Source organism: Jaculus jaculus, chromosome 10, assembly GCF_020740685.1.
Source record: "Jaculus jaculus isolate mJacJac1 chromosome 10, mJacJac1.mat.Y.cur, whole genome shotgun sequence".
Lineage (NCBI taxonomy): Eukaryota > Metazoa > Chordata > Mammalia > Rodentia > Dipodidae > Jaculus > Jaculus jaculus.
The window spans coordinates 81,441,873-81,586,051 of NC_059111.1; the positions used below are offsets into that span (position 1 = coordinate 81,441,873).

Below are 144,179 nucleotides of genomic sequence, written 5' to 3' on the forward strand. Positions count from 1 at the left end.
ATGTATATCCTAAACCAGAAAGTGTGTTAGGTAGGTACTAGAGAAATAGAGATTAAGAAACTAGGTGAGCTGGGCACATCTTAAATCCCAGCACTCAGGAGGCCAAAGTAGGAAGATTGCTGTGAGTTTGGTGCCAACCTGACACTATATAGTGAATTCCAGGACAGCCTGGGCTAGAGGAAGACCCTACTTGAAATTAAAAGAAAAAGAACAAAAGAAAATAGATGAAGTCTCCTAATGTATGTGGAACAAAGCTCAAAACACTCTGTCTCACACTCTCGCACAGCAAACATCTCCTTCCTGACACACTGGCAGCCATCTCCAGAAGACTTCTACTCAACAGGCACTACATAAAGATAGTGATCTCCGAAGCTCTCAAATCTTTCATTTTATTGTATTTATTTATTTATTGTGGGGTTTTGAGGTAGGGTCTTGTTCTAGCCCAGGCTGACCTGGAATTCACTATGTAGTCTCGGGGTGGCCTTGAACTCACAGAGATCCTCCTGCCTCTGCCTCCCGAGTGTAGTCATTAAAGGCATGCACAACCACACCAAGGCTCAAAGCTCTAAAATCTTTCTATCATGCTATTGATTCTGTCTCTGCAGGCATTGTTTCTTCTGCTGGGGAGAGGACACCAGCACATGAATTCCTGCCTGCTTGAAGAAAACCCAGCAAACACTATAGAGGCAAAGATTCATGGCTATGGTTTGATTGCTGGAAAAACAATAAGAATCACTATTTTTAGCTCGTTTCTCTACAGTTCCTACCATAGTCTCAGAGATTGTGAAGATAGCTGTTCAAACTAGTTTTATACCAAGAGTAGCAAGGCCACTGTGAATCCTTACATTGCACCTCAAATCAGTTCAACTAATTATTCCTATTGAAATATTTGAAGATCAGTATAGATGAAAAGATAGTGCTCATCAGGGAACACAACAAAAAGGTGAACCTATGGCAACTACACAGCATGAGCACTGCTGAAGGAGGGTGTGGAACTGGTGGGACCAGAAATCTGGAGACTTGGAGGAACCGTGGGAGGCATGAAGATGAGGAAGGCGAGGCTGAGAGGAAGTCACCCTGTGTTTGACATACTTGATGCTCAGCAAGCTCAAGCTTGATTTCAATATATTTAGCTCAGTTTTAAAGCTATGAATTGTAACAGCAAAAGGCATCTTAACCTGTTATTGGGTTTTAATATCTGTGCACAGAAAGATTGCTCAGTTATCTCCAGACTGTCTGTACACAAGACAAAAATCAAGATAGCTGAATAAGGAACTGGCATTAAGAAATGAAAAGGGAGACAGATGAGTTGAGATTGAAGACTGAACTGAGTTGATAAAGTGTGTCATATATCCAGGAATAAGAACCTCAGAGAGGTGGAAGATTTAATAACAGAATTTTTAAAAATGTATTTAAAGTAAAAGTATCATGTCTATCACAATTTCATGAGACTAAGCCTGAATGTATAATGTTTTCATCCCTAGCCAACAAATCTGGTTTAAAAAAAAAAGGGTTGAAGAGATGGCTTAGCAGTTAAGACACTTGCCTGCAGAGCCAAAGGACCTAGGTTCAATTCCTCTGTACCCACGTAAGCCAAATACACAAGGAGGTGCATACATCTGGAGTTTGTTTGCAGCAGCCTCAGGCCCTGGCAAGCCTATTCTGTATCCCTCTCTCTTTCTCACTCTCTCTGTCTCTCAAATAAATTTAAAAAAATTAATCTTTAAAAATAACAGTGTACAGGGCTGGAGAGATGGCTTAGCGGTTAAGCGCTTGCCTGTGAAGCCTAAGAACTCCGGTTCGAGGCTCGGTTCCCCAGGTCCCACGTTAGCCAGATGCACAAGGGGGCACACGTGTCTGGAGTTCATTTGCAGAGGCTGGAAGCCCTGGCATGCCCATTCTCTCTCTCTTCCTCTATCTGTCTTTCTCTCTGTGTCTGTCGCTCTCAATAAATAAATAAATAATTAAAAAAATAAATTAAAAAAAGAACATGTCTTCTATAAAAAATTTTTAAAAAAAATAAGTGTACAAACAACATAACTAAAATCTTCACATACTGTTTTCAATATAAAGTTAGTTTTTTCAGTAGATTCACAGTTAGTACTAAAGAATGATAATTATAATAACCATGGAAAGGTAGAAGCAATTCAAAGGTCTGTTAATTAAATTGGATCTTAAATAGATTCTACATCCTAGAAAATATATTGTTGTCCTAGTTGACAAAGATTTTTCCAACAACTCCTTGTCAGTCCACCATATACAGGGAGTTCATTTACCAGAAACAGAGAGTATTATACACCAGAGCATCCACCATCTCTCTTCTGCCTTTTGTTTTTACAAACTCCTATCAGAATGTTCAAAGTTGTTGACTGGGTATGCACTTATATAGCCTGTAGCATCTGAATGACCCAAAGTCCAAGTACTGGAGGCTAATGATAACAAAATAGAAATATTTTAAAATTATGTCAATAGCCTCAATTTCTGTCCATCGTTATCTTTTATAGCTATCTAAATTCTTCCAGGCAAAATGCCTCTTTGCATTTAAGACTGCATGCAAGCAAAGGTGCTGAGAGACTCTGATAGGCAAAAATAACTGCACAATTCAACATCTCAAATAAATGTGGTACAGGTAAAATATTTCTAAAGTTTTCCATCTTCACAAACAATCCCAAATTTGTCTGTAGGTCATTGATATTTTTATTTGTTCCTAATGAAATAAAAATCCTTCCATAAAAGTATAAACACGGGTGTCTGATTTATGCAGAACTGTAGAAAATTTAATGTAGCTTTTAAAATGGTACTTGGGTTATAACTACTTGCCATAAAACTTCCTCTTTGAGTTTCATCGTTTTCTTGTTTTATGCCTCAAAATAACATTGCCTATTAATAATAACTCCTTACAATCTACTTCCGTCTTTCCTTCCCACTACTGAAAGGGTAAGTACATTATTTTTTGTATTGATGTTGTATCCCAAAGTTCTTTGACATGAAACGCTGAAGGATAATCACTACTGAAAAGGCATGCATAGGGAATCAATGTCATCTCTAGCTTATCCTTCTCAAATCCTGATGATAAGTATTCAAATCTAAAATGGCAAGCTGTAACCTTATAAAATTATTTAATCTATAACTAATAAGATGTCTCTAACTTATCACCAGAATGATAAAAATCTCTCATTGCCATATATATATATATATATATATACATATATATATATATATATATTGCCAAACTAGGAGTCCATATCAAGTAAACAGTAAAAGATAATTCATCCTATACCTCAAAAGGGGCACATGTGTGTGTATAACAAAGAACAGCACTGTCCATAATGGCATGCATTTATTCATCAAATTGTGCAACAGCCATATAATGGAGACATGGCAGGCTGGAAGAACCAAAAGTTATATATCAATTATACTATCCAAAATTTGGAAGCCTAGAAAGATTCAACATCACATCAGTTTCTCAAACTAATCTAGAATCCAACTTGCTAGCAATGATTGTTAGAATTCAATTAGATGTTGTTACAATTGTTTATTATTATAGACACGAATTTTGTAATGCTATGTAAAATTAATTCAAGTTATTTACCTCACTACCCATGCCCCACATCATAATAAGTATCTCAACCTAAATCTATACTGAATACTGAAATGATTGCAATGCTCAATTTAGAAGATTGAGATGAAATCTAAATTAAAGAGTGACACTCTCCTTAGTTCCTATGGTTGAGTCTCTGATTCTGATTAGATATTTTTAAAAGTATTCTCAACTAGAGTCAAAATTTAAATCCACATGAACTTTTAAATGACTACTATTGACTTCTAATTAGATATATTTGTCCATCTTTTCTTGCAACTAAGAAAAACTATATTCAGTGCCCAAAGTGCATCATCAAAGCTAAGATTTAAAAAAATGGTCTTCACAATGTAAAAGAAAGCCAAACAGATGAGCTAGTTTAAGCAGGTGGCACATTCCTCATCACAGATATTCATAAAGAAACAAAATAAAAATATGCTTGCCCAAGGAACTTATTACATGTATATTTTAATAATTTTGTTATTAGATTTCTGTCATGTCTCTAAGAAGACCCAGAAAAATTTAATGAAAGGAGTGCATACCTGTGTGCAGAGAAGGGCAAATACATACATAGCATGCACAAATAAAGACAGACAGAATGAGGTGTTCCATTTATTTTACAGCCTGATGAAAATAAAATTTTAATGGAACTGGGGTGAAAACAATTTCTTCTCAACAACCATTTCATCTTCTAGTATTTTTTGTCAGTTATAAGAAATTATAATGCTGCAATATCTAAACTTTTATCAAACAGCATTATCATTTTTCTTAAGCATAAAAGCTATAGAAGACTAGAGCCCTCACTACAAAGAAGAATTACGATGGCTGTTAGTTTGATAGCATACATGAAGAAGATTCTATTTGTTTATTGAGTTGCAAATTTATTGAAAATCTGCACCCTTTTAGTTTACCTTTCAAATAAATCAGTAGACATGTCTTTTTAAATTTTAATGAGTTTCTTAAGTAAGTTTGTTCTGAACTTGAAGGCAAATACAGCTGGTAATGGAGCTGTAAAAAGTAGGCTATCTTATCTTTTATAGCTATGAAATTAAAGGGTACACCAAAATTCAAATTTGTATTCACTAAACATAACTATAAGCTTCTCATCTATCCCTCAGTCTCTCCAATGATCAAGTAACTTTATTCAGACTGTGTAATTGGATTTTTAAATTAATTAATTTATTTCTTTATTAAGATAGAGTGAGTTTGGGTGTGCCAGGGTCTCCTGCCACTGCAAACAAACTCCAGACACATGGACCACTTTGTGTATTTGGCTTTTTGTGGAGACTGTGGACTCAAATCCAAGCCATTAGACATTGCAAAAAAGAACCTTCAATTTCTGAGCCTTCTCTCCAGCCCAGACTGTGTGATTTGCAAGAGGATCACAGATGAATAAAGCCCACATTTTCTGACTTATAATATCATTGTGTATGATATTACATGGGGACCTGAGGACACATCCAAAAAAAAAGGCAAAAATTCCCTCACACAATGGAAATGTTAAGTTATACTGAATATTAAACAATGTGAGGCACAACTCAGGAAAGTGGTGTAAGTGCCCTGAATGGACAATGCAATACATGCATGTTAAAAATTGCACACATTTCAAGAGATTTTTTTTTTTATGAAGAGCAGTTTTGTCAAGGAATGATTCTTGCATGATACTGAAACTGAGGCTAAATTGTATGCCAGAGGGCCATATTGAACCTCATTCTATGTTGCAATCCTACTGAATAATTATGTATGTGAGACAGTTTGTGTGTTTCAAGTACTGTGCTAGATGCTGAGATGGAATCACAATACCTTCCATTTAGTATTTGCAGTGGACTTATTGACTTGGACTGTAAGTAGGCTGAATTATAATGAATCAACCTAAACTTAGAGTGGGATATGACCTGGGGGAGATGAAAACATACAAAGTGATTAGAAGAGCAGTAAAATGGAGGGGCAGTAGGGAAGAGTTGCTTCACATAGTGATGGAGGAAGAGCCTCTAGGGAAAGCATGTGAGAACTGAAAGCAAATGCCAACCAAGCAACAACATCCCAGATCTGAGGGGCACTATGCCTTTTCCCTTGGAGTATAGACAACCAAGCCTTTGATTTTATAAACATTCATGGATGATTTTAAACTTGATTTATGCTGTATATTATGTCAAACATTTTTGTGATTTTAAGACAATAATTCTTGACATATTGAATAAATCACTAGTTTATCACCCTTGTTTCCTACTTATTTCCCTTTTGTAGGTATATGCTGAAATCAAAGTTCTTCAGTGAAAATACCAACTGGCATTGGTTCATTCATCAACTAACACTTGCTCTTCTCTTCTATGTAATTCAAGCTGTTGTTAGCAAAACCATTTTCCAAGCAGGGTAAGTGAAACCTGCAGAAGTTAAATAAAGTAGTTCAAGACCAAGCCACTGAAACATGACAGAGGACAGTCAAACTCAGCTTTGACTACAATGTCTATCCCTAGCCCTAGTAAATGTTGTCATATTGAAACAACACAAACAAATGATATTGAAGAGGTTCATATCACACAATTGCTGATTTGATGACTTAAAGGCAAAAGTTCAGGAGCCCCTTGTGACTACTTGCAACATAATTACATGATTATTTTTCAACAATGATATGACTAGAATTTATATGAAACATATTTTAGGTATTTGTTTGATTAATCATACAAATATTTTTACTAGACAGTTGAAGTAAAGCAATTCACATGGCATATATGATCCCTGCACACAGCATTTGTGTCTACTTAGGAAAACTACCATTAAGCAAATAAACACAAGGATGTGGTCCATAATTTAAAACCATGGAGTAACACTAAAGAAATGAAAGAAGGGTCCACAGGTAAGATCCAAAGTTTATAAAAGCTTTCCTTAAGAAATAAATAATATTGGGTGCCAAAAGAGAAATGTAAATTATCCAAATAGGGTAGAAAACTTTCCAGGCTTGCTTGAAAGACAAAACTATAATCCAATAAAACAGAAAAGCATTTATAATGTTTGGAAGCTCATTAGAAAGCCTGAGGGTTAGAAGTCCTACAGAGTATGGATGGATGAAGTTACAGACTTTTCAACTTAACAAAGTTGAAGCTTGTCCTTGGTCCAAAGGGAAACTAAAAAAATTTGAGGGAAGGAATGGATGATAGGGTCCAATTTATGCATTTAAGAATGCACTGTAGTTGCTGTGCACTGGAGAGCAAGTTGGAGAAAAAGGGGCAGCAGAGGATGCTTGGAGACCAATTTGGGAACCATTAAGGTGAGTAACCTAACGGACAAAAGAGCTGCAGCTGATTCAAGGTTGGGCCTGGGAGAACTGTGTGACTAAAAGGATAGTTTGGAGTTAAAGTGTGAAGGAGACCCTTGGGTGAGATATGTAAAGAAGCCATCAATTTCTGGTTTAAGTAGCTAACTGGAACAAAATATCATTTTCTGAGCTGACAGTGAATTCTGTTTTGAATATGTCCATAAGCATCCAAAGGAGAATAAGTTATCACAATAACCATAATAATGTGTATTTATTAAATGCTGCCATTATACCTTGAGTGATTGTGAAATGAGTACATTAAAAGAACTTGATTCTAGGGCTGGAGAGATTGCTTGGTCTTTAAAGGTGCTTGCTTGCAAAGCCTGACAGCCCGGGCTCAATTATCCAGTACACATGTAAAGCCAGATGCACAAAGTTGCACATGCATCTGGAGTTCATTTGCAGTTGCAGGAGGCCCTGTCAAACCCCTTCTCTTTTTCTCTCTCTTTCTCTTTCTATTTCTCTTTCTATCCTCCTTTACTCTTTCTCAAATAAAGAAACAGCGTCTGGGCAAGGTGCACACATGTAATCCCAGCAGCACTCAGGAGGCAGAGATAGGAGGATAGCTATGAGTTCAAGGCCACCCTGAGACTACAGAATGAAATCCAGGTCAGCCTGAGATAGAGAGACCCTACCTCAAAAAACAAAAAATCAAATAAAGAAATATTGCTCTTATTAAAAAAAAAGAACTTGGGTGTAGTTTTTAATTTTTGTTTGTTTGTTGGTGAGAGAGAGAGAGAGAGAAAGCGAAAGGGTATGCCATGGCCTCTTGCCCTTGCTAACAAACTCCACATGTATGTGCTATTTTGTACATCTGGCATTATAGATTCTGGGGAATTGAACCCAAGGTCAACAGACATTGTGCAAAAGCAACTTTAACGAGTGTACCATCTCCCCAGCCATTGATTCTTGATTCTAGTTTTTGCAAGACTAGAATTAAACTTCAGATTCCTGACTCTCATTCCAAAGCATGAAAATAGAACCACTCCAGGGACTTCTTTTCTTGTCTTTAAGAAGCACAGAAGAACATAACCCAGAGGGCCTGAGAGTTATTCATCTGAGAATCAGCAGAATAGAGGAGGAAATAAGTCCAAGGTCACTGAGTAAAGTGTAAACCAGAAGTATTATCCCTGAAATGCACCAGAAAGTTAGAGCAACATGAGGATGTCCAGAGAGGCAGAAGGGAGCCAGGAGGCAGTGGAGAATTTGTAGGGGAGTATACATCACCAAATGCTACTAGAGTGCCCAGTATGGTGCTAAATGCAAGTATTTGAGAGGTTTGAATGGTAACGTGGGTTGGAGTAGAGTTCTAAGAACAGAAAATACTACTAAACCATGGTACAGAGCAGCATTGGGTGGGGGGGGGAGGGTTCCAAATGGCTCAAGGAGAACCTGGGAGTGTTAGAAGTTTAAAAATGGGTCCTCTATTTCCTCATCTTAATAGGACATAAAATGGTATGTTCAGATTTTGGTATCATCGGTGTAGGACTTAGAAAAGGAAAGGGCGACAGTAGAGAAATGAAAAAGTGGAGTCTGTGATGTGGATTCGGCACAAAAAGATGCTCCAGGCAATAGGGGAGTAGTTTCTCTCAGACACTGCCAAATGCCTCACTGGTTTTCCCTGGGGCACTATGAGATAGAGCATGAGGTAATCACTGAGTGTACTCTCTTGCTGCTTTCTGCTTGCGTCCTCCAGGAGGTGACAGCGTCTTTGGAAACAAATTTCTTCATTCACTTTTCAGAATATAAAGCTAAATGATCCTAAATCTAAAAAACACTAGAAAATCCACAGAGCACCGAACTGTGCAAAGCCAAAATTCAGATCTGACTCCTATGTTTCTCACTGTTGCCCCTTCCTATAGATGAGAAGCAATCCTTGTGATTTAGGGGCATGTCACCTCAGCCACAGACCACCCATCAACAATCTAAGGTCCTGGTATTTCCTTTCCTGAGACCTTTCCTCTCTCATTATCTCCAGTTGTCATCAGCAAGGCTGGCAGGAAAGCAGTGTAATTATAAGAACACACAGGAGATAAAGATGACTATGCAACTACCAGGACATTTTCAATTGAAAAGAGACCACTTAAACTTAATGAATCTCTAGAGAAATATATATATATATTGAGAGACAAGGTATCTGTGATCCCAGGGTATTCTCAAGGGTGCTGCCTCCTCTGTCTGTTCTGTCTAAGCAGCAATCCATCAAGATGACCTTGAATATAAAACACACACACACACACACACACACACACACACACACACACACACACATCAGTGCACATGCAATCACATCAACCACACAGCATTCACACTATATACAGAATCATCCACAGACACAGGGAAAGCACATACAACCTATGCTTAAGGGGAAGGCTGGTTAGTCTTTAGGGACAAGAGACATGTACAAGTTTTGAGTCAAAGCAAGTAGTTTGGATTTCTCATTCAAAGTGAAATTAAAAAAAAATAAGAACAAGGAATTTGTAAAAACCTCAAATGATTTCCTATCAAAACACCATGATGTCTGCATAAAACACAGCCAAATGCAAAGAGGAAGGAAAGGGGAGGAGGGAAAGAGAGAGGGAAGGACAAATCTTAAATGGCTCCAGGTGAAAAATAGAGGTATGTTGGACCAGGGTGGTAGCAGGGGAGATGGAGAAAGTTTGGCAGACTGAAGTGAAATATTAACAGAAGTGGTGACCAGACTTGCCCAGCTACCAGAACACAGAAGAATTGAAGTAAACAGGCGGTTTCACTGAAGGTGAAAAGACTGGGAGAGTAGCAGGGCACTCAGCAGCTCTGTTTTAGCCATGCTACATTTTAAATTGATGTGATCTATGTGCAGATGTCAAGGAGAAGCTGGATATATAAAACTGAAATTGAAAGGAGAGGTCAGGGCTAAAGACATGAATGTAAGAATTATGAGAACAGAGGTGGTATATAAAGCATGGTCTTGGATGAAGTTGTAGGGCAAGTGTGGAGATGAAGAAGAGGCCCTGGGCAGATGGGAGCCTCCAGCCTTCAAAGGCACGCAGAGGAGGAAGGGCAGCAAGGAAAATAAAAGGAAATATCGGTGAAGGACGAGAAAGAGCCAGAGAGCCTTTCATCTGTTTTTATCAGTTTTACTAGTGTGTGAACCAGCTGAAAAGGAATAAATCTGTTTTATGTTCTTTCTCTTCTTGCAACAGCTGAAGATTTGAGGAAGCTAAGGTTTAAAAGCTACATTCACAAATTCTTTGATATGCCTCCATCTAAGGCATGGAGTTGAGTTTCCCTTCCTCTGTGTGTGGGCTATTTAATGACTCACTTCTAATTAACTGAAATTGTCAATCTTATGGGACATCACTTGAAGACTATGTTATATAAAGACCACAACTCACATCCTGGGTGCTTTTTGCAGATCTGGCTTTATCTGGAGTCATTTGCTCAGAAGTGAGTTATTCAATGTATGGAGAGGTGACCTTGTCAGTGAGCAAATCTGGCAGTATTACTTTGAAGTCTGCTCAAGCCTCTGGATGACCACTGTCGCATTGAACATTTTTCTTGAATGTTCCTTTAAGACTGCACCAGAAGGTCCAGTAAAATGGCTTTCTGGAGTGTTGAGATAGTAAAAGTTTGTCATTTGATGCTGTTAAGCTTTGAGGTAATACATCAGGAGGTCACAGATGAGGAGTATATCAGCATAATAGAGCAGAAAATACCATGAAGCTGCATGTAATGTGTTTTCTTCCAACATTCTTATTGCTTTGCTCCTAAGAGAAAAGAAATCATAACTGGTAAGTTCATCTGTAGAAGCTAAAATCAATATCATGTTTCCTCCACACAGAAGTGAGAGCTCATGGTATGGATTCATGGGTAGTTAACACCTTCAGCTATTCTGGTCAAAGCTCTGCTTACCTTCAGTGGCATGTCTACTTATTGAAACATGGTCTCTTAAAGACCATTTTCAGAACATCATGAATTGCATAAAAAATTCCTAAAAGGGAACACTTTAAATCTCCTCCAAACTCTGAACTTGTAAGATAAAAACAGAGAACACCCGAGAGTAAAGAAGGAAGGGGTGGAGGTGTAAAGAATGGGTACCACAAATCTAGGCACTGCTTCCTGCCGTGGTACCATGGAAAGTTGTTCCTGTTTTGAGCCTCAGTGCCTATTTCCTTGTGATGAAAATCTGTCATCCTTAAGCTGGGTGACAAAATTAGGTGAAACGAGGCAGGTGAAATACCTTTTGACTTGGAAGGTTTTGAGACAATCACACCATCCATCCCTGTCTACTAATTTCGTCACTGGGATATTGATGTGGAAACTGGCAGAGCCCAGTGATTCACTTTGAGAATAAGATGCATTTTCTCAGATAACCTTGACTGTTCATTTTAATCTTGCTAACATACCATGTAACACTTTGTACTCCACAGCACGCATTTCTATGTAGGCTTCTCCATGCAACCCCTTAGCTATTCCTGTATATTACTTTTCTAATAGCTTATTCTTTCTTCTCTTTCATAATTCTTCATAGAGGCTCTTTTAGCTGAATTAAACACACAGAAAACCCCAGGGCATAACAGAACCTCAATCATGACAGCTGGCATTTTGAGCCTTGGTATCTACTCTCATTTCCCTCTATTGAAATCATTGAAAAGGAAGATGCTAATCATAGCAGCCATTTGTAAGCAGGTGATCCCACTCAAGGTGACTCTCACATAAAACCCACACTCTGAGAGAACCTTTACAAATGGAAAATGTTAAACAGGTAAGCGTCCATGGCTGGTTACTGAGATGACCGGTGCATCAGATTCTACATGACTCGTGCTTCCTTGTCTCCAGACTTTTAACATAAAGGAAGGGGACGGCATGGTCAGGAAAGTTACAGGTCCCACAATGGGACAAATAAAACCATTAGGTCTATGTAACTAGTCAAAGACACGTATAACTAGTGTCTCATTATTTTAAAAAAAAATCAAAATTAAAAACAGATTTCACTTACTCATTTTTTTTTGTATTCATAGAAGTGAGTGCATGTGTGTGAGGGTGTGTGTGTGTGTATGTGGTGCTACTGATCATCAAACCCAGATTCTTACTGCTCTAGGCAAATGCTGTAGCACTGAGCTACATTCCAAGTCCAGAATTAATTCTTTGTAATATAAGGTAAGGCTCTTTTCTATGTTTAAAATCACTTTTTCAAGCCAGCAAACTGTTTCCAGTGTGATCTGCATTGCCAACATTTTAATTACAACTGTTAATTTTATTTCAATTGTTTAAGATGTTAAAATACCTTTTTGTTTTATTTTTAATTTTTTATTTATTTATTTGTTTATTTATTTATTTATTTAATTGAGAGAGCGAGAGAGGAAAAGAGGCACACAGAGAGAGAGAGAGACACACACAGAGAGAGAGAATAGTCATGCCAGGGCTTCCAGCCACTGCAAATGAACTCCAGATGTTTGTGCCACCTTGTGAATCTGGCTGACATGGGTCCTGGGGTATCGAACCAAGGTGCTTTGGCTTTGCAGAAAAATGCCAAAACTGCTAAGCCATCTCTCTAGCCCCTAGAGTATCTTGATATGAAATATTTTTAAAATACTGCATGTAGAAAGAATAAACAAATACTTGTCTTCACACCACTAAGCTCCAACAAATGTCAATATTTTGCCTTGATTCATATCTGTCTATTATTACTTAAGAAATGAAACATTAAAATTGCCAGTGAAATTTTCTGAATTCCAGTTCTCTTCTTCCCTTGGACATACGAACATTGATGTTTGTATGCCACACTGAACTCTATATGTTTGTTTGCAAATTGAATGTGTTTGCACATAAATTGAATGAAGCTGAGATGCCCATGCACCTTTGTTCTGTTGCAGTTGAAGGGATGTAAAGGCTCAGGAAAACTGAAAGTTGGAGCAAATTTATCATGTGCTTGGAGTAAATTGCTCCTATGGACTAAAGGGAAAAATATAAATTGTTTCTTGGTAGTTTTTCTTTGTTTAATCTCACACATCACAGAAAAATTTTCCTTTAGTCACAAAACTCAAGTTTGGAAGATTTCTACATGCACCCAACCAAACAAATCTCAGTGAACACTGACTCAGTATCCTTTTAGCTAAGTCAATGCTTATACCACCTACCTGGAATTAGCACCTGTCCTCACATGACATGGACTGAGTCCCAGAAGGCTAGTGCCACTTCAGACGTCACTTGCAAGTTCCACGTTATGAGCTATGCATCTGACCAAGGCTTCCCATAAAAATCTCCTTAAATTTACCAATTTATTCTAAAGGTCATGCTAAAGGATACAGATGAAGATCTAGGTGGAAGATGGATAAGGCTTCAAGGGGAAGAGCACAGACCTTCCCATCCCTCTGTGGGTGAATACCTCAATGTTTAGCAATACCAGAGCTCTCCAAACTCAGTAAGATGGAAATTTTAATTTAATGGAAGCATGATTGCTTAAAGAATTGCCCATTGATGATCAACTCGATTTCCATCCTATGTAGTCTCCTGGATGTTTGGGGAGCTGGAACAGAAAGTGCCAACCACTCTGCCCACATGGTTAAGTTACACCCTACCCTGATGCTCTCCAGGAGCTCTTGAAGGTCAGTAATCTCATTACTGTAAGAAAGGAATCACTCTGGAGACTGTGGGGAACCAAGACCAGTCAAAAATCAAATACTGGAATGGAAGATTCTCTGAGAATCTCTATCTGCAAAAGTGTTAGAAGCCACCCTCCCTCCTCAGGTTGTGTGTGTGTGTGTGTGTGTGTGTGTGTGTGTGTGTGTGTGTGTTTGTGATATTAATTATTCATCCACTATATCTACTCCAAAGAACACTGTTCCAGATAATAGTACTTTTATCAGTACATTGAGTTGAGAGATACACTGACAAAAACAAGCAAGATATTATAAAATCTCAGTATGTTGTGGAGTAGTTATGATTATGAGAAATAATCTCTTTATTTTAACTGTTAGGAAGAAAACTCAGTAGCAAAAGCCAGTAAGCTAGCAAAGAGATATAAAGGGAAGAGATAGGAAGGGAGGGGGTATATAATAGGATGGTATTGTATATAGGTAAGTAGAAGAATAGATTAATGGGGATGAAAAGGCCCAAGTAAAGTCAGGGGAAGAGACTGAGTAAAGGAAAGGTAGAGGGAGGGATAATCAAAATCTAAGATGATATAAATAAATCATATAGAAACCTACTTTTTTGGACAATGTAACAGTCAGGGGCAGTAAATTATTGCTAGAAATTGTCCAGTGCCAGGGATGGGATACCTTCCAGTGAGTTGTTGGCCAGGGAGGTCCCTGATGCCACCAAAACATTATAGGCCATTGCCAAGGCCCTTGATTTCCTACCAGGAATAGAAGGTAAGACCCTATTGCTAAAGATTCCACACACTTGGGCTGCAAGGCCACTGAGAAATCCTCCATGTAGACCAGCTGACAGAAAGCTGAAAGAAGCCATTCTACATGTAGTTCAATGTGAGAAAGAGAAATCACCAGTGAAGATACTGAGCAGTGGACACTGTAAGTCTTAAATTTGGCCAGCCAGGCCAAATGAGCCAGTGGCTGCAGTAGTGGCACATCTGTTATGGTGGAAATCAACTGCCCTCTAATTGGATTGCAGGCCCACTCCATGGGATGTAATGCATCCATGGTACTGAAAACTTAAAACAGGTAGTCATGAGCCCTAGGGGTATAATGTCTGCTGCTCTAAGGCTAAATGTATATACTATGCTTATTAAACTGTCCATTAAGCACTTTTCTTAATGTTTATACCCTTATATTAATGCTACTCTCACTTTTGGTAGAGAATCTTCTCTTTTCAGATGACAGTGACCTTGGGATGGCTCAGAAGACATCATGGTGCTGGAAAGAAGTGACAGGAATGTTCAGTGACATGACAGAGGAGTGCTCCGCACTATAATATCTCTATCACACCTTCCAAGGCTCAGGGTCTATTGTAGAAGAGGTGGTGGAAAGAATGTAAGAGCCAAAGGAAGGGTAGGACTCCTTACAACAAGCTCCCCTCAGACACAAAATGGCCTAGCTATCTATGACCTAACAGTGCCTGACACTATCTACACAAGACCATCATAATAGGAGGAAAAGATCATGACATCAAAATAAAAAAGAGACTGATTGAGAGGAGGAGGAGACCATTCCACCACCCACCTTTACCTCCACCCCTCTCCACTGAACATCCTCTTCTTTACAACTAGTCCCTCTTTTCTGTTGATGTCATCATTTTTCCATCCTCCTTCATGCATGGCAGCATGTTGATAGGCCTAAAATTATGCAGGTCTCCTGCAGGTAACAATAACCATTGTGAGGCATACATGTGAGTACCACTTTATGTCTAAAAGGCATTGTTGCAAAGCACTTTTTCTGATCCTTTGGCTCTTATAGTCTTTCTGCCACCTTTTCCGCAATGACCGCAAGGGTGTATGAGATGATCCCTTTTAAATAAGTTTGCTTACTCACCATATTTTTGTTCTGTTTCATTCTTATGAGGCAAGGTTGGTCACACTCTAGACCAGGCTGACCTGGATTACACTCTGTAGCCCAAATTGACCTGGAACTCAGAGACCCTCCTAACTCAGTCTTGAGAGCACTGGGATTAAAGACATAGACCATCACACCTCTTTGATTACCATGCTGAAAGGACAGCTAGAAGTAATTCTGAAACAGGCAGCAGGATTAGATCAACCCACAAAAATCACTGGGCAGCTAATGGATTACAGTGTTCCTACCACTTGGACTGTCCATCATATCAGAAAAAATGAAGAAACCTTTTTCTTGAGAACTGAGTTAATATATCAATGTGATGGAGAATTTCAACTTCTCACTCAGTCTCCAGACTTTAGTTAGTTCAATCACAAAAAAAAAAAAAAAAATCCTTTTAAGGAAAAGACTGGATACCCTCAATGATACCTTTTGCACACTATACCTTCAGGGTTACAAGACCCTTCCTCACATTAGCTGCAGGCATTTACTCCTTCAGTTGTTCAATGGATAAATTGATTCTTCTGGTGATTGGACTGGCTTGATACTTGCACAAATTCCCATAGCTTCTGAGTGTCAAGGTGTCAATACAGCATCAGTGGTGTTCAGGCAGAGCAGAAGCTCTTTGCTGTTGAGAAGGCAAAACCCATGTTATAATGCAGATGAAGTAACCTAACAAGAATTCACCTCACAGTAAAATGAACAAGTCTGCAAACACACCTATGAGTACGCAGTTTCTGGATACACACAGTCCATTCAACAACAGAATGCATGTGTAACTGAACTTTTGGATCAATGGAGTAAGGGTTATTAAGCACGAATGATCAAATGCAAGTTGGTGAATTGGCCCCTGTCTTTGAAAAACAGAAAGTTACGAATAATATTCCAAAGATTATGGCCACTATCAAATTTAAGAGACTAAGTAGTATGGATTTCCATCCACTCTCCATTCAGTTCACCTATATTGCCTATGCCAACAAAAACATAAACCTTACAGAATGACACATATTAATAGAAAGGTATTCAGGGAATTTTGCCTTGTAGTTGCTCAAGATGTGGTCTCCTTTAAAAAAAAAAAAGTATAGAACAATTACAGGGTTGGGTGTGGGGGTACATGCCTTTAATTCCAGCCTTTGGAAGGCAGAGGAAGGAGGATTGCCATAAATTCGAGGCTATCCTGGGATTACATAGTGACTTCCAGGTCATCCTGGGCTACAGTGAGACCCGACCAAGAACCCCATCCCCCCAAAGAAAACAATTATGGCAGGGACAGTACTATTGTGGTGGTTTGATTCAGGTGCTCCCCATAAACTTAGGTGTTCTGAATGCTAGGTTCCCAGGTGATGGAGATTTGGCTAGTAACACCTCCAGGAAGAAGTGTATTGTTGGGAGAAGACTTATTGGGTGTTAGAGCCAGTTTCTCCTTTCCAGTGCTTAGCATACTCTCCTGTTGCTGTTGTCTACCTTATGTTGCTCAGGGAGTGATGCTCACTCTCTGCTCATGTTATCATTTCCCCCTGCCATCATGGAGCTTCCCATCCAGCCTGTAAGCTGAAATAAACCTTTTTTTTTTTTTTTTTTTCCCCAGAAGCTTCTCTTGGTTGGATGATTTCTATCAGCAATGTGAGCCTGACTGCAACAACTATGAAGTCTCTACTTTAACTTTTGGATTTTGTCAATTCTTATCCTGTCACAGTCAAATTCTAGGAATTTGGATCTTCTTACTGTCCCATATAACATTATTCTGGGCAATTTTGGGTGGTATCATTGTAACTACATCTAGAATTGTATCTGCAGGAATAGCACTGCAATTAAACTGAGTCCTGATAAGTTGTAATTCAACTTGACAAGTACTATGATTTTTCTCAATATACACCATCTTATTTTCTCTGTCTTCTTTCACCTGAAAAAAAAATTCTTGCCTCATAATTTTCCCTTGATTTAAATTCTATTACAAGATGTGCTTGCTTTATTTAAATTTTCTGGCCATCTCTTTTCTGTGTGTTTTACTGGTTCTATTTCTTCTCCAATTTGTACCAAAAACTTGTGTTTGATCTCAGTAATTGCCCATAATTTCTTTACGTGGAAAATTTCTGTGTGCCATGACACATATAGAGTAGACTCCCTGTAGAAATTCTTAGTAGAAAAGGATTTAATCAGAGGAATTAGGAACATATGGAAATGTTATACTGGACTTAGTCCAGAGCTAGTCAAGTATCTAAAAGTGATAACTCAAAGTTGTTAAGCTACCAATGAGAAGTCACAATACATCTCCCACAAGAAGACACAAGAAATGATCCCTCTGAATTTCACAAAAGTACCTCTCAGAAGAATCCCCCCCCCCAAATCACAAAGAACATGCATTCTGAGAAGTTTCAGGCTTATGAAAATGAGATAACACAAGATGCTGGTAAATTGACTAAGGACAGGCCAGTTATCTTCAAGGGTGTAAATCTGCCCCCAGAGAAACAGCCAACCTTAGGCTGACCCTATCTTGAAAAATCATGCCAACCTGACTCCCTAAAAAATCTAAAATGTAAATTCAAAATAAAACCTTCTGTACTAGAGTCTGTTATGCCCTTCAAGATCATTCATTGATCTACCAAAACTTCTGGCTCATTTAGTGCCTTATTTCTCCTGTGTTTGTACCACATGTTTTCATTTAGCCTTGAACAACTTTTCAATGCTGTTTATTCAATTCATCAGGAGCTGTACCTTCATGGTGCAAAAGTCTGCAGTCAGACACTGTCCACTACTCCATGTCCATTTGCCTGCTCTCTGCTTGAGGCAGGGTTATATGCATCCTTCCTGATCATCAGTGTCCAGCCAACCTAATTTTCCAGAAGTTCAGTACATCTTTCTGAATTGAAGTAAATTGTTCTCAGACTTGGCAAGAGAAAATTTTTTAAAAATTCCAAGTAAAATGAGGAGACAATAGCAGAGGATTAAGAATTATCATTAGATATCTCACTATCAGATTGATTCCTATTGAACTTCAAGCAGAATAATAACAGTCTTCCATACCACAAATTTCTCCTTCGAATTTTGCCACAGCATAATTTTTCAATAGAAGATAGAGTTTTAACCTATGTGTGTACGGAGAATTCAACCAAACAAATGCAGTTAAATTCTCACATGCTTATTTCATAATATACAAAAGGTCAAACACTTAATGTCAAAGTCTTGAAAATTTGTCTGCTTTTTTTCCTTTCACTGTTCCACTTGTAGATTTAGGACATTTTCAGAAAAATGGATAGAAATGGAGACTATCATGCCAAATGAAGCAAGCCAGGCTCAAAAAAAAAAAAAAACATACATTGCATGTTTTTTGCATATATAGAATCTAGACATATGTATGTATGTAAATAAATCACATGAAAGTAGAAGGTATAAAGGAAAAGAAATGGAACAAGAAAGAATATGAATGTTGTGGACCAAATCATAATATATCTTATTTTCTCTCATATGAAAATATGAAACTTTTCTCTCATTTGATGTGAAAGCAGAAAGAGGACTATTTTAGAGGAGGAAGAGGCCAGCAAGAGTGGAAGGGGGAACATGAACCAATTACAAATGATACATACACATGAAAATGTCATGTTGAAGCCCATTACTTCATATGCCAACTGAAAGATTAGTATTAAAGAAATAAAGTGAAAAAATACTATGTCAGACTTTTAATGAAGATTATGACAAAAAGGCAGGTAATCATTTCCTGTCTCAAATTTTCCATCACAGTGACAAAAACCTAAGGAGTTATGGACATGGGTGATGTCACTGAGGGGAAGTGCACGTACCATGTCTATCCAACTTTAATCTCCAGCAGGGGGGGGAAAAAAAGAACAAATTTAAGAAGAGACAACAGGTAATATTTTCCAAACATAGCAACATCTATTTCTTATGCTCTTCTGGAATGTGCTGGACCCTGTCAATGTCAGCATTTAATTCCTCTTTTCTTGACTCCAGACAGGCTGAGACATGTGTGGAGCCAAGACATTTCAGTGGATGAGATGCTACCTGACCCTCAAGGCTACAGGTTGTAAATGGAAATAAAGCTTTTACACAGTGAGCTGAAACATTAGTTCTAGAAGTTAAAATGACCACAAGGCTTCAGATGTTTATAGCTCAAGAATGTTCTCATGATGAGACAATAAAAGGTACTCTGAAATCAATAACATGGCAAAGGCTGAACCATTCATATGCCTTTTCTTAAAATTTTGTTCAAAACTTTCATGAGAAGGAAAGTTCTCATCAGTTATAAAAGGAGCTGGGAATTCAAACCAATAAATTTGCAAACTAGGTTGAGATAAGCATTGCTAATATGCTTAAAAATAAAAATATAAATATTGTTAATCATTATCAGAGGCTCAACTGCCCATGTGGCATGAGAAGTATTTAATAATTTAAACTTATTTAATATATTGTGTGAGAGACCTAAACTTAAGGATTTAGGTGAAAAAAATAAGGAAAGTGTGATAACTATATTAAGATAATTGTTCAGTATTTATGCTTCTATTACTTCAAATATTTTTATGAATTAAAAAATTGATTATCATGTAACAATTACACTTTGCATGTTATTTCTGGGATCCAGTAAGGTATTTCAATATATACATAGCACATGCACTGATTAAATCCAACTTCTTTTTACCCATTCATCCTGCTCACACAAGCATTGTAACAATTATTCTATATTTTCTTTTTAAAAAATGTTATTGATATCCAAAATGACAGCATTTGATGTGCATAATTTCATACATTTTGGCATACACATGCATGTATGTATCCATGAAACCATCATCACAATCAAGATAATGAACAACCAAAGTGACAAATGTCTTCTTGTGTCCCATTTTATTTTATTTTATTTTTTTAATTTATTTATTTATGAGAGAGAGGTAAATAGAGAGAGAGAGAAAAAACGGGCATTCCAGGACCTCTTGCCACTGCAAATGAACTCCAAACACATGCACTACCTTGTGCATCTGGCATGCGTGGGAACTGAGGAATCGAACCTTGTCCCTTAGACTTTGTAGGCAAGCCCCCTTAACCACTAAGCCATCTCTCTAGCTCTTGTGTCCCATTTTAAACCTTCCTTCTTTTTCCTCCTTCTGGAAGCCACTGAGCTGCCTTCATCACTATCAATTAATTTAAATTTCTCAGCCTTATACAGATAGAATCATGCAGAATTACTAAGTACTGTTTGGCCTCTCTCCCTTAGCAACATCTTTTTGATCTGAATCTATGTTGTTGTAAATGTAAACAATCTATTCTTTTTGTCTCTAAGCTTAGTCATGAAGCTTATAACTATTTTGAGGTATATCTGTCTTGCTGAATGTATCAATAGTCCGTTTATTTTTAGTATTGAGTTCATCTAGGCATGACAAAAAAAATATATCTACCTTTTTCATTAGGTAGACACATAGGACAAAATAAATAAAACATTAAAAATCTATTGGTACCATTCCTTCACCTTTGTTCTTATTTCCAGCTTATCCATTTTTTCTTTTATTACTTCAGATCTTTTGGGGTTTCATACAAACTTTAGAATTAGCTTGGCAATTCCAACAAAAAAATATTGTATTTTGAAAATATACTGGACTTGATGAATTTGGGACAAATTATCATCTTAATGTGACATCATGCTTAATGACACTGGTCCATGAATATGCCATACATTTTTATTTACAAGCATTCTTTTGTACCCTCAGCAATGTTTTATGGCTTTTTTTTTCTAACTCTTCAATGACAACATGTGTGTGTGTGTGTGTGTGTGTGTGTGTGTGTGTTTTATCATGTAACATATATGTGTGTGTTATATCATGATCATAGTCCCCTCCCACCATCTTCCCTCCACTCCCTCCTTCTGAATACTCCCTCCAATTAATCCTTTCTTCTTTCCAACTTTCTTCTTTCTTTTTTTTATTGTGATGTCATTATTTTTTCCTATTATGTTGTATAGTATACAATGAATTAAGTCTTGTACATCATGCCCCCCCCTCAAAAAAGCTCAGTTTTTAACTAATTTGATTTTACTATTTTATTTGGTTTTAATGCCTGATTGTTAGTATATAAAAACAATTTACTTCTGTTTGTTAGCTTGTATATTTCAACCTTGCTAAAATTACTTAACTTTAGTAGATACTGACAGACTCTATTGAGGTTTCTCTTACATAAAAATATTGTAAGAGAAAATTGACAATTTGTATATCTTCTATATTTTTATTATCATGAACAATGAAAAAAATTAAGACTTGTAAACATTTCTTATGGTAATATTTGCTATAGATTTGTTGTTGTTGTTTGGAATAGAGTATTGCTCTAGCTCAGAGTGACCTAGAATTTACTCTGTAGTCTCAGGGTGGCCTCAAACTCTCAGTAATCCTCCTACCTCAGCCTCCAAAGTGCTGGGATTAAAGACATGTGGCATCATGCCCAGCTGCTATAGATTTTTTTATTTTCTGTTTTAGTATCTGAAAAATCTTTATTTTCTTGCGAGGACATATATGTATTTGATAGAAAATTCTGAGTGGTCAGTTTTCCTTTTAGTAGAAGCTGTTATGTTGGATTAACTTTGCTAAGAAATTGACTGTCAACCTCATGCTTATCCCTCAGTATATAATAATATCACTTCTTTTCTCTGGCACTCTTGAAGGTATTCAGTGTAGAATTGGTTTCAAGAAAACTGATTATATTTTGCCTTGGTGAAGTTATTTTCCCATTTCTTGAAATAGGGATTCTTTAATATTAATCTTGCATCTTTAAAATCAAATTTGGAGGATTTTCTAACATTTATTCAAATATTTTTTTTTTCCTGCTTTCTTCCTTGAAGATCCCAATTACATGTACATTAGATCATTTAAAGTTGTGTTGGCTCTTTGAAGATCTTTTCATTGTTTTACTTTTTCTCATTATTTACATATGATTTATTTCCAAATCTTGCAGTTTAGCAATTTTTCTTCTACAATGACAAGTATGTTCTTAATTCTATCTAGGATATTTTTTGAAGCAAGCCCAACAGGTTGGCCCTTTTTGTTATTTGAGAAGAGAAAGAGAGTGAAGAGAATTGGCATGCCAGGGTCTCCAGCCACTGTAATCAAACTTCAGACAAGTGTGTCACCTAGTGTGCATGTGCAACCTTGCACACTTGCATCACCTTATGTGTCTGGCTTACATGGGACCTGGAGAGTCAAACATGAGTCCTTAAGCTTGGCAGGCCGGTGCCTTAACTACTAGGCTATCTCTTCAGCCCTATCCAGTGTACATTTTCTTGTCACACATTGATGTTTTAATCTCTATAAGTTTTATTGTGGAGTTTTAAAATGTACCTTCTTTTATCTCTTTCTCGATAACACAAAATACTTGTATAACTAATACTCTTCTGGCTTTGTCTGCTACCAGTGACATTGCAGTCTGTTTTAGGTCTATTTCTGTTGATACTGTCTTCTCATTAGGGGTCACATTATCCTAATATCCAGGCATACTTGGCAGTCTTGGATTGGATATGTAGCATTGTGAACTTTGTCTTATTAGATATTTGTGGTGTTTGTATTTCTCTAAATAAATTTTCTTTCGCTTCTTTCTGGACTCATTTAAGTCCCATGGAGGTAATATGATGATCCTGGCTCTTGTTCTAATGACTCAGTAAGTGCTGGTGTTTATTCTAATGTTTGTTTTTGTTCATGATTGAGAAAAGGGTTTCCTGAGAACTCCACCCAATGCCCCGTGGCAGCTGAGACTTTTTTTCTGGCTGGTGAAAGAGGCAGTATTATCACCCTTCTATGGGCACCCAGACATTTCTTCTCAACTTTTTTGGATATGCTAATCATTGCTCGGCTGAGTAATCCAATTATCACCCTCATGGCTCTGTATCTACCTCTCTCCTCTCCATTTCTCAGTTGTCCAAGTACCATTGCCTTCCCCACAGCCTGAGCGCTACCTCTTACTCATCAATGATCTAGACTGTACCTAGCTTGTCTCTACCTGCACTCACCCCTGAAGGCAAGGCAAGACACTGTAGAAACCAGGGACTCACCTCATCTTTTTCAACTTCTTTCACACTCCCCTCATTAATACCTGGTGAGTAATGTGATTGTGTAAAATATATTGGTGTGGAGTTCTTGCTTGTTTCCTTCAGGCAGGAGGATCAATCTAAACTTTATCACTTTACCTTGGGTGGAAGATAAAGTCTTTTCATATTCCTATTATTTGATATAGATTAAAAATGGGATATACAATTCTAAAATTCTTGGAATAAATGCGTACATTTACATGTCTCTAGTTTATCTTTGATATGATATGTATAAAAGAAGAGTATAATCATACACATAATACAAGTGGGCAGGAATTTTATAGTCACACAAATTCCTAAGTAAATACCAGGTAGCAACATAAATCAATATATATATATATTTTTTTAGGCAAGCCCAACTGACTGGCCTTTTTAAAAATTTTTTTTTTGTTGTTTATTTATTTGAGAGCGACAGACACAGAGAGAAAGACAGGGAGAGAGAGAGAGAAAGAATGGACATGCCAGGGCTTCCAGTCACTGCAAAGGAAATCCAGACGCATGCACCCCCTTATGCATCTGGCTAACGTGGGTCCTGGAGAGTCGAGCCTCGAACCAGGGTCCTTAGGCTTCACAGGCAAGTTCTTAACTGCTAAGCCATCTCTCCAGCCCCTGACTGGCCTTTTAAAATTTTTTTATTGTATTTTTCTATTTTGAAAGAGACAGACACAGAGAGAGAATTGGTGTGCCAGGGCCTCAGCCACTGCCATAAAAATCCAGAAGCTTGTGCCATCTAGTGTGCATGTGCAACCTTGTATTGCCTCACCTTTTCTGCATCTGGCTTATGTGGGATCTGAAGAGTCGAATATGAGTCCTTAGGGGTCACAGGCAAGTGTCTTAACCCTAAGCCATTTCTCCAACCCTAACCTTTTTAAAAAATATGTGAGAGATAGAACGCCAAGGCCTCCAGCCACGACAATGGAACTCCACACACATGTGCCCCCTTTTGTGCACATGTGACATTGTGTGCTTGCACTATGGTGCATCCGGCTAACGTGGGACCTGGAGATTCGAACATGAGTCCTTAGGCTTCACAGGCAAGTGCCATAACCACTAAGCAATCTTTCCAGCTCATAAATCAATATATTAACATAACATATAATAGCCATAAAATTGAGAACTGATTTTGTGAGTCTATTAAAATAATTTTCTTATGAAGTTATTAAGAACAGGATATTTGAATTTAAGCAAATCTGAGTAAATTGCAGCAATATCATTGACTTGTATAATTTTAAGCTGTTCTTTAACATCTCTTTATCTCTGTATATCTTTTGTACAAAACTGACCTCAACTTTTATTATAAAAGGAGCAAATAAAGCATTATTAGATGCACCTTCACAGAGATTTGAGATACCACATCATTTTTCCAAGTTGCTCTTTAGACATATAAAAGATTCCAGGCATGGTGGTGTGCACCTTTATCCCAGCACTTGGGAGGCTGAGGTATCAAGATCACGGTGAGGTTGAGGCTAGCTTGAGAGTACAAAGTAGATTCTAGGTCAGCCTGGGCTAGTGCAAGACCCTTCCTCAAAAAAAAAAAAAAAAGAATCACATGAAGTTGCAATATCTGTAGTAACCTGCTCTAGTCTCTCACTCCCCAGGGGTTTTCTTAGCAATGTACACTTAGCCAAGATGTGTAGTATCATCCATATGTGTATGATATATATATATATTCAGAAAGAGTTAAGGATTCTGGGGTTTTCCATAAAAGCATTTTATAAATCCAACACACTATTATATTAGACCACAAGTGCAATTTGAGAGTTCACTCAGACATTATAAGACTTGACTAGGCTTTAAATGTATTCTGTAGATCCAATCTGTATCTATTTGTAGCTAAATAAGGACTTACCCCTTGATAACTCAGTGTCTGCTGTCCAAATTAAAAAGTAAAAATATGACATCCTTTATTGTGGTCTATCCTTATTGGACTCCTATTGGATAATGGTTTTAGAACCATTTAACTCTCCTGCTATTCATATGTATATTACTTTATATGCAATAGTGAATAGATGCACAACTTATATATAAGAATATTGCCTAGGCCTATATAAAATACTCAATAGAAAAACAGTGGTAAAAAGTATCCACTGTTAATGGAAATCAAACAGGCAAATGCAGCAAACAATATAAATGAAAATAATATCATAAAATGGAAAACACAAATAATGAATAAATGGGAAGCTAGAGGAAAGATTGCTGTGGGTTGCAGTGGCAGGGAAAGAAGTTTTGTGTCAGAAGTGGTTACTGAGCTGTGACTTACATGTTGAATATTAGAGAGAAGAGTCTCAGTGAAGTTCATGATGTGAGCAAAATCAAGTGGACAAAGTCTTCATGCTGTATTACCAAGGAAAGGATCACAGTGTCCCAGCTCAGGAAAGAGGTAGGAGAGTTCTGGTTTGCAAAGACAGGTTTAAGTAAATTGTAGTCTGTAGGCGCTAAAGAGTGAGACAGAGATTCTCTAGTAAGTAGCAATGCCCCTTAACTGGCTAAATTATGCACTGGAACCCAAGACGAAAACTGTGATACTCCTTTATGTGTGTTATGGGAGTATACTTAAGATGGGTTATAACATATGCATATATCATACCTCAGTGGGGTTAATTGTAGAAACTAATTTGTGTCTGTGTGTATGTACATGATTAGTTAATAGTAAGAGGCCAGAGTTTATAAGCAGAAAGGGCAATATCTGGCACCAATCAAAGCTTTATATCTTGGACTTGTTCCTGAAAAACAGTAGGAGGAATGAAATTTGTTGGATGCAAGTGTTACCTTGAAGGAAGTAGTAGAAAGTGGAGGACAATTCATTTGGCTTGGAAATGTTGGGTCACCTGGAAGAGGATCCAGCCTTTTTATGACAGGAAAGAGCTGAATCTCACAAACTGTAGAAAGCTGGCATGTACCAATAGTCTCTCTGGGTTGCTGCTCTTTATTCGTAACATGGGATAGATGATGTCTACAAATTGAAAAGGAAACCATGGAGAGCAGAAAATATGTATTCAATACTTTGCATGGTGAGCCTGTCACTTAGTTTGGCTCCCATGGATGCATGAAATAGCTGCAATTACCATATAAAAACAAGATACAAGTGAGCTTTTAAGATAATATCAAACACTCCCCTTCACACAGTTCTGGGATGCGCTAGAATGAGAACTCAGCACATAGTGAAGGAGACTAGCAGAAATCTAGCTTCTTTTAGGCAATTTCAGTTAAAATTGAGGCCCAGGGGGAACCAGGAGGTGCCACCTCACATGACACATCACCCTGGCACAGGAATGAAACTCTTGGCAGAAATGGAACTTGTGTCTGATCGAGACACCTGGGCAGTGCCCTTGCTGTCCGCAGTTCAGCACGCCTCCTAGATATTCGGCTCAGGTGGACTGTACCTAGAGTGCACCCTCCAAAGCTGCAAACCAATCGGGTCTTCCCTTTGCATATAAAGGCTCTCATCTTCTTCCTGTTTTGCTTTTTTAAACAGTCTCTCTGGATTCTCTCTCATCTCTGCCTGCACACTCATGTGTGGTTTCCTCTCTTACCCAGCCTGGCTTGAACAGGGGCAGGTGGGAGGGAAGCAAATGCTGAATCTTGGTCCAGATGTTTTTTTTTTTTGCTTGCCTCTGCTTTATAGTTTGGGGTAACTTCTTACTTTAATTATATGTATGATTTTCCTCTGTTCTCTGAATCAACCATGTGTGCATTTTCCTTATACTCTAGATCTACCACGTGGGTAATTTCTTTAACGCCAGGTCTGCTCCCTGTATAATTACGCTAGATTCACCTTTAAATCGCCGGATGATAAGGTGGGTTACTGAAGCAACATGGCAACCTGCAGCCTTTTTTAAGAAGAATGGGGCAGCTCCTTTTTCCTGGGAAGATTCAGTAGCACATTCACTTCTCTTACTCTCCCTCATTGGACTGCTCTATAGGAGTTCAGGTAACAAGAAGTCCTAGAAGCATCCCTCTTCAAATTCTCTTCAAGAGATTTGGTTCTCAGTCAATTTTCTGTCAGGCTTCCTGAGATGGGAAGGCAATGTATAAAAAAAAAAAAAAATTCTCAAGCTCCACAGTGAGTTCTCCTGAGTGCCAGACTGGAATTTACAGCTGCCTGTAGACATCTCCATCTGCAAATCCTGCAGGCATTTCCAACTCAGTACATCCTAAACTGAATTAATTGCCCACTTCAACACTCACTCTCCTCTAGTCATCTATCTGGGTTAATACCATTGACAGCCTACCAAGTGCAAAAACCTAAAAAGTTTGGTTCTTTGTGTTCTGTACACCCCAAGGTCCATCTGCTGCCAACTTTTGTGGGTTTTATTTCCAGACTTCCTTTATCCAGGTGAGGCCATTCATGTCACTTCAGGAGGAAAGGAGGGACAGGAGAAATAGAAAGAAAAAGGGAGGATAGAGGGATGGAGGAAGAGAGACAGAGAAACAATCCAACCTTTTCCAGGGTCTGCAGAGTCATACAGCTCCAGAGGGCTCCCTTTCACCAGACTAAAGTAAATGATGTCCTGACCCCAAGGATTGGTTGGGTCAGTGACAGTCCCTATTCCCCTCAGCCCAAGTCTCTGTGCTTGGATAAAACAGTGACTTTTCTGAAACGTGCATTATTTCTTCTGAAAAATGCTTTGGGGACTTCCCACTGAAGCTACAGAGTGAGGCCCCCCCAAGCCCGGATTGCACGCACCCTTTCCCAGGTTGTTCACTCCAGAATCCTGTTCTATCCAACCACCCTGAGCCACAAGTCATATCCTCAAAATAATGTACATCTTGAAACCTCAGACTTGTGGCTCATGGGAAGTTTTCAGATCTAACTAAGCCTCTCTCTTCCACCCTGACTTTATTTGTGGGTCAATTCCTTGAGGTGGCTGCCTTGTTCCACTTTTCAAAGCCTATTCTCCCTAAGTATGACCCCACTCGCTGCATATTCCTTTATTTACTTTGCTTTGTGTTATCACAAGTATCTTTAACCTAGACAACAGAGCTTAACAAGATACATCAACTCTAATTTACATCTCTGAGTCTCTAGGGCATTTTGAATTGCCCTATTAACCAGTCTAAAAGTAATCTTTTTAAATTTTTATTGTAAAACTTGTGATTTGACCAAAGAATGCTTTTAAAAGTTCCTTGCACTGTTCTCAAAGTGCAAACTCCCTGAGCTCCGCAGCAGCAGTAAGTGCGCGTGGTCACGTTGCTCGCCCTTTTATTATTCCAGGTGCACTGCTACCACAAGAGGCTGTTTGTGCACCAGGGCTATAAATGTCATTTGTTCCCATTAAGCAAATGTATTATATAGAGGATGATTGTCTAAATTTACAGTGACCATTCTAGAGAGTAGTGAATCAGGTGATGTATCAAAATGTGTAATCTAAAAATGTAGAAGTCAATTTCTGTAATTTTTGAGGACTTGTTTTTTCTTCCCCTTAATTTAAACATAATCTATGCTGCTTCTATGTCTCTGACATACTTCAAAAGAGATGTGACCAAACTGGATCATTACGTAAACAATTCAAGTAAAACAGTGATTTCAGTTGCTTGAGTATTACAGGTGAAACTATGGGACGTGAGAATACAAGTAACTTGGTTTTCATCTCATGCATACTCATATCCATTATATCATCTACTGTGATGGTTAAGGTGTTGTCAACTTGATCGTGTTTAGTAATCCACAGAAAGCCCTTTGGGTGTGTCTCCAAGGCTCCTTCCAGGAAGGATTAACTGAAGGAGGAAGTCCTTCCCTCAGTGTGAGACCTTCCCCCAGAGCAAATGGCCCTTCTCAGGTGCGAACTTTATACACGAATCTCTGGTTGAAAAGAACCCCTTCCTTCCACTTGGCTGCTGGAGCTGCTTGATGCCTTCCAGCGCAGACTGCAGACTAGTGTCAACTGAAGAGCCGCGTGGATCGAAACCCAGCGGCTCCTCAAGAAGCCTCCAGGCCTTTCGTGCCGGATCTGGACTGCTGAGGCATCTACCCACATGGACTGAGCAACTACCAGGTTCTGGTTCCTTGATTCTCAGAGCTGCAACTGCTACTGGACTACTGTAAACTAATCCAATAAATTCTCTTTTTAACATAATTCATTCTAACAGTTCTGTTCCTCTAGAGAACCCTTACTATTACATCTATCTATCAATTTATCATCTCTATGTATTTTTACTCTCTCCTTTCTCTTCTGTCTCACACTCTCTCTTCCTCTCAAAAGAAGAATTCCTCTGTATTTCTCAAGCTGGCCTTGAACTCCCAGGCTCAACTGATCCTCCTGCCTCAATCTTTGCAGGAGCTGAGGTGACAGGTGTGAACCAATGCCTCTGGCTAGTCCCTTATTCTTTTTTCAAATTAACAACACATATAAAAATCTGCTATTTCCTTCAAGCTGAAACATTCCCTTTCCAGAGAGAGGCTCCTTAAGGATCAGGAAGTAAACAAAACTGACAAGCTCCTGGTTCTTACATGGCTCTACTTCAAGGTTAGACAAGCAGAAACAACTGCTGAGGAAAAGAAACTCTGACCAACCAGCAGAGCTCCCTACAAGCTGTGCAGGTAACTCCAGGGATGCAGTCTTCATGTCACTCACGTTGGGGTGGGCATCTATCTTTAAGCAATCCCTCACCCATACTCCTGTAAGTAACCCTTCACCCATACTCCTACAAGAAACCTTAATAAACTCTTTGGTTCACTAAGCTAGACTTCAGCTATGCTGGTTTGAATATATGGTCCCATAGACTTAGGTGTTTTGATCAAGACTGAGTTTTCAACTTAAGCTGAGGAAGAGATATGTCCCTGGGGGCAGACAGTCCAGCGCTAAGGTTGTGTTCAGAGCCAGCTAGTGCTCTGGCTTTTAAGTTTGCTAGCTGTTTGATTGTGTTCTCTGCTTGGATCAGTAGAAGTTAACCAGCTTCTGCTGTCATTGATGATGTTGTATTTTCCCTGTATTCTGTAAGCCATAAAAAAAAAAAAAAAAAAAAAAAAAAAAAACCTTTCCTTCCATAAGCTATTTCTGGTCGAGTGTGTGTCCAGCAACATGAATGTGACTGCAGCACCCTAATTAGGGTAAATAGCTGTTTTATTTTTAATTTTTCAATTTTAGAGACAGAGAGAAAGAGGGAGGGAGAGAATTGGCATGCCAGGGCCTCAGCCACTGCTATCAAACTTCAGACTCTGTGCCAACGAGTGGGCATTTTTGACCTTGTGCTCACCTCTGCTTTGTGTGGCTGGCTTATATCGGATTTGGAGAGTTGAACTTGGGTCCTTAAGCTTCACAGGCAATTGCCTTAACCTAAGACTAAGCCATCTCTCCAGCATGTTAATAGCTATTTATTCACATCTCCCCAGGAAGAAAAAAAAATCACATATTCAGCTATGAAAGCATTAATAAGAGAAATTAACATAAATAAGCATATTTTATATGATATCAAATGACACTATCATTTACTAAAAAGTGAGCTTGAAAAGAGACAGGCACCATGTCTCTTTCAGTCAAGATGAGCAAGTACATAGATTAGTTCAGTTCTGAATTTATTCTTTATTCAATCATTCCTTTTTATATCCCTCTTTGCTAATCTTTCCAATGGTAAAATAGTTTACAATGTATAAAATCAACACAGATTGTTACACTCTAGAAAATATTTATTCACACTTGGTTTTTTTTCTTTCCATATTCTGAGCAATAAACACAATACACAAAATACAGTAAAATGCACTTTCCCCATTTCAAATAAATATGTTTAACTTTTGTAAAAAATTTAATAATCTGTGTCATTTCCATAGTATATTAATCAGTGAAATAAAGCAAAGATAATCTCTACTAAATTGTCACTTATTTAACTGATTCTCACAAGCACCTTCCTGGAGGCAAAACACTATTGTCTGTGGAATTATAATTATGTTAACTATAGGACTGTTGCTTCTTGTTTGCAAAAAGCAAATATGAGCTCTGTTCAAGTGCTGATTGTCAAAAAAAAAAAAAAAGCCCTCCCTGGGGAGAAAAACAGCATCTTTTTTTTTGCTGAATCAACTATTTGTAAATTTTGTAGTTAAAATTTCTAGAGCCCAGACCACATTCAGAATTATAATGATTCCAATGTACCACATTGGTAATTTTCAAAATTAGTGGTTAAGCATTTAAATTAACACTTATGAATGTAATACAGAACCAAGACATAATTTTAAAGCTCTATTATCAGGAAAGACTAAAATAATGGCGCTATACAGGACAAATTAATCCTTTTCATAATTGTTATTCATAAAATAAGAAGTGAAATCTACTGAATTATACAGACATAGCACAGACTTATATACATATATATCCCTGATCAGTTTAAGACAATGTGTCAAGATCATTTTAATAACCAGAAAAACATCACATTTAGGTAGTCACCAATCTCAAAATAGTGTTATGTATAATCTAGTCACCCTCCAAACAATATATCACCAAGTAATAAAGGCCATTAGTACTGTCTAAACCCCTATGTTAGCAATCAATTGATAGTGTTGATACTAGTCAGGGGAACTTAATCAATGTTCACTACATCCCAAACTACCAAATGCTGTTGATTTCCATGGGTGAATGAGGAAATGCCTATCACACTATACCACCTCAAAATAAAACTGCATAGAACAAAATTGTACACAGGCTATAAAGTGGGCATTAGTTCTGTCTGCCACATATAAAAGTCATCAATTTTTATTGGGTAGTGACATGTGAAACTTTACCCTCTTCATTTTAAAGAGTAGAAAATTAGGCCTATGCATTATTTTACACAATATTTTTATCTCTACACATTTCTGAAACAGATAACTATGTACTTAAAAGTTCAACAGTACAATAAAAATCGTTTGTGGTTTCCTTCTTGGACATTCTTTTTTATTTTATTTTATTTTATTTTATTTTATTTTATTTTATTTTATTTTATTTTATTTTATTTTTGGTTTTCCAATGTAGGGTCTTACTCTAGCCCAGGCTAACCTGGAATTCCCTATGTAGTCTCAGGATGGCCTCCAACTCACCATGATCCTCCTACTTCTGCCTCCTGAATGCTGGGATTAAAGGCATGCAGCCCCATGCCTGGCTTTCAATGATAATCTTTACAATTCTTCCATCTCAAAGTGTGTATTGAAGCTATTGGCCATAGATGTATGTTCAAAGATCCTTGAGAAGCTGGGTTTCAACAGTCCTACTGAATGACAAGACAGGTGCTGAGAAGTATCATTCTTCAGAGATATCATCTGGTCTGTCCCAGGCTCCCGTCTATCATAATAGAGAGCCCAGAGCAAAGTAATGGTGAGAATCATGGCCAAGATTTGTGTTACTCCAATGGAGATCCCCAGAAACCTTAGGACTTGCAACTGTTTGGTTCCTCTCAAAAAAGAATACATTTTCTTGCCACAACCCTGTAAAGAAAATAACATGATCAATTTCATTTTGGATGTGTAAGATTGTCAAAAACAGTTATCAAACAAACAACATAACAAAGAGTTTAATTCTTAAAGTGTAAGTTTAACCATAAACATCTGTGAAGAAGTTGGAGGGCAGAAGGTGGTCTGAACTTTTTGAAAAGCCCACTTAGTTTATCCTGACAAGTCTATCTCTTATATTTTCCCCATAGACAGAAATTGAGACTTATAATCCACAACAACCAGGACAGGGCTTCTTAAATATTTTCTGTTTTAACCCCTTTTTGCCTAAGAAGTTTTTTTTTTTTTTTAAACCAAGGGTATATAAGTACATAACATAGGTATACAAAGCAAGCATTTGTTACTGATAATATACCAGATACATTTATGTTAATTCTTTTATGTATATTACTATTTATTTCAGGATAAAGGAAACTTGTAGTTTGTATACCAATGAGATGGATATGCTCATTTATTGCTACACAGAGGATTAAATACTGGGATTGAGGAGATGGTTCAGTCTGTAAAGTATGTTCTGCATGCATGAGGACCTTGGTTTGGATCCCCAGCCCACATGAAGGTCACAAATGGTGATGCATGCCTGTAATCACAGTGCTGGGGAGCATAGACAGAAGGATTCCTGGGACCTGCTGGCTAGCTTGTTTCACTAAATCAATGAGTTAGGGATTCAGTGAGAAATCCTGACACACACACACACACACACACGCACGCACAAAGAAACAAAAGACATAAAAGTGAAAGGTGAAATATTTGGAAAAACGGGGTTCCATGGGAGAAAAGGGGGGCAAGAAAAAGTAATGATTAGAAAATGTGAGCAAAATATATTAAATACATGTAAGAAAATTGTCAATTAAAAGAAATTTGAAGAACTAAGACAAAGTGATTGGGAAAGACCTCCTTCGTTGACCTTTGGCCTCCACACACAGGCTTTTACATGCATGTTTATATATGCCTACATATATATATATGCATGTATACCACACATACAAATAAAAGAAAAAAATAAACAGAATTAAATCTTGACTGAATATCTGATAGTGCAACACAAAGAATATCTTCCATGTTTCTCTGAACTGATTAATATTTTGACTTTATAATCTCCAATACTGTGAATGCCACTTCACATAAGTACACATTATAAAATGCAGAAGGCTGCTTAGGGACATTTCAGAAACTACTGTAAATTGTTTCCTAATCCCAAACCAAAATTCATTTAACAATTTTTAATTAAAACTCAAGTAAGCAACTCAAGCACCAATTTTTAAAACCAAGCATTCTAACACAATACACTCCAAAGATACACTAATTTGATACTTAGCCTTCTCATCACCTTTGTCTACTGTCTGCAGAAAAAAAAAAAAATGTGGAGAGCTTACTGTTATGACTTAGCATTTAGCTCTTCCAAGCAAAGATCTAAATACATATTTATTTCCCATAAAGGTGAGAAAAACTTAGAAAGCTCATTGTTTGTGTTTAAGTAAAAAGACTAACATGAATCTATGGCACATAACAGAATTCTGAAGGAAGAGGAGGGAAAAAAAGTAAAAGGCAAAATCATTATAATGGGAACTAGGGGAAAGGAACAATGAAAAGGAAGAACTGTGATCAACAACTGTACCAACTTATTGCTGACTGTTTCTAGTGACACCTGTCAATAGTAGCTAAGGCATATGGTTTGTCTCTAATCACCCCATAGCACAGAAGTAGTTCACTCTTCTAAAGAAAATCTAATTTTAAATTAAGTTGAAAATCTGGAGATGGATCAGGAAGTAAGAGTTCTTGTTATGCAAGCATGAGAACCCCAAGTTTAATTCAGGTACCTATGTTAAAAAAAATGGGCATGGTTGTGCATGCCTGCAACTCCATCCCTGAGTGAGACCATGCAGGAAGATTACTGGTGCTCAGTGATCAGCAAGCCTAGGAGGAAATCAGTGAGCTCCACGATCAGTAAGAAACTGTCTCCACACCACATGCTACAAACACAAAGAGATTTGGCCAAATACGGAAGGAAACCATCTCCGAGATGGTTAGCCTGTATGGTGCTAGAAAGAGCTATAAGAGCTGCTGAGGGAAAATGGCCAACAAGACTATGAGTAAGCAAGGGATACTGCTATATGAATACAACCAGCCTGAAAAGATGTACACACATGTGCAAGAGGGGCAAACAGCCTAGGTGGTAACCAATGGCTCTCTGATTGGCTAAGAGATCCACTCAGTAGAAAGGAAAACATGGCTAGAACTGAGAATCAAGTGAGGATCCTATGGAGTCCAAGATTATGGACTCCAATGAGAAGCTCCCACTAGACTTTGTCTAAAAGTGAGGCTACAGCCATCAACATCTCTCTAAATTAACAATACTCATCCCCTTTAACTTATCCTAACCTCATTCTCTATTGGAGAAACTGTTTTTCTTTTCCAGAAAGCAGTGAGAACTGAGGACAACCAAAATCTATCAAGACAAGAATAGACAGTTGACTCCCTGTTAGCAGATGAAATGCCCCCAGCACAGCAGTTAGGGCCCAAGTGAAGCCACAGAAGAACTGGGCAAATGAGCAAGAGCGCTGCTTCCATGGTGAGCTTGACAACCTGTGCAGGGTGTTGGAGACAGACACTGAGGAGACTCAAAATGCACCAAAGCAGAAATCCAGAAGCTGCTGACAGCTCAACACTACAGTAGACTTAAAGCACACTGACCAAGGTTCAGGGAATTTTGTGGACGAGAGGGCAGAAAGAATGTAAGAGCCACAGAGTGGGAGGGAATATCCTGGGACATTGCCACTCCACCCCCTGCACAATGACTGGCTGCTGCTCTCACATCTCATAACCCACAACCCCACGGTGAATACCAGCAGCGCCACGAAGGAGGACCCTCAGTGGAGTGGGGGCAGGGAGAAGGAAAATGATGATACCAACACATGATGTATCCACACAAATTATATACTTAATGAAAGAAAGGAAGGAAGGAAAAGAAACTGTCTCCAGGAAATAAAGTAGAAGAGCTTTAGAGGAGACCACCTGATATCCTCCTCTGGCTTCTGCATGTGTGCCTGCTCATATACAAGTACAGACACGTGCACACATGCGCACACACCCCATACACACACACACACACACACACCCTACACATACCAAGATAAAAGAAAATCTGTAATATCATTTCGCAATAAATTTCAAGAACCTGAAAAGCTTCATTTTGAGTTTCTAGTAAAAGTGACTCAGCACTTACTCAGGAGAATATTTAAATAACTGCCACCTTGTTTCCTTTTCCAGAGTCTGCAAAGACCTCACTAAACCAAGGAAAACAAGACTAAGGAATCAGCTGTTAATCTGAATATTATATCAGCATGGAGGACTCAATAATATATAGCTCTTCCATTTGCAAAAAAAAAAAAATTGATTAGCAACTTTACCCCAATAATGCATCTCTCTAGAGAAATATAAGAAATCATGTAAAAGACAAAAGTTTTCAATAACTGTCATTGCCTGGTTCATCATGTAATAAAAATTCACAGCAAAATCTCAGGAAAGGATTGTCATTTTTACCAAAAATATATTAAAGCATTGAATATTTTATAATAGTTATCAGTTTAATACAATCATGTCTCTGACTGTCTCACCTGATTGACACATGAATAAGAAAGAGAAGTGGGGCTGGAGAGATGGCTTAGTGGTTAAGGCATTTGCCTGCAAAGCCAAAGGACCCCAGTTCAATTCCCCAGGACCCACATAAGCCAGATGCACAAGGGGGCGCATGCATCTGGAGTTTGTAGTGGCTGGAAGCCCTGGTGTGTCCTTTCTCTCTCTCCTTCTCTCTGCCTCTCTCTCTCTCTCTCTCTCTCAAACAAATAACTAAAAAGTTAAAAAAAAGTTGGGACTTTAAAAAAAAGAGAAGTGCACACACAAATATTCTGTAGAAAACCAAAATACATGTTCACAAAGACATTTCATCATGTTCCAATATTTATTTATGTGAGTGAGTGTGGTTGAGTGTGCACGGCCTGCATGTTGAGATCAGAGGACAATCTCAGCTGTTGACCCTGGCCTTCCACCTTGTCTGAAACAGTCTCTATGATATTCTCTGATGCTTATTACATCAGGGTAGCTGACCTACGATCTTCCGGGACAGCCTCCTATCTCTACCTCACACCTCAATCACACTGGAGGCATGCGCACTGGGATTACAGATATTTGCTCTACAGTATGTTTGTGGCAGCCTACAGATCAGTGACCATCGTGTTTTTCAAGACAAAGGAGTCACTGTTCAAAACGACCATCTGCCACAGAGAACAGACAGACATTAACCTCCTGATTAAGCAGAGAAATAGTTAGTATCATTAAAAAAAGAGTCACTTCAAGCTGGGCATGGTGATGAACACCTTTAATCCCAGCACTTGGGAAAGAGAGGTAGGTGGATTGCCGTGAGTTCGAGGCCACCCTGAGACTACATAGTGAGTTCCAGGTCAGCCTGGGCTAGAGTGAGAACCTACCTCGAAAAATCAAAAAACAACAACAACAACAACAACAACAAAAAGAGTCACTTTGAAAATAATTTAATTCAGAAGTTTGACTTCAAACATGTGAAAGTTAATTTATATGGATGTTGCCTTTAACACTGTCACTGAGCACTGTGGCACCAAATCTTCCTTTTTTTTTTTTTTTTTTTTTTGTCTACAATAGCCTTGGGTTGGGTGTATTTGGTTGATTCCTTTCCCATGTTGGAAATATTTAGTATAAATATAAATCTCTCATGAACATGAAAGAATCAGTATGGACAGATAAATATATTTCTAGTAATACATTTCAGAAATAAAGGTGAACTATTTAAGGATATGAAATTTCACAGAAATAGGAAAATGAGTTAAAAAAAGATCTTTTAAACAGTCCAGTGGCTATAGCATTTAAAAGAGTAAGCCATTCAAGAAATATCAATACTGGGGCTGGAGAGATGGCTTAGTGGTTAAGGCATTTGCCTGAAAAGCCAAAGGACCTTGGTTCGATTCCCTAGGACCCATGTAAATCAGATGCACAAGGGGGCACATGTATCTGGAGTTTGTTTGCAGTGGCTGAAGGCCCTGGAGTGCCCTTTCTCCCTCTCTCTTCCTCTTTCCCTCTCTCTCTTTCAAATAAATAAATAAAAATAAAGTTTTTAAAATAAATATCAGTATTGAAGTTTCAACCCTTTGAAATGCTATGAACCCATTATAATGTCACTTTTACCTTTTCAATCATCTCTGGGACTTAAATTTAGTTCAATATAGTTCCTTTTATTTTGTATAAGATCTCTCACTTCTTTAGACTAACTTATTCTAAGCTGAAGGTTATGTGGGAGAGGTAATATTTCTTTTTCAAACTAATGCAAAGTAGAAATTGGCCAGGTACAATCTGTTATGTTTCATATTTTTGCATTATGTAAAGTCAGTTTAAATAATTTTAAGCAACCAAATTTAGTTTTGGAAAGGTGCAGTAAATTGTATATTGAGGACAGGTGCAGAACAATATGCATTAGCTAATAGCAAGTGTTCTAGAGCAACTGGACTTTGGAGATTGGTAGGTTCAGCTTTCCATTTTTTAAAACATGCTTACAAAGCATGTTCTGGAGTGACATCAGTAGCACAGCCATAGCCAGGACTTCTGAGCAGTCTCTTCCCCACAAGCAATGACATCATGAGCAGCCTGGTCACAATCAACTGTTCCAGAAGTATGGAAATTAGGGAAAGACTTATAGCAATACTGTGTACAGTATATATTCAAGAAAGCACTTGGCTCTCAGAAGAAAGAAAGCTTTGTGACCTGCCCCCTGACATGGAAACCAGCAGGCTATCATTATAGTGAAAGCTGGTCACAGAGGAACACAATGAGGTTGAAGCTGCTTGAAGTTCCCATTTCCAATGAGAATTGGCATTAATTGTCAATCTGGTATTTCCCTGGAAGACCTCACTTATAAGGTTGTCACTTTTAATAATACAATTTACTTGACCTTTCCAAAACTAAATTTGATAGTTTAAAAATACTGAAAAAGACTTTACATAATTCCAAAATATGAAACACAATAGATTAGACCTAGTCACTTTCTACATTTCATTACTCCCAGACCTGACTTGGTGCTCACCCATTGGGGTCAGCCTTTTCTTCCCCTGGAAGTGTCAATCAGAGACACTCACAGGAACTAGATGTGTTAGATGACACATGCACACTATTAAGCCAACCAAAAAGCTTAAGAGAAAAAAAAAAAACACTGAGGAATAATTAGTCCACAGTGTGTGTGCATATGTGTAGGGATCTAGAAAGTGACACACAAAAAGTTCAAAGTTGTTTGTGTGCTTATTAATGTCCTGAAAAGCCTCCATGATCCCACCTGTAGAGGACCTAGAAAATCTGTATGTCTTTGGCAAACAGGAGAATTACTGGTTTCAAGAGACTCTCTAAGGGAATCTCTGTTTATCTATGCATTGAACAGTACCCTACTAAGCAACTAAGCAGGAACTTCAATGGCCACATATGAAAAGAACATAGACTTTACAGAATTACAGAAAAAGTCATCATTGGCTAACAAATAAGCAAGCACAACAAACTTTGATGGTGGTGTTTCCTGCTATCAAGATTTGTCACAATAAATTATTGAAGGTACAGCAGAAAGAAGGAAAAAAGGGAGGGAGGGAGTAGAGAGAAAAGGAGGGGAGACAAAAGGAGAAGAGAGGGGAGGGGGATAAAAAGGGAAGTAGAAGATAAAGGAAAAGACAGAGAAGAGTGAAAGGATAAGAGCAGGTAGAAAAAGGGAGGGAAGAGAAAGGAAGGAGGTAGGGAAGGAAGGAGGGAGGGAAAACACAAAGCATGCAAAGAAAGAACAAAGTATGGCTTCTACACACACACACACACACACACACACACACACACACACACACACAGTAACCTGTGGGTTGCATGTCTAGGAAGAGGACCTCCCTTCTCAGTAGAGAGCCTTTGTCTACCCTCAACTCTAGTTTGCAGTCATTTCCTCATTGGCAGCTGAATTCCCAGCAGCCTCTCCCTTTTCCAAACAGCAGAGTCCTATCTGAAAAGTCCCACTTTCTTTTTTCCCACAGTTTCTTCTCTCGGCTAAAAGTTCTAGCTCCTCATGATTTCCATCCACATGGACATTTCTTTTGTGGATTATGCTGATTTGGTCAATGTAAGTATAATAAAATGTTTAGAGAATCGACATTATTGTGAATGAATTTGGAGTCAGTAAAAAAAAATAAGCTTCTTGGTTTTCCCAGGTAAGTAGACATGGGATTGTGTTATTAGGTCACATAAGTAGGATGTGGCTTTCTTCCCTATCATGGGGCTCTAAGTATGGCCTTCAGGTTGAGATGGAACCTGTTATCTACTCAAAAGCAAAGGTCCACTCAGAGCCTTTACTTCAATAGCAGCATGAGAATCTGGTCCCTTCCTAATCTAGTTTACAAAGCACAGAGATAGCTTTCAAATACAACAGAGTTAAGGTCCTTAAATTTGCATCCAGAATTACATATATGGAGTTTGTTACAGTTACTGTGATACTGAGACATATCACCCAACCCAAAGTAGCTGATGAGGGTTTATTCTGGTTCACAGTCCCAAAGGGAAGCTTCATGAAGGCAGGGGGAAAGATGGTAGAGCGAGGCTGGACATCACTAGTTGTGACAGCAGGCAAGAGAGTGAGCTGACGCTGACAAGAGGAAGCTGGCTTTAACACCCAAAGCTTGCCCTGAAAACCATCTCCTCCAGCAAGGCTCCATCTCCCAAACTGCCACCAGCTGGGGACCAAACATTCAAAACACATTGAGTTTATGGGAGACATCTGATTCAAACCAACACAGGATGATATTTTGTGTTTCTCCACCAAGAACATATCAGAAATATTTTCTACCAATTATTTAAAGAATTAATCCCATTTTGTCTCTCTAGGTACTTCCATTTACACCCAGCAGTCAGCCAGATCTCCCAAAGCTGCCCACCTGCAGTACACTAAGCTAGGCTCATGAGTCTTTTTCTCCACTGATGTGTGTTTTATGGCTTGTATGGAAAAACACTACAAGAAAACTACTCTCTAAAACTGATGAAAAATAATATTGAAGACATTTTTCCTAGATAAACCATAGCCACTAATATAAAATCCCACTGGAAGAACACACTTTAGAATTTTGATCCCTTTGAGAAATTAGAATATTGCTTTTTTGCAACTAGAATTGTAGAGATCAGCCTGACCCTTTGCAGCTATGCTCTCAGAAAGCAGAGAGGCTAACAAAAAGCTCACCTCCAGCAACCCCACTGACCTTCATATTAAGCATATCTGCTTATTTTTCTTTCCCTTAACCTTATCTGTTTAATTTGTTACCTTTAATACACTGAATTTTTATGTTTCATTAAAGATTTTATTAACTAAAAAGATACAAGGTGCAAAATATAAATAATCACACAGATTTCTCTGTAGGACAATTGATTGAGCATTTCTTTGATGACCCAGAAGACACAGCACAAGCATTGTGCTAAGTATCTGTGGATGATTTTCAAAGGTACTTCAAGTTACAGATTAGTGCTCCTAAGTGATGTTCCTCTATATCAGATCATTTTCCTCTCTTGTGTCACTCTCTAAACTCCTCAAAGAAATAGCTATAGGGTTTAGTTTACTCTCTGCTTCATTCTTATTTGAGATGAGTAAAACTGAACATTTCCTTGAGCTTAGATTGAGCCAGTCAAATAATTATGCATGTGTTTTACATTTTTCCAACTCACAGTTGAACACTTTGGTTAAAAAGGAAGATACTGGGCTGGAGAGATGGCTTAGTGAAAAAGCTCTGGAATTTGTTTGCAGTGGCTAGAGGCCCTGGCACACCCATATCCCCTCAATCAATCAATCTCTCTCTCTCTCTCTCTCTCTCTCTATCACTTTCAAATAAATAAATAAAAATAATACAAAAAGTTTTTAAAAAGGAAGATACTAAGTCTAGACTAATATATGTGTTTATGTGAGTGAGTGTGTGTATAATGATTCCACATAATCTATTACACAACCCATAAGCATTTAGTTGTAATACACAAGCCTCTGTTAGTGAACAAAAGAGGAAACAGAAGTGTTAGAGAGTAAAGTGCATTCCATTTCACAGAGTGTGTTTTATTCAGCACAGGAAAGAACTGAATTGCAGTTATTTACTTTGCTCATGATAAAATATTTGGAGTTTATCTTACTTGAATATGTTTTCTTTCTAAATAAGGCTATGTTAGACTTACATTAATAACGTCAAATAATTCAAAGGTATGAAACTGACTCACAAAACCTACTTTCCAGGCTGCAATATTAAAATTCTGGTCAACCATTAACTGTAAATAGCAGCACTGCCTTTATCAGAGAAAAAAACATGAATTCTACGTTTCCTGGCATGTATTTGAAGGCATGTTGGGATGCCTCATTTCACTTGAGGAAATTATACACTTGAAATTATTCTCTGATCTATCTCCAAAATGAGTTTCTAAAATTGGAAGAACACCCGTGGCTTTTCAGTACTCAATATTCACAGGCCACATCAAAAAGCCAGGCAGCTCTTTAAGGTTTATGAGGATAAAATATAAATAAATTCTAGGTGCCAGTATATGCATGCCAGTATTGATATTTTTATAATTGATTTCTGATGATAAGAAGAACCTCTCAAGTTTGAAATGACTGTGTTAATTAACATGTGCAAATATGTAATCTTCAGCCCTATTTCTTTTTCTAGAACCCAGGTACTGAATGATATGAGTTCATGAGTTCATGGGCTCATGGCTATTAAACAGGTTAGGTCAAAAATTCTCTACGAAGGATCAAGCTCAGCAGGGACATAAGTGCTTCCTTTAAGGAGAAAAAATTTAAACAGCATGCAATAAAACTCATGACAGCACTTTCTGTCCTCTGCAAAGTAAAATTAGCCCAGGCACAGGGAACACAGCAGCTGAAGTCCTCGTACTATCTTTTGACATGTGACAGGTCCTCACATCTTGTTTAATCCTCACAATATCCGCATTAGGCAGGCAGAAATATCAAATGTAAAAGACTGCACTTGCTGAGCATCTTTCAATTTGACCAAAGAATGTGGTTACAAAGAGACCGAGTGAGAAAACCCAGCAGGCACACTGTCTCCACGGGGCTGGTGCCAACAGCAGGAGGTGTCCTGGCTAAGAATAATTTCTTGACAGACTCCTCAAGCAAATGACCACCCTAGCTGCTCATCTATAAGAGTTAAGAGGGAAAAGGAGAACCCACAGAAACCCCAAAATCTTGACTGGAAAATCTACCTCAGCCACATAGCACACGTAAGCTGAAAATGCACTTTACTATTACAGTGAGTAAAATGCAAGCCAGTGTGCTCAGTTACTCATCTACTTGCAGATCACTCATTTTTGCTTTTTAACTCAATAAAAACGTTGATAAATTGATGTTATGAGTGTCATTAGTCACCACTGTGGACTCAGAATTGGTGAGTATATGCTGAGTAATGTGCTGGGGATTTCCCAGCTTATCTATGTAATATTATAATGAGGCAGGAACCGTAAATATCTAATAGACGAGGGGATTGAAGATTTGAAGTGAAAAGTTCTACAATCTCAGCTTGCTCAGCACCATATATTTAACCACTCAAAAGTTTAATATCTAGGGCTGGACAGATGGCTTAGTGGTTGAGCACTTGCCTGCAAAGCCAAAGGACCCAGGTATAATTCCCCCCGTACCCACATTAGCCAGATGCACATGTGTCTGGAGTGCGTTTGCAGTGGCTGGAGGCCCTGACGCTGCCATTCTCTCTCTCTCCCTACCTCTTTCTCTCTCTGTCTGTCTCTCTCAAACAAGTAAATAAAAATAAACCAAAAAAAGAAGTCTAAAAAAAAAAAGTTTAGTATCTAGGCAGATGGCTTTGGAAATCAAGTAAAAACTCTGTGACAGAGGCTCAGTCAGGTGGCCTCTTTATGGGTCACTTTCTCTTTGATACATTGGTGATAATACTAAAGTCTTACTTTAAAGGGTTTTAATGAGGCAACACAGTGTGCCTGATGGGACACGAACACACTGCCCCAAGGCGTGGGGCTTCGGCAGCTGTATGTTTGTGAGCTTCAGAAGACTGAGGCCTGCAGAAAAGCAAGGTCTCTCTGACCTTCTCCTGCTTGCCTCCCTCCACTTCCTTTTGTTTCCAGAGCAAGTTATAGAAATTAGAATTCCTCTCCTCTGAAGAAAGTTAGTAAAGTCAATTTCTTACCTCTTCACTTCCTCTTTGGAAATCCTGTAACACATACCCCCCTTAAAATTTGGGGAGCTGGAGAACATCACACAGAAACCAAAGAAAGAATTTGACAACAGAGTTGCTGAAATCCCTCCTCCCAAACTGATAGCCATTATCATGTTTCTCCACAACTATACATTTCTCTTGTGAGGCTTAAAGACATTTAGCTTTCTTTGGGTGTGTGAATCTTCACTTCCAATGATTTCAGAGTTGTGCTGAGTTTTCACACAGTAGGTGTGCTAAGCTGTTAATACTGCAGTCAGCCATGAACCAAGGTGTTGTAGTTACTTTTCTGTTGCTGGAACAAACACCTGAACAGAAGCAGCTTACGAGAGGAAAGCGTTTGTTTCAGGCTTACAGATCCAGGGGAAGCTCCATCATGGTGGAAGTAGCTGGCTCACTTCTGTACATACATCCACAGCAGAAAGAAAACAGCCCGTCTTCACAAACATGAACAAAAGAGGTCCAAGTAGCTCTCTACACTGCTAGAGTTGAACTCAAGATCCACCCCCAATGACACACCTCCTCCAGCAAGAAGTTTAATCTTAATCAAAAATACCTGAGTCAATGGATGACATACATTCAAACCACCACACTTAGGATGGGTAAAAAGACAGGATTATCTGTACTTTTGATTGTTCTTTTCAATCTTTGACATTCTTTATCCAGCTCATAGCTATAAAAGGTAGTAAATAATGCAACCACTGTTATAAAGGCTTTAAATATGATAATTTGTTTAAACACCAAAAAGAAATTCACAAGATGAATACCCCATTATCCTTACTTTTCATGAAAGAAAACCGAAGAAACTATTGATTAAAAATTTGCCCAAGGCCCCATGGCTAATAAGGAGGAGTGAAAGTTCTAAACCCTTTGAGTCTGGCTCCAGAGTCAGATTCTGAATGCTGCTTCCTCATGAAGAGACAGTCATTCCTAAGAACCTCTCCCTATTGCACATCCTCCCTGCTTTCCATTTTATTTCTATCTAGAATTAATTATCTCCTCTTCCGTCTTTAAGTGTTTGCATCTTCAGACTTCTGCCCTTAGATGGGTACATTATGCCACCTCTTTTTATCTCCTTCCATGCCCTCAGTATATCATATGCATAGAAGATACCTATAGAGTATTAAGGCAACCAATTCATCCTGCCCCACTCCACTTCTTCTCCAGTAATTAATGTCATAGGCAGGAACACAGCCTTTGCCTCCAGCTTTATTGCCTAGTCTACAGACCACATTTCCAGCTTCTCTTTCAACTAAATGAAGCCACACACTTCCCTACTGATGGAATGTGAACAGAGACAATGCATGTAGGAATTCATTTAATTGGATGGGCTCCTTCCCACTTGCTCTCCTCTTCCGACTATAACTGGAGAAAAACAGGGCCAATCACATAACACAGATATTTTTCAATGATCAAGTTATCTCTCACCATCTTAGCCCCAGAACAAACTTGTATGGGTTACTTTTCTCATTGCTACAAAATTCCTGACAGATACACTTAAGAAAGGAGTTTATTTTGATTCACAGCTTCAGAAGGTAAGTGTACAGACCATCATGGCAGGGAAGTCACGGCAAGCGAAGCAGCTCTATCATGACAAAACACATGTGTGGTTGCTGCTTCAACACTGTGGTCACAGGAAGGAGAAAACAGAACTAGAAGAACAGCCAAGCTATAATGCTCCAAGAATCATCCGCAGTGCCAGGAAGACCTCCCACAACCTCCATAAACAGCATCATATGCTAAGGACAGGTCTTCAAACACATGAGCTTCCTGGAGCCATTTCAAATTCAACCATAATATTCTTCCCCTCGTGCATAGCTAACTGATAATGAAACTTGTATTCAGTCTAACACCTACTCTCCATAGCTTTAATAGTCCAAATAGTGTTCAAAAGTCCAAACTCACTACTTAGACACAAGGTAACTTCTTAATTGTGAGCATATATACGTTAAATTAAATTAAAAGCACATCCAATATACAATGGCACAGAGTGCACATTTGCACTCCAAAAGGAAGGGATGGGGACACAGCAGAAAAGAAGAAACCAAAGAAAGACCAAAACCCAACCAAAACAGACATTCAAGTCACTTGGTGGTATTAATTAAGGATCAATGGATTGAGGAAACTTCACCCCTTATGACCCTATCATTTACAACACATACAGGTGATTTCTTGGACCAATTCCACTCAGTGCCTATAGCTTTCCATAGCAAAGATCACATGTTTCTGGATTCTCCAACATCCTACATTGTGCCTGCCCTCACCAGCTTGTTTTCTGTAACTATAGTGCAAGTCTCTATGACTCCATCAAAACCAACATCATGTGGATGACATCTAATTCTGTTGTCAGCTCAAGGTACAACCTGGTCCCCTTGCAAGATGGCTCGACAGCATCTAAGTGGCTGAAACTGGGAAAGCTTTTCCCTAGGTGATAAATCTCAGCATACTTGCAGGACTACCTGCATGATACTCCTTTTTAAAATAAAAATCTGGGCTGGAGAGATGGCTTAGCGGTTAAGCACTTGCCTGTGAAGCCTACGGACCCTGGTTCGAGGCTCGGTTCCCCAGGACCTACATTAGCCAGATGCACAAGGGGGCGCACGCATCTGGAGTTCGTTTGCAGTGGCTGGAGGCCCTGGCGCGCCCGTTCTCAATCTCTCTCTCTCTCTCTATCTATCTATCTCTTTCTCTTTCTCTGTCACTCTCAAATAAATTAATAAAAATGAACAAAAGAACTTAAAAAAAAATCTTTCTGCTGGGTCTTCAGTTTTATAATCTGGAAGCTACAATGAGTGGAGTCTTGACCTCAAGGTACCTTTCTGATTGTCCCAGTGCAGAGCTCATGATCTCTAAAATACTGGTAAAACACAGTTGTTTGTTTTTCAGAAGATAACCCAAGTGGCCTCTAGTCCAATTCCCAAAAGTGTCTTTGAAAGCTCATAAGCTGGCCTTCACTGCCTGATTTCTCTCAGCATGTTAGCCTTCAAAACTCCCTCCAAATTAGCCCATTAATTTTTGTTCATTGCCTGCTAGTTCTTTTCAACCCCAGAATTTAAAACTCTTGCATAATCCTCTCACAAACCAACTGAAACTCCCAATAACCATATGGTCCTAGTTATCACAGCAAAAAACACACGTCTCAGTACCAACTTTCAGTATCAATTCTATCTCTATATGTCTATATTTCTATACCTCATCTCTGACAAAATGCCTGACAGAAGCAATTTAAGGGAGGGGAGATTGATGCTGGCTCACAGTTTCAGCAGGTCCATTACTATGAGGAAGGCCCCACCAGCTGGAGCTGCTTGACATTTAGTAGCAGGAGTGTGTGGCTTCTTGGACATCATGGTCTACCAGGAAATAGAGAACAGGTACAGAAGAAAGACTAAACTATAATCCCTCAGTAAACCTCTTCCTCCAGTCAGGCCTCACAACCTCTCAAAATGGTGCCACCAGCTGGGGATTAGGTTCAAATACATGAGCCTGAGGGAGACATTTAGATTCAAGTTACAACGTGTATGGAGGCCCTGCTGCAATTAGACATGCTCCTTCCCAGTCCTTCTTCTTCTTCCCAGAGCTGGCACTGAAAGAAAACAGGACCAATTCAGAAAGATGGGTACTTTAAAAGGCCAAGTTATGCCACCACCTCTGTCCCTGAATTAACTCAGGCCTCAGAGATGACAGGAAAATTAAATAAGCTCAGAGGTCCAGGAAAGGGAAACACCACCCAGCTTAGTCCAAGCTACTGCATTAGCCTTTGCCTTAAGTGTCACTCCCAAGTCCCTATCTCAGGCTGAGGTGTCTTTTGAGCTCCACGTTGCCTACTAGGTTTGTACACATTGGATATCAAAAACCACCTTAAACCCAGCATTTCGAACACAGAACTAATAGAATCCAACCATCCTCCTCAATCAGAAGCTTCTTTATCAGAAATCCAAAACCATTGGTTACTTACAAATCTCCTTCCTAATTCCCTGCCTCAAGATCCTCACCTCACCTCCCACCCATCTCAATCTTAACAATAACAGCACCATGGTATTTAAGGACAAATCTAAAATTATCACTGTGTGACATACTTTTTCAGGTTTTAAGACCAGTGCATTTTTTGAGAACAAAAGTTCCAAGTTTCTTCTACTGAAGTACAACAGGAAGGGTTGTCTTTTGGAACAGTAAATAGAGAAGAGGACTCTCACAGTGGAACTATGTCAAGAGTGTGAAAGAAAAGAACAATGCATTTGTATGGCTGAAGCAAAACTGGCAGAACAGTTCTAGACATGATTAGATCAAGGCAAGGCTAAAGATAAAGCCCTCCAATGCACACAAGCAAGTTCAAACTTGTCCTGCAGGGCTTTCAGGGATAAAACAGATCACAGCATCAAGATGGTCAACCTGATCACGCTGATATCATTTAGGAGATAATGAAGTTAGCAGAAAGGCAAGAGGAGGCATCTGTGACTTGATAAAAAGAAGCCTAAGAACAGAACTCATGGGGATATTTCTTCTGACTAATCACCGAGCCTGAAAAGCTACCCACTGATTATTCTGGGCAGGCGGCTCCGACTCGTGTTTACCTGGCAGCAGCTTCATTATTCCTAACAAAGAACCCCAGGACTACTCAGTCCTAAACCTTCCTTTCAGAAAATGCCTCAAATTCTGGAAGATGGTTGCCTTTTCATATGGCGATTACTCACAGAGTTCAGCATATAATCCTTGGAGGACATACAGGGCTTTTCACAACCCAGCCCCTGCCCTGTATATCACTAGGACATGGCCATCCTCACAGCCTGTGCCCCCATGGTACTCACTTGCTTTCAGCTCTAACCTTGCATCAGTACTTGGTGTGGAATGACCTTTTCAGCCACCCGCCAGAAAAATGCTTTCTGCAATTGCTTAACACCTTCTTATCCTTTAAGATTAAAGGGGCATATGACACTACCACCCGGGTGTGCTCTCACTGTACATCTCAACCATAAAGGCAATGGCAAATAAAGATCGCCTACGCCATACCAGCTCTGGTATGTACCTCCACTTCACCAGTATCGAATTCCTTATTTCCTAGCCACTGAAGTGGCAATTCTATGAAGACTTAAGCCAACGTCATGTTGATTAACTAGCCAGTATCTGACAAAAGGTCTGAGATATTACCTCTTCCTGCCTTTGGTTTCTTTTAATTTTTGTCCCTGATTCCAGTTATTTCAGACGTGCCATAACAACCTAAGAGAAAGGTGACCTGGGTGAAAATAATTGAGCCTATAACTAGGTGCAGCTTCATAGGTCAAACCTTACTCCCAATGACAGTGTTCGGTACCTAAAACAATTTGCTGTATCTCTACTTCTGGTTCAGAAATTCTGAGGCAAAATTTATAATAGGATATTGTGAGTTGAAAAAGTCATAAAATAAAAGTTACTTCCTTCAGCCAAAGCACTGGCTAATGCTAGGAATAAGTTAGATGCTAACAGAATATTAACAAGGAAGTACAGAGCGCTGAGATATTGCTCACAAAAAAAAGAAGAGAAAAAATGTTAAGCATAATAAAGAATGTATGTTGGTGGGATGGTCTAAATGAAAAATATCTCCCATAATTTCAAGTGTTTGTGAAAAAGCCTCCTATTTGGACCACAGCTGATGGAGCCTTGCTGGAGAAGGTGTGTCACAGGGGCAGACCTCGATTACTGGTCCAGACCCCTGATCTCACTTTGCCATTGTGACAAGATGTGAAGTTCTGCCTGCTTGTTACACCACACTTCCCCCACTATGTTGAAAGTATCCCTCAAAACCATAAGCCAGAATAAATCCTTTCCTTCCATTACTGCTTCTGGTGGGTGTTTTGTCCCGCAATGAGGAGGTAAGTACTACAGATGCTCACAAACAGTTGTCAGGCACAGCAGGATAGCAAAGAGAAGACAGGGCTGTACACCATCAGAATGATGATAGAGGGGCTGAATTCAGGACACTAGGCTTATTCTGCTCACAAGACTATAATAAGAGAATGAACAACTCAAGCAGGACTCAGCCCTGATAAAGTTTGTCATTGTAGCCAAACTCTACTCTGTTGCCCCAATTATTTTCAACTACATCCTAACTTTTGGACTTCTATGTCCATATGCGCTCTCCAATTTTAACAAGAATTTCTCTATTATCTCCCAGTCCCCATTCTTCATGTCAGTCACCTTTGATACGTAATCAGCTTCCTCATCTCCCTCTACCCCTGTGACAGTGTGATTATACTGGCCTGCCAGCGGCAAGCATTATGGGAGGTCCTTGGTTATAAGTCCCCACTAGTCTATGCTCTGTTTCACATGCACTCATATTCAGCTGAGTCTCCAAGGCCCCACAAGTCCATACTCTATTTTCCATATTCTAATGTTCACCCTAAGTAAAGTCCCCACTAGTCTATGATGCTTTACTTGCAGAGTGCCACGCACATGTCACCATCCAGTTTCTTTGTTTTGAAATCCAGGACACAGAAAGCATCATATCTCTCATTTCCATACTCCCTTCCCCTTCCTGCCTCCTTTATTTATAGACAGAGTAAAAGAAGAAATAAATTACCACCCAAAGAATCATGTGTGGCTTATGACAGCATGATTTGTTGCAAAGAAAATTGCCAAGAGTATTTGAAATCCTGACCCAACACATGGAATACAGGAAGCCTAGCAGTCTGAAGGGAAAGTGTCCCAAGTGTTCACAGCTGTGTGCAAGGTGTCTCCCTGTCCGGAAGCTCTGAAAGTATTACTTTTCTGAAGAAGCAGTCAATAAATTTTAGCAGGAGCCTTTCTAATAACCACACACAAAAAAATGTGTCCCTGGGGGTACATTTTGCTTGGTTTTCTGTCCCTTGGCTTAACAATTTGAGTAAGTCCATTTGAAGTAAGGTGGTTGTGAACCTGTTTATTTCCATCTATTTTCCTTGAGGTGGTCCACAGAGGTACCTTTCAATCCTTTGAAGGGCCTGTTTATGCTGTTTCCCATCTGAGATAAAAACTGTAACAATCCTCCAAAACCAAGTCCCCAGAAGAACCAAAGAAAGTAATGGCTGCTACTCACTGATCAAATGCACACAAAATACTGAAAATAACTCTGGTAGTATATTTCTCTTTGAAGTCAGTAGTAGATACCCTCAGGTCACTGAGATGAACTTGCAAATCAGGCACAGTTATGGAGGAAGGGATATTTATTGAAGCTTATAGATCCTGGGGAAGTTCCATAATGGCAAAAGAAGCTGACCCTCTTTCCCAGGTCCAAGCAGAGAGAGAAAAACCCACAAACCATCAAACCCAGTACATGAAAGCACACTTTAGGAACTCCAGACAAAGCTCAGGCACTTCACATATCTTTAGACTGTAATTCTAAATCCACCCCTACACCTTAGGGCTGGACTGTAGTATCTACCCATAGTGGCCCTCTTCCAGCCAGGTGGCTGCAGATCTAAATTACAAGCTTTAAGAAAACCCTAAATATATTCGGGAGCATCCATTCAAACTACCACATTCCACCCCATCCCTCAGTATGAGCACCTCATGTTGTATATTATCAAATTCAAAGGTCTCCATAGTCTTTATCGATTTTAGATTGTTCCAAAGTCCTAAATCTTATCTGAGATTTAAAATTGTTTCTTAGCTGTGAGTGCTGTAAAGCCAAAGAAATTATATACTTTCAACATATAAAGACACAGAGTAAATGTTTTCAACTGTTATACAGCATAGCAAGGAGAAACTGGAACAATGAAAAATCAATAACTATGAAGCAAACCTCAAACACCTGCAGTTCAAATCCAATATCATAACCAGTGACTGGAAGTCTCCAGATTTTCTAGCTCCACCCCTCCAGCTGGGCTGAGTACCCACGAGAAACATGCATCCCTAGCCAACAGCCTTCATGGTAGCCCTTGCACAGTCCTAGTATATCCAAACATCCTTGGATCTCCACTGCAAACTATGGTCCATCTTTCAATGGCTTTGCCAGCCTCTTTCTTAGGGTCATTAGGCTGTCTATATGCTGCACCTCAGCAGTAGATCCTGGCACTATTGTATGCAGTTTATGACTACTCCATACATTTTTCATTTTTCTGAAATTAATACCAGGTGTACAGGACACAGCCATATTCTTAATTCATAGATAAAATAAATCCTAACCTTGAAAATCAGGTTTCTTCTCCAGTCAATGTTTTTCCAAAAGAGTTTGCATGTCTATCATAATCTTTCCTCAGGCATCCTTTCCATTGTTTCAATTTAAAGTGGTTGGACCATCTTCCTTCCAAATGCTAATATATTTGACAATAGCAGCTTCATTAACCTAAAACCAGACTCTATGCCAGTAACTTTTAAACTTGCCTAAATTTTCCAACTTAAAAATCTTAAATTTCTTAGTCCCATATCTTTAGCCAAGAATATCAGTCCATTATAAATTTAATCTTGATTAGTCACTGGGCCTGAGCAGCAGAATGAAGCCAGCCGTTATATTAGTAGCCCAGTTCCAACAATGTTCTCTGCAGTCTTTCTTTGCCCTTAGAAAGTTCACATGCCAAGCCTTCAAGTTCATCTTCCAAGCCTCCACGCACAATTCTCTCTGCACTTAGCATTTTCAAATTCTCATCAGAATAGTCCATAATACTTGCCTTACCACTCCAGAAGGCATATTCAGTTGCAAGTACCAAGTCCATGTCCATTCCTTCAAAACAAAAGTTCCAAAAGAGCAAAATCCTCATGGTCAGGTTCATCTCAGCCTACTCCTAGGTACCAATTCTGTAGTAGACAATCTCAGGTTGCTGAGATGAACTTACAAGCCAGGCACAGTTATGGAGGAAGGGATATTTATTGAAGCTTACACATCCAGGGGAAGTTCTGTAATGGTAGAAGAAGCTGACCTGCTTTCACAGGTCCAAGCAGAGAGAAAAAGCCACAAGCCACCAATATATGCAAACACACTTTAGGAATTCCAGACGAAGCTCAGGCACTATGCGCATCATTAGACTGGAATTCCAGATCCACCCCCGACACCTTAGGGCTGGACCCCAAGACCCGTCCATAGTGACATCTCCTCCAGCCAGGTGGCTACAGATCTAAATTACCAACTTTGAGAAAATTCTGGATATATTTGCAGTCTTCAAATGCGTACTACCACCTGTGTTTTCTATAACTGTCTTGTTGTTGTTAAATGTCTGTATCACTAACCCAAATAAATGTTATAGGAAAGAGTTTCATCACCAACATTCTTCACTCTGTCCCCAGTATGTAAAATGCAAGACACAAATGCAAAAACGTTTTGAGTGAATGAATGTACAGGGCCAAACGAGAGTCAGAGATAGTCTCATTTGGTATTACTAAGCCTATACGTTGATCCAGTTGTGCATTTAGCTGGTTAAGGGTGTTGGAGGAACTGCGTGCCAATCGCGACAACACGTCTGACGGGGTATTTCTACAATGTGCAGTTGTCTGCTGTATTTCTGCTCTATCATTTTTTATAGGTTTCAAAATGTGTCATAAAATATTACTGGGTCAGGGACCAGTGAGGCCACCAGATGGTTGAGAATGATTGATTTCCTTGATTTCAGAATCCTGTAGAAAGATTGCAGGAAGAAAACCAGTTCTTATTTCTAAGCTTACAGAATATAAAAGATAAAGGGACCTTGAACTTCATCTAGTACTGATTCACTTTTAATTTAAAAACCTATTCTACACCACCAGTGACAAGGCTATCTGACCTTGACTTTAATATTTTTAGTGATGAGGCACTCACTATTCTATAAGATAACCTGTCTCCCAATTGGACAGATTTTGATGAGCAAGGTATTCCTTCTATTGATTCAAAATTTCCTTCCTGTAACTTCTGGCCTTTGAGCAACAGTAAGGACCTCTGGTTTCTCTTCTGAATTATGAACTTGGAAGTATTTGAAGGTACCTAAAATATTTCCCCTTAGTATTCTCAACTTCAAAAAAAATAAAAGTCCTAAATCCTTCCAGCCCTTACTCACTCAATTCTCCTTTTAAACCCTCATCTTTTAATGTGTCATCTCAGTACATGCTATAATTAGGAAATATATATTATCTACAGTAAAGTAGAATTAAGTCTGTCTAAATTTCCTCCTTTATCAATTTTTTGAGATAGGGTCTCATATATTCTAAGATGAGGATGACACTGATCTCCTGATCCACCTGCCTGTACCTCCTGAGTGCTTGGACAGCAGCTGTGTGCCACCACACCTGGTGGTCAGTCCCAGTGCATTATGCAGACTAGGCAAGCACTGTACTGGCTGAGCTACATCTCCTGCACAAGTCTTACATTTTTAAAATTTTTATTTGTTAGAGACACAGAGAGGGAGGGGAAGAGTAAGAATGAGAGAGAGAGAGAGAGAGAGAGAGAGAGAGAGAGAGAGAGAGAGAGGGAATGGACATATGGGAATTCTAGGGCCTCTAGCCACTGCAACAAACTCCAGATGCCAACATGTGCACCCGGCTTACATGGGACCTGGAGAATCGAACTTGGGTCCTTAGGCTTCACAGACATGTACCTTAACTGCTCAGCCATTTCTCTGGCCCCCAAGTCTTACTTTTAATTGTGGATTTCATTGCATTCATGTCATAAAGCTACTAAATTATCTACTCTTGTAAGCCAACTATGCATATAATCATGTTCTGTATCCTTATTAAAACCAGCATCAGTTATTGATTATAAAATGTAAAAGCAGATTGCTCTAACATAATGAGCCATCTACTGGATCAGAGATCTGGGTCTAAAACTAAATTATAACTGACAATACTAGCTGACTATTGGAAGTATTCTAATAAGACACATTATTTATCCATACAAAATAAGTTGTTAATAATAATAATGAAAACATTAAAATATATATTGAAAATATTCATAGTCATGCATGGTGGCATATACCTTTAATCCCAGCACTCAGGGATGCAGAGGTAAAAGGACTGCTGTGAGTTCAAGGCCAACCTGAGACTACAGAGTGAGTTCCAGGTCAGCCTGAGCTATAGTGAAAGCCTACCTCAATAATAATAGTTCAAAAGAATCTGGATTACCCATTTGTACATGTGGCTTCTTTCAAGCTTTCATTTATAGGTGTCCTAAAGGGAAAATAGCCCATTATAATGTAATATTAGTGAACATCACCTAAGCCATACTAATAAAAGTGAATTTTATTTTCACTAAAGGAAAATTATGTTAAATATTAAATTCAGTGCATTTCAGCTAGGTAAAACAAAAGGGAAATGTGATTGTCCATAATCAGGCATGGAAGGAAAAGTGAACACAGACTTATGCTTTGCTATTCTCATGATTTCAGTAATAGTCACCATCCTATCAGCAGCACTAAGACAAAAAGTGTATCACAGTGCTATAGCCCAATGGTTTTCATATTAACATGTGAGTTCTCAAATCAACCAATGGGTAAACCTTACATGAGAAAAGAAGATGCTTCAATTTACATACTTAACTGCAATCCGCTTATTCTTTGAATGGCTCACAGGAAATTATAAATGTCTGCAGTTGACTGAATTTCACACTTTCTCAGAAATGGCACATACTGTGGTCTAAAGCAAGGCACACACATGCCTCTGATTTTTGTGAAGACTGTCTAGCCCAAATCTTCCATGTGTGTAGACACAGAGAAGAGAGCACATGAGGATGGAGACACAGGTCAGGTCAAGTCTCTAGTGAGTTCATAGCAAACCACGAGAAGCAGGGGTGTCACGGATTCAACCTCAGAATGAATCAACTTTGCTGTCACACTGAACTTGAATTTTCACCTCCAGAACTATGAAACAATTCATTTCTGCTGCTGTTTAATTAGCTTACAATATAGTGGTATATCTTTGTAAATGACTTTGGAAGCCAGCCTACAAAATTTTTTGAATCACCAAATTTGTAGGAAATAAATGTATATTCTCTTAACGGTAATCCAATTGATGAACAAAAACATGCATATCTTGAATCCTGAGATGTCTCATTAATACACCCATATTGTATGTGCACGTTATGTTCATACTGTATTATGCACAAGGCAAGTAGATGCTCTATATTAAGCCAGAGGTTTGCACAGTGCTCTGTAAGAGTATTAGAATGAAGATGAATTTGTGAGTGGTCCTACCCCTTCAGCCTAAGACACTTCCTTACAGCCACTGACACTGAGTTTCCACCTTGTACCAAGACCACCCAATAAAACTTTGTGAGTGATGCCCAGTACAAGAGCAGCTACACTCACAGTGTTGAACACTGGAAATGGAGCCGGTACAGCTGACAAAATAAAATTTCATCTTAATTATGTAACTTGGTTTTAATAGAAATAAGCACATGTAGCTATTGGCTACTGTACTGGACAGTGCAATTATAAATTTTTAATTTGAAAATAGTTATTTTACTGCTAACAGCCTAGAAAGAGCAACAAAATGGAAATATAGGAAAAATTCTGAGAAGACGTGACTAATGATTCAGCTAGACCCTTCCAAAGTATACAATATTCATAAGTAATTCATACAATAATGATAATTTTGGTCACAGGATTTTTTTTTTTTTTTTTTTGCAGTAGGGTCTCGTTCTAGCCCAGACTGATCTGGAATTAACTATGTACTTTCAAGCTGGTCTAGAACTCATAGCAATCCTCCTGCCTCTGCCTTCCCACTGCTGGGATTAAGGGCGTGCCACCATGCCCGGCAGGGTGACTGTTTCCGATCCCAGAGAATTAAAAACTTCATTCAGCAAACTAAAGAGGACATTACCAGTTTTAGTCAGCAGGGGGAACTGAAGAGCAGGACATAATATTTTTTTCAGGCGTTTTCCTTCCCCCACATCTGTGGAGGCCCTTAAACATATATATTCTACCCAGGAACTCCAAACCCTGCGCTTCCCAATATCCAGTTAGCTACATAATCTGCATGCTGTTGTTTTCAAAGGACCCCCAAGAGGGTGTAACAGAATTTAGCTCTAGGCAATACTTTAAATTCAATTAATGATAAAACTTGTTTTTTTTTTTTCCTACTTACCTTTGTTAAAATGTGATTAGTGTTGATTTTTTCCCACTGTATTTTCCTGTTTCTCCACATGTCAAAGAAAATGTTAAGGCCTTTTGACTTTACACAGAAAAGTACAGTTTAGTCAGCATAATGCTAATTTTTGAAGGTTATTTTAAGAAGTTTGGCCTTACCTCTTGATAAAGGTCACTGAGATCTTGCTGGTGGGCCTGCTTGGAACATCCTGGAAATTCCCTAACACAGCAGGAATCTGGAGGCCAGTCCATCTCTGTCATTTCCAGCCAGTCAGTAAAATACACCACTCCACAGCACTTGAACTGAAAAAAATTACTGGTTATAGTCAGAAGCTACTTTAAAAAAAAATTCATTGGAGGTTAAACATTAGATTTCTTAAATTTTTGTACTAAGAACTAAATTCACTTATCATCTAATGATGTAAGTTCATTCTGTGTTGATGACAGAAATGCCACAAAAGGGCACAAAGGCTAACCATTCCACCCTGGGACAATTCCACACAAAAATGTCACCAAAGCATATAAAACAAATCAGTATGACTCTCTAATTCAAAGATCCTATCCTCTCAATATGACCAAAATAGTGAGCAATTCAACATATCCACTAACCAATCTAACAACTGAATATTGAATAATCAATTTGTTCATCACCTAGTTGCTAGTTTAACTGATGAACATATTCAACTCTTGTATAAAGGTTGCTATAATCTCTAGAGAAATACTTGTTGACCAAAGCTCCCATCATAAAAGTGACTAGTCTTAGATTCCTTAAGCAGTAAAATTTTCCAAAAAAACCTGTAAAATAAACATAGGTTTAGCCAACTAATTTTCACTAAACAAAATGAGGTTCTTGACATAAACACACATCTTCTCATAATAATCTCAAAAAAAAAAAAAATCCTGTGCCTCTGAGTTAAATAAAGTTGTATTTAAGTGATATTTTCTTCTTAAACTACACTTTGTCACATTTCACCACATATTAGCAAAAACAAAAAAATCTTTGATAAAGGTTTAGAAACACTGAGTCTAAACATGTACAGATTGGTTTCAGAAAAATTAACTCTGATGAATAGTTTTTCGCTCTTCAATAAAGGTGAAGCATCTATCCATATAGCTCGGAGTATGGGCAGTCACGGAAGAGTCTGCCAAAAGTGGCTGGCTATGCAAATTATATAGCCCAGGAGACCAGTCTGAGTTCAAGATTAACACTGAATCATAAAATAGCACAATCCAACACCAATTCACAGTCTAACCAAAATGAACTTGGAAGAATTCTAAATTACTCATGGAAAACCAACAATGAAAACACAAAAACATACTTTGTGCCTTCTCACAACCTAATATTTTGTTTTAAAGAAAAAGAAACACCTTAGAAGTACATTGATTATAATCACAGAAAGTTACAAACATAGGCTGGAGAGATGGCTTGGCGGTTAAGCACTTGTCTGTGAAGCCCAAGGACCCCAGTTCGAGACTCGGTTCCCCAGGACCCACGTTAGTCATATGTACAAGGGGGAGCACGCGTCTGGAGTTTGTTTGCAGTGACTGGAAGCCCTGGCGTGCCCATTCTTTCTCTTTCTCTCTCTCTTTCTCTCTTCCTCTTTCTCTCAGTGTCACTCTCAAATAAATAAATAAATAATTTTGTAAAAAAATTAAAAAAAGAAAGTTACAAACATTACCCTCCAACATTATGAGAAAATTTTAAAATCTTTTCTGTATTCTCCTAAAAACCATGGATGCACCATAAGCATCATAAACTCCAACAAGTTCTAAGAGTCATGAGTGTAACACAAACATCACAGTGTCAAACATAACCTGACATCACATATTTTAACTAATTCATTGAGTAGCCTTAAAAAAAAAAAAACACATATAATGAAAAAACTTCACTTTCCAAAAACAAAAACTACAGCATTTATAAGTCTTTTTAAATCCTTAGGTCAAATAAAGCCTGATTCCCTCGTCTCCTCATGACGTGTGTGCTTCCTGTGTAGACGGTGCAAGGACAGTTTCTGAAGTGCTGAACTCCATCCAGTGGAACAGCCCATTTATTTGGCTTTGTCAGAAAATGAGATATTTCGCAAAAAATAAAGGTTTTTTCATATGCTCAGTGCCAAAAACTTTTAATAGGACACTGAAACATTACTCTCTTTTATAGTGGTGTCATGTTTCTTCAATAGAAGGTAGTACATTTGGAAGGAAATATTCCTTGAACATCCTTTAAGGTGACCTGAACATTATACCATCACATGACTATGGCCCCATCTCTTTGCCAATCTCCTTGAACAGTGCGCTGTAAGAGAGCTTACTCCTGCTCACACTATGTTAGGCTCTAGAAAAACACAGTACAGTCACCACCGGATGGGTGAAGTCACTTCCCAAGGTCAGAGGTCAGTATGCAGCAGTCAGTAGACTTCAAAGCTGATGTACCAACCAATACATTTCAAAAACCAGGTGTAAAAAAAAGACATTAGGGCTGGAGAGATGGCTTAGAGGTTAAGGCACTTGCCTACAAAGCCTAAGGACACAGGTTCAATTCTCCAGGACCAACATTAGCCAGATAAACAAGACAGTGCATGTGTCTAGAATTTGTTCACAGTGGCAAGAGGCCCAGAAGCCTATTCTCTCTCTCTCTCTCTCTCTCTCTCTCTCTCTCATTCTCTTTCTTTTACCCATAAATAAACAAATTATTTTTAAAAAACAACCAATTTTTTAAGACATTAACTAAATGTCACTAAGGATTTCAGTGATATGAATATCACCAATGTCAGTTAAGGTCCACACACAGTGAATGAGAGGGCAGGAAAGTGAAAATCCTGACAAGATGACTTTTTCATGTGATTGATTTTGGAAGTTAGGTGTCTTCTACTGACTTGCCTTCCTCACCTAAATTTGTACACTGAAATTGCATCACCAAGCAGTTCAGAATATAGCTATATTTGGAGATAGGCTTTATTATAGTAGAAATCAACTGAAAATAAGCCATTAGAGTAGGCCTACAGAAGATGGGGGAAAGCAAAAGAAGAAGATGGCCATCTCCAAGCCAATGAGAGGACCCCAAAGGAAACCAACATTTCCAACACCCTATTTTGAACTTCTAGCATCCAAAACATTGAACAAGCGTTGGTACAAAGCCTCCCAAACTGAGATGTTCTGCTATGGAAGTCCTAGCAGACTGATATATAAAGGTTTGAAAAGCTAAGGATATCCCTTTCATGTGAAAGCCTTATGATAGTATGAAGAAAGGAACTTACCATGCACCGTGTGTAAGAGTAGCTGCACTCATGTGCAGTGCTTGTAAACTGTCCATCAACCAGGGCCCACATCAGGGGGAGGGAGAAACAATTCACTGCTTTATAATTTGATTTATCACAGTCTACATCTCAGAAATTCCAGAAAGTAAAGAAGTCTGGTTGCTTCTGCCCAGGACAGTAGCTGAGCACAGCTTACTTGAAGACCCCAGTGCTTTCCTTGTGTTTCCTGTATTGTTTTTAATACAGTTATACAGTAAACAAACAGAGGCAGGAAGCATTGAAGTAAACAGGAACTCTGTGTTACAATGATAATTTCATCACCTCAACAATTATAACACAAAGGGACAGATTTGGAGATTGAACTGGACTTGAACTTTTGCCATGCCCATACGCAGGGTAGCAAGGAGCTGGGTTGGATAAGATACTCATGCTCATGGCCCGGAGCCAAGATAAATGAAAGGGGACTGACATTCGTGGTCATGTGGGAATGCCACTTCAATCACAAGGAAGTTGCTGGGAAGAAGCTGGCTTGTAGCAGGAGCAATGGTTTATTTCAAGTCACCAACTATTAAGCATCTAAAAACCAGTCCCCATTCAGATAACTGCATGTGGTGCTATAAAACAGTTAGGGAAGAAAACTTAACCAGATGTGGGCTCTGTAACATTACCATTGATAGGCACAAGCTAAAGAGATCACTTCAAGGATGTGAAGACTTTTATGATGGCTATGTTACAGGTGAGTAAACTGAGGCTTATGAGGTTAGTGACAGAAACTTGCATAAGAGTGAGCAGCAGAGCCAGGTGGGGTGGCACACACCTTTAGTCCCAGCACTCAGGAAGCCACCCTGAGACTACATAATGAATTCCAGGTCATCCTGAGCTACAGTGAGACCCTACCTCAAGAAACCAAAAAAACAAACAAACAAATAAAAAGAATGAACAGTAGAGTGAGGATTTAAACCATGGTCATTCTGATGAGAAGAATTATGTCCTTAGTGATCCTTAGTGATATTCATAGTAAGTTCCCAATGAGAATAACCTTTTAGAACATGAAAATTATGTTAGAAATACAGGTGCCTCTAAGCATAGTGAGAAAAATATCTCACATGAAAAACTTCAGAGTAGTTGAACAAAATGGCCTTTAAATAAGCACAGATGAATCATGTGAAATGAAGGGGAAAGATACTCATGTTCAAAGAAGCGGTGCTCACAAGCACTTCAAGTATTTCAAGACAAAATGCACCAGTGCAAATGTAGTCACAGGCTTAAGTTTTCAGTGAAGAAACAGTTATCAAAACCAGCACTTCAGACATCTATTTTAAAACTGTTCCACTTATTCTAGACTCTACCTCAGGAATGACAGCACTTACCTCTCTCTGAAAAAAATTCCAAGCATGAGTAAGCCACCGATACCTAGGGATACCATAATTTGTCATTCTGGCTTTCAAAGTGATCATATCTGACCACTGTACTGGAACCTGGAGGTAAAAATCAAAATATCAACACACTAACATGGTCAGCTAAACACAGACTCACACAGGTCAAACACACACAGACACACACACACACACACACACACACACACACACACACACACAATGTACTACATTTGACAATTGCATATTTGCTTGTAGCCTAAATTGAGCACAAGTCAACCCATGTGAAATTCAAAACAGGCATAAGGATTAACAAGTATCTGAAAAGAAATTGGGGAGAGGTGTACATATAAGGCTCCAAAACTCAAGATTAGGATGATTTTTAAATCTCATAAAATGTAGTAATATCAATAGAAATAGTTTAAAAATTCTTGGCTGCAAATTTCTTTCTTTGTTTTCTCATTAGAATTTTTTGTTGTTGCTGTTGTTGTTTACTACTTGCAAATATGCAATACAGAAGAAAATAGCCAAACATCTGGGTACAGAGTTCTGTTACCCAAATAACAGGCTCGTTGGTACGCATTCTTCATATGGTTGAACTAGGTCCACAGAACTAACCAAAGTTCATGCTTCCAACTACAAATTATCATTACCTCATATCCTTATAGCAAAAAATAAATAAATAAATGGAAGTAAAATAAATTCTCAAGACATGTGTAGTCTGAAACAATATCACTGACAGATGTTAACTAAAGAGGAAACAACGACCAGGAGGTAAGCAGGTAGAAACAACAAAAATAATGAGGAAACGGGCTGATGTCAAATCTCTTGATTTAGTTAACAGAATGATCTTAAAAAAAAAAAAAAAAAAAAAAAAAAAAAAAGGTTTTACTTTCCAAAACAAACGCAGGCTGTTTCTGCACTGTGACTACCATTAATCTGAGAGAAAATGTGGCAAGGAAACAGAGGAGACCATTGAGGCTCTGGCACAAGCTGCTGGGATCTGGCTCCACACAGGGACAGCAAAACACAAAGCCTGTTCTATGTAGATGCTGGGTCCTGCGAAATTTGGCAGATAATAAACTTTAATGGCACTTTTCTTTCACACTGTCATTAATGCAGAAGCAATAAAAAATGTAGAATGAGTACTTTAAAAAAAAAAAAAAAGACTGCTTTTCCACATCTCACTTTCAAACAGTCCTTCCTTACTCTATCCTGGTGACATAACAGGAAAGATTTACACAAGCAAAACGATGCATGATTGATTGCAACTAAAATGGCAACCTGCCCCACAGTGCCCCACAAGGCAGAAACCATCTGCAGACTGTCCTTAGTAGACCACAGCATTTAAACAAGTGTAAGCTCCATTCATCTTCCTTGTGCTTCTTATAATCATATTGGAATCAAAACATTCCCTTTCAGACATGATAAATAGATTTATTTTAAACTTGCTAGAACTTTGGAGATTTATCATGTATCAGTAAGACTGTACATTCTACTTTTAAAATATACAGGAAGCAGGCTAGGGAGATGGTTCAGTGGTTAAAGGCACTTGCTTGTAAAGCCTGCCAGCCCAGGTTCCATTCCCCAATACCTACACAAAGCCAGATGCACAAAGTGACAAAGTGGCACATGAGTATGGAGTTCATTCACATTGGCAAGAGGTCCTGGCATACCCATTCTCTGGCTCTCTTTCTCTCTGTCTCTCTCTATTTCCCTGTCTCTCTCTCTTCTCTCTCTTTCTCCCTCTGTCTCAAATATAAAATACTTAAAATAAAATATATAAAATATACAGAAAGAGTAGGTTACAATGGCTCATTACTGTAGTCCAAATACTCAGGAGACCGAGGCATAAAGATTGCTATGTACTTGAGGCTAGCCTGGTTTACACAGTGAGCTCTAGGCAAGTCTGAGATATAAAATGAGACCCAGCCTGAAAGAAAAATATCTATATAAAGAGACACTTAAATCTCTTAATTCCCAAGCACAGCCAGAAGCTGCAGTCAAAGGATCAAGAATGAATGATAAGATTTACTCTTCTGTTGCTTGGATAATATGGGGCATGAATTTCTTATTTTTAAATAGAAAACTTAGCAGAAATAATCACTTATTACTAAAACAAGAAAAAACTGAAGCCCTTACTGCTTTGTCATTGTCCTAAGTATACAAAGTTTCTAAGGATGACACAAAAAATGTGATTTCAAAGAAAGCAAGAGAATCTATTTATATGGGCAATTTTGCTTTGATCAAAGTCCTTAACTTTATGTTAAGCTAGCTGGAGCTTTCCCTGACTTTTCAACTCTTCATAGATTCTCTCTTCTTCCTGTGAACAGTACCCTGCAAGCAGGAATGTCTGTCTGCAGGGACAAGCAGGACAGTCCTTAGCCCATGGAAACAATAGGGACATGCAGGCTGTTCTCTGACTTCTACCCACATGCTATGGCATACCCATGCCTTCATTCACACACATGAACATACACACTTCACTCACACATATTTTAAAACAGAATCTATGGGATTAAATTACATAGCACAGTTTACCAAATTAAATACTACAAGTTTATGATTTGGAATGTGCTTTTGACACAGGAAATAAAGAGTTATTTTTCAAAAGTAACTGAAAATGTTCATTTGCATCACATGCATGAACAGGTACAGTGACAGCCCTGCACCAGGTCCTCTCTGGGATCTGACTTGAGAGGATGGCCTGGACATCGCTCTATATCATGATGACATTCCACTCTCAACTCACCATAAGTTCCTGCTCGTATGTCCAAACACCGCAAGCCAGTTCTATGCAGAAGATTACCAGTAAACTTCCAAAATACTGCAGCAAAACAAAAGCAGTCCATTAGTATAAACTCAAATCATGTATGGGCATCAGGGACAGATTACTCTTCATTCAGTCTAGGTTTGCCTAGTCAACACCACCACCAACTCCAATTTTCAAGAAAATTTCAGATAATTTAGAAACACTCTGCAGGTAACATTCAATGTCTTCAATATGTGGGCCATATTTTTAATTAGCTCTTGGGAATAAATATTTTCTAAGCTCCCATACCTTTATTAGGGTAAATAAGAATTTAAGTGGGCTGAAGAGATGGCTTAGCAATTAAGGCACTTGCCTTCAGAGCCAAAGGACTCAGGTTCTATTCCGTAGGACCCACGTTAGCAAGATGCACAAGGGGGTACATGCATCTGGAGTTCATTTGCAGTGGCTGGAGGCCCTGGAGTCCCCAATTCTCTCTCTCTTTCTCTCCCTGTGTCTTTCTCTCTCAAAATAAAATAAATAAATAAATAAATATTTTAAAAAATATTTTAAAAAGAATTTAAGTGGTACAGGTCAATAAATTACAATTAAGTTCTCTGAGAAATGGCACCTAGTTCCTCTCAAAGTGGATCGGATGAGGTCAACAAGGTCAGAGCTCTCCTATGAGTATATTTTCCTTCAGTTTTCTAGGCACAGCTCTCCTTGACTTCTCCGAGAAGAACAAGAAAGAACAAAATCCCTACTACTGAGGACAATTTAAAATATACATTAAGGACTAGAGAGATAGCTCAGCTGTTAAAGTGCTTGCCTGCAAAGCTGAACAACCTGTATTCAATCCCCCAGTACCCACATAGAGCCAGAAAAAGTGGCACATACATCTGGAGTTTGTTTGCAGGGGCTAGAGGCCTTGGTTCACCCATTCTCTCTGTTAGTTTCTCTTCTCTTTATCTGTCTCTGCTTGCAAATGAAAAATTAAAACACACACACACACATATAAACACACACACATTATATATATATATATATATATATATATAATAATATATGTGTATGTAGTTTCTATTATGGGAAAGGTACTTGGGATTATAAAAGAACACCAGAAGTACTAAGAAGGTATGCATAAGTAAATAAGTAAGTATGCTAAATGCAACCTCAAAATCAGAAGTGGGCTGGAGAGAGCTTAGCAGTAAAGGTGCTTGCCTGCAAAACCAGAGGACCCAGGTTGAATTCCCCTGTGCCCTCGTAAGCTAGATGCACAAGGTGGCATGTGTATCTGGAGTTTGTCTGCAGTAGCTGGAGGCCCTGGTGTGCCCATTCTCTATAGCTGCCTCTCCCTCTGTTTCCTGCCCCCTTCCTTCAGATGAATAAAAATATATATTTAAAAAAATCAGAAGTGAAGAGAAAGAGTCTGGATTCCTGGGAAATACACAAAGAGCAATTCAGGATCCTAAGCAGCGATGAAACCTGGAACAAAGTTTAGACACTAACTTGCAAATCAGTAAGAAAGAATAGTTTCAAGCAATGTAACAGAAGACACTGAGCTGACTGGATTCAGATATTGTGGGGCAATGATGAATCTCCCCAAAGTAGCAGAATCAGGAACAGTAAACATTTGTTTGGAAAAAGATGTGCACTTTCTTTGCATGACAACACAATGTGTGTTTAGCTATGGGAATATCAATTCTGAGCTCAGACACGTGAGGGTGAAGCTGGAAATTATTATATTAATTAGAAGCAAAAGAAATAACTTCTGAGTGTCCTGTTACCAAAAGCTTTCACAATCACTCTAGAATCTTGTGAAACAGAAGGACTGCCCCATTTCAGAAATGAGGAAATTAATGTAAAAAGTGAGTTAATATGACTTAGAAGTATGTATAGTAGGTTTCAGAATGGGTCAATTCAACAGCACTCTGGGTACCCTTCGTTCACAATACTCAGCTGCAGAGGGAACATGACAGAAGCCAATGAAAGTGAAGAAGAATGGCTGGACACACTCTTCAGAAATGCCTGCAGGAACAGCAACCTCACATCAGGAAGCTCAGAAATCCACATCATTTGCAGTATGGAGTTGGGTGTGGCTCATGGAAGGTTCTGATCATCAATAACTCTTCACGGAATGAAGCTCTGTGAAGAGTACAACCCTCATCATGTTCTTCATATGCTAAGTGACCAATACATATTTGTTCCATCAAAGAAGAACTGAAAACAAGGGAGAATGACTTGATAGTCAGTTACTGGGAATCCCTTGAACCATGATCTGGAAGGGCCTCTCAATAAACATGACCTTTGGGAAGAGGAGGAAGGACTAGAGAGATGTATCAGTACATAGAGCAGAGGAAAAGGGGCTAGGGAGAAAACTCAGTGCATAGAACAGAGGAGGAAGTGCTAGAGAGATGGCTCAGTGCATACAGCACAGGAGGAGTGGCTGGGGAGATGGCTCAGTGCACACAGCACAGGAGGAGTGGCTGGGGAGATGGATAAGTGAATAGAGCAGAGGAGGCAGGGTTAGGGAGATAGCTCAGTGCATAGAGCAGAGGAAGAGGGCCTAGAGATATGGCTCAGTGCACAGTACAGAGGAGGAGGGGTTAGGGAGATGGTTCAGTGCATAGAGAAGAGCAAGAAGGGCTGGGGAGATTGCTCAGTGCACAGAACAGAGGAGGAGGGGCTGGGGAAATGCCTCAGTGCATAGAGCAAAGGAGAAAGGGCTGGGGACATAGCTTAGTTCATGGAGCATAGGAGGGACTAGGGAAATGGCCCACAGGATTGAATGGAGGCAGAGGGTCTGGGGAGATTTCTCAGTAAACAAAGAGCTTGCTGTACGCATGACAACCTGAGTTCAATTCCTTAGCACTCATGCAAATTAGAGGCCATTAGTTGAGATTCAGATACAGGCAGACACCTAGGGTTCAATGGCTAGTTAGTCTAACAGAATTGGTGAGTTCTACATTATGTAAGAGACCTCCTGTCAAAAAAGAAAGTAGAGAGTGGCTAAAGAGAACACCAGTGTCAACCTCTGACACACACACACACACACACACACACACACACAGGAGCACATGCATACATATGAACGACCACACACATACAAGTATGTATACACACCCCCCACAAACACATGCTCATTAATTAAACTAATAAATAAATATGAACAGGAAGCAATCGAATTAGGATTCAAAGAAAATTCACTCAGTAAGAGGAATAACAAAACAAGGCCATATTATAGCTCAGCTACTTATTTAACAGTCAGGGAAAGGGCTGAGGAAATGGCTTAATGGTTAAAGCATTTGCCTGTGAATCCTAAAGACCACATGATTCCCCAGGATCCACATAAGCTAGATGCACAAGGGGGCGCATGCATCTGGAGTTTTTTTTTTTTCAGAGGCTGGAGGCCCTGGTGTGCCTATTCTCTCTATCTACCTCTCTCTCTCTCTCTCTCTCTCTCTCTCTCTCTCTCTCTCTCTCTCTCTCTCAAATAAATAAATAAGTAAAATACATTGTTTTAAAAAGTCAGGGAAAAGAGCACAGACGTGTCTGGAGTCTACAGAATAGGCAAAGGGATTATGCATTTTATTCAAAGTGTGAAGGACTCCATTCATTTGCAGATAGCCTGGCCTGATGCACATTATGAAAACAATCTTGGCCATTTTCTTAGTACAAAAGAACTTCTAGGAAAAGCAAGCAATGAGACTTAGATAAGGGATGGCTACATTAGAGCAGTAGCAAGAAAAGGGAAAAATGTTGACTGACGTGGACTGTGAGCCATCAGGGCCGACATTTTTAGTTCCTTCGTTTGAGATTTGCTGAAAAGAGGAGGCCAACACAAGGAACAGAAAACACAGTGATATCCCCCACTTTACTGAGACAGTCCTTATCCATGACTTCAAAACATAAACCATTGCTACTAGCTTTAATTTTCATCCATCAATTGATTTTCATTTAAAAAATAATATATAACTGTGCCTTCTCTCAGTAGCACAGCTTAAAAACAGTAATTGGTTCAAAAGGCTTTTTAATTTCAACATATGTGATAACACTTATGGTCAACTTCAGTACTTAGATTTCACTTCCCAATGCTGTACTTGTAGAGTTTAACTGAAAGATTTCAGCCTGAAATAGATGATCAGAAGAGCTATAATAAACAGTACTCCAAATCAGACATGGAAAATACTTGCTACTACATTACAAAGACACTGCATGCTGAGTAGTTATCTGCACAATCAGCTTTCTTATCTTGATAAGAAAAGATCCTAGGACACAGTCTAGAGAAAAATAATCGCATGATGAAATGAATAACTTTGCTCTCCCAGATCCTGAATGTAAATTATTTTCAAAACTGATACCTGCTCACAGTAGAAACCAAAGCAGCACTTAAGAATCAAGCCATCTGTAAGGATGAAAACTGTGTGTGCTAAGGGAACAGGAGACCCTGGCCTCTGTCTGAGGGAAGAGCATGCAGATTTCTGGACTGATTTCATATCCTCTGAAATCCCAGCGGAGTTGTCACGCCCATTTCCTGGCCTCTGGAGTCACTGATGAATTTGAAGATAGATGCCTGCATTATGCCAGCTGAAAAGCCCCAGGATCTGGCCTTGGGCAGCCCTCAGATGGCTGTAGTACGTTCAACACCCGAGGAGATGCGAGGACTACAGATATAAAGAAGAGGCATACAGTGACAGGAATGACTGCCCAATGAGCTAGCAAGACCATAACTTAGGCACCCACAGGAATGCATAAGTAAAACATAAACTTATATTGTATTTATTATATTATTTTCTCTTCTAACACTTAAAACTAAGATTGACAAGCATGGGAAGAGAAGATAAATTTCATGTGATCTAGACACTTTGCATTCTGTGAGGATTCCATAATAATCATATTGTTCAGATTTCCAGTCATTTAATTTGATACAAGCCCTTCCATACAAAATGATCATTCTATCTTTATTCCATTAACACATTAGAACACTTGATTTATTTGACCCTGAAGTTGGAAATCACAGTCTCCTTAATGCTACCAAGATTTGTTGAAGTAAATTAAGCATGCAATTTAATTCCAATAAGTATATTTGAAATGATGCTGTAACTTTGTGGTCGGTTACTTTTGATTATTTTTTTTTTTAACCACTGATCTGCAACCTTCAGTCATTTAATTTCAGGAACACCTCAACTGTTGAGTCCACCCATCCTTCTGACTCATTAAAAGCAACATTCTATTGCACACCACACAGGGAACTACTCCATCACCATTTACTTAAAGGGGAAGATTTGGAGTACCCTGCAGCATGATGGTATCCTAAAGTTTTCAACAGAATGAAACTTGCAAGGAGTCAAGCAACTGGTCCCCTGAGCTGTCCCACACTGTGAAGTGAACCCCCGCATATTGTACAACACAGCCATCTGCTGACGTTGCCTCTGCACCACTCAACGCGTGCCTCCCATCTTACTTTCTCTGTGTGTGTGCTTTGATGAGGTTGCCTGTACCTGCTGGGTCAGTGAAGCAACTCACCTTCTCTGTGAGTGCCTTCCTTCTCGATGGGTGGAAAGCACTGAACTTGGGAGTTAGAAGATTTAAAGCCAAACCCAACTCTGAAACACACTGTGTGGTCTTGGGCAAATTCATTAGCTGCCTTGGTGTCAATTTTCTCATCTATATAATGAAGGTAAAAGTGAGAGGCTAGAAAGATGACTCAAGGGACAAGGTGCTTGCTACTCAAGCCTAACTTCCTGGCCTTGGGCAGCCCTCAGACAGCTGTAGTACGTACAACAGCTGAAGGGATGCCAGGACTGTGGATCCAAACAAGAGGCATACAGTGACAGGAATGACAGCCCAATGGGCTAGCAAGACCGTAACTTAGGCACCCACAGGAATGCATATGTATAACATATGGCACTGTGTAAAAAGCCTAAAACCTTGGCAGGATTCTTTAATCCCAACACTCTGACAGCAAAATAGAAGGCAGAGACAGGAGAATTTTCTGCAGGCTCACAGGAGCACACGGATGAACAACAGGGAAGATGAGAGAGACTCTGCCTCAAAGGAGGTCGTGGTAAGTGAGGATGACGTAAAAGTTTTCCTCTGACCTCCACATCCATGCCACAACACAGGACGGTCATACACATACAAAAAAAGTGGCCACACCAGACATCACCCACATGTTTTCAAAAGTCAAGCTCTTAGATTTGGGATGCAATCAGCACATTATAGTAGTGATTTATCTTTCATTTCCTGCCACAGTTCTTCCAGGACTTCGCCACTGTTCTCTGCCATCTTTACTTTCCTCCTTTCTTCAGTGATCCTGCATTTCACTGTCTGTTCTATTTCAGGCCTCTGAGACTGAAACAATTTGTCTGCTTTCTCCGAAAGTTAGTGTCACTCAATAGCCAGGCCATCAGTTCTGCTGGCATGATCTTGGTGTTAAACATCACTTTATTCCCAGTGCCCAACACTAGCTGTCACACAGCAGGAACTCAATAAATGTCAGTGAAAATAACGATTAGTGTGGAAACTAAAAGGGGCAATTTCAGCATTTTCTTGGGTATGCCTGCCTAATTTGAACCTTGACTTTCTTGTTAACATTTCACTTCTCTTGGCAATCACCTACACATTTGTATTTTAAATACGGCCTCTGTTTTATGTATGTCTGTTTTTGTAGACTATACTCTGATAATCCAATATGTCTGGAAACACTTAAGACCATTTACACACTTAAAGAAAAGGTGGACTATGGGTCCTCTCCATCTTTTAGGATGACTAGCGACTAAGAATCTTAAAAGAATGAAGGATGAGAAAATGCATGCTCATACAGAGAAAAGAGAATTTAATTACTTGCATTGCTATTTTATTTCCTTTGAAAATTTATTCAGTAAAGATTCCTAAAAATATTTAAGTCTTCTACTTTGTCCAAATTAAAACTTGTGTTCTACATATCAGTTTTATGCCCGGAAAATATATAGTGATTTTTTTCTAACATATCCTGTAATGTGTTATTATAATAGGAATAAAACACACCCCTGAAATGTACAATTAATTTCTGACTTTTCACCAGACTTCTCAAGCTGAGAATAAATGCCTTCAGATCAAACATAGGTGCCATTATTAAGTTAGGTAGAATATTAAATAAAATAATATAGGTAAAGTTTTTGTTGACTTTTTGAAAAAGCTATAGTAATTAAAAATAACTTGGATTTTAGATCAAAATAGTCCTGGCTTTGGATTCTGGTTAATTTACCTGACTACTTGGTAGTCTTGAGTAAGCCAGTCAGCTTAGCCTTCTCCTTTCTCTATAAAATTAGGATGTTGAAATTACTTAGTAGGGCCATGCTTAGGATCCAAGGGCAGAAAGTGCTTTTGCATCGTAACCATGCCCTGCATGGTAGCCCTTATGAATCACAGAGTAGAACCTGTTAGGACTAGAATACACTTTTCCAAGCCAGGTGTGGTGGCTCATGCCTTTAATCCCAGCACTCAGGAGGCAGAGGTAGGAAGATAGCTGTAAGTTCGAGGCCATCCTGAGACTCCATAGTGAATTCCTGGTCAGCCTGGGCTAGAGTGAGACCCTACCTCAAAACAACAACAACAAAAAAAGAATGCACTTTTCCAGCACAAGAGAGATCGTTATATTTAAAATATCTACTATGCCTCCTGCCCTCACAACATGTACCCTTGCCATGGTTCTTGAGCAGATGTCATTGTGAAGAGGGGATGACAATCGGTAAAACTGTTCATCATCCTGAAACTTTCAGCGTCACCCCGCAGCACAACACCTAACCCCAAAAGCTAGTTGGTAACATCCTCAGCAAAGTTTCTGTCCAGTAAGACTATCTCTGGTTCTTTACAAAAATGTCTGGATTAGAAAACTAAATCAGGCTGGGTGTGAAGGGTGGGAAGCTCATTTCTTTTCTAAATGGAATGAAATCAGTGTTTGTTATTTTAAAATAACTAGGGTTGGCCACAAAAATCACAAGCGCAGCACTGATGATGTGCCCTTGTCCACTGGAAGTTTCTGCAAAGGAAGGGAAGGGTGTGGCATCCCTCTGTTTAGGAGTGAAAAATGGCAGGAATGAAGGATTGCTGTATTTCATGCCAGTGGTGACTTTGGGGTAAATGTATCCTCTAGTCAAACAAAAGGGATTCGTTTCTTCAATTCCTCTTAGAAGTTATTTTAGGGCTGGAGAGATGCCTTAGCAGTCAAGGTGCTTGCCTGGAAAGCCTAAAATCTCATGTTCAACTCTCCAGGTTCCACACACACAGTGAGGCAAGGGAGCAAGGTGGAGTAGTACCTTTGCAGTGGCTAGAGGCCCTGGCACACCCCTTCTCTCTAGCTCTCTTTCCCTCTTCTCTGTCTTTCTCCAGTAAAACAAAAGGGCCAGTCTATTGGGCTTGCCTGAAAAAAAAAGTTATTTTCCTTCCTAGTTTCAAAAATAGTAACATCCACGAATATTACTAAAGAAATATTTACTTATAGAAATGCTCTGTTTCTGGAATAAATCATTAGGATTTCACACTAAAATAAATAGATTAGCACAAGCCCTATCCCTTCCCCTTCTTGAAACTTCACCATGACAATAACAAAGGTACAATCCCAGACAAAACAAAATGACACAACAGCAAGCACATTTTAGAGAGTAAAATGAGAACAGAAGAACAGTTCACTTTCTAGCCATACCACAAAAACAAGAGAGTAAATGAATAGAGGGTGATTCTCAGAGAAACGTGCTGCATATTACAGAGCCCCCCACACACTTCAGCTCCAGACAATCCTGGAGGTAGCTGCTGATAGGGCTGAGAAAGAGAAGGATGTTGAAAATCCAGTTAATGGCAGCTGGATCCTGCGTCTCCTCTCCATGCCCTGCAGCTGGGTGACCTCCCATGTCCACCAGCCGAGAAGACTGAGGTCTGGAGACAACAAGACAGGCTGAAGCATGAGGATAGCAGGTAAAGAAGAATAAGCACAGTACTAGAAACAGAAATGCAGGTCAAGTTTACACAGCCTTCCTACAAGGTTGCAAAATTCAAATCAAATCAAGATATTTGTTTTCTCAGAATAACAATGGAAGCCAAAGAACAGTAGTAGAGCTATAAAATTATGAGGGGCACTGTCCTTGTTGCATGAACCAACAGGTCCACTTATGACCCCTCAGTGGTTATGGGTACCCCAACAAGACCTGTATGGTCCCGAGCCCATTAATATGTTCTCATGAAGGACAGAGGAGGACTACCTTGAAAGACTAGGCTCTCAGAGAATGGGGGGTGGAGGAGGGGACAAAAGAGGATATCAGGGTAAGATCAAGATCAAATTACTGTATGTTCATATATTAGGGCACGGTGGTGCACACCTTTAATCCCAACACTTGGGAGGTTGAGGTAGGAGGACTGCTGTGAGTTTGAGGCCACCCTGAGACCACATAGTGAATTCCAGGTCAGCCATGGATAGAGCAAGACCCTACCTAGGAAAAAAAAAAAAAAATTCCTAATTAGAAAAATAAATAAATATTCTGAGGAAAAATCAATTCCAATCTTTGTAATCATCTAAATCAATGTATGAACATTTAGAAAACCAGTTCCAGCAATATAATTCTTTTCTGTTAATCTCTTATGTATGATTTTTCTGGAAAAACATAAACAGAGAAAGACAATGAGGTGAAATTGAAGAAAAGGTGGGTAACAAATAAATAAGTAAATAAATAAATAAATAAATAAAAAAGCAATGGAAGCCAGGTATGTTACAGCATGTCTTTGATCTCAGCACTAGGTAGGCTGAGATAGAAGGATCACCATGAGTTCAAGGCCAATCTAGAAACCTGAGCTGCACAGAGTGAGACTATGACTATGGCTCAAAACAAAACGAAAAAGGTACCGGAAGTGTGGGAATGGTGAAAGAAAGAATACTCCAGAATGGCAGTCAACTGGAGGAGGTTTAGACCATTCCAAGATTTGGGGGGAAAAAATGTTCAATGCATTTAAATACATATAGAAAAAAATGGTACAAAAGGAATTTGGGAGTTGAATTAGACATTAGAATTTATAAGAAATTAAATGGTTATTAATTCAAAGAGAAATAGCACAATTTACACAAAGAAAGTATTAGCCCAATATTTCATGTGTCACAGCTGTGTAAAGGTTTTCCCCCAGTTTTGATCATGTAAATAGTATCTAACCAAAATTATGACACCCCTGGATTGAGGTAAGACAGGAAGCATGAGGGTAGATGACCAGAAAGGCAGAAGTTCCCTATCTCCCTCAGAAGCCAATGGATGGGGTTTAAAACTCAAACAGAATTCATAAGAAGAGTTATATAAATGAGTGATTTAGAGATAGGGAAGTAAGTTGCAAAGGAATCTGACAAGTCAAAATGATAGCAGTTGCCTTTGGGGAGTGGAAAGCAGCCACAGTGAAGGGTGGTTATAATTTATCAGGCATTGAGCCCTAAATTAACTCTATAAATTATGGGCATGACACTCTAATAGAAGGAAGAACAAAATTTAAAGTAGATGGTAGCTCTCTTGTAGTCTCAATGCCAAGGAGAAAAGACTTCATAATTAGAGGATTTTACCTGTGTTTACATAGAAGTAATTCTAAAACACAGATAAATTATAAGTAGCCCAAATATACTTTGAAGTTATTGGAGTTACAAGGTGGTGGGTGGCATATGGAAACTCAAAAATGTTCAAGTACTGTTTCCCTTTCAGTAGTAGTTCAGCATAGGAATGGTTAGCAAAGCACAAAAAGTGCATTCTTAAATGTGATTTATGGGCTTGACCTTGAGTGGAAATTTAGGAGAATCCTGAAAATACTATTCTTTAAAACAATACATTCATTTTACCCAGATAAGTATGAGTTAGATTATCTTCCACAGTGGTTCATTTCAATCACAAAATTATGAATTTTAGAATTGTATATTAATGGTAACTTTAAGCTGTACAAGCCTAGGTTTATTTGCTGAAGAGATATAGATGAATATATTTGCATATAATCACATCATGTATGTGTATGAAACAAAAAGTAGAAAATCACCAGGTGTGGGGGCACACACCTTTAATCCCAGCACTTGGGAGGCAAAGATAGGAGGATCGCCACGAGTTTGAGGCCACCCTGAGAATACAGAGTGAATTCCAGGTCAGCCTGGACTACAGTGAAACCCTACCTTAAAAAAAAAAAACAAAAAACAAACAAAAAAAGTAGAAAAATCAAGTATATTTATATGCAAATATGTACAAATGGACATATATAAAATACACATATATCCACAAATCAATTATGTCAGATATTTACATACATTAATATAATTAGCTCCTGTAAAACACATGACCTTCTATTGTTATAAATTATACCTCCATTTAATTTTTTCCATAGAGAATTTAAAAAATATTCTGTTCTTTCTCTTTTGTTTTCTTTCTTTCTCTTTCTCTTTCTCCTTCTTTCTCTGTTTGTGCATATGTGATGGGCATGTCAGGGGCTCTTGACACTGTAAATGAACACCAGACACAGGTGTCACTTCTTTCCTGCTTCACAAAGGTGCTGGAGAATTGAACACAGGCCAGGAGGCTTTGCAAGCAAGTACATTTACTTGTTGAGCCCCTGCCCAAACACCCACATAACCTTCATTTCTTTCTTTCTTTCTTTTTTTCACAAGGTAGTCTCAGGGTGGCCTCAAACTCACATCAATCAATCCTCCTACCTCTTCCTCCTGAGTGCTGGGCTTAAAGGTGTGCACTACCACACCCAAATTCATTTTTTTCTTTTCTTTTCTTTTCTTTTCTTTTGCTTTCTCAAGGTAGGGTATCACTCTAGCTCAGGCTGAGCTGGAAATCACGCTGTAGTCTCAGTGTGGCCGTGACCTCATGGCGATCCTCCTACCTCTGCCTCCCGTGTGCTGGGATTAAAGACATGTGCCACCACAGCTAGCCTGAATTCATTTCTTAAAAAGAGAAAATGAGCTGGGCATGGTGTCACAAACCTTTAATGCTAGCAGCATTTAGGAGGCAGAGGTAGGAGGATTGATGTGAGTTAGAGGCCAGCCTGGGATACAGTGAGACCCTACCTTGAAAAAAAACCAAGAAGACACAGAGAGAAGAGAGAAAATGAAGGCAGGCACAGCTCATGCATAACTGAGAGATCAGGGGACACTATGTGTGCCAGAGCACAGGCTCTACAGCCCGACCTCCTGGGTTCTGATTCCAGGGCTCCTCCTGAGTGGGGAAAGCACTGAGGCTATGTGTGGCATGTCCCCAGCCCACAGAGCAGTGGGAAGAACCAAAGAGTCGAGGAGTGTTAAGCACAGAAAGTGGAATCTAATAGAGCAGACATGAGATCAGGTGCTGCTGAAGCTCTGGTGTTAGGCAATCCTCATGAGCCAGCAGCTGGACTCTGACTCTGCTCAGACACCCAGGAGTACATGCTCACACACGAACATGCAAACCTCTTCACGTCTTTAAACTAGGAAGGGATGTCCAGAAAACATATACCTATCTGTCACTTTTTCCAGTTGTAGAAAAATGAAAGATTGCAAATACATTAAAATTTTAAACATGGGGGGAAAAAAGGTCTCCATTGCAACTCCCTGCTATGACTAAGAAAAAGGCAAATTTTATGCAATTACTATGTCAAAATCATTGACAAGTTTACCAAAGAGTTCCATCTTTTCTTTTTATATTTTTATATTTTACATTTCCATTAAGTCAACTTGGCTTCTTTCTGACAATAAAATGAATTTCATTCTTATTCATATTTCTCATTTTGATAATGACAGGAACAGTCAGGCAAGTGCTCAAACTAGCAGTAAACTGATAAATGGAAAGTGATTTTCTTTTTTTTTTTAAATTTCTAGTTCTTAACTGCTGACAATTGTTATTAACAAACTTTCTGAGAAAGCATGTGTGTTTATTCTCTTTTCTTAGGCTGAGAATATGGCCTAGTGGTAGACTGCTTGCCCAGCAAGCATGTAGCCCTGGTTCAATCCCCAGCACCACTAGAAAGTAATATGTGCTTTTTAAGAAATCTTATTTATTTAAAATAGACATATATTCATACACACACACATATATATAGATGTATATGATTAGCCAAGTATCACAGAACCCTGTGATTGACAGAAAAGTAAAAATGATAAATATGATAAAAGTTAGCTAAATTGACTATATTATGAATTTATAACTAAACACATAGATGTTTTCCCCACAAGTAACATTTCACATAATTTAAAACACAAAAGTCTGAATTATTTACCTTGAAAAATTCATACAACCCAGTGCACCTCCCCCAAATAAAGGCAGCTTCAAAATGCAACATGCTTTGCTGCACAATTTGATATTTTAGAAGCAGAGACCCTTTTTGACTTTTTCTCCATGTTACAAAACCAAGAGTTTGAACAAACAGAAAGTGTGATTAAAGGCCTGTGCTCACTAAATGATAAATGATAAACTCCAGCACCTCCTCTGTCAAATACTGAACTCTGTACGTTTTCAGTGCTAAGTATCTTTATGGCAGTTGTTTATTTTTCCTCCCTTAGTGAGTGGAGGTTTAAAAATATTATATTACTTATAGTTTGTAAATAAAGGAATTCCAGTGCCAAATATTTGTACAAGATAATGGAACGGCTGCCCTTCTGTTAGGAATTCAAAGGCACTGAAACACTGACAGCTCAAGAACACTTGCTGCTAAAAAGATATATACACATAGCCTCTGTTTAGTAACTCTCAACGTGGCGTGACAGCCAAGTCTAACGTCTCCCTACCAATATTCCAAAGAAAGAGCACCACTGAATATATTTTCTTTTGCAAACCATAAATAGAATGATGTCAATCTAATTTAGGAAAGAGCTAGAACTCTAGGTCAATTTTTTAAAGAAACAATCACCTCACTAGGTGGTATGTGCAGAAATATATGCTTAGGTGAATGTGGGTATGCTGTGATGCTTGGAACTTGAAAATATGTAAAATGCTATTTCTAGAATTTCTGAAAATATATCTAAGCCTCCTTACCCTTCAATTTTACTAATAATACGAATAATTTTACTACAGAGCTCATTTCTTTATCAAAGTTGCTGTGAGCTGCAAGTGATGTGGTAGCACATGTTGTTTCCACAACTCATCGGAGAAATGTTTTATGCCATGATCTGCATGTCTAGCTGAGGGCTACAAGTGCCCAGGGTCAGTGACCTGTATCATGAGAGGTAAAGCATTGAGGGTGCGGCAATAAAACAGCTGGACATGGTAGAGAGGTCACCATGTATACAGCTTCTGTTTCCTTATGAGCCAGGTCAGCTCAAGTCTGGAAGCCTGATCAGATCTCAAAAGATTTACAGGCTGTTCCTGTTCTCTGAAGAGGCCATCATTACAGATTATTGGGTCATTCCTCAAAATGTGAGACAAGGGGTTCCCATTCTCAGAACCTGCACAAAAACATGCAAATAGGAATGGCCTTAGAGGCAACCTAAGCAACACAGGCAAAATAAGACCAGATGCAATTCTGATATGGATTGTAATCTCACTCAGACCCAACCAATGTGCCAGACCCTTCCCAAACCAGAGTGCCAATTCATTTCAGCAGGCATCACTGTTACAGATATTGTGAGATATGAAACTGAAAATTGAAAAAGAAAATATTTAACTAGCCAAACAATGAAGTAAGAAAAATCAACATTAATAACTGCCAATAACCTCTAATCTTATCCATAAATATGAGTATCCTCCCAATCACCATCTTCCCATTGCTTTATTTTCCAAATAAACACACATTATCCAGTTAATATTATATATTTTTCAAAATAACCAAAAAACCTCTATCAGCTGAAAACATGTTAAAGTAACTGGTTGCCTTTAAATTCCCTAAATGCATATATGCAAATATTTATTACAAGTGGACAGACTTGCTCTTTTAAAAAAATGATTCAAATAAATACACTATCTTCCTGAGTTAATAATGTGTTTTCATTTTTCTTAAAAGAAAGAAACATAACTTAAGAAAACAACTCTTGGGTATGTCACAACCTGTCACACAGTCATGCTCTACATGCAAGGAAAAATGGTACGTGAATAACGGCCAAATCAATAAATCACAAGGTGCCAAAACAGTGGTCATTCGGTCTAATTGATAGAAGAAACAGTGTAAGCTGAACAGCAAGAATCTCAGAACAACCTAAAGAAATGCACTTTTGTAACAACAAATATTTGAAAGAACAATGCTGGGAAGTAATGAGCCTTGATGACCTGCATTTATAAACAATCGATGAAGTTTTCAGCAAAGTACACACATTTGCTACAAGTAGCCTGTGACCTGCACTGCTTTGTTCTCAAATGAGTTCAGCATTTCTACCACGATGTCTTACACGCACTGATTCCTGGAGAGTCAGTGTCTCTCTGAAGAGCCCAGGCTCGCTTGGAATTCCAAGTCCTCCATCTTAAGCCTCTGAGTACATGTAATCCCAGACATGGACGATGTTCTGCAAATTATCAAACTGTTTTTTTTCCCTGAAAATTACAGGCGCATACCATATTGTCCATGAAATAAGTACTGACAAACCCCTCCATCAAAGTTCCTAGGTGCTGGCTTGTCTCCCATAGGCATTGGAGTCCAGCATCCAGTCTCTAGGTGTCTAATTGGGCTGGATGACTGTATTTTCAGTATTACATCAGAACCACGGTTACTTAGATTACACTCTAATTTAAAATGGATACCTTTATTTAAAAAAATTGGCATATAGTGAGAATACAATTTTCTGTTCCAGCATTAAAAATATTTCTCAATATATGAAGCCCCGATGCCCAGAGAGGCACAATCAGGTAGCCATTTTCTCCCAGGTTGTTGAGGAAAAGGCTCAGAAGTCATTGCTACCAAAAGTCACAGACACTGTTACTTGGGATATGACCACAAGATAAAACTCGTAAAACTTCAGACTGCAAGTCACATATGGCTTTCTAGACAGCCCCGGCACCTAGAGCCACCCCTCACCCATGCCCACACCCTATCTACATTAGGACATACATGTGCCTTTCTCGGGCCAACCACCGGTCTCTCCCTTCTCACCTCAACTGCTGCACACACATGTGTTCTAGCTACTCAGAAGTGCCCTGCTCCCAGCAAGGGTCCCTGCAGCCATGGTTCTAACCCTGCCCACCATTCACCACACACCTCGCTACCTCTGTCCCGCACCCTCAGGTCTCAGTTCAGACACTTCCTTATGCCCTCTTATTAAGTGTTCTCCATGGAACAAGGTTACTGTGCCTTAGAGATATTTCAAAGTACCTTTAAGGCTGCAAAGAGCGATTTTTAGAATGAAGATATTTTAATTATAAATGGTACATCTCTAATTGCTTCATTAAGTTTTCAGTGTGTACCTTGAACTCAGTAGTACAAATCCTGCACAGAGCTTAAGGTTTTAAAATATTTGAAGTGTTTGTTACCTAGGAGAGACACTGAAATAATGCAGATTGTTACTTAATTAAAAATGATTATTGGGCTGAAGAGATGGCTCAGCTGTTAAAGGCACTTGCTTACAAAGCTTGATAACCTGGGTTCACTTCCCCAGTACCCACATAAAGCCAGATGCACAAAACAGTGCAAGCACCTGGAGTTTGTTTACAGTGTGGCAAGAGGCCTCGGTGTACCTATATGATCTCTCTCTTTCTCTTTTTTTCTCTCTTTCTCTCTCACACACATATAAGTGAATAAAATAAAAAAATAGGAAAAAAAAGATCCTTAAGTTTGTCAGTATAAAAATTCACTTATTCTCAGAGGCAGTATTTCTAAAATGACTTTGTGGTAATAACTACTTGAGGTAAACATATAGTTTCCAAACTTTAAAATTTCAAAAGAGAAATAGTGGCACTCTAAAGAAAATGAGGGAATATCCAATAATTTTAGTGCAATTCAAGTGCATGCATTGGCTAATAGGAATACAAAAGGGTAAAACTATATTCTTTACATATTTACATATACTACAAATGGTTGTTTTTGTCATTTGAGCTATTAAGATTTACCTTAACCTTAAAATGTTATCAGGACCTGTTTTCCCTTTTTATTTGACATGGCAAGAAAGTGCATAGACCACAGTTTTTAAAAAGTAAGTATCTTAAATTTATATAATTTCAAGAATTTTTTTGAATCACAGTATTATATAGTCACCAACTTCATTAGACATCATACTTACTTATAAAGTAAGTCTAACCAAATCTAGGCATGGTGAGTGCTTTCTGAGAAAACAAAGACAATGGGTAGATGCTGATCATCTGGCAAATGATAGGGTAAAGGTATGGGGCTCTTGGCCAAAATATAAACAAAGCATTCAACCTAATAAAGTACTTATGACTAATTATATAATTATAAAATGTATAGCTACCTAGAGAGAAATGTATAAACACAAAGTCTGTAAAAAGTTAATTACTGTTTCAACATATCCTATTTTGTTTTGTTTGCACTGTGTTATACACAATAAAACCAACAAAGAAAAAAAGTTCTCCAAGGCTGTTAAAATTTTACTTGATTTCCAGTAAGGAAATTATTCAGACCTGGTTCAAATACTCTGTATTTCATGGAAGCTTTAAAAATGCTTTCCATGAAATCATGGGTCATATGCAAACTATCTGGGATAATAAAGTTGAAGAAAATAATCTTCTTTAAAAATAATCTGTGGGTCTTAATCGTGTGAACTACATTCACATTCCTTTCTCACCAGCATTTGCCTACCTGTGGTTTGCTGACTGGTTAGCATATATTAGCATCACATTCTGACAAATGATGTTCTCTGAGGGTGACATTCAGCTAAAGTCAACATGTTAAACTTGTCTACTCAATCTGTTTACATTCCCTATGAGCTGGCACTGCCTTGCTAATGCCTGCCTTAGTCACAAGGTAGAACTGCAATAACAAATGAATTTCATTTAGTCTACCACGAAAGCCTTGTGAAGTACTGATCTACAGCTTAAAACCAATTTCCATTTAACTTCAATTTCTCTTCAGAAGATGGAAGGATTTCCGCTGCTGAAACGACTTTGAAAATCACTGCATATTTAAGCTCCTTTGCCTGATTATTTCTGGCCCATGAGAAAATGAAAATCTTCCCATTATAATTAGAACTTAATTACTCTTAATCCTATCACAGGAATATATAAATGTTTCAGTTCTATAATAGTTTCACACTCATGAAGAACAAATCTAGGGCTGGAGTTGTTGCTTACCTAGCATGTGCAAGGCCCTGAATTGGATCTCCACTAGTATACATATTGCTTGTCTGAATATTTACACCCAAAATAAAAGCAAGGCACTTCCTTTTTGCCATTGGGATAAACAATTACAAGACACACACAAGAAAACCACGAGAGTTACCTTGCAAGTATTTGTAAAAAACCTAATGTGGTGCCAAATTGTGAATTAACTTGCCGCCTTGAACAAGCCAGCACTTTCATCATCCAAACCTAGCAGGCAGGCTCCTCCTTATTCTACTGCCTCAGTCAGTAGTGATGGTCACTCCCACTCTCTCTGCTAGTTTCTTCCCAGTACTGAATTTGATAAACATATATGAAAGCCAGGGCAAATGGTTGTTTGCAGTATGGTCATTTGGGCTGATTATTAACAAAACAAGTACATTTCTAAGAAGGGCAATTTACTGAACTTCCAAGTTGAAGATAATTGTACCGTAGTTATCAGCCAAGGCCCAATGAGAGTTGGCCCTGACAAAACGAATCACAGATCCAGTCCTTAATGTTCAATGACACCAAGCTTAGTATTAGGCTTGCTGAGCTTCATTTAATATTTAGCTGTCACAGTTGATGAAAATGTAGGTTTGAAATGAACTTTCTTACCTAATGCAAGACACATTGGTAAGAACCTAGGGAAACTTAGCAATGGTAGAATTAGTTAGCAAAATCATTACACATATACTGTTAGAACTGATCTGCCATGTTCTTTATTGTCCTTTTTTTATAGTCCTTTATTGACTTACCTAGGAAGACTCAAGCAAATCACTTAACTTTGTGTCCTGTCCTCATCTGACAACAACAGCATGATGGAGAGGATAAAATGGATGAGTTCAGGTAAAAACAACAGTCAGGTAAAATTCCACAGTGTCTGGCAAAGGAAATGCCTTGGAAATATTCTATATATATCATCATTGCCATTGAGAGTATTTTTTCACAAGGTGGCAGATTAGGTAGCATTTTTTCAAGAGGTGGCATTTAACAATGGACTGACAGCATATAAAAAAACTACTAAGAAGAAATTCTTCATTAAAAGTACAGGGAGAATAAAAGTAGGCAAGAACAGAGGAAGAAAAAATTTGTTCTGGGATAAAAAAAAAATACAGCTTGCTTACAGTATTATGAAGTGGATTAAAAAAAAAAAAAAACCTAAGGTTGGCAGGTGAAGGGTTGGTTGTAGAAGGGTATGATGCAAATTGATGCAACTAACTATCAAAGACTATCAAAGTCGTGGATGCACCAGTAGTGACAATATTATGGTTGTACTAGATTAACCTGGCAAACTATTGGGTCGGAATGGAAGAGAGAAAGGTTAGTTAGAACTGAAAAAGAGAGGATCAATTATAATTGGCCATCTGTGTGGAGTGGGCTTTGGAGAGGCATCTGAAGAAAACCTTGCCTGAGAACCAGAGCAGATGCACATTGGTTGTGAGTGACGGATCACTAGCAGTTGACAGCACAGTTGGTTTTTAGCAAGAGTGAACCTGTGCTGGCATCAAGACAAGACAAGGTCTAGAATCTTTCCATGAGCAGAGAGGATAGAATGAGAATGAGACTGGACTGGCAAAGAAGTGAGCAGAAGGGAAAAACCAAGATGTAGATGGCACCTATGGATCTAAGGAAAAGCAAAGAGCCAAAAGATACCTCAAGAAAAAGACAGGAAAAAAAAAAAAAAGAGGCTGGTCATGGTAGCACATGCCTTTAATCCCAGCACTCACTCAGGAGACAGAGGTAGGAGGATTGCTATGAGTTCAAGGCCACCCGGAGACTATGTAGTGAATTTCAGGTCAGCCTGGGCTACAGTGAGACCCTACCTCGAAAAAAAAAAAAAAGAAAGAAGGAAAAAATAAAAAGACAGCATCAAACAAGCAAAGGGAGGAGAGGGAGATGAAAACGGGCAATAACAGAAGTATTCACACCCATGCTCTAGGTCTGCACTAACTAACTCCCTAGGGACAGAGCCTGATGCACTCACTCCCTTTCTGGCCTCAGAGGACCCAGTGCAATTCCTATTAGAGGTCTTATTCAGAGGTAGCGGAATTGGCTATCTACCATATACACTGTTCTGATGGCAAAAAAGTGATAGTATATATGTTCCCAGTAGTGTATGGAGAATAAATGGATGAGCTAGTGGCTAATAGAGCCTCAGACCTCTAGTTTATTGTACATCTAAGGACTTTCCCAACACCACAAACTAGGTTCTCATTCACAAATTCGTGATTCATCCTGCTTCCCCATATAGAAGACCAAAGCACATTATCAGCTGCTTTGCTGGCAACCAGACAACCTAATGGAATGTGTTAATATGTTCCCAAAAGCCACTGTGATTCATTAAATATCTGACTTCACCTTGTTTCATCCTACTGTCCAGGGACCATCCACAGTAAATGGTGGGAGAAGGCAGGAAAATAACAATCACATTTAAACAGGTTATAAAAGAAACATTATGAGAGATGACTATAGCACTATGCTTTTTTTTTTTTAAGAAAGGCACTGAGACTATCTTACATCTGAAATAATTTACATTTAATAATTTACATTTAATAAATTTATTACATTTATACATAAATTTAATAAATTACATTTAATAATTTCAAGTTAAAGGAGGTTCATATAAACCCCTTTAAAGAATTTTTAAACTGTTGCTCAAATATTTAAATGCATTATAATACTCCTTAAACATTTCCATCTACAATTTCCCTTTCTTCTCTTTCTGTCTCTCTCCCTACCCCCGTACACACACACACACACACACACACACACACACACACACACCATGTGCAGAGCAGTAGGGAAGTAGGCATGTTTCCCATTCTCTGCACAGAGTTTATTTTCTACAGTATTTTCTGTTCCCCAATCTCCCACCCTGGATTTATCCTGGAATAAACAAGAGACACATTAACCCAGGTCATTCCTGAGAATTCAAAGCTGTATCCCAGCTTCACACTGAGACTCTGTTTTAATTGGCATGGCTGGGAGCCTGGCAAGCCCGGGTGTGAGCAAGCTGGCAACTCAGAGCCAATTTGTGCTCATTTCTCCCCAATTCCACATTCAGTGATGTCATAACAGTAAGTTGAATCAACCATGCTGGGAGAATTTGCCCTATAGAAAATCCTCAAAAAGATACAAATTGGGTTTTGTTTTTTTTTTTTTTTTCTGACCAGAGATCCAGTTTACCAGCAAAGCACCCATTGTGTTTTTTAAGTTCTCTACATGAAATTAAGGCACAGCCACTTTGAAACCTACTGCAAGGAAAGGAATATATTCAACAAATTATTTTTTTCCAGTCTCTCACATGTCTGCAATTACTTGCTAACATCCTCACTGCCCAGTGGCACTCTCACACCACAGTTGATCCTCTTCTAGAAATATAAATGTAAACCTACTGATTATAATTTTTAATATGAAGAGACGTTTGACAAGTTTTAATTTAAAAGACTAATTGTAGGAGCTGAATGGTGAAATGAATTTAAAAAGTAACTTAGAGCCAGGCGTGGTGGCACACGCCTTTAATCCCAGCACTCTGGAGGCAGAGGTAGGAGGTTCACTGTGAGTTCAAGACCACCCTGAGTCTACATAGTGAATTCCAGGTTACCCTGAGCTAGAGCGAAACCTGACAATGAAAAATAGCGCCCCCCCCCCAAAGTAACTTAGTTTAACTCAGAGTTTAAAAAAATGGAGCCTCATTTCTTTTCACTGGCTCTTATACAGCAGCATGAAGATTACATTCTATACTTGTTACCTCACTACTTGAATTTCCACATAGGTTAGCAAGTTGTACTGAGACAGACAGAGAAAGAGAGAGGGTGAGAAAGGTAATTGCATTATGACTTCTCGGTTTTAATTCTGAAGGGAAGGTTTATGCCACTAAAACAGTGTTACAGTCAAATGAAGATGTCAATACTGACTTTGAATTAGGTAATCAAATAGCATATGTGCTCTCCTAACATATCCTATGAGTACAGCAAACCCGTGAATTAAAATCAACTCCTGGGCTACAGAGATGGCTTAGTGCTTAAGGTGTTTGCTTGCAAAGCCTAAGGACCCAGGTTTGATTCCCCAGTACCCGTGTAAGCCAGATACATAAGGTGGAATACGCATCTGGAATGTAGGCATTCATTTGCAGTGTCTAGACACCCTAATGGGCCAATTTTCTTTCTCTCAGTTTCTCTCTCTGCTTCTTTCTAGCTTTTTCTCAAATAAATAAATTAATTAATTATTTTTTTTAAAAAATCATCTCCTGTTTCCTTTTCACTGGAGACTGAACAATGACCGGCTAGAAGAGTTATTGGTATCACACTTCCCTAACCCTTGGAGCTATAACAATAACTAATCATATTGATAAGTATTAATTATAATGCACGACAAGTTGAAGTCTTTAAATTTAACAAGAAGGAGATAGAAGCACTGTACCCATGCAAGAAGCAACAGATTTCTTTTCACCGTTCCACAGTATCCCAACATCCCCACGATGATAAGAAAACAGCAAACAGCAATCATGACTGGGTGAACCACAGGGAAGTAAGTCAAGATGACTGCCTCCTCCACCCTGAAAGAAGACAACATCACATTATAAATCAACTATTATCAACATGCTCCCAAGACATAGTGCAACATGCAACCATGAACAATGAGTCTTTTATCATCCCAGCCAGCAACACATGCTGCCTTGTTCAAAATCACCATGCTGAGGCTGGAGGGATGGCTTAGAGGTTAAGGCGTTTGCCTGCAAAGACAAAGAACCCAGGTTCAGTTCCCCAGGACCCAGGTTAGCCAGATGCACAAGGAGTCGCACATGTCTGGAGTTCCTTTGCAGTGGCTGGAGGCCCTGGTGTGCCCACTCTCTCCCTCTTTCTCCCTTTCTCTGTCAAATAAAGAAAAAGAAAAAGAAAAGAAAAATCACCATGCTGTGTCTATCTGCCAGTTCACTTCAGCTTCATTTTTGTTTTACTAAGTTGTTATGCAAGTGGTAACATCCCTACACCAACTGATTTAACATATAAGCCCCGGGAGTCTTTGTCTATGAAAATCCCATGGGGCCTTGGCTACTTCCCAGCTGAGGGGGCGGGGTTGCCTTCCTCCCTTCGCAGCACTTCCCTTCTCCCTGACTGACTGCTAACCTTTCCCTGAAGTGGGCTAGGCAGCTATGCAGAGCTCTGTAAACTGATGTATTGTCACAGAAGGAATGTACAGAGATGGCATTTGCTAGAACAGTAGGAAAAAGTCATTAACCAGACTGGTAATAATACTGATAACAAACCTCAACCACTATTTAGTGCTTACAAGCTCCATTGTATTAAGGATTTCACCAGCAGGTATCTCAGTCAATCCCTACTATAATTGAAAGTGGTATATATTACAATCTCTACTCGGGAATGAGGACAAGTCATTGTCCTTAGTGATCAGCAGTTGAAATTTGAGAAGATAATGGCTTTGAGAGCTTTGCTATTTGTGAGCCCAGGAACATGAAGGTAAGATAAAGTTAACAATGGTTTTCTTAGGACAAACAGCTAAGCTTTTCTTTCTATACAAATAGGATGGGATTGACACATGGGAAGACAGGTAGGTATTGTGTTACCAAACCCAGAAATGTCCACCTAAACCCGTTGCCACATGAAGCACTAGAAGACCAGTAACACCCCAAAATGACAATGTCAGAAATGACAAGCGCCCACAACAAGGCTGCTATATGCAGGAAAAACTGTTCTACAAAATGATGAGGGAATACCACCTAAGAAACAGCTGATGGCAAGGGTGTTAGAAAACCAGGACTTGAGGCTAGACCAAAGAATTCAGTGGAAAATTATAAACCTACCTGGTTTCTGCAGTCAAAGTCAAAACATTATTCAGGTAGTCTCTCATCCAAGCAGAAACTGCCAAGACACTGATGGACATTAACTAAGGAGAAAGAAATACAAACTCGTTACCAAAGACTGATGTAGCAGTCACTGCAGAATTGGTAAGTTTCTTTAAATGAAGGATTTTTTGTTACATATTTCATAATTACCATTGGCCATAAAATATTGAATCTTACTGCTACTATAAACATATGTCAGTCAGTAAACTTACATAGCCATGGAATCATATACCTACCACCAAACAGGAAATAGCCACATATGCTATTAAATGACTGATTCCGGGTTCATTACTGAGACTCACTAGGATGAGGAGACTACAAATAACACAAGTATCAGATGTTTGAGCTGAACCTAAAACACACCTTCATACTAAACAGTAATGAAGCAACTAGAGAATGTCATCTGAAAGGCACAGGAACTAACTTAAAAGGCATTCTATTGGTTAAAATTCAGACAATGTAAGCTTTAAAAATAATAATAATAATAATAAATGTCATGGTTTGAAACTGCTACGTTCTAAAGTGACTGGTCAGCTTATAGCATGATGGATACTCAGCTCATTATTCATAAACTGGTAAGAATCTGCTATTTTCTTTTATTCTACTTTTCCTATACAAACTAAATGAGAACCAAAGGCTAAATAAAACTTCTAAAATAGGAATTTCTAATACTACATGTGGTCTTAAAGACCACCATTTAGCAACATCTGAAACAATGGATCTGTACAAAAGTTCCTCCATACCCACGAAATTTCTCAAGTCAGTGCTCATCAATCTTTATAATCACCTAAAACTCAAAGATTTTCTACACCCACAGTGGACCCATTCCTGAAACAAGGCCTGAGCATTGTACCTATAACAGCTTCACAGATGTTGCTAAGGCGGGCAGGGCAGAGGACCACAGCATCAATGCAAGGTTCAGGGACTATTAGAAAAGAGAGGTCAAGCCACAGTTAACCTTTCCCAATGGCCAGTCTGAGTTCAGTAAAAGAGATAAACAGACCCAAGTAACTGGACTCCCAATGGGATGCCATCAGAGCACACAGAAAAATACCTATGAAATATTTTTTCTAAAAATAATAATAATAATAAAGAGAAGGAGGAGAAGGAAGAGGAGGAGGAATCTAGTGAAGCTTCCAGCTCTATCAGTTTATGAAAGGAAATTTAGGGGATGAATTTAAACTTGTTAATCCCACCTTCAGGATATTATAAATAAAAGCTAGAATATGAGATGAGTCATCAAGTACTCTGACAGAAATCTGTCTTCTTTTGAGAAACCTTGTAGGTCTTTCTGATCAAGAACTCATTGTGGATGATAGCCACATGCTAGTACTAGGAACTGCAGGTCAGCACCCAAGGAGTAAAAGAAGAAAAAGCCAAGTAATATAAAAAAGACAGAGAGAAAAGGAAGATAAAGACAGAGAGAGAACCGAATAATTGGTGAAACAAGCAAGAGTGGTGTTTTCTTGGTGAACCTGCTGTCAGCACAAGGGTGAAGGAGATCAACACAGAGAATTATCAACTCCTACCAAATCAGATATCTAGAGACACAGAGGCTCCCAGGACCTCATCACTGAAGCAGACCCAAAATGAACCCAACATGCTCAGGGAAATTTGTGGGAAGAGGGTGCAGAAAGAATGTTAGAGCCACACATTGGGTCATGATACACAGAGACATTTCATAATTGATGGCTAACCCCACAATGTACAACCCATATTCCCCAACGAGGAGGGTCCCTGCAGAGGGGGCCGGTCAGGGAGGAGGCTAACAATGGTACCAACTTGACTTGACTGTATTCACTGAGTACAAAACTAATAAGCAATAATAATAATAAATATTTTTGAAGAATATGAAATGACATTATTTTACAGCACAGATGAATTGTTTCTTCAATTAAAAATGGACATACAAAAAAAAAGGAAAGAAAAACTTATAAATTAAAAGGAATTTAAGACATGTTCTTCATCTCTTCTCCAGATTGAAAGGAGTTTAAGAGATTACGTCCTGTAAAACAATGCTCTAATTCAAACAAGTCAACTGCAAAGAAGAACTTTGAGACAACTGGAGAGACTTAGGCATTGCCTAGGATTCTGAGAATACTAAGAGGTTATTATAGTGTATACACCTGGTGTACAAGGTGTGTGTCCCCATGGGCATGTGTGCACAGGCCAGAGGATATTGCCAGGTCTCCTACCCCATCACTTGTCCATGTTATTTCCTTGAAAGGTAGTCTCTCACTGAACCTGGAGCTGCCATTTTTATTCAATCAGACTGGCTGACCAGAGAGCCACAGCAATTCTCAGGTCTCCAACCCATTCTGGACTGGAGTTACATGCACATGCATGTGGCTGCACACAGCTGTTTACACGGGTGCTAGGGACCTAAATCAGGTCTTCCCAGACGCTTGTGACTGCATAGCAAGCACCGTTACCCATTGAGCCATATCCCCAGCCTCAAGTCAGTTTATTTTTAAGCTGTTTCAAAGTTTTCTTATCTTTTAGAGATGTATTGTGAAGTCATTATAAATGAAATATGATGATGAGATATACTACAATAAATACTCATGATTTAGGGGTGAAAAGTAGAGCACAGCACATTGATAACTGTTGACCCTAAGTTATAAGGAAATGGGGTTAACTATATTATGCTTTCCACATTGGTGTACATTTTAAACTTTTCACAACTCAAAAATTTAAGAAAATAACTCACCTAAAACATGTGGAGAATGATTCTGCCTGGAAAACTTTTCTAAAAACCTGCATGCTCACCCCTAAGTTCTGAAAGAATTTCCTAGTTCAATTGCAATCTTTTTAAAATGTGCCTTATTATCTTCAACACCGTATAGTTCTTGTGAAATTCAAGTTAACCTGGTGTTTAAAATTTCTAGCATCTTGAAACATCTATTAATATTATATTCCAGCGGGGCATGGAATTAATCCAAACATTAATCCAAACTTTCGGGAGGCAGAGATAGGAGGGTCACCATGAGTTCAAGGCCACCATAAGACTACATAGGAAATTCCAGATCAGCCTGAGTTAGAGTGAGACCCTACCTTGAATAATATACATATATGTGTGTGTGTGTGTGTGTGTGTGTGTGTGTGTGTGTGTGTGTATGCACATATATATTCAAATTTATCTTTAATGTTGATGCAGAGTGAATATGTAAGATGGAGTGAGCCTGTGTTGAAAGCACAGGCCATGAACCATGCTTTCTTGAGGAAGGCTCCAAGGAGAGCTCGCTGGGCTTCCAACCATGAAGAATGGCTCTCAGCTGGGCAGCCAGCAAGTGGATTCACTGTGCTATCACTTGCTTATCATATTTGCTCAGCACCTATCACCATTTGTGGTGGTTTGATTCAGGTGTCCCCCATAAACTTAGGTGTTCTGAATGCTAGGTTCCCAGCTGATGGATATTTGGGAATTAATGCCTCCTGGAGGGAGTGTATTGTTGGGGGCGGGCTTATGGGCTTTATAGCCAGTTTCCCCATGCCAGTGTTTGGCACACCCTCCTATTGCTGTGGTCCATCTTCTGTTGGCCAGGGGGTGATGTCCAGCCTCTGCTCATGCCATTGTTTTCCCCTGCCATCGTGGAGCTTCCCCTCGAGCCTGTAAGCCAAATAAACCTCTTTTTCCCAGAAGCTGCTCTTGGTTGGGTGATTTCTACCAGCAATGCGAACCGGACTGCAACACCATTGTTGTGCACTAGGCTCAATTAGACTCACAAGATAGGAGAAGAAAACCAGGATGCTGACCCTTTTGGAGGCTCTTGGAGGAAAAGGCAATAAATACAATCACAAAATCATCAGAAACTGTAAAATGTAGGCTAGAGTTGTAGCTCAGTTGGTGGAGTGTTTGCCCAGCATGCTCAAACCCCTCGATCCCAGCACTGCATGAACCTGGCTCATTGTATTCTTTTTTTAAAATATTTTTTGTTTGTTTTCATTTATTGATTGATTTGAGAACAACAGGCATAGAGAGAAAGAGGCAGATAGAGAGAATGGGCGCGCCAGGGCCTCCAGCCACTGCAAACGAACTCCAGACGCATGCACCCCCTTGTGCATCTGGCTAACGTGAGTCCTGGGGAATTGACCCTCAAACTGGGGTCCTTAGGCTTCACAGGCAAGCACTTAACTGTTAAGACATCTCTCCAGCCCACATTGGATTAACACACAAGAAGTACAGGCAGGAGGATCACAAGTCCAAAGTCACCTTCTGGCTACAGTATTTAGCCATCTTTGAATACATGAGATACTATCTCAAGAATAAAATAAAAAATAAATAAAATTGAATATAAAATTTAAAAGAACTATGGAAAGTATCAAGAAACTTGGGCAAATTGGCCTGCTGAAGGTTTCATAGGTATGAAGTGTCCAAGGTAGGATTCAAACTTCAAGCCACTGGCCTTTAGAGCTCCCACTAAGTCACAATCTCCAGGGTTGAGAAATGAGCATTTCTCATTTCAAGAGCAGGAACCTCACCCACTTAGCACACAGGCAGGACCCTCATCCAAATAACACCGAGGATTCCCTTTTTACAGGAGAGACAAGAGTTCTTACCATGGTCAGGCTTGGTCTAAGCATCTGAACTACTTGCTTTGATGAATGGAGGCTCAATTGTTTTCAGTAAGCAGAACAGTATTTCAACATAAGCCAATGTTTGACTTTGCCTATTAAAATACACCTACTTAGGGCTGGAGAGATGGCTCAGTGGTTAAAGTGCTTCCTTGCAAAGCCAAACAACCCAGGTTTGATTCCCAAGTACCCACATAAAGCTAGATGTACAGTAGCACATATATATGGAGTTTGTACTGACTGGAGGCCACGGCTTACCCATTCTCTCCCTCTCCCGCTCTTTCTCTCTCTCTCCCCTCTCAGTCTCTTTCTCCTTGCAAATAACTAAGATAAAATGAATATATAAAATACACCTACTTAGAAAATGGGCCCATTGTGGGCTTTTTTTTCTTTTCTTGGTTTTTTTCAGGTAGGGTCTCACTCTAGCTCAGGCTGACCTAGAATTCACTATGCAGTCTCAGGGTGACCTTGAACTCACGGCAATTCTCCTACCTCTGCCTCCCAAGTGCTGGGATTAAAGGTGTGCACCACCACACCCAGCCTAGGGTTTTTTTTTTTTTTTTTTAAGCTACCAAAGAAGTCAAGGGCCTGAAACAAGCCCTAGGATTCTAGTTCAGAGGAGAAGCAAGCCAGTTATTACCCTCAGAGCAAATTTCAAATAAATCTACCAAGTGGGCCATCCATTGTATATTGGCCACATTTCAACCTTCTATAAACAAGATGCTTTAACATTTGTTCTGCATGTAGATACCAAACATACTTCTGAGACACCATGCCTTGACCTCCTCCTTCCTCATCACTCATCCCATCCTTGGGAGAGGCCTTTCTCCATTAGGTGAACTTTTCAAAAGTAAACAGGCAATCCAGAATCCACACCCTCAAGGACCTTCCCCTTCAGGCTCTTAACCTCAGGACCAGCCCTAGTCACCCCAGTTATTCAAACAAACCAGTCCTAAATCTTCTTGCCCTGCCTCACTCATTCCTTCCCACAGAATTTACAGTAGAAACACTTACCCAATTGGGTATGGTCATGTACGCCTGTAATCCCAGCACTTGGGAGGTAGAAATAGGAAGGTCACTTAAAAGTTGAGGCCAACCTGGTCTAAATAATGAATAATGAGTACTAGGATGGCAGGGCTACAGAATGAGACCCCTCCTCAAAGGAAAAAAGAAGAAAAAAATGAATACTTGTCCATGGCTACTATCTCTCCCTCTGCCAGTAACCAAACTCTGTATTTCCCTGTTAAAACACCCTCCCCCCATAATAGAATGCAAATTCCTCTTCTTGAAATCTGCATATCCCACAAGGGATCTTTTCAATGGCAGCCACCTATGAGTCTGTTGGCCTCTGTAGAAATAAGTAACAATAGGATATTCTAAAAACAAAAGGCCTAGCAGAGAACCAGGAGGCCTTGATTCTATTTGAGGCTACAGGTTCTCCTCTACTGGGCTGTATATTCGTCTTTATATCGTAAGTATCACGGGGACAGAATTGTCCATTACTATGTTATTTTACTTCATTACCTTTAATTATTTCACAGTTGTAAATAATTCTCTTTTATTATTCTTCCAAGTAATGGCCATTATTTGTTTCTCCATCCTTGAGTTTCTTACAGGTTATTCAATCCTCAGCATCATAGCTCTGAGTGAGGTGTCCATAAGTAACCTAATTCAACACTGTGTATAATCTATTAACTGCAGTTATCGTTATGCACAATTATTCCATTTGTAACAAAAACCAAATTCATTTTCTTTGACTTTTATGCTCCATAACAATTCTCATGTAGAAGGAAAATTGCAGCCTTGGCTTGAAGCCATTATTCCATTCAAAAAAAAAAAAATATGTATGGGTTCACCTGCCCTTGGCCAGGTGCTGTGCTCTGTCCTAGAGACACACTAATGACAAGATACTGAGATTAACATAGCTGGAAAGATGGTGCAGTGGTTAAAGTTACTTGCTTGCAAAGTCTGGTGGCCCAGGTTCAAATTCTCAGTACCCACATAAAGCCAGATGCACAAAGTAGCACGTGCATATCGAGTTTGTGTCCAGTGGCAGGAGGCCCTAGCAAGCCTATTCCTTCTCTCATTCATCCCCCCCCCTCTGTCTCTCTCTGTCTCTGTGTGTGTGTGTGTGTGTGTGTGTGTGTGTGAGAGAGAGAGAGAGAGAATGTGTGTGTGTGTGTGTGTGTGTGTGTGTGTGTGTGTGGATGTGTGTGTGTCCTTGCAAATAAAGAAATAAAAGAACAAAAGACACTGAGGGTACATCTCTATGGCACAATCAACTAGGGGAAGAAGACACACAATCATGTGCTAGATATATAAACATGTAACTTCAAACTGTGCTTAAATGCTGGAAACAACTCCTTTTGCAGTCTGACCTATTGCACAGGGTCAAAGGGACTTCTCTAAGACAGCTAAGATTTGAAGAGTAATGCCAAGTTAATTAGGAAGAGAGAGGGTGAAAAGAGCATGCCAGTCAGAAAGGAGAGCAGAGGTTCCAAAGTGGAAGGTGATGTGATATGTTCAAGAAAGGGAAATTGGCTCATGGTGAGAATGCATAAAAGGTAGGGGTCAAATCACACCCCAGGAGTCACATGAAGGTATGTGGCCTTCACCACAGGGACAAGGGGAAGCCACTGAACTTTGATGGGTGAGGAATCACATTCTCTACCTTTTCAGCCTGATGACTTTAGGTATCTCATTTAATCTTCCCTCAGTCTCAGTATTTTTTTTAACCTATAAACGGTTGTAAAAATAAATTCAGAACCGGAAAGATGGCTCAATAATTAAGGCACTTGCCTGCAGAGCTTAAGGACCTGGGTTTGAATCCCCAGTACCCAAGCAAAGCCAGATGCACAAAATAGAGCATGTATGTGGAGTTCATTTGCAGTGGCTAGAGAAGCCCTTGCATGCCCATTCTCTCCCTCCCTTTCTCTCTCTCTCTTTTTCTCTTTCTCTCTTTCTGTGTCCATAATAAATAAATTAATTAATAATAATAATAATAAGTTTTTTTAAAGCCAGGCATAGGAGTGAACACCTTTAATCCCAGGACTTGAAAGGCAGAGGTAGGAGGATTTCTGTGAGTTTGAGGCCACTCTGAGACTACATAGTGAATTTCAGGTCAGTCTTGACTAGGGCAAGATCCTACATGGAAAAAAAAAGTGTAGAATACTTCTAAATCAGTTCAAAAATGGAATCACCAGCTATCTGGAGTTGGACCAAGTAGACAATGGAGAAAACCTTGGGACACAGCTACACGGAAGGTCATAGCCATTCTCAGTCTCAATATGTGTAAAACTAAACCCAGTTCTACACCTCTCAAAGCCTTTAAGCTCCCCGACCCCTACACACACACACACACACACACACACACACACACACACACACACACACAACTGTGTTTCCAAGCCCCATAAGTGATATAATAAACCTTTCAATCACATGGACTGGCAACTTGGCAGATAGCCTGAACTGCTCCCTCTTCCTTGTCTGGCATTTAATTAGTTCTGAATCCTTTGCATGGTTTCTGAGAGGCATCTGGCAAATTCCCGCCCCCCTTTCCTGCTCTAGCTGGCTAGTTCAGGTCCCCATCCTCTCTTGCCAGCCCATGACAATCACCCTAATAATAGATTTCTCTTGCTCATATATTCTACCTCCACAGAACAAAGATGACGCATTTCATCTCCTAGCTCTTGGATAGCTGTTTCCAAACTCGTACTTCCTCTTCCCTCAACTCCCTCCTGGAGAATAAAGCCTAAACTCTCAAGGAGGTCACATAAGGACTTCTGAGTCACCCTTTAACCTATCTCTTCAATCCTGTTTCCTGCCAGCTCCTTCCCACACTTGGACAAGTGCATGAGTCCTTGCAAAAGGCACCATACATACCTCCTGAGGCTTTGGATGTCTTTGCTTAGGCAGTTGCATCTGCTGGGAGCACAACCCTGCCCCAGCCTTCCTACCCTCAAGAGCACAGCAACCTCCACTTCTCCTTGGATGTCAGCCCAAACATCAACCACAGAGGAAAGCCTGCCTCACACTTCACTCCTTACCCACAAACCTCTGCCCTCCCAATGCTCTCTGTACAGACCTGGGGGAGCAGTTATCCTGTTATTTCCTGTTTTTCCCACTCACTGCACAGTATTCAGTAGTAAGGCCTCAAACAGATTAGGTGAATGAGTGGGAAAATAATTAAATTAAATGGAGATGGCTTCTATTTGCTAAACCAGTTGACTGTTAGAGATCTTTAATGAAATCACATGCCTTCGCCAGGACTAAGCTGCTCACCACCAGAAGTTTTCCAGGAGGGAGATGGTGGCCAAATGAAAACATCAAGATTTCAACTCGGGTAGATAAAGGCTTAGATATTCTTTAAAATACGAATTTCACACCTATCCTGTCTCACAATCCCCTTAGCCCCCAAAAAGGATTCTTCCAAGCAGAGAACACAGGTGAAAATAAATATTGACACAAAGCATTATCCTACAGTAAATAAGCAACTCTGAGAAGGAATAGCCTTTCCTTGAGGCACATTAAATGCCTGAAAACAATTTCATTCTTGGGGTGAGAAGGTGCTAACAGTGGACACACATATTATAGTGCATGACTATACAAGAAATGGAGACTCAGTTCAATAACTAATCCTGACGTTAGAAACCTTCAGGTGTCAGGCTGGAGAGATGGCTCAGCTGTTAAGGTGCTTGCTTGAAAGCCTAACCACCAGGGTTCAATTGCCTAGTACCCATATAAAGCCAGATGCACAAAGTGGCTCATGCATCTGGAGTTAATTTGCAGTGGCTGGAGGACCTAACACATCCATCCTCTCTGTCTGTTCCTCTTCTCTCATCTCTCTGCTTTCAAACAAATAAATAAAAATATTTTTTTTAAAAAAGAAAGAAACTGGCTAGAGAGATGGCTTACCTGTTAAGGCATTTACCTGCAAAGCCAAAGGAACCTGGTTCAATTCTCCAGGACCCACATAAGCCAGATGCACAAGGGGGCACACGCATCTGGAGTTCATTTGCAGTGGCCGGAGGTCCTAACATACTGCCTCTTTCTCTTTCAAATAAATAAATAAAATATATTTTAAAAGAAACAGAAATAAACAAACCAGGCTGGACAAATGGCTTATCAGTTAAGGTGCTTGTCTGTGAAGTCTAAGGACCAGGTTTGATTTCCTAGTACACACATAAGTCAGTTGTGCAAGGTGGCACATGCATCTGGAGTTCATTTGCAGTGGCTAGAGGCCCTGGCATGCCCACTCTCTTGATCTATATATCTGTCTCTCAGATAATTAAATAATTTTTTTAATAAAAGAAACCTACAGGTATGACTGGTGAGCAGTTCAGAGTGGTTATGAAGGATGTTCTTCTCTGATAATTTCACAAATTTTTTCTTTTCTTTTCTAACCTTATATTTTCCTATTTTAACTAACATATAATAATTATAAATGTGTATGAGGTAGATCGTGCTACTTCAATTCATGTATCTAGTATATAAGGATTACCTGTCATTCCTATTGACAGCACTGTAAAAAACATTGGAATTACCATGCATGCAATGTAATAGTGCCTCACATCTTCTCCAGTATGGCCATACGTCATCTGAACCTCTACAAAACATGTAGAAATTATCTCTATAACAATAATGCTTCATAGAGATACATTTGATATATTACTTGATAGGAGATTTGCTATGTTCTGTATCAGGAAATGCTTAGAAAAAGTCTCAATAAATATTTATAAATATGCAGGAAGCTGTATTAGGAACATGGCTTCCTGAATCTATTTATAGAAAAAAAAAAGTCTTAGATCAAGTTGTATTGTAAATCAGAACAGTATATGTCTCCTCCAAGTTTTGCTCTGAAATTTGTATGTATAGTTTCCAATAAATAAATAAATAGATAAATAAATAAATAAATAAATAAATAAATAAATAAAGGTCATAGCCAACAAGCACAGCTTCTATACCCACCAACTATTTGCATTAATCTCACAGACCACTAGTGGCTCACATGATTTCTCTTCAAAGGTGACAAAAGATTAAAACCGGGGGGGGGGGGTGGGGGGTGGCTGGAGAGATTGCATAGTGGTTAAGGTATTTGCCTGAAAAGCCAAAGGACCCCAGATCAATTCCCCAGTACCCACATAAGCTAGATGCACAAGGGGTACACGCATCTGAAACTCACTTGCAGTGGCTGAAGGACCTGGTACACCCATTCTCTCTCTCTCTTTCTCTCCCCCCCCCCGCTCTCTCTCTCTCTCAAATAAATAAATAATCCCCTACCTGCCTTTTCTTTTTATATCAAATCTGTGAGCAAGGAACAGAATGTCAAAGAGAGATCTGAATTTTAGTTACACTTCTGTCTTTCCAAAGTAAACATGGGCAAATAATTCAGGCTTTCAGAAGCTCTACTTGCTTATCTTGAAAATGCAAACATTGGTATAGGAGCTTTCCTTCTTTGAAAAATGATGCCTTTATTTACTGAAATGTAAGTGCTGCATTAGAGACTCTGGTACAATGTAAGTACCACCCAATAAAATGTTGTTACATGCTCCCATACCTGCTCCTCTCGGCACCTTCCTGCTCCCCTTGTGTACCAGCAGCAAACAGCTAACACTATAAACAAATGCTGTGAACTAACAGGCAATGTTAATGACAGCTGAGCATGTTGAGATATTGTTTGGGGGAATTATTAAAGCATGACACCTATTAATTAGAGGTGATTTAATTGACAGCACCCCGGATAATAATTGTAAATGACAGTAGTCATTTATCATCATCTCTTCCTATATACAACATGATCAACTTTACTGCTCTTTCCAGGAGACACTCACTTTTTGTCTCTGATGTTCTGCTATAATTAGTAGAGTCATTCTCTTCACTGTATAAAAAAACAAAGTCACTCTGGTTTCTAAAATAATATATAAATTCTAGATTCTTAGTGGTAAATCTCAATTGTCAACTTGACTCGATCTAAAATCACCGAGGAGACAAATATTTGTACATGTCTTTTAGGGAGTTTTTCCACTGGGTTAGCTGAGATGGAAAACCCACCATACTGTGGCTGGCATCATCCACGGGCTGAGGTTCTGGACTGAATTAAAAGGAGAAAGTAAGCTGAACACTACTGATCTCTGCTTCCTGAATAAGTATGTAGGGGGACCAGATGCTGCATGTTCTTGCTGCCGTGATGCAGCAGTTACCTTCTCAGTGCTAGAGGACAAAGTCCTGACCAGAAGCAGTATATGGAAGGAAAAGATTTCCTCCCGGCAGGGGACATGCGGTAGAGCAGACAGCCAGGATATCACATCTTGCCACTGTAGTGTGAAGGAAGTAATCTGAGTAAGCCGGCTAGCAATGGCAAGCAGGCTGGACTATCAATTCCAAAGGCTCACCTTCAGTGACACACATGCTCCAGCAAAGCTCCACCGCCTAAAGGCTCTACAATTGGGGACTAAAGAAGGGATATTTTATATTCAAACCTGCCGTGATGGATTGGCCACTGTGAGCCAAAACGAACCCTTCCTCCCTTAAGCTGCTTCTCTGTCAGGTAAAAGAGTACACTGTCTCATCCCATACTGAACTTTCTGGTCAGTCAATTGCAGTCATATCCACTGTTCCATATCCCATCATGGAATTATTCCTTAAGTGGCATCAGATAAGTGGGGGACGCAAAGCTCCAGTCCCCAGTGGGAGCAGATGGTCTCCAGAGAAACTGCCATCTATTTCTTGCAAGCATTCTTGAAGTATGCATCAGTTCATCAGTTGAGATATAATGCATTTTAAATATCACCTGTACCCTGATATTAAAAGATATTTTCATGGGTTAAATTTATTTAAAAGCATATGTTTTAAAATAAAATATATATATTGGAAGGCTCACCATTATTGGGAATGTCATTCATAGTATAAAATTGGAGGCATCAACTAAAGAAATAATTCAATAACCAAATAAATATTTCTTGGATGAAAACTCCACTTGACAGGGATCTAGCTATTTGGGAGAGGGGGACAGCAAAAACACCTAAGGTTCCCAACTGATGGACGGAGAATGCAAACTGAATACAGTGCTTCCTATTGCTTCTTCCACATGTATCCCAAAACTGTGAAGGTGATGTCCTGCCTCTCTGCTGCTAGTGTCTTTTTTATTAATATTTTTTTGTTTTATTTATTTATTTGAGAGTGACAGACAGAGAGAGAAAAAGGGAGAGAGAGAGAGAGAGAGAGAGAGAGAGAGAGAGAGAGAGAGAGAGAGAGAATGGTGTGCCAGGGCCTCCAGCCACTGCAAACGAACTCCAGACGTGTGCACTCCCTTGTGCATCTAGCTAACAGGGGTCCTGGGGAATCGAGCCTCAAACCTAGGCTTCACAGGCAAGTTAACCACTAAGCCACCTCTACAGCCCTGGTAGTATCTTTTAAAATAGTAAGCAAAAACCAATTGTTCTCATAAGGGTGAAAAGGGGGCATTAAACAAGGCAGATAGGATATTGTATTTTTAGAAAATTATAAAGAAATACATAGTTGGTAAATGTAGGATATTCATAATTTCAGGAATTTCCAAAGAAAATCATATTCATTCCCAGTTCTAATAGCAGAAGTCATACTAGAAGGATGACACTCCTGTCATAAAGCTATAGAAGCCATCTCTAAGACAACAAAAGCTTTCATTTCTTTCAATAATATATCCTTTAAATGATAGACATGTGACACATGTGAACTAAAGGAAGCCTATATCCCTACTCCATGGATAGTGTGAAGCATGGTCTCAAAGGAGCTCCTGGGCAGCCCAGACACCTGCACATGCCCTAAGTGCTCCTTCCCCCATCGCATCTATCTGCTGCCCCAGTGCGGCTGTTTCAGAGCCATGCTCTATCATAAATGGAAAGAAAACCACAGAGGCCACATCAAGGTAACATGTCCATAGCACTAAGAGAATGCGGGGCAGCTGGGACCTGAACATACACTGGATTGCTTCCTCTTAAACACACCTATTCTTGGCACCTCCAAAAATTAAATACTCAACATCTACAGTTTTGCTGAAAATTTATTCAACTTGATTTTCAATTCTTAGAGTAGCAAAAATATAAATAAAAGTGCATGGGTTTTTCGTGTTTTCTCAATTGAAATTCACTCTTCTCTTCCCCAAATCATGCTGTGTTAGAGAGGGGAGTGATTACTAATATAGAATAAAGACAGGAATAAGTCTATTTAAAATGTAGATGCAAGAGTAAATGGCTCTTGCTCAGGAGCCCCATGGGTAAGGACAGGTTTGTCAATCTCACAAATGAGACAGAAGAACAATTTCTCTCTCCATAGTTAGGATGTGACATGTGATTTCGAAATGGAGTGTGGATACCACATTTGTTTGTTCTGCTTATAATTCCAACAACAACAACAAGCCTTCACTAAAGCCTTGCTGCTGGTGATGGACAGAGGGAGTAGTTCTCACCAATAACATCACAAAGAAGTTTATTTAACAAGCTAAAAACTGGGGATCTAACTCAGTGGCAAAGTACTTGGCTAGCAGGCACAATCCTAAATTTAATTCCTAGCGCAAAGAAAAAGTAACAAACAGGCCGGCTCCTACACTGGGCTGGGGCACAGAGAAGCTGACTGTGTAGTTCAGAAGGATGTCCGGGTGATTTTCATGCATAATAAGGACTGAGAAGCCCTATTCTAGAGGACTTGGAATTAACAGGTGGACAGCTAATCCCAAACCAAGGAAGGATGTCTACTTGGCTTCTCCACTGATAATGAATTTACTTCTCCACTGAAACAGGTATAACTTCTACTACATGTGGGTGAAAAAACCAAAAATCTCTTCCTGTTCTGAGGCTTACTAGTGAGATACTGAACTTATCTGAACATCAGATTTTTATCTAAGAGACAGAGGGTGTGTGGGGGGGAGAGAGAGGGAGGATATGAAGTACTTTACAGAGTTGTTATAAGAATGAGAGGGTAATGTATGGCCAGCACAGAGTAGAAAACTGCTTCTGAGCTGGTGATAAAATAAGACCTGAAGACAATGCTTTGGCTCAGAAAGGTATTACCCATTTTCCCAAAGTTAGTAAAAATATTTCATGAAATTCTAACAAAGGGCTGGAGAGATGGCTTAGCAGTTCAGGTGCTTGCCTGAAAAGCCAAAGGACCTAGGTTAGAGTCCCCAGTACCCAGGTAAACCAGATGCACAAAGTGGCACATACATCTGGAGTTTGCAGTGGCTGAAGGCCCTGGCATGGCCATTCTCCTCTCTCCTTCTCTCTCTCTCTCGCTCTCATAAATAAATAAATTAATTAAATTAAAGTTTTTTAAAAATTATAACAAAAACCTCAGTAGATTCTTGCTTGTTTTACTTTTTGAGACAGTCTCACTCTAGCCCAACCTGGTCTGGAACTCACAATAATTCTCCTGCCTCAGCCTCCCACTTGTTAGCATTTTAGGCAATACACCTGGTCCACGAGATAGTTTATTTAAAAAAAAAAAACTTAATATCTGTCTGGAAAAGGAAATATTAACTAATACAAGAGATGTTAGGTCTTTAAAAGAACACATAAAATACTATGGGGAAATTAAGCAAAAACGAATAAATGAAAACATGTTTAGGGCTAGAGAGATAGCTTAGTGGTTAAGGTGCTTGTCTGAAAAACAAAGGATCCAGGTTCTATTCCCTAGGACCCATGTAAGCCAGAGGTGCAAGGTGGCGAATGCATCTGGAGTTTGTTTGAAGTGGCTAGAGGCCCTGACATGCCCATTCTCTCCCTCGCTGTATGCCTCTTTCTCTCTCAAAAAATAAATAAAAATAAAATGTAAAAAAGTGTTTACTGTACAATAACAGATAAACTGAACAAACAAGAGAGCAAACCTAAATGATGAGTACAAATGGGTAGTGATATTGGAATGAAATGATATGCACCGTGTGTGTGTGTGTGTGTGTGTGTGTGTGTATAAAATGCTTGTGCTTAGTGGTAATGCAAAGATACAAAATAAAGGAACAGGGACATAACACTTTACTCCTAAACAGTACAACATTACATAATGGGACACATTTACATCTTCACTTCTGAAGAACAGATTCTCAAGCATGATGAGAGAATTAAAGGAAGTCCAGCAGTGGCAGCAGTACCAGCAGAAATGTCTGTCGTAATAACCACCCCACTGGTGCTCTAAAGACGGTAGCAACCCAGTTCCCGGCAATCCATTTCGGAAGCACCATCACTGCTGTAGTGACCACCGCCCAAACCTCTACTGCACAGCCAGCACTTACCGCTGTTCCACGTGATGTGCAGATATGACCACTACTTCTCACACCCCCTCTCAAACTAATAGGAACTATATTACCAGTACTACAAAACTGAGACATTAAATGTACCTGGCATATGCAGTAAAAACTGTGCATAAGTTACTCGTATGTTAGCTATTTTTTTGTTGTTGGTATGTTGCTGTTGTCATTATACACATTCTGGCATAGCAGAGCATATGTGATGACATATAAGAGCACACTCCTACAACTCACACAACTGAGAAGACTTACCACCATGTGTATGAATACGAATGGCTATGTATGGATAGTTATGAGAAAATCTTATCTCTGTAGGAAAACAAACTACTGGGGCATACTGGCTAGTTAATCTAGATTGCTTTGCTGGAGAGGAAGTGACATTAGGTAGAAGAAGGCGGCAATAGAAAAAGTGTAGCAGCCAGGCATGGTGGCTCATGCCTTTAATCCCAGGACTCGGGAGGCAGAGGGAGGAGGATCGCCATGAGTTCCAGGCCACCCTGAGACTACATAGTGAATTCCAGGTCAGCCTGAGCTAGAGTGAGACCCTACCTCAATAAACCAAAATAAATAAATAAATAAATAAATATAAATAAAAAGTGTAGCAGTCCAAATAAAGCCACAAATCAGAACACACACACACACCCTTACAAAGTCAAGATCAGAAAGTTGAAGGACTGGATCACAATACAAGAATAACATTTTACAGCAATCTACTGACATAAATGGCCTTGCAAATGTTAAAAACGAGATATCTTTACATAACTTTTATTTTTTCACATGTGCAATATTTTTTTGCTGAATGATTTGGGCATTTTTTCCAAATAAAATAAATTATTATAGATGGCTTAGAGGTTAAGCACTTGCCTGTGAAGCGGAAGGACCCTGGTTCAAGGCTCGATTCCCCAGGACTCACTTTAGCCAGATGCACAAGGGGGCTCATGCATCAGGAGTTCCTTTGCAGGGGCTGGAGGCCCTGGCATGGCCATTCTCTCTCTCTACCTCTTTCTCTCTCTGTCTGTCACTCTCAAATAAATAAATAAAAATCAGCAAAATATTTTTTAAAAAAATTACTAAATAAAAGCTGGGCGTGATGGCACACACCTTTAATCCCAGCACTCAGGAGGCAGAGATTGTAGGATCACTGTGAGTTTGAGGACACCCTGAGAATACAGAGTGAATTCTAGGTCAGCCTGGGCTAGAGTGAGACTTCAAAAACCGAAATAGTAATGAAAATAATAATAATAATAATAATAAACAAAATTTAAAAACAAATTAAGAAGTTTCTTAATGAGCAATTTATTATGAGCAACAGAAATCATCTTAGTAATGGCAAGGTTCAAAACTGAGTAAGGCTACATGTTAGAGGCACCATGTAGGTGCACAGCTGGGCTTGGTCCCTGGCACCACCATTGGAATAGTTCACCTTTGACCTGGCATTTAACTTGCTCTCAATTTCCTGATTCACAAAGAAAGGAAGTTCAAGGAGGCTATCCAAAAAGCTCCTCTCAGTGACAAAGTGTGATGACTCTATATTAAAATGAAAAATTGCAGACAAGTTTTTAAAAAGTAAATAAGAGCAATAATTATGTATAAGAAGAAACATGAGTTCAAAATCTTAATACCTGATAACTAAGCAGATAATTTAACAACCCACCTAAAAATACAAATTTTTATAATTAAAAATACATAAGGTCAATTAGTATTTTACAATTGTAAATAGTAAATTTAATATTTTCTGCTTTCATTTAGAAGCTGCAGGGGAAAAAATGTTGCCATTTACATACTGTGCAGATTACTCATAAAAAGACTTAATTTGTCATCTTAAAATGGTGCCATACCTAGCGGCAGTTTGGCTAAAAGATTATCTTTTTGACACCATGTCTAATAGCTTTTGCAAAGGGGGATTGGTTAATGCTAGCCAGCCAAATAAATTAATTGCACAATAAAATTTCTAACAGGAAATAATGAATTGAAATTACTGAAAGAACACAGAAAGTGACAAAAAAACTTAAAAAAAAATAAGTTACTTAAAGCATTAAAACCTCCTGAAGGAACAGCGTTTCAATTTAATATTTTCCTAGGCATTATAAATCATGCACTAATTAATAACACTTTATGAAAATTTATGCATGGGTGTAAAGCAATAAAATGTCATGAGCTCACAGTGCATAAATATTTCCATTAACTTGTTAATTTTTATATATTTTATTTCTTTAAATGGTTATGAGATTTTTCCAAAAAGCATACACAAAATTCCTTGCGCATTGCCAGCTTAGAGACAGTTATATGAAAATCACCTTGCAGATTGTACGGAATCCCCTAAAAAAAAAAAACTCTTCAGGCTTTTGATAGTATATCTAGGTATAAGTTCCTCCAAAACATACTAAGAATGCTTGTCCCATCCGATTTTGTATAGGCTACACTGTGGTAAAGAAAAAACGTATGGCTTGCAGTTATCTGAAATTCCTGCAAACAAGCGGTTCCCAAGTAGTATGTCATCATTTTCTTATCTGTCAGTACAAGCACGTGCATTTATTTATATCTCTAGATTAACTTCATGTCTAATTTTACTGACACTCATATCCAGGAGGGGATTTCTTTTTTCTAACTGCAAATGGAACTTGAGCGAGATCAAAGGCATTCTAAGAAGGTCAAATTTTGCTTCTCTGAAAAACAGAGGGTGAGATTCCATGTCATTAATTAATGCTGAGCCAAGTCCTTTGGCGCATTATCTGGTGTCTACAAGAAAACAGGGTCCAGCCGTCCACACCTGTTGGGACAGCGGAACTGTGACTTACCCAAAAGAGAAGGTTGAGGGCGTAGAGCAAGCAGCGCAGGCACTTCACGGAGTCTTCTCGGGCCATTGTGAGTGTCCGGAGCGCGAAACCCCATCTTTTCACCACATCCTACCCGCACCGGCCAAGCAGCCGCGACCTGCAGGGACCAGGACAGCCGGGGACGTCTCAAGCCCGCGCGCCCATCCCGTCCCCGCCGGCCCTCCCTGCTCGGTCCCCAGGATCCCCTAGCCTAGATCATTCGAGCCATCGTCCCAACTAAAGTCATTTGTTAAGGAAACCCTGTGAAGTTCCGCTCGGGCTTCAGATAACACCTGCCGGCAAGACAGAAGAACATAGGCGCTCGGGGATGGATGAACAAGGGCGCACAGTCAACCGGGTCCCGGGGGACTTGCGTTGGGGCCCCTGCATTCTGATGAGACGCTCTTTGAATCTGCCCGCCTTGGGGACAATTCTACCCAGCACTGACCCAAAGGACCCAGTGCGCGCGCCCCCTCCAACCACCACCCCCAAACGTCACAGGCGTCACCCGCGAGCCAGAGGACACGAGTGCCCTTCTCATCGGGACAGTTCCCAGAACCCCATCTCCGCACCCCCACCGACACCTCCTCCCACACTCGCAGTTCGGGTGAGAACTTGGGGGACCGGAGGGGGCGCCGCGCGTGCCTTGGATTCCGCCCGGTCACTAGGGTATCTCCGAAGGAGTGGTGTGGACGTGAGAAACACGGTTTTCCATCCAGAACGCTGGGTTTAGCCTGGCGCGGGGGACTTGGGGACCGGGGCCGGTGCAGCGGTCCCTCACCACCCGCGGCCCCGGCCCCGCACTCCGCCCCCGGAGCACAAAGCCAGCGCGGTCACCCCGAGGGCCACCGCGTCGCGCGCCCCCGGCAGGGCGCGGGGAGAAGCGCGGCCGGCCGGAGCCCAGAGCCGGCCCGGGGTCCCGGAGCACACAGCGCCGCGGGGCTGCACGGAAGACCCGGGACCGAGACGCGCCGCCACTCACCGTCCACGCTAGGCTCCGGGCCCCGCTCCCGCCTGGGGATAGTCGGGGACGCACGGCGGACACTCATCCGGGCAGGGACGCTCCTCCCCGACAGCAGAAGGGCGGCATTGGCTCCAGTAGCAGACGCTTCCTTCTCTTCCTCTCCCCCAAGCCGTCGCCGCCGTCGCTGACTCCTGGGAAAAAAAAAAAAAAAAGAGGGGAAAAAAAAAAAAAGAGTCCCGGGCAGCAGTTGCTGGAAAGTGTCTGCTAAGCCACCTCCCAGCGCCGCTGTCCCTCCCAAGTCCTCGCCAAGTCCGCGGCCAGGGCCAGCTGCCCTCGCTCTCGGCGCATGCTCGGCCGCTGGCTGCCGGGGTTGGGTCCTAGTGGGTGTTTCTTGTCCCTCGCACCCGGACTGATCCCCCACAGGGACGCCTCCCCTCCACAAGACAAAGTCCAGCAGAGAGAGATCAAACCTGGAAACTTGGGAGAAGTTGACGCGGCAAACCTCTGAAAAAGTGTGGTGTCAGAGGAATGAAGGCTGGGTTGTGAGCATGGGGAAACAGGCTTTTATTATATGAAAATATTTGTGTTTGAGAAGGGGGGCCGAGGGGTGGCCCAACCCAATTCCGGCAAGGAGAAACTAGCTTTCACAACCTTTTATAGAGACCCCTCCTGTTATTTGTCACTAACTAGTGGGGTCCTATGATCTTTATTGATTTGTTTTACTTATAGATAATTTTTAATACACACACGCACATAATTCTTAGCCCGTGTGGTGGCGCCCACCTTAAATCCCAGTACTTGGAAGGCAGAGATAGGAGGATTGCTGTGAGTTTGAGGCCTGCCTGGGCTAGAGTGAGACCTCACCTCTAAAACAACAATAACATAAGCAAATAAAAAAAAAAAATTCTTTCCTGCTTTCATACTCCACTAATAACAGTTGCATAGATGTCAATACACCCTTGTCCAGTCAGTCTAGTAACTCTCAGTAGGAAGAAAGAATACTTAATTTTTTTCACAAGTAATCCAGTTTCCAAAATTTCTCCAAGATTATTTTGAGTTAAATTCGGTGAATTGACTTGAAATATGTACTACAATAGGGGTCTTTGGAAAACTGCATTTTTTTAAAACTAGCAAGTCACAAAGCTTTAGAGCAACCTCAGCAGGCTGTCCTAAGCCTATTGCTTCCTTTAAGAAGCAAGAAATTTCACTCCAAACCCCACGTGGTAGTGCATGCCTTTAATCCCAGACCTTGGGAAGCAGAGGTAGGAGGATGGTTGGTCATGAGTTCAAGGCCAACCCTGAGACTACATAGTGAATTCCAGATCAGCCTGGATCTGACTCTACCTCGAAAACAAAAAAAGGAAGGAAAGAAGGAAGGAAGGAGGAGGGAGGGAAGGAGGGAGGGAGGGAGGGAAGGAAGAAGGAAGGAAGGAAGGAAGGAAGGAAGGAAGGAAGGGAGGGAGGGAGGAAGAGGAAGGAAATTTCATTCATAAAACATTGATTCTTTGTGCCTCACAAAAGGTCATGTTCCTACGAGTATTTGTATGCACACTAGATGGTAAATAAAACCTCACCAGCAAACATGAATTACCTGAAATATTTTAGCAGCATCTTTCATAAAACCTAGCCACTAGACAACTCCTCATTCCATTCTGCAAGAAGAATATGGTAGTCGATGTCCATCATCACCAGTCGCTGCACGGTCAGAGTGACAAGGAGACGCACAGCCTCAACTGTTGAACTGAGGTCATGACCATGGTACCAAATGAATGCCCAAGGTTAGACAATTATCAATGTTCTTCTAAGCAAATCTTTAAGTGACGTGTAAGACAACAAACCCCAATGAGCAAATAGAAGTGTAGCTATGGACAGAAACCTCCAAGGAAGTGTAGCTATGGAGAGAAACCTCCAAGGAAAATGTGTAGTCATCTGTCAGGTGATGCCCACTCTGGTAGAATAACAGCTTCTGGAATGGTGGAGAAGAGCAAAGAAAGCCACTTCTAGTCTTGACCTGTTCGTGTACTTGGGAGGGAGTATGCCTGTTCTACACAGACTACTGAAACAGCCCACCATCCAAAAGCCATTGCATGCACACACTTCTCTGAGAGATTCAGAACAAAAAGAAGAAGAAAATTTAGATGAAAGAATATTTATTCCCAGAAGAAGTCAAAGGAGTGTGTAACACTAAATCTTCAATAAGATCAGAGTCCAAATTAACATCCATGACCACAGCTATCTAATCCCCACTCTAGTTCACAGCTTCTCAAAATGACTGTTTATTCATATCCCTTTTCTTGAGAAAATTCTGATGCTCCTGCAATGCACTTAAATCAGTCTCTGCAGAGATCTGGCATACAGATCTCTTTTAAAGGTCCTAGGGTAATTCAAGTGTGCTGCAAAGTTTGAAAAACCACTACCACTAGAACTTTATGGGTGCCTGAAAACAAGTGGGAGTCTCCTTAGCTTCAGCGAGTTCAAACCCCTTACCTGTTAGGTGATAGTTTGGGAATACTCTCTCCACTTTGCAAGTTAAGAAGGAAACAGCTGTAGTTGCTGTTACAATATTCCTGAAAAAAATGTCTTCAAGTGCATGGATCAGTTTTGCTTAGACTTAATCACCCCTCCCTGTATCTTCACAGTGGTTTTGCACTGTATCACCCACAAGCAAGCCTGTCTCCCACAAGGCTGTCTTCAGCTGCCTGCAGACAGTCGGCTCCCCTTCCCTCTCCAGGCCTTCTCCAGGATGGTATGACTAGCATCGCAGCTGTCACTCTGCAGGCTTTACATGTCTCTCTGTGAGAACTGTTTTCTCAAGCGTGAAGAAGCATAGAAATCCACAATAGGGCCATCATAACCACTTAACTGATAAAGCGTGTGTTCTACTCATTGCCCATGAGGTAAGAAGCCATTCTAACACAATGTGTGCTTCATTAAGTATGATCTGAGTACAGGTACTTGCTGCAACTCCCACTCTTGTCCTCTGAGAACAAACAGTGACCATTACACAGGAACCTCCACCTCCTGCCCCTTCAACTCCATTGCTGTGTTTTAACACTTATGTTACCCAACTCTATGTTAACTTATTTATTTACACTACTACAGTGTTTATTTAGCTACACCAAATTCACAAGAGTCCTCATCCTACCAAGAACATGCTAAACATTTTATGCAACAGCAGTTGTGAATTTGTTACAATGTGGCCTTTACAAAAGTACGGCCATAGAAACTTTGATTTTTCTATAATGTTTTTATTTTTATGTGTGTAACCAAAATCACATATGGAAAATTAGAGCTATAGTTAATTTCTCTTTCATATTCCATAGTATGGATCTATGCATGATCAAAGAATGAGAAAAAAAAAGTCCTTATTCTCTTTAAATGATTTTCTCTGTTTGCATGCAGTACAAATAACTCTCGTTTCTAACAATTACCATTATGTTTTGTCTTTGCAGGGCTGATTTTCCTCCTTAGAAAGCAATATTAACTGAGTTGTATTCTTATAAACAATGAAAAGGATATTGTGCCATGGGTATATGACATCCATAGAAAACCCTCACAATTTTCATAACTTGCAAGTGTTTCCATTCTCCACATGCCTAGCCTTTACAGTAATGCTACTCCCAATACTAATTACAGAAGAAAAAAAAGTTGGGATAGATCAATGCTGACTTTTAAAAGTTAAATTATGCAGTTTTGTGTGTGTGTGTGTGTGTGCGTGTGTGAATTTTCTGTGGGCCATGTTTTTTGACTCACTATCACCTTAGCACTGGGACATAGAAGGATCTTGCCAAGTCTGCCAATGTAAGGATGACCTGGTAATCGCTTCAGGGAAAGCTAACAAGATATGAACTTAATTCACTGAGTCCCAACAGTCATTCCTCAGAACAGACATGAAAACTAAGAATGCAGCAACAGGAAGCTTATGTTACTTGAATCTACTCTTTCCATCTTTTCTTCCTTTAGCTGTCACTATCTCCAACACAGATAACTGACACTATAAGTCAGTTTCCCCGTTCCCTCCTCTCCACAATCTTCACTCTACTAGGGTTAGAATCCCCAAATTTCTCATATAATCTAGCCACATTTTCTTCACATCCAAACTTTCACAAATATGCCTCCCTCAGTTGTGGGAGCAGGCGAGATTGGCTTAAGCCTTAAAAATTAGACCAATCAATTAGACTGTGACTGGAACTCCAGCATAGGCTCATCAAAAGGCCATGTAAATTCAGGCAGCCAAGTGGAACCGAGTATGAAGGGAATGTGTTGGCAAGTCTTAGGTGGAAATCTCGGTAGGAAGACAGATGGCAGCATCAAAGAGCCCAGCAAATGGTGGCAGGCAGGTGCCCTGGCAGACAGACAGAACTCCGTGTCTAAGGAGAGAAGGAGGAAGAAGAAGAAAAAGAAGGAGGAGGAAGACAGTTTCGTAAAATCAAGGAGATGCCCTCTTCCCAGTCAAGGTGGTTTTAGTCACTGTCTGCCAAGGCCCAGGCTCTGGGGCGGACCCTGAAAACTGAACTCAAGTCCCTTCAGAAACAAGAAACAAAGTGCCAGAAAACATCCACTCAACCCTAACTATAAGAGCCCATTGTTTATGTTGGCAAGTCTATGATTTCCAGAAATCTTAAAGCTCAGCTGGGGTGTTTGCCCTTAATTCAGAGCCAGTGACATCAGACAGACGAAGTCATTGTGATATGAGAGAAAAGAAATAGTAGAGCAAACTATAGCAGGAGTTTGCATGTGCACCTAAATTTGAATGTTGGCTTCACTCCTTGCTGATCTGTAGTGTCACCTCCAGAAGCCTGTTTCTTTGTCTGTGCATGTGCTTCCTGAAGGCATGAGGGTTATATAATGGGAGGGCCTAAATTTAGCGGGGGTTACAATGTCCTCTGAGGTTTAAATAGAATAGGCTGAGCTTCTTTCCCACCAGTGGTGGATAAAAAATGTTCTCCTCTTGCACTCCCTTCAGGGATTCTCGAACAGGGCAAGGAGGGAACAATCCGAGTTCTAAGAATTCTTACAGGTAATCTTGCCAGCCACATACGCCAGTCTTCTTTCTGAAGTGTACTAGCCTTTGGGAAAAGGGTCCTTCTCTTAATATACAGCCAGCATCAGAATATGTGCATAGCTGCCTTTGACTCACATTTCAGATAAGGAGTAGAGGATATTCTGTAGCACCCAGCCCCACTCAACGCACACAAGGAGCGATTCTCTGGTTGCTGTGTTCTTCATCTTCCCAGATGCCTTGCCTTGCTGTCCTGTGGTGACCGACCCCTCCTGCCTGCTGACTCCTGCTACTTATACCTCAACTGCAAATTCCTAGGAAGTTCTCATACAGTTGATACAACTATCTTTTTATTTTATCGTTTGCTTTTTCACTCTAGAGGTTTTGCCTTTCATGATATCCTCTCCCTAAGAAACATTCTGGTAATTTTTAAAAAATCAATAAACATTACCACAGTGCTTATTATAAGTTATAAACTATTTGAGGTGCTATACAAATAGTAGCTAGTATGAATTAAATTTAATTAAAATTAAATTAATTAAATCCCCTAGGTCATAGGCAAGGAAATTCAGACAGCTCATGTGTTAGTAAAAATCAGAGCCAACAATGCAATAAGGGTTGCCTGGCTGCAGAGCTCCAACACTTAACAGTGCCCAGCAATAAGCCTTGAAATAAATGACCATACAATTGTTTCAAAGGATATTCTGATAGTAGGAGAAAGATATACTACAGACAGGGAAGACATTTGTCTCTATTGGCATTATGTAACAAAGCATAATGTGTGGAATAAACCCTAATCTTTTAAGCATCCTAATGGCAAAAGCATATAGGAAATACTAGCTGTTATACTGGCTTCCTAGGACATTGGCAAACCCTTCAACATGTTAGAGGTTCTGAGAACTCGAACAGGAAAGAAATTTCCTTTACTTTGTATAAATAAGCCAGAGTTTCCTAAATATATTTGATCAAGTAATCTCTGTGTATTTGTGTGCATATATTGAAGGGGAGAAGAAATTCTTATTAATACTAAATAAACCTGAAACTTCATTGGACATACTTTAAGAAGCTCTAATTCCTATAGTAATCATTGAGTCATTTTAAAGGTTGTAGCCACAAAGAAATGTGAAATGCAAAGATGTATAAGTACATGAGAAAGAGAAGGAACTTGAACTTGACCACAAACATTCAAATCTCCTTTTCATGTCTACAGTGATATAGACAGGAAAATAGCTATGAGTTAAGATTGGCTAGAGGTGATAGAATAATAAGAAAGAAGTCAGAAAAACAATAGGAAGGAAAGAAGGAAGGCAGGGAGAAGAAAAAAGAGAAGAAGAAAGAAAAGAAAAGCAAGGAAGAAAGAAAGGAAGGGAAAGTGACCACATCTGCCACATCAGTACTCTGAATCCAGCCCTTGATCTTCTTGGCAGTCACTTTTTGATGCCCATGGCATGCTGGCCTTCATGACACAGGGTAGAACAGAAGGACAGACATTGCTACTTGCCATCAGAGCATTGCAGGCTGCCTCTTTCCCAGAGGCAAAATATTCATATGTTAACATCCTTTTCTAGAAGCCAGAACACTAACTGCTTTAATTGTGCTTTAATTGTGCTTTAATTCTATTGACAATAATAGTTCAATATTAATGTTAGGAAAATGACAAATCCCATCTTAATTTCTAAGGTTTTGAATATTTTGAATATTTGTTGATAACTTTCTTTACTTAAAAAATAATAGCCACCTTCTGCTCCCAAGAAAACTTCAGAAATGGTACATGTGCTACATAAATCAAATATCCATGTTTTACCTGGGTATATTTAGGAATTTTAACTGTTAAATATTCTTTTTTTAAATTCTTTGGACTTTCAAGTATGAAGATAAGTATGATTAAAATATACCCTTGTGGGCTGGAGAGATGGCTGAGCGGTTAAGCACTTGCCTGTGAAGCCTAAGTACCCTGGTTCGAGGCTCGATTCCCCAGGACCCACATTAGCTAGATGCACAAGGGGGTGCAAGCATCTGGAAATCGTCTGCAGTAGCTGGAAGCCCTGGCATACCCATTCTCTCTCTCTCTCTCTCTCTCTCTCTCTCTCTCTCTCTCTCTCTCTCTCTTTCTCTGCCTGTCACTCTCAAATAAATAAAAATAAACCCAAAAATTTAAAAAATATATACACTTGTTAAAAGTATCCATATTCATAGTTATTCCTATAAATTTTATACTTTTATTATTGATGTTGTTGCAATTTTATGTTATGAATATGTGTTAGCTGGTAGCTACTAGTTTGCTTTGTTGTTTCAGAGTTAAACCAGTAAATCCTGATGCATTTAATTTTTCATTCTTTTCTTTAACAGGACCAAATGAAAATATTATTTGATCTTTTTTGACTTGACAGTCTTCACAAAATAATTACTGTATCATTGATCTACAATAACTCAGTGTAAGTGCTCTTGTGATTTTCCAAGTCAATAGACTTGAGGGAAATGTGTAACTTTTTCTGAAGACATGTGGTCTCTTAAAATCTAAAAGTAGAGTGCCAAGTTTTAGAAATTATTATGATGCAAATAGTAGAGCTGAAACAAGTTCAACTAGGAATATCCAGCTCATTTAAATGGAGCTAGCTTATTCTTACAAGTCATGTCCCCACTTCGCACTATGCATTCTCCACACGAACATGGCAAAGGAAACTCTTAACACGCTCTGATGAATACAACAATTATAACACAAAAGAAATCATTAATGTGGCAGAACATAAAGAGTATGGTCTGTTAGCATCTAATTAGGCTTCTGCTATAATTAGCTTCCATCTGAGAAATTTTCTTAATGTAAAAAATGATAAAACAAATCATGAGTATTCACTTAGTTTAATTAGTTAGCAGTGTAAAAGGCACATTTCGTTTAATCTGTACCCTTTATGTGTTTTTCTGGGCATATTAATTATACAAAACCTGTCAAACCTTTTACAATACCCACATTGATAGAGATTAGGAACAAGATGATCTTCTTTTCCAAGTAGTTAGTTGGAGACAAAGGCCCAGAAAAACATGGACACTGCCCTGTCCTGGACAGACCAGAAAAGAACTTCAGTTTGATTCTGTGCCATGATCTGGAACACCTTTCTGGTTCTTCCTCCTGGAAAGTTTTCATGCCCACCCAACCCCTACCTGCAGGCTTTCTGAAAGTCTATGTTCTCCATGAGCCCTCAACCAATCAAGGCCCTACATATACATTTAACTTGACAAGGAAGCTTATCACAACTGGATGCCAGTCCAACTCTTAAGACTATAAGGAACCCCAATATAAGACACCCCAGGACTACCTACTCAGGACTCCTCTCAGGTTCTCAACTTGGGAGCTTTTCTGCATTTCTTCTACTCTCTCTTAAAATGCATTTTCCATAGCCTTCCCTTCTTGTGCCTATGATTGCCAAATCTTTGCCAGTCCTATAACAAGAACTCAAGAGCCATTGGCTTGGGGAGGTCTGAGTCAATTCAGAGCAGAGAGGGCCTGCATCACTCTCAACTCCTATAGCAACAACATAATGCCATTCCTGAGTACTCACTCATCTCCTATTTCCACAAGACATTCCAAAATTTCTACCAGCTTGCTTGTTGTAAGTGGTGAATCATTAGAAGAAGGAGCACTTATATGGAACACTGTGGGATTAAAGAAGAAAGATAGTGGAGCAGAGAAGGAAGAAAAAGGTAGGAAGGAAGAGATAGAGAGTACAGAGCGATATGCTGAGAAGGGAAAGAGAGTAGAAGAAGCAAGGATACTAAGTGAAGAAAGAAGAAGAACTCAGAAAAGGGATAGTTGATGCTACAAAACCAACACATAAGAACACAGTCATTCTGCATACATAAAACTAAGTAATGATCCCAACCATATATATATGTATGTTATGTATATATGTATGTTTCTGTATGTGTATTCATGTATGTATTTATGTATTCGCTGTCTTTTTGTTAGGTTGCTTACTTAACTATCTGGCAGCAGAAATTGGTTCCTAGTTACTTTTGGTTTTGTTTTGGTGATTTTTTCCTCTTCTGCTAAGACAGGAGTGGATAAGACCATGGGAAGAAGAGAAGAAATGTCCTGATTCACCAACATCACCAGAAATAATAGTAATGAATGGAGGTCATGTTGGTGAAACTCAATATTTCACTGCAGGATTATACTAAAAATACTTGATACTTTGATGTTCTGGGAACCAACAATTTCGGATGGATGTCCCAAAGCCTTGGCACAGACACTGTCGTCCCCATAGAAAGGATTTAATTTCTAGTCAGTGCCAAGATTTTGAGAGTGGACAGAGTAACTAAAGAATTCAGGTACTCAGGGCTGGGGAAATGGCTTCGCAGTAAAGGCATTTGCCTGCGAAGCCCAAGGACCCAGGTTCAATTCCCCAGGACCCATGTAAGCCAGATGCATAGGGGGGCACATGTGTATGGAGTTCATTTGCAGTGGCTAGAGGCTCTTCCTCTCTTTCTCTTTCTCTCTTTCTCTCCCCCTCAAATAAATAAATTAATAATAATAAAAAGAGTTGATGTACTCAGAGCATGAACTGTTAAGAGTACTTCAGACAAACAACTTGGTAATGACAACCTGAGCCAAATCAATGCTCACCGGAAGAAAACAAGTTCTGAAAAAAAAAAAAAAAAATGAGGACAATTCCCAAATGCTCTCTCTTCCTTGGAATCTCAAGTCAATGGTGTACAGCATATCCACATGCATCCTGAATCATTCATCTCTTAAATGACTCACACGGACTTTGCCATGCCTTCCACCCAAGTGTGTGTTCTCTGCTTTCCACGGGCTTATGACTCTACTCTAGCCTTCTTCTATGATCCCAGTTTCCCTTAAATAAACCACACAATTAGTGACTTTCCATAAATAAACTTCATAACTCATGATTTATTCTTCTCAAATCCTCTTTCTCAATTCTTTGTTAAAGATATGTCAGGACCCAAGATTGGGATTCAAGATCCTGCATGACAAGGGGATAGCTCAAAGTTCCCTTGATTGCAGAAGGATAAGAAAATAAACTTTTAAGTAACTGGGAGAATTTTGTCTCTTTGAAATTTCTAGGTCAAATTTAGTCCTGTCATATATTTCTCCCCAGTGCTACAAGAATGATTTAAAAATTATACCAAACAAATCTCCAAAAAGAAATACAGAAAAATAAAAAGCAAAGCAAAACAGCAACAAAAAACAGGAACCAAATTCTGCTATCAGATAGGCAAGTAAGTAAACTAATAAAAAGATAACTACAGAGCCAACCTGATGTTCTTCCAGCCAGTATAGCAATTCTTAGAGCAGGCTCAAGATCAGAAAGTCTTGGAATCTCAGCATTTTCCCATGCAGACAATGGGACAGATTACCTCCTTTTGCTTCCTAGGCCAACCTTTCTTTGAAACTGGTTTGAAGGTATTATAAGTAGCAGACATCAACTTTTTGCAGTAATATTTATTTCCAGGGTTCTAAAATAGAATACGTTTATTCTTTTCTTTTTCTCTGAAATGAGGATCATTGTTGATTTAAAAAAAAAAAAAAAATCCTTTCTGCTCCAGAGTTCATCCCCAAAGTCTCTGTTCACATCCGGTGTGTCCAGACAACATTGTCTTCCAGGAGGTCAGTTAAGCCTTGGTGAGTCATTCATATGTGGGGCGGGTTCTCCCTTCATACAATGGGGCAACTATAACAGTATATTTCCTTTGTAATTCTTCCTTACTACATTCAGTATTTTCTCTTGGTTTCAAGGTAGTAAAACAGAAAAAGTAATTGTGGTTTGTAATTTACTTGAAAACTACAGAGATGCTGAATGAAATAGCATCATTGCCCCTTTTTTTAAATATGGTCTAGGAAACAACTGATATAAATTCTCCTTGTATTTAATTCATTCCTTTGTTTATTCCCTATTCCTTCCCATTAAAGGTCTTCAGGTGAGCAGTGATAGAACACTAATGTGTCATGTGAAACTTTCCCTTTCCCATTCAGCACTTAAGAAAATATTTGCCTTCAACTTAACTCACAGATCTTTTCTTTAAAACTTGCTAAACTTGTTTTTTAACTTAGTAACTTCAGCACAGACCATAACAGGGATGCCTTAGATTTTCATCTCTTTCATACCTTAGAAAGAAGAAAGAAAGCAAACAAAAGTGTCCAGGTTTACAGGTTAACTAAGGAGAAGAAAGAAAACCTTCTTAGTCCATAACAGGATAAAAACAATCACAGACTTATTAAATTATTGCTTTCTAGTAAATAACAAAAGAAAATCAGTTACCATACACTATAGACCTAAGCTCTGTAAACTGCCAATGCAAGTTTACTTTTTTGATAGTGATATATAAAATGCAGGTAGAAGGATCACTTGGTAACAGACATATAGTACATTCAAATTTTAGTAGAAACTTAACCTGATGCATCTGGTATTACTGAGTTTTTTTATTATTATGTTTTTATGAGAGAGCAAGACAGTGAGTATGTGTGAGAGAGAGAAAGAGGGAGAATTGGCAGACCAGGGCCTCCAGGCACTGAAATTGAACTCCAGATGCATGTGCCATCTTGTGTGCATGCACACTCTTGTGCCACTTACGTGGGATTTGGAGAGTGGAACAAGGGTCTGTTGGATTCTCAGGCAAAGGCCTTATCTGCTAAGTCATCTCTCCAGTCCTATAGCTAAGTTTTCTATACCCTAAAGCACTTTTATTCTAGTTGAAAATACCCTTCTGTTGATCTACCTGTGAGGGTTGGAAAACCTGGAAAAATGGAAGGGACTCCACAATCATTGTAAGAATATTTTCAACTATTTCATTCACTCAACACAACTATTTCACTGAAGCTCAATAGTCATCACATTACTACCCATAAGAGTGAGCAGCTGCTTCAATTTATTTATTTATGTCTCTATTGTTCCTTACCTATGCCAACAAATGAACCCAGAATTAATCTCAAGAGCTTACACTCTCTATAGGGCTTGGGAGGTGACAGGGTGGAAAGCAGCTGAGTGATTGTGCCATTGTGTCCCTCCAGTTTTTTTCCTTCCTTTTCTTCTTGCCCACACTCCCTTCCTTTAAATAATCTCTATTATTTCTCTAGCTTTAAATTGCATTGACATCCTGAGATAAGCTGACATGAGATGAGATAGCTTATAATGTTTACTGGATGTCTAGCCTAGACTCTGCTTTGCAGACTGCCACAGGACTTCTCAAGTTCAGTGTGTGCACAGTGGAATCCAGGCAAGAGGAACACCACACAGCTTCTCAATTAGTAATGAATGGTGTCACCTTCTGAATAAAACCATCACGTCTAGACTCCATCCCCAGGGCCACATCCATCAGGCTTGGCGGTGCAAGCACGCCTGTAATTCCAGTATGCAGGGGGAAGAGGCAGAAGGATCAGAAGGTTATCCTTAGTTACATAGTGAGTTCAAAGACATCTTGGGCTACATGAGACACTGTTCACCAAAAACAAAGAACAAAAAGAAAAAAGGAAGAAAGAAGAAAGGAAGAAAGAAAGAAAAAAAAAGATTTTAAAAAAGAATATAAAAGGAATTTAAGAGGCTGAGACCAGAAACTGTAAGATATTTTCCTGAGAATAAGTTGTTGACTGTCATCTCCAAAGCTGCTTTAGTATTTACACTCAACCTATGTTTTTGTGTATTCATAAAATTAATCATAAGGGATAGCAGACTTCCACATGAATGTCAAATGCTTCTTCAATGTGAATATTCCCTAGAGCTCCATCTATAGCTTTTATTGGAAACTGCTGCAAATAAGTCCAACCCACTGGCACATTCAATACAGTAAGCTAAAATAGAGCTTAAAAAAAAATAATAAGTGACTAAATGAAAATCCCACTTCCTGGGGTTAAAATAGAACTTTTGACAGCCCCAGATTAATTAAGTGCCCCATAACACACATGAGCCACTTTTAACAGGTAAATTGTATCTCACAATGATCTGGTCATCCATATTCCTTATTAGACTGCAGCTTCTTTAAAGATAACCTGTTGCCCATATCCTCAGTATGTCATAATGATGTAGAAACACCCTGTAAATATGTTTTCAAACGAAATAAAATAAACTTCTCCTACATGACAAAATAAATTTAGGAAAATCTATATTGTCATAAGATATATGATTAGCCCTTGAAGGAACTTAGTCAATCAACATGTATAGAAAGATAGGTAGGCTTCATTGTGGCAATTTCAAATGGAAGTTGTTTTCATTTACTCCTCTTTGCAGGCCCCTCGCTCCCACTGTAGCAGTACCCCAGCCTCTTTCTACCCACAACTCACATGTGGGCTGCTGTCCTGTCTGCCCTCCTCAACACCCCCTTTGTCCTCTTCTCACGGTATCCTTCCCAGCACCACAGCCTATACTCATACTCACTCTCATTCAATGATACATTAAAGGCTAGGATCCCTGTATGGGAATGAACATTCAGTCTTTGTCTTTCTGAGTCTGGGTCACCTCGCTTAATATAATACTTTCTATATCCAGCCATTTTCCCCATGGATTTAATTATTTTGATTTTTCTTTACACTTAAGTAAAATTCCATTATGTATAGCATATTTTCACTATCCATCCATCAAGTTAACATATATTTTGGGACTAAAATCTTCAGTTTCCTCTGGGCCAGTTTGGGTAGAATTCCATGGAGCAATTTATCAAGTGAAAAATTTTGTCTTTGCACACAAAACAGAAGATACTAACACAGTGGGTTGGAAATAAAGGTCATATATTTGATTTCAGACTTCTTTATTTGGTGGAATTGTTATCGATTTTCTTCAGGCATTCATTATGTCCCATCTCTACTATTTCATTTTAAAGGTGTCTTTGATTATACAAAGACTTCACTGAAACAGTAAATTTCAATAAAGCTTTTAGTGCAGTAGTTATCATTTTCTTCTTTACCTACGTCTCTAAAGACTGTCCACTTTGCATCAGAGTCTTGTCAGCAACAATCTTACCAGTATCTGCAATGCCCCTCACTCACGTTGCCTTCCCAATGCTAGATAATTCTATTTCACTCTCTAAATGTGGTTCAGAGCTGGAACTTTGTAGAACATGACATGATCTGAGTTTCATCAAGTACCAATGTATGTGAAAGATTATTTTTCATAGTTTCCACAAGAGATTCAAAGTCTGATAGCGTGCATCAAATAATAATGGACAAAGAGGGAATGGAATCAAGTATCTACTGATTAGATGAACAAAATTAATGCTTAGGCATATGGCTGGTGAAGGACAGAAACATTAAATAGGCTTTCCCAAACTCTGAGTGGATAAGAACTGGGCTTCCAGACTTTTTCTTACTCCAGTGAAGTATGGGGTATGTGGTTTCTGGGAGTTTGCATGAAGCCTCACTTCCATGAAGGCTGAAGTCAGAGTTCTGGCAAGGTATCAGTTACACTATGCAGACTATCGCTTCACTTGGCACAAGGGTCTTTGGAGCCTCTGTTGGCAACAAGCCATGTTTCATTGCTATAGCATATTGTCAAGGCAGCTGGTCCTACACATACACACACACACACACACACACACACACACACACACACTGAACCCTCTGCAATAAATTAACTCTTCCTCATCTAAACATGCATGAGCATCAGAGAACTGCATTTGGATTCGCAATGTAGCTCAGTGGATAGAACACTTGTCTAGTGTGTGCCAAATGCAGTGGATTCAATCTTAAGCATCAAAATAAATAGAGAGGTAAATAGATATTGATAGGTTAATATCACATCTTCTAGTGATCAAGCCAGCTGTTAAAGAAATCTTTTCCTGTAATACTAACAACTCAATTACCTAAATATTACCATTGCTTTAGAAATATAAGAGGTTAAATAGCCTTCTCTACCTCAAGTTCTCAAAAAGAGCACAAGACTCACCTGGAATGCACAAGATCTGCCTATTGGTATCTAGAGATCTACTCAGACATCGCAAAAGGATCCAGGAAAAGTCTAAGGCTTTTTTGAGGTGAAAACTCATAAAATGTCATTAAAAAGTTAAGTAAATCATATTATAACGTTATATGCTTCTCTTAATTATTAGCAAATGACTTGCTTGAAACAAGAAGCTGTGATTATTGCCCAAAATGTTTTGTTTTGTTTTAGTTTGGTTTGGTTTTGGTTTTTGGAGGTAAGGTCTTACTCTAGTTTGGGCTGACCTGGGTTCACTATGTAGTTTTAGGGTGTGGCCTCGAACTCACAGTGATCCTCCTACCTCTGCCTCCCAAGTGCTGGTATTAAAGGTGTGTGCCACCATGGCCGGCCAAAGTGTGTTTTTTTTTAAAAAATATGTTCTTACTTATTTGAGAGATAGAGAGAGAGATATGCAGGGGGAGGAAGAGAAAGCCAGGGCCTCCAGCAATTGTAAACAGACTCCAGATGCATGCGCCCCCTTGTGCATCTGGCTTACATGGGTCCTGGGGAATTGAACCTGGGGACCTTTGGTTTTGCAGGCAAGTGCCTTACCATTAAGTCATTTCTCCAGCCCTCAGAGTGTGTTTTAACCTCAATGATATGTTGATTTTTAAAATATTCAGTTCTCTAAGGAAATAGTTAACTTTACTCAAGCATTATGGAAGTTGTAAAAAATACTTAACAGAAATTGCTACGAATATAGTGAGGTGTTGGTACTCTAGAGGTCAGCTGCCCATTTGCTCAGAGCCATCCTGGCACTATCTTAGTGAATTCCCATGAACTCATCTATTAAGAGTCCCATGGCTGTCTTCCTCCTCCCACCTGTCTAGGTCTAGGATTCTGGAACCACTTTCTTTGATGGTAATTGAAGACATCTATGTGGTGTGAAATGGGATGCCATCTCCTCCAACCCCCACCTCAAGGCACCACTCAAAGCCCCTCATCCCCTGCACTGTGTGGTAACTTCCTGCCTCTTCTTATAAAATGCTGTCCCTCTCTCTGGCCACTTGCTCCCTCCCTGGTGTGTGCATCTCCCTTCTCTCTCCCCACTCTTTCTTCCTCTATCTCACTTTTTCTCACCTTCTCTCTTTCTCCTCTATTACTCTCTCCCTCTTCATTTCTCCCTCTCCCCCTTCTCTCACTGACCCTTTATATTACAATGAAGTCTTAAACTCAAGAAATTGTGCAGAGGATACCTGTATCCCAACTCCAAAATCTAACAGATGGCTTCCTGATTGGGATTCAAACCTGTGCATTGAGATCCCCAAATTCTAATTACTAAAACCATGAAGGAACAGGTGAGATAGAGAGGGAGAGAGAGACAGAGAGAGAGAGAGAGAGAGAGAGAGAGAGAGAGAGAGGAGGGATAGTGGATCAGGGAGAAGAGAGAGGGTCACAGAGAGGGGTTTATGGGAAGTGGAGGAAAACTACTTTGTGAGAGGGCTTTGTATAATCTGTTGAGATAGGGACTGTGGTTAAGGAGGGGGAGTATCCCCCCTTCTCAGCATTGAAGTGTCCTCAATTAACATAACAGGTGGTGATTCCAGAATTCCAGCATTAGTCCAGCATGATCAGGAGGGAGGCATGAGACAGCTCTGAGATGCTTGCAATCTATATATACTAGCCTCATGTTTTATTATATGAGAAAGCTGATTTCTTGTATACTAAAATTGTTTCCTACTAAATGAGTTCATATTTTTCAAGACTGGTTTTCACATGGAAAAAAGTCATTACCAAGTTATCTTAATTTTTCATATTCCATTTATTAAAGGTTTAAGTATAAATGATAAGTTCTTTAGAGTTTGACTTCATTTTATAATCATTTTATTTATAAAAATAGCAAATTGTCAGTCATTTTAAAATATTATCAGGAGCCAATTACAGACATTCTTAATTATCCTTTCCTGTTTTAAACTTCATTAGTGCCTTTAATATACTCAAATTTTTCTATGCATGCATACATTACCCAATAAACTTTCATAAGAATTAAGAAATACTTAAAATTCAGTAAGTAAAAAATTGTAAATGGTTTCATTTAAGCTTTCTTAGATATACAAATTCTAATATACACTGAATTGTACTCAGTGTAGGTTAACAATTCCAAGCAATTCTCAATTAGCTATTTTTAAGTGGTGTAATGAGACTGGGTTGTAATTCCGACATAGTTTCCAAGATGTTTCAAGATCTCCCCATCTCCCCATCTCCCCAAAAAATTTTAAATGAAGAAAGATCGTCCAATGGAAAGGGGGCAAGACACAATGTGAACAGATGACTATTCTATGGAGGCAAACTGTAAGATATTACGGAATCTCTAAAGAATTTGTGTAAACTTTTCAAAATTATGATTTGAAAAAGTATAATATGTAAAAACTTACTGACAAATTCATAAAGACAAGCTATGGAACTGCAAAACATTTGTCTTCTCAACATCCATTTAAAAAAAAAGTTACAATTCAGATGGATTTTATTGTAAAAGCTGGTTATGTGGTAGTATATTTAAATTTTAAAAAGTCAAAAGTTTTTGCAGATGGTGTTTATTAAGAAATATATGAAAATTATGAGAGATATAATATGCCCTGAAAAAAAGAGGACACTTTTTTTTTTTTTTTCTTTTTCAAGGTAGGGTCTCACTCTAGCTCAGGCTGACCTGGAAGTCACTCTAGTCTCAGGGTGGCCTCACACTCATGGCCCTCCTACCTCTGCCTCCTGAGTGCTGGGATTAAAGGCGTGCACCACCACGCCCGGCAAGAGGACACTTTTAAAGTCAGTTTGTCTCAGCACACTATAGCCAGGTGAATTAAAGAAATTAGAAAAGTTTTCTAGAAAAGCTTTGAGGGTAGAAAGAGACTTGAAAATGAACACAAATGATACAATTGCTGTACAAAACCCACATTTAATGAAGTATCAGTGCATAGGGCATCAAGAAAATTTATGCACAAAATTAAAACCACATCATGTCATGCAAATCAACATTAAGACTGAATTTCTTAAGGATCAAAGAATAAGATTATTATCAATATCACGAATTCTTTAAAAGTGTTGTGACAATGATGACCTCATTTACCTTTTGGAAGTAAGATGGATAAGTTGAGGCTGAATATTGAAAAAATTTTATGATTTATAACTTGTTCTTAAGTCATTTATGATATCAAGAACAAAATTTATACCAGAATGTGATAGTAAGAAGTGGTTTACAGATTAAGTAAGTGTAATGGATTTTATTGCTCATTTAAATTAGTGATGTATGCATCTCCAAGGTAAAAACCACCTTTTTAAGGTAACATTTAAATCATAACAGCATTCCTAATAAAACTGAAATTATGGTGAGCTTAAACTAATATAAACAATCTTGTGTATTTTGACATGTTGACTCTACACTGCTCTATGAAAAGTAAAATATGTAACCTTCCTTTTCATTTTGATACAAGAATTTGAAAACAGATTTCAAGATTCCCAGGAAAGTAGTCAATATTTTGATACATTTGCAACTCCAATTTCAGTTGTCAGGAACACGTTACCCATCAATTTTCGAAAGGAATGCAATAATCTATAATATGGCATTTAAACTGAAGAATCATTTGGTCATGTCCCTCCCATCACAACTGGATCTTTTCATGCCATTACCTTCTGGAAGCCTGTATTTGTGGGTAACTGTTTACATGAATTAGGCACACTGAAAGTAAAATTATTGTATCGGAATTTTGAGCTGTTTTGAGAGCATCAGAGCCTCCTTATTTCAGCTCTTTTGTCAGCAGTAACTCAGAAACTAAGGTCCTGGAAAACTCAACTGTCAACTGTCACACAAAGCTCTCACTGAGCCAATGGCCTTAGGATTCTTATCTTATGACCTCGAAATCGAGATCCATGGAAAAGAGGTTAAGGTTCCCAAAGATATTATTAGGTTATAGATAGAACTTAAGAGAAAGAAAGAAAGCAAGGCTCCAGCCCTTGTGATGGCAAGATTGCATTCCTGAAAATGGGGAAGCCACTTCTAGGTTCTGAATGGCAGCTGAGCTAACCACCCCTAGGACATCAAGGATTTTTTTTGAAAAGGGGCAAACATCCCAGGAATCTCAATCTTGCAGGAAGGGGTTAGCCTTCTCAGAAGGGGCCAATTGTCTCTTCCAGGGAAGGACTCCTTTCTAATGAAGGACCAAGGTTGAGTCCAAGGACAAATGGATGTAAGAAAGTAACTCCTTGCTTCAAGGACATTACATTCCTTGCTTACTTTCAGGGTCCTATTACTTCCTAAGCTGCCTCAATTAGAACAACGATAACTGATGGGCACCCTGAGACTACACCAAGAATTGCAACTGCATCCTCTGTACCAGATACTGTTGTCTTAGTTTCTCAGACCCAATGTTAAATATCCCATTAGTTTTATGTTGCTGTCTTTTACTTTTTAAATGAAAATATCAGAAGAAAAGAATGAGGTATTATTACTGGGATATGTTCATTTTCTTAATTACTGATTGCAAAGTTGGAGCCTCTTCATTCATTGTGAAACCTCCACTACTAATCTCATGATCTGAATGATCTAATGTGAAGTGTAAGACTTCACTTTATATTCCTACTGCCTTTTCTGTGTTCATTTTAATTATTGCTAGCTATTGTGAATTAAATTACATGTTTCTTAATAAAATTGTTCTATTTAAAAATTCTCTTTCTATAATTTAATTGATATAATTTCTGTTCTTGGTAAAAGCTCTAATTGTTGTAATCATTGAACTTTTCATGAGACAATGGGCTTAATAATAGCCACTCATTTCTCGAATCCTTTCTGCTCACCATTGTCCCAGAAATTCCTGGATAAGGAAAACAAGTAAAGTAGCTTAATTGAGGGTAAAGAGAAAAGTGACCGCTATTCTTATTCTCATTCAAAACAAAGCACGGGATTATATATTTATAAAATTTAACAATTTGGGCAGATAAGATGACTCAGTGGTTAAAGGTGATTCTTGCAAGCCTGCTGACATGGGTGCAATTCCCCAGTCCCCACATCATAAAGCCAGATGCACAAAGTGATGGGTGCATGCATTGGAGTTTGTTTGCAGTAGCAAGAGGCCCTGGACTGCCCATGCTCTCTCTTCTCTCTCACTTTAATTGCCATTAATAAACAGTGTGCTTTATCTACTGTTAATATCCTTCTGATCTTTAAATGTGATACAGGATTATGGATCCAAGGAGGGATTAAATTTCATAAAGATGCAGGAGATACCAGGCCCTTGGACCAAACTCTGGGTTCTTGTCTGAGTTAGCAAAGGATTGAAAACACAGACTCTGAGAAGGGTTAATTATAAATTATAAGATTTATTTTATGTAGAGATAGAATCCAGAAAAAAAGTGAGCAGGAAGCCCAAACTTCACTTTCACTTTCACTGTCCAGATGGGAGGACATGGAGAAACTCTCCCCCATATAAAGAAATCTCCAGGGAAAAAGCCTCTGTTGAAGACACACATAGAAGTTGAAGACACACACACACACACACACACACACACACACACACACACACACACAAATATCAAGAAAGCCAAAGTCAGAAGATATCTCTTATATAAGAGATCAGAGAGGATTAAGACATACTGAAGGGAGCTAGAGAGATTTCTCAGTGGTTAGGGCACTTGCCTACAAAGTCTGACAACCTGCTTTTGATTCCCCAGTACCCACATAAAGCCAGATGCACAAAATGGCACATGTATCATGTGTTCATTTGCAGGGGCTTGAGGCCCTAGTGTGTGCATTCTCTTTCTCTCTCTCTCCTTGCAAATAAATAAAAAATATTTCTTACATTTATTCATTTTATTTATTTGAGAGAGAGTGAGAGAAAGAGGCAGATCGACAGAATGGGTGATCCAAGGGCCTTCAGCTACTATAAATGAACTCCAGATGCATACACCACCTTGTGCATCTAGCTAACATGGGTCCTGGGGAATTGAACCTGGGTCTTTTGGCTTCCAAGGCAAATGCAATAACCACTCAGTAATCCCTTCAGGCCATTTTTTAATTTATTCATTTTATTTATTTGAGAGAAAGTGAGAGAGAGAGAAAGAAAACATATTTTAAAAATATAAAAACATTGTAAATGTCTCAAGGCTTAAATAGAGATCATACATGTGGAAAAGTATGCAAACTCCCAAAAATAAGGCAGAAAAATACCCAGACAAGAAGAAATCCTCCCAGCCAGCCTGGGAAGGGGGAGAGCTTACTAAAGGCAAGACCAAGAGTATCAACAGCCAGGAGAATGGGAAGGCCAAGAGATTTACACACACATACCAAGACTATTTATGGATTACATATCCACTCAACTCTCTAAAGGCTGATTCAGGAGGGACCAGCCCACAGGTGTACTAAGCTGATAAAGACACAGGGAGTGATATTGCTGAGGAATTGTTTGCAACCATCTTGAACGAGAGTGGATCAGCCACAGGTTCTAGTCCTCCTATGTCATGCAAGGTAGCACGTCTTTGGGCCTCTGTCCCTGACTGATTACCTAAAAACATAAATAAATAAATAAATAAATAAATAAATAATCTATCTTATTCCTGTCCTCCTTCAGCTAAACTATTAGTTTCTGTCTGATTAGTAAATAGAAAACACTGCCAATTACAACATAACCCTGATAGGTGTTGACCTTTTTGTTTATTTTTGTAGTACAGGGGATTGAATGCAGGCCCTCATGCATGTGAGGCTAGTACTCTACCACTGAGTATATCCTGAGCTCTCTGGTGACATTCTTAAAGATGCTGGTTTATGCCTAATTACTGTATGCTTAAGAAAAGGTCCTCATAAATTTAGCTAAAGCATCTGCACTATGTTTCTCTGCAACCTACAGTAAAAGGAAAATAAGGCACCTAAAATATTTTTATTACTCTTTTGCATTCACAGTTAACCATCCTCTGTCACGTTTGACTAGGCACCACTTGGGTTGATGTTATTTTTTTTTTCAAAACATAGAATTATTAAGTTTAATTTTTGAATATCTTCATATGTACATCAGTGTTTTCAGGCTTTGAATGCAAAAATAACAGGGTTGATGTTATTATATGCATCATGTCCCTTTAATTCCAACAGCACTGAGCATTCCTCAACATTACTTTGGAAAGATCCAAGATTTTCACTGAAGCCTCTGACATCTTTTCTCCAGCTTTTGGTAATTGGACATTCTGATTCCTACTAAAATATGTCAAACCATCTTTTCCATTTAGTAATCAGAAATAGAAATAGAATTTTTATTCCAAAGGGTCTTTGAATGGTTTGTTGACTGAAACCTTTATGGATTTTAGTTGTCACTAAACCAGCAGGAATAACAACTTTGGGTGGGTAATGGAAGGCAAGGCCCAACTGCTGCTCATACAATATTAAAAGATGCTATGGGTCACAACAATGTTGTTAAAATACAGGCCATGTATAGATAGGTAGGTAGGTAGATAGATAGATAGATAGATAGATAGATAGATAGATAGGGAGAAAGAAAGGGAGACAGAGAGAGAAACAGGAAAAATTAAACACCAAAAAACAACCCCAAAATTGCCAATCAACAAATGGATTAGTGAAATGAGCCAACTGTTCTCAAAAGAAGAAACATAAATGGCTTATAAATACTTTTAAGTATTTTCAACTACCCTAGCCATGAGGGAAGTGTAAATTAAAACTTTGTGATTCCATCTCATACCAGAGTGGCTATCATCAAGAAAATGTAGAGTTTTTAAAAAGAGGCTGTTGTTTTTCTTCCCCAGCCAACTTTAGAGAAGACTGAAAATGAAAGGGCCACGTGCGCACAGATGTAAGAACTGACAGTAGATAGAGGAAGGGGCTACAACCCATTCTGCCATTTTTTTTTTTTACCATATTTTTACTTGGCTTGAATTTTTTTCAATAAGAATTTATTCTTTCACAATCATGTTTTGTATTAAATGTTCAGTCTCCGGAATAAAAACTCAACATGCTTCAAAAAACTCAGCCAGGGGCTGGCAAGAGGGCTCAGCATTTAAAGTGACTTGTGCAATGCCTGCCTGTCTGGAGTTCAATTCCCCAGTCACTTAGATAAAGTCAGACCAGCACTCGTTTACAGAGGAAAGAGACCTTGATATGTATACACACACAGAGAGAGAGAGAAAAAGAGACAGAGAGAGAGAAAGAGAGAGAGGCATACCAATAAGTAAATATTGAAAGAAAACTAGACTAAAACTTGGCATCTGACTGAGGAAGTCCAAGTGAATGCTAGTGACCTGTAAACTAGAAAATACAGAAGCTGTCCCTTATCTTCTATTTCTAATGTGCCAACACAAGTATGACAAGGGCCTAAGAAAAAATGAAATGCATGACATGGAAGCATTTTGGCTAAATTAAAAATAATAATAATAATAATGTCCTGGCCAGGGAGATTGACAAGGATTCCAGATGAAATACTATAAAAGGTAGATGTAATTTTTGCGAACTGGAAATAGTTACATGCAGCCTCTCATGAATCATAGATCGTATTTATGCCCCATGCTGTATAACATTCCCCCGCAGTGCCTATTGTCTATTTACATTCATAAAAATAATATGAAATTAATGGCAAATGCCCTATGAAAATATTACGAAGCAAGGAAATTACTTACAAGATTACTTCCGCTTGGCTCAGAGGTGCCCGAGAGCTGTATTTCACTCGGTGGCATGGCTCACTGTAGCAGTCTCATTCACTTTCATCTCTGAGCTATGCACAGCATGCTTAACTATCTCTGCAAGATCAAAGGGAAATCAGCTGTACTTTCTCTACAAAGGCGAGTGTAATGGGTAACCAAGGTGCTTATTTTACGAACCTGACTAGTGTCTTTGAACTGTTACCTTCGCTGATTCATTGACCATGCTCTAAATGCATGGGCTTCCTGGAACCTGGAACACATTCAGAGCCAAATAGATGCCTTTCTTTAAACTTCTTGCCTTGGATTTTGCTGTGCTGTGAGTGCCAAAGCTTCCTTCAGGAGTTTTGAGGGCCAATGTCTTTTGAAAAACCAGAGGGAAGGCACACCTTTAATTCCAGCATTCAGAAGGCAAAGGTAGGAGGAATGCCATGAGTTCAAGGCAACCCTTCATAGTGAATTTCAGGTCAGCCTGAGCTACAGAGAGATCCTACCTCGAAAAACCAAACACACACACACACACACACACACACACACACACACACACACACAAAACAGAGGTAAAACAAATAAAAAATAAAGTAACACTATTAGATTGAAAATGTTTATCTCAATATCATAATGGAAGTATATGCTACAGTATCAGTGGTTCCTCCAAATTGGCGTACTTACTGGGCAATTCTCTAGCTATGCTCACTTTTTCATTGGTTTACACAGGAAATGTATTTGTCTGATGTGTTGCATTAATGCAAATATGAAAATGAACGCATGTTCAGCAATATGACTCAAATAAAGAAAATAGATCTGGGGTCTTTGCCTTCCATCATAGCATAAATGAGAAGCACAAATTTTCCTGAGTTGTCAATGTCTCCATAACTCTTGAATTTTTCATCTTCAACACAGGAATTTACCTTTTCTGGTGGACATTGGGCTGTCAGTATTTCTGTCTCTTCTACTTTGGAACACATGAAGGAATTGTATCTGTTCATCATTGTGTTTAATCATGCTCGTTTTGGCCAACGAAAAGTGGAAATAACATGTCATCTCTATATCTCTAGAGGAACCATTTATCTGCATTGTGAAAGTTTTTTTGGAATACCTTTCTTTTCAGTGACAATTTTGAAAGAATGTGTTAATGTGACCTAGAATTGCAAGGCCAAGGCCATATCATCTTGAAGGGAGGACTAGTGCTTGTGAGAATTACCTGGCCTGCAAGTATTGCTTTTATAAGCTTTGTTACCAGAAGATAACCTGTGTACTTATCCCAAGTCAACACTTCACACAATCATACAGATGACATGACATCATGTAAACAAAGCACTTCACTGAAAGCCTGGTACAGTGAGTAGGAGTTGATTATCAGTGCTATCTTTACCTTCTTTCTCTCTATGACCTTGAGCATTAAAAGAAAAGAGTCAATCTTCCATTATAAGTTAATGGTAATCTAAAGTTCATAAAACTCATCCCCTCACCTCTTCCAACCTTTCCTGTTACCACTGTAACTCTCCTTCCTTCTCCTTAGAGTCACTGTGAGTTATCACAGGCAGAATTTTAAAAAAATTAAAAGGATGTCATATATTTTCTTCATTCCTCAATGGTAGTATTAGTGATTTAAATATTAGTTTAAATAATTTGGAATTGCTATTTTTGTTCCTTGAAGCCTGCCAAGAGAGTTCTCTTTGGATGGCATCCTTTGATGCTCTCACTTTGGACAACTTTGCAGGAACCACAGCCATTCCAGAGCATACTTCCTATTGTCTAGGATCCACAGTTTCCTCTGATCTAGCTGCTCGGAGGGTTAACAGTATGTATTCTAACATTTCTTACTCTCAGATGAGTTTTCTGAAAGTTGCTTACATAACCTAGGAAATGGAAGCATTGGAACATTTTTTTTTCAGTCCAGTGAAAATAAGAAATGGCTCTAGACATACTTAACTATGACTAGTGCATACAGGTCACTATGGGCCAAGAACTGTGCTAAGCATTTTCTGTATTCTTCCCAACCCTATGAAATATGCACTGTGTTTATAGATGGTGTCGCTGCCTTTAAAGAAATGAACTCATCCACATTCCTGGAGCAGAGACCAGTAAATAAACAGTTTCACTGGAAAGTCCATAGTCTTAACCACTTCCAAGACCATTACCTTCTTATTAGACTCTTCTGAAAACAACCTATAAACTATCAAGTCATATGTTTATAGACTTATATAAGCAAATAATTCCAAATTCATTTCTTATAAACCAATCTGCTTCAGTCAATCCCCTCTGGATTAAGCAACCATGCAATTCATTCCTTTGTAATAAATAGGATGTCTGAATTTGCATGCAGTAATATGAAACTCTGTATTTATGAATTTATAGTAAATAGAACAGGTTTCCTAAGAATCACCAGAAACAAGAGGATTTTTTCTTTTTGTTATTAAAAGGTTCAAGTAGTAATTATTTCTTTATTATACTCTGCTAATTTATAGCAAATATTTATAAGAAGCTACTTTGAAACATATTAAATTATTGAATATATTTTTCTAAATGACAGTAGAAGGGTGGGGGATACAAGTTCAGTGGTAGAACATTTGCCTAGCGTGTGTGCAATTCTGGGTTAAATCCTCAGCACTAGAAACAAACCAACAAAATTCAAAAAGTTACTATTCAAGGAATGTTTATGGAATACACAGATCTCATGCTCCCCTCCCCCCACACACTGCTTCAGAAGGAAAAAATGTCTAAAACATACATTAGATTCCTGTCATTGTTGTATAGCTATGCACCATCTGGTATGATGGGGAAGAGCCTAACACAGCTCTAAAGGTCTTTGTAAAATACTTCAATCTCAGTGCATGCTAAGGTTATTTGAAACCTCTATGCATCATTGTCTTTGGTGCCTTCTGATCTCATTGTTCTCTGAAGACAAAGGGGAGGAAACATTCATGTTTTTATAATACTATCTATGTTGTGAAGACTTATAAGGAATAAAATTATTTGGTACTAAAATGTGTTATTTTTTTGTAATAATTTAATATGGATGATTCAATATTCATATAAATATAAGAACATGTGCAGGGTCAAAGAGCTCTTCAGTGACCCTCCAGTCTGTACCATGCCTCCAGGTAAGCAAATTCTTCAATTATCAAAGGTAGGTAATTGCTTAAGAAGTTGTGCTTGATTGACCATGAATTTGCTACAGGGAGAAGAGTTAGAGCTGAAGTGATAGGTAAAAATGACATTTTCTCAGACAATAATTTAAATTTAAATTTTGTTAAATTTTTGTCAGTTGCAACAGTATCAGATGCTAATTACTTCTCAGTTGAAGTAAGCAAAAATTAGACAGACAAACAAGAATTCACACCTTATGTTTTAAATACTCTTCCCCTCAGAGATAGCCTACATTCTGAAAGTGATTATGCAGACCAGCACAGGAACATATTCTTGCTGTGTCTCTGTGTCTATGTATGTTTCCCTTTCTCTCTCTCTCCCTCCCCCCCCTTTCCCTCACGAACAGTGTTCATTTGTCTACTTTTATTAAAATCTGAAATAACATTATGCATACTAATGTAGACTTGTTTTTTTTTTTCATGTAAGAATACATCATGTGCATTCCTCTCAATTGATAGGAAAAACAGAATCTATATTTTAAATGGTTGCATTGCATAGATGTACTGAAATTTACTTACTTCTTTCCCTGTTGATGGCATTCAAAGTTTTTATAGTTTTGATATTTACAAAGGATTCTATGAAGGTTCTTATATACAAATATTTACAAGCTTATTTGTTTGCTTCTTTATTTATAGCTACACTGTAAGTTTCCTGAGTTTACCCTAAAAAAGCTATTTTGCACAATAAATATTCTCAATGTTAATCTTGCTCTGTGGAATCCATGGATCACAATCAATTCCTTTATAGCTATGTTTGGCTTCAAGCATTTTCCTTAATGACTAATTTATCTAAAATAAATTGGATTGGGGCATATGGTATAAAATGTAAGCTCATCATTGTCCTCTTTTCTTTAAGTATATGTATCATATATAGTTAGTTGGAGAAAAATACTTTCTCAAAAGATTCATTGCATATTTCCTTTCATAACAATCTCTTTTTTCTATATAACTTTTCTGTCATTGTTATATTCTACTTTTCATTTGGTATGAAAGATTTTTCCCCCAAATTATCAACTTATCAGGAGGTATTTTAAAGATCTTTCACTTTAAAAATACGAAACAAGCCACTTATGCTTAGATAATTTATATGACTGAAGAATTAGTATATGGAGAATTAAAATGGGAAGGAGACAGAAAAGAATATAACTTAAAATGGTCAAACTTATTAAGTTGAAAATAACATAGTACATTCATGTTTTGTTTTTGGAGTCTTGTTATATGCATATATACACAGACTATTTAGAAAAAATATTTAGAATAAAAGTACTGAAATTATTATTATAAAGCAGTATGCAGCATGATACATAGAAAGAAGACATATTCTCGGGTCCTTATTTGTGTCATGTACATAAAGGTAAACCTCTTTCCTTGCCTTATATGGCATTATTTTATTTTAGTGTTGATCAGCAGTCAGCCAGCCTTGAAAAAGAACACACTGTCCTTTGTTTTACCCTTCTTTGATCATTTTGCTACAGGCATTCAGTTCTCCCTTAGCAAAGATCTTCTAATGCCTATGTGTAGTTTGATTTTTGTTTTGTATGTGGTATGTCTGTGTATGTGTGTGTGTGTAGGCCAATAAACAACCTCAGATTTCATGCTGCTCAGGCATGGCATCTACCTCTTTTGACACAGGGTCTTTTACTGTCTTGGAGCTCAACTATTAGGCAAGCCTGGCTGGCCACCAAGCCCAAATGATACTCCTCTCTATGTCTTCCTAGTGCTATAGTTACAAACACATGCCTCACATTTTATATAAGTACTGGGTGTCCTACCCAGTTCTTCATATTTACAATGCAATCACTTCACCTACTGAACTGTCTCCCCAGCATGTTTTGATTTTTGTTTTGTTTTGTTTTGTTTTTGGGTTTGTCTTTTGGTTTTTCAAAGTAGGGTCTCGCACTAGCCCAGGCTGTCCTGGAATTCACTCTGTAGTCTCAGGGCGCCCTTGTAGTCACAGCAATCCTCCTACCTCTGCCTCCCAAGTGTTAGATTAAAGACGTGTCCCACCATGCCCGCCTGTTTTGATTTTTGTTTTAATTTTTAAAAAAAAATTGTTTATTTATTTATTTGAGAGCGACAGAGAGAAGGAGGCAGAAAGAGAGAGAGAGAATGGGTGCTCCAGAGTTTCCAGCCTCTGTAAACGAACTCCAGATGCATGTGCCCCCTTGTGCATCTGGCTAACGTGGGTCCTGGGGAATTGAGCCTTGAACCGGGATCCTCAGGCTTCACAGGCAAGCACTTAACCACTAAGCCATCTCTCTAGCCCTGATTTTTTTTTAAAAAAAAAATCAAATATGGATTTGTTTTAGTAGTTTATGTGCATAGAGTAAGATAAGTAATCTAAAGAAAATCGAGCCACAAGTTGTTGTCACATCACATTCTAGGCCCGAGACATGGTGGTAAAGAATTTCTAGGTGGCAGAGACATCAGAAAAAATGCCTCCATGCATCCTGGTGATAGCAATTATACTGCTGTGTCATGAACATATCTCTAGAAGACTATACTGTAATGTTTGGATTATAGTGAGGTACCATTCAGTTTCCATGAGTTCATCCTCACTATGAACAAAAAGTTTAAGAATACAGGAAGGATAAGAAAACTGTACTATACACTCGTTATGTAGCTTGCTTTTTAGTACTGGTCCATGAGCTAGTATAGAGTCAACCCTTCCTATGACAACTAAAAACTCTGGACAAAATTCTACCAGTGGAGAAGCAGGGATACCAAAGCTTGCTGATGCAAGCCAATCAGATGGGTAGCAAATATCTCTTTTCTTTAGATACGTGGAAACAATAATTAGTTGGTTTCTTAGCAGAAACCACAGACATCAGAATGTACTTCATGAGAAATCTTTAAGCTGCTTTACGAAAAAAATTGCTATCTCCCAATTTCTTAATCTAGGGGAAATGTCTTTTATGAAGGAAAACATAGAAATTTTCATATGAAAAGAAATAGAATACATCCAGGAAATGCATCCTGAAGGAATAACAAGTACTAAGCAGATACTCCAGCTTAATGAAATGAATGAAAATTATATCAGAAGAAACTTAATATTGAAGAATGAAAGAAGATGTGGAAAAATGATAAATATATGAGTAAACAGGAAATTAACAGATTTTTCATTTAACTTTTATTAAATATGTATAAATTTTGAAAACAAAAATCATGACATTGATTGGGTGATTAGTGTATATAATACATGTAACAACTACAACATAAAAATATGGTTTTTACTCATGATTTGAAAGAGTACACTATTTCTCACAATATATTGTAAAATATGTATTTTGTCATTTCTAGATCAACAAATCAAAATATATGCAAATAGGTATGTATAAAAGTTTGAAGGCTAAATAAAAATTATAGCAAAGCAATATTTCATAAAATGTAAAAGAAGGTAAGAAAAGTGGAGTCTGGAACACAGGAGGAGAAATTTCAGTGGGGGAAAGAGACACAAGATTAAGAGGACAGCTAGTTGGAAAGAAGTTGGGGTTCAAAAAACATTGGGGTTCACCAGAGTTGGAGAGGAATAATAGAGTGCACTAGGGGTGGAAAAGAAAAGATACATACATATATGATCAGTTGGTTTTCAATAAAAGTAAAAAGAAATTGAATAGATGAAAAATAATATTTCAACAAATAATGCTAAAACTTGACATCAGTAAGAAAATGAACCTTGGCTCAGACTTCATATTTTAGAGAAATGTTAAGATTAGAAAAACAAACCAGGACTGATACTATATAGCTTAATGGTAAAGTATTAGAAATGTGTGAGGTCATAGGTTCAATTAGCAGTACTAAAAGAAAGAAAGAGAGAAAGAAAGAAAGAAAGAAAGAAAGAAAGGAAGGAAGGAAGGAAGGAAGGAAGGAAGGAAGGAAGGAAGGAAGGAAGGAAGAAAGAAAGGAAGAAAGAAAGAAAGAGAGAGAGAGAAAAAAATGGAGGAAGGGAGGGAGGGAAGAAGGAAGGCAGGCTGGCAGAAAGACAGAAAACAGTAAAAGTAAAACCTAGATGAAATGATAAGGACTGGAAAGATGGCTTAGCAATTGAGGCACTTGCCTGCAAGGTGAAAAGACCCAGGCTTCATTCCCCAAGACCCATGTAAGCCAGTTGTATAAGCTAGCACATGTATCTGGAGTTCATTTGCAGGAGGCCCTGATGTGCCCATTCCCTCTCTCTCTCTCTTTCTTCCCCTTTCTTTCTGGCTCTCTATGTGCCCCCCCATAAGTAAATAAAATAAAAATAAATACTTTAAAAAAGAATAAAAGAGAAACTTTAGTGACCTTGAATAAGTCAGAGAATTCCTAGATAGCACATCAAATCACTCTAGATAAAAGTAAAAGGCACTCAGTGGGTACAAGTACCTACTGCACAATCATAAGGACCTGAATTTGATCTTTAGCTCCTATTTAAAGAACTGCGCATGGCTGTGCATGCCTCTAACCTCAGAGCCAATGGGGGGGGGGGGCGGAGGCAGACAGCACTAGGACCCCTTGGTCAACCAGTCTAACAGAAAGAACAGGGAGCTATTGGCTCAGTAAAAGACTCAGTCTGAAGGAAATAAGGAAGAAGAGCAACAAAGGACGCACAATGTGCTCATCTGGTCTCTGTGTGTGCACATGGACGCATTCACATGCACATACATGCATATAGCACACACATCACAAACACACATATACATATATATATATATATATACTCAAAAAATGATATGGGTTAATAAATAGCTCATGTGATGAGCGTCAACATCACTGGTCATTAGGACAATGCCAATCAAATACACAACGAACTCCATGTTCTCATTTTAGACTAGCTTAAATAATCAAAATCACAGTAGCAACAGGTAATAGTCAAATGTGGAGTAACTGGACCTGGAAGGCTCTAGTATTGCTAATAGAAACAAAATAATACAGGCACTTTATTATGTTCCTGAAGTTAAACCTACACTTAAACAGCCTAATTACCCACTTCAAGAAATTCTCCCCCATGAAACCTTTGTGTAAAAACATCTTTCAAGCATTTATAGAAGTTTTATGAATAATTATTGAAAAATCTACACCCTATATACCTATTAATGAAGAGCTGATTAATGAAAAATTTCATGCCTATCAGTTATTTACATCTTGATTATTAACAGGAATATATTCCTGGTTCATACATGATGAATTCCAAATGTGTTATGTAAAAATAATCTGCCTCTAAAAGTTATACAGTGTTTCAGTGTATTTACATGACATTCTGAAAATAGAAAGCAAGGGATAGAAATCAAATCAGCATGGAACAGGTATGTTGACAGCAGATAACAAGGTAGACATATGAGAATTTGGAAGAATGATGGAACTATATCTTCACTGTGAGACATTTTCAAAATACAAAAAGAATCTCAGCTGACCCTTCAACCACATAGGCTCAAACTTGTACATTCACATATACAGAGATTTGCTTATGATTTGTGACTATTTGAGAAAAACAACTTGAACTGCATAGCCAGGAAATATCAAAATATTAAGTACCTATGAAAGCATATGGCATATGCTAATAATGTTCTCTTTAATCACCAATAAATATAAAATGTATACAATTCTACTGCTGAAAACAAAAGTTTATCCAATGTACCCACATACTTTCAGAACATACATAGCTCTATTTACAATAAAGAGAAAGGTAGGGCTAGAGAGGGTGGCTTAGCAGTTAAGTTGCTTGACTGCAAAGCAAAAGGACCCAGGTTTGACTCCACGGGACCCACATAAGCCAGATGCACAAGGTATGTCCATTGTCTCTTTCTATCTACCTCTTTCTTTCTCTATCCCTTTCAAATAAATAAAAATTTTTAAAGAGAGAAAGGTAAGCAACCATAGAAGTGCATTATTAACTGAAAACTCCCATTAGACTGTTGCAGTGACTTAAACTATTGTATCTGTTTAAGATGCATGTAACACCAATCTCCGTGAGCAGTTTTCCCTCTCTAGTTAGTTGCATGTGAAAGTAAGAAGCAATTGCTCATAGTTATATATTTTCACCATATATAACATATATGCCATAAAATATATGCTTTTTGAATGTTCTGGTCAATAGCAGGCAATTCATAGTTAAGTTTTTGAGGAGTCAAAAATTATAAGCTATTTTTGATTATGTGTAGGGTAGGTACACTAACTCCCAAATTATCCAGGGGTCATTTTTTTCATGATTTGTAAATTATACCTCAATCAAAATAAATGCAACCAACTACAAATAGAAAATATTTTCTAGCAACTAAAAATCATACTGCAGTCAAACAGAGTATACTTATCATACCAAAACTTAATTTATTAGTTTTTATGGATTCCCTAAGGTACAAGATATAGCTATAGTCTGGGACAGAAAATTTTTGGCATTTAATTTGCAAATGCCAAATAAATGTGATGTAAGGTCCACATGTCTGCCTCTTAGTAACGTGTACTTTGAGTGTTGTAAGCAGAAAGTGGAATGGCTGACTTGGCAGCTGTTAGCTTTTGCTCAGTTTTCATTATTTGATATGCATGGAGGATAAATCTTTTCTTTTTTTCAGAAGTAGCAAAAAGTTCTAGTTGTATTTAATTATCAATGTAGGTAATATTTTTCAAGCTGAAAAGTTTTGTCATGGTCCTTAATATATGGGAATAAATTTAATTTTTTTTTTTACTAAAACCAGGCATACATATCAGTTTCAATAACATAAAATTGAAATGTCAGAAAAAAATGATAAAAAATACAAATAACTGCTATAAAATACATCAAATATAGACAAAACCAGGAGATATAAGAATCACTTTTTAAGGGAAGAAAAAAAGAGATAACATGAGATGATGTCCAGAAGAGATATTCTTAGAATTTAGATACCTGGATTTTTTTTTTTTTTACCTCTTTACCCTTCCTAAACTCATGTGATCCTTTGCCAGCTAAAGTCGCAACCATAAAAATGCACAGCAAGAGGCTGTGATATGGCTCAGTGGATAAAGCAGCCACCTGTGAAGCCACAGGAACCAAAGTACCTGAGTTTGATCCCCAGGCCCCAGATAAGAAGCTGGAAACTGTGGCAGGTTTCTGTAACCCCACCACCCTAGGCAAAATGGGGGGCAGAGTCAAAATTTCTTAGAAACAGCAAAACACAAAACAAAACAAAAATGCAGATCCACAATCCTGACTGAGAGGTGAAGATGACCCAAAAGCTGTCCGTTGACCTCCACACACACACAAAAGCATGCACACACCTGCGCTCACACACAAATGTGTACACACACACACACACACACACACAGGGCCAATAATATCTAATGGTTCACTACATAGTATGTTTTTCTGCCAAATCATTTTATAAAATACATTAGTGACTTCTCATAATAGCATGATTAAAAATAGTAATGAGAATGCACAAAGCTGTCTCTCTTATGATCATATTCTTAAGAGAAATATTAATAAATTATCGAGGCTAAAGATAATAGTCACACAAAATATATTTATTATTTCAAATCATGTTACTAAAACGTCCATGGATCACTAAGTGGAGCTTAGGAATGCCTCAATCTCTCAAGAACTAGTCCTGTAGAATTCCTGTTACAGAAATGAAAGTCTAAAGGATTCTGCAAAAGAAAAAATGTCCATATTGCAAATAATGTTCTTCAGAGTTAGCTCTCTCAATCAAGCTCCACTTGTCTTGTACCAGTTACTTTGTTGTTGCTGGGAAAAAATTCCAAACTAGAAGCACATTAGGCAAGAAAAGAGTTAATTTTTGCTTACAGTTCCAGAAAGTAGAATTCATTATGGTGGGGAAAGAATGACAGGAGAAAGAAGGCTGTGTCACACTGTCACATCAACATGAAAAAGAGAGACAGAGAAAGAGAGAGAGAGAGAGAGCAGGGTAGCTTACAGAACTTCCAGGCCACTCCTAGTGATAGACATCCTCCAACAATGTCCACCTTCTAAAGCTTCCATAACCTTCCTGAAAATGCCACAAAGTGGGAAATTACATCTTGCTGAGAAACCTACGTCTTCATTAATTCCATGTTAAACCATAGGATTTTTATAGTAATTAAAATTGTGAGGTTTAAGGAAGAACTGTCATCAACTCTGCTTTTTCCAAAGGATATGTATTTTTACATGTTTGTTTTTGTTTTGATTTTTTTTTTCCTAATTGGGACCTTTTAAGCTGTGTCAGTAACTAAAATAGGTGAGTGTGGTAGTTTGATTCTGGTGTCCCCTGTAAACTTAGTTGTTCTGAATGCTAGGTTCCCAGCTGGTGGAAATTTGGAAATTAACACCTCTTGGAGGCAGTGTATTGTTGGAGGTGGGCTTATGGGTGTTACAGCAAGTTTTTCATTGCCAGTGTTTGGCACACTCTCCTGTGGCTATTGTCCACCTGATGTTGGACAGGGGGTGATTGATGTCCACCTTCTGCTCATGCCATCGTTTTCCCCTGCCATCGTGGAGCTTCCCCCACACACACACCCAAGCCTATAAACCAAAATAAATCTCTTTTTCCCACAAGCTGCTCTTGGTTGGGTGATTTCTACCAGCAATGTAAACCTGACTGCAACAGGAAAGTGGTACCGAGGAGTGGGATTGCTGCTAGACACCTGACTGTGTGGCTTTGGCCTTTTGGAGCTGATTTCCAAGAGGAATGTGGAAGGATATGAAACCTTGGCCTAAGAGATGCCATAGAGTGCTCTAAGTACAGCTTGATGGACTATTCTGGTCAGAGTTGAAAGACCTGAAGGCAGTAAGAACTATGAACTGTGAGGTTTGGTTTATGAGGGTGAGAAAGAGCTTTGCTTGGACTGGGCTAGCAGTTTGTGTGAAAAGCTTGCTCTTATGCCTGGGTCCTGAGAAGTTGTGCAGGGTTGCTTTGTGTAGAAGTGAACTGCTGTGAGTAGAGGGATATGGCACAGACAGAAAAATCTTTGGGTGAATTGTTACCTGTTCAGCTGCAATGGAGAGATTATGACCTTTGAGATTGGGCTAGCTGACCTGCACTGAGGCATCAGGAAGAATGTAAACTCTTTTGAAGGGGCCTGAGTGCTCAAGAAGTGTCCTGTTCTTTAAAGTCTGTTTTATTCCCCCCTGGGTTAACAAATTGATACCCTACCTGGTATTGTGGAGTATGAAAAATGCAGGAAAGAGAGGGTCATTGAGTTTGCAATGCAGTCTTGTGCTTTGGAAATGGCCAAGAACAGTGTGAAGCAGGATTGCCTGCATGGAGACCCAATGGAGCCATGAGAATGAGCCACAGATTGCAGTGGAG

The 144,179-nt window shown here is 38.9% G+C and overlaps 1 protein-coding gene across 2 annotated transcripts; it reads right to left on the bottom strand.

The window, feature by feature from the left end:
• Positions 1-30,965: 30,965 nt before the first annotated feature.
• Tspan12 (tetraspanin 12) lies at positions 30,966-108,746 on the bottom strand. 2 transcript variants are annotated; one of them, XM_004658581.2, is made up of 9 exons: positions 108,694-108,746; positions 108,242-108,414; positions 107,242-107,377; positions 88,549-88,631; positions 87,147-87,282; positions 64,525-64,599; positions 61,767-61,874; positions 57,302-57,445; positions 30,966-32,853 (listed from the first exon to the last, which is right to left on the bottom strand). In XM_004658581.2, exons 3-9 carry the CDS (start codon positions 107,305-107,307, stop codon positions 32,548-32,550), a joined length of 918 nt encoding a protein of 305 aa, XP_004658638.1. In that variant the 5' UTR covers positions 107,308-107,377; positions 108,242-108,414; positions 108,694-108,746; the 3' UTR covers positions 30,966-32,547. The 2 variants fall into 2 exon arrangements, with proteins under 2 accessions (XP_004658638.1, XP_045015836.1); XM_045159901.1 differs by lacking the exons at positions 108,242-108,414; positions 108,694-108,746 and adding an exon at positions 107,905-108,029.
• Positions 108,747-144,179: the final 35,433 nt, after the last annotated feature.

Excerpts from the sequence above, each read along its gene's own strand:
- Tspan12 (XM_004658581.2), bottom strand. The coding sequence starts at position 107,307 with ATGGCCCGAGAAGACTCCGTGAAGTGCCTGCGCTGCTTGCTCTACGCC. Across the intron at positions 88,632-107,241 it reads CCCTCAACCTTCTCTTTTGG|TTAATGTCCATCAGTGTCTT; the intron begins GTAAGTCACAGT and ends CTTTCTCCTTAG. Across the intron at positions 57,446-61,766 it reads GGAATTTTTTTCAGAGAGAG|TTCAAGTGCTGTGGAGTGGT; the intron begins GTAAGTGCTGTC and ends AATTTTTTTCAG.